This window comes from Eucalyptus grandis, chromosome 3, assembly GCF_016545825.1.
Source record: "Eucalyptus grandis isolate ANBG69807.140 chromosome 3, ASM1654582v1, whole genome shotgun sequence".
Classification (NCBI taxonomy): Eukaryota; Viridiplantae; Streptophyta; class Magnoliopsida; order Myrtales; family Myrtaceae; genus Eucalyptus; species Eucalyptus grandis.
The window spans coordinates 49,196,342-49,339,400 of record NC_052614.1 but is presented as its reverse complement, the minus strand read 5'-3'; the positions used below and the strand labels follow the sequence as shown (position 1 = coordinate 49,339,400).

Here is a 143,059-nt window from a genome sequence, read left to right as displayed (position 1 = left end):
GGAACATTCAAGAAGAACATGGAATAGCACCTAATCACAAGGAACAATGCGAAGTTTGTTTGAATTCAGTACCCTAGCAAAAGGTTCATGAGTATGACAACCTACATAGGCAATGAGAATGGCACAATCCTAACAAAATTTAACTATCAACAGATAGTAAAAAGTTTATATAGTGATTTTTGCTAGCCCAATAGTGGTGCAATTTTATATATTGTTAGCACTGCTTTTGAACATTAAGAGATAACAAAGGAATGTAAACTCCCATCGCCTTGGCGGTCTCAGATTTTCCACCTACGATTCTGTTGCGAGTCTAATGAAAGGAGAAGATAGCTTCATGTAATTCAACAAGGAATCCATGGATCGCTACTACAAACACTTTGTGTGGGTATTCTTAACATCTAGAAACTCCCCTCCGTAAGGGGACCCCGAAACCATTTGCGTAATCATTGGCATGATGGAACTCGCTGAACATCAGCACATTCTCCAAGTGCCTAATCTATTAGTTACAAGGACAGGATGCTCTGCCTTCATTTTCAACCTTAGCTTTGGACACTTGGGAATTTTTTTGGAGCCAACTCCATCCAAGACAATGGAGGCAGGGGCTACTCCTGATCTAGCTATCATTGCAAAAGTTCAGCAGCAGTGCCGAGAGAGAAGGAAGAAGCCAGCAATACATGCCCAACATATATGACGCCATAACAGGGCATTACATTTTTAGCTCTTAAAACTTGGAAAACAGATCTCAATCTTACACAGTTCAGAAACCACCAGCCTCTTCTGGCATATCCAGAAGAAAGTAAGTTCAACAAATAATACAAGCAACCATCTCCTTCTTCTATCCCTTTTACAAAAATTGTCTTGAGGATCTTATCTTATCAATATTAACATAGTTCTCAATTTCATTGGTAAGTTTAGATACTGACTATCCTAAGGACAAACTTTCGCATCCTCTCAACGAATCTTTAGATCAGATTGCCTAAATACAACAAGCTGCTTAAGATCACCTCTCTGGAGAATAACCTCTTCAAAGGTATCTCAGCGCAATCCCCAAAATTAACCAATTCATGTAGCAACTCGGTGGACCGTACTGAAGAAAACTCCAATTTCAAATTGCTCTTTCAGTGATTGCAATCTGTCTCACCAATCTCGACTAAAGCATCTCCTCTACTTCAGTCGACACAGTCTAGCCTATGTGCTCTCAATGAAATCCTTTGACCAACTATAAACAATATCAAAATCAAACACAAGTGGCACAAAATGGCATTAAATTATCATCGTGTAATCTTCACAATCAATGAGGAGATCATCAAGTCCTGCTACTAGGGTCTGACATCACCCGTCCAGGTCAAAATTTGCAGATATCTAAACAAATATTGCACCAAAAGTTTGAAAAGAAAACAAGAATATCTCCCACAGAAGTAAGGTACTTTTATGAATTGTCCAATCGACCCTGCAGGCAACCAACATAAACCACAATTTAACCGGCGGGCGGCGGTCCCTTCCCCTTAAATGCCGTTATTCTCTCTCTTTGACTCGCATGATCCACATCTCACAATCATTACCTCGGAAACATCGTAGTTGTTGCGGACCTGATCAGAACGAAGCGGCAAAATTTCGAAAAAAAAACGTAGATGCCGAAAGGGCGCGCGCACGTTTCAACGAAGCCGAAGAGAAAACCAAAGACCTACAACCACTTCCGCTCTCTCCCCGATCAAAATCCTCTCCGGACTAGACCAAACAAGGCCCCGAAACCGCACATGACGCGTCGGCTAACGCGAACAGAGCCAAAATAGCAGCAACCAGACAAAAGAAGAAGAAGAAGATCGCGATCAAAGAAACAACCGACCTAGCGATCCAAACAAGCCAGCACAGGCGAGATTCAGGGGACGGAAAAAGCAAAAAAAAAAAAAAAAAAAAATTAAAGCACGACGAACTTTCGATCCGGACTCCCGATCGCGGTGCGCGGAGGAAGGAGGTAGTGGTAGCTCCGCGGGCTCGGATTAGCTTTCAGCTTCCTCTCGACAAGGCACGCCGGCGTCGGCGGGGCGGGAGCTCGCCGGAGAGAAACTGAAACCTAAGCGGAGCAGAGTCGCCGGCGAACGGAGGAGGTAGAGAGGGAAACGTGTTCGGTTGCTTCCGAATGGTGCCCGAGAATTGGGCTTTATAGGTCGGAAAGCGACAGCTGTGTTTGAAAAAGGCCACTGGCTTTCCGCGTTGGGAAATTACGTAAGCGCCCTCGATCAGCCCTCCCCCCGACAAGAAATATCTCCGGCGCAAGGCTGAGCGGCGGTCGCGATCACCCCAGACATGGATTTAGATGCCTCATCCGACGGCTGACGTATGGCCGGGCCCACGTCGACGAAGCTTCGGGACAATCGGGACCGTTCAGTCCCGATCTTCGGCGTGGGAAAGGGAGTAGGGGATAAAGGGTGGGGTGCTGGCATCAGTGGTGGGGCTGCTGACTCGATTACAGCTAAGCCGTTATCAGGATCAGCAAAAGCGACGCCGGCTGGCGCTGCCGAATGTACCGTCGGCCGGCGACACGTGTTGCGGTGATCTGGGGAGGATCGCTAGTGGAGATATTTTTCGTTTTCGTTTTTTTTTTTATGACCGTTGAAAAGGCTGTTGACGGTGACGTGGACGGTCATCGTTTAGAGGTCTGTCGTCTTCATGTTTTGGTCGGTCGGAAAAATTGCGAAAAAGAGGGATGTGACTTAGGGTTCTTATCAATCAATCAATCAAATAAATTTTAAGGTTGTGAAATGCAACCATTCTTCTATTTCTTTTTTTTTTTTTTAAATTAAAAAAATCTTAAATTGATATACTTTAATAAAAAATCATTAATTAATATATTTATGATAATTAACCATTCATAAATTTCTATTAAATTAAATCAATAGAATGAAAAATTACAAATTAACACACTTATAATAAACAAAGAACAAAACTTCAAATTTGTATATATGTTAATTATTACGTATCACCAAATTCATTAATTCGATATTAACAAATAACGAATACTAATATAAAATGAATTTATCATAGTGGTATGATTTGAGAGAATTTGAGCTCACAAGTGTATCAACTTAAGGTTTTTGGTAATATTAATCCCCTTTTTTTATTCATATCAAATATGCTTAATGAGTATTCGGGCATTTGTTAAATTGACTCAATTTGGCAATTATGAGTGGTCACTACCATGGAAAGTTGAAATTAAAGAGCGATCAAATCACTTATATCATCGATTGATTATGCCAATCATCTAACTTGATCTATTGAATTCACTTAGCAACTTGCTCACGTAAGGTAATTTGTAAGGTAATTTATGTGTCGAGTGCACGGCTGACATGATACAACCACCTAACCACATTGCTTAGCAAAATGTACTTATCATCTTACGTGGCCTTCCAATATCAAAATCACCCATCTTTTGATTTATTTCCTGTCACTTGTCACTGTCATGTGCTGTAATTCTCCATGGAAAGGCTCCCCTATCGAGTACGGAAAAGTAAAGCTACCTCCCTAGCTGGAAGCCTGGAACTTCGAAAACAAGCTACTAAAAAAGGATAAGAATCCGTCCATGATAACATTTCCAGCGTACCACAGATGGGCTGTGCAGAGCATCAATCAAAAGCAATTATTATTCAGCGGAGCTGTGGCAGATGCCGAAGCCACCAGCCTCGCACGGATTGAGACACAATTCAATCGATGCCTTTCAACAACTTTAGCACTTAGCTTCGAGCAGGGCCTGGATGCCGAATCGAGCCGAGTGCAAAGAGATAAAAGTTGACGTAGATGCTTGCGCCGTGGAAAGGGATGAGCAAACTCCTCCGCTGTCCATGAGCCGGATCGGGGAAGGGGCATCGGGTCCCAAGTGCTTCTGCAGTCAGAGGGGATCGCTTGACTTAGAAATGAATAAGCCCAAGACTAGACATATGACAAACCAAACTTACTAACATAAAAATAGGGTCAATACCACAAAAACCCCAACCTATGTCTATCACGACACAAATATCCAAAACATTTTTTTATGTCCTTTTTCATATTATAAAAAATCCCATTTTTTCATTATTCATGAAAAATCCCAAACTTATGCCAATGAACTGAAACAGAGTATATATGTCACACATGCATAAATTTGGGTTTTTTAGAGAAAAAAATGGTTAGGAGTGCACTAAGCAAGTTTAAGGATTTTGGCGACAAAAAAAGTTTGGAATATTTGTGTTGCAATTTGGGTTTTTTTTTTTTTTTTTTGGTGGTATTTGCCTAAAAAAAATGAAAGAAGCCAAAAATTTGTCAAAAAACTGACAAAATTTTCTTTTGCATAACTTTTCCTCAGCATCTTATCAGGATTTAAAAGTATATATATGACAACGTACCTGCTCAAGCCAAGTATCTGTGATTCCGAAGCACAATGATAATGCCATAAAGCTCTCCCATGCTTACGCCATGGTATCTCTCTCAAGTCTGCTAGACGGCAGAATATAGGCCTTGCCGTCTGAATAAAAATGCTTTGATTAGCACATCTGATATTCCACGATTCCAAAGTTAAGGAGGTGGAAAAAGCCGAACATAGTCAGCCATCTGTGAGTCCGCTTCAGCAGGAAGACGTTGCAGCAGTCCGCTATTAGACAACTCTTCCAAGCTGTTAACATCCTCATGCAACTGGGTTGCACGTAAATTGGCATGATCAAGGACAATAGGATCACCGGGGGTTTCTGCAGAGAAAGCATAGCCTGCCTATAACCTTGGGATCCTAATGATGTTCCTGCAACCTGACGAGTTCTGCACAAGAATGCCACCTTGATGACATGTTCACATAGATTTCCGCGCTTTGACCAGGAGCAGTCGCATAGGGAGAACTCTGAACCTGGATTCCACACTGTGTACACTGAACTTCTGTCTTCAGAGAGAACTTTTGCTAGCAGGAGATTTTGCTCGTCAAATATCACATTGACATCCAGAATGTTAAGGGCCTGATGCCAAGCATTACTTGTGAAACTCGGGTCCCTAACATTCTCAAAACACCCAGTCCCTAAAGAATACTGATCCAACCAGAATGAAGAGTGATATTCAGTTGCCAACATGTGGATCAACCAGTCGACTCTTAGCCATAAATTGCAATATTGAATGTCTAAGAGCTTAAACTTTGATCTCAGGTGGTAAGACTCAATTGCAGCCTGGGGTTCAGGACCAGCTGTTGGCAAAGACTTCATACCATTAATCAAAGCATCTGCAAGGCATGAAAGTTCTGATCAACTATACCTTTTAAAGCCATCAACCTACTAAGATTCAAGAAGGATGACTTTAGATTTTAGATTTTAGTTTGGTTAACAATACCTATACGGGGTAACCACCGCTCTCTGAAATACTCCATAAAGGCACATTGGTCAACAAATACTTGCATGAACTCTTCAACTGCATTTGATCTCGTGCAGTACAAGATGGAGCCTAAGAGCCTAAACATCTCTCTTTGTACACCAGAGTGGCAGCTTCGCTTTATAAGATTTCTTATCCAAGCACGACATTTTAACATGCCAGAGGCATAATAGTACTCGGCATCGAAATGCCTCTCTGAAAATAGGATGAGCTCAACATTCATGTTGTCACTTTGTCTCATCCCTAATAGCTCAAGGAAATTGTAACATGGTTTACCTTATAAGAGAGACCTTGAAGGAACAATCATCCACTAGAAAGGAACTCAATTGCCATGTAGGATCCTTTGTGTAGATCCTTTCTGCTAGAGGACCAATCCATTTATGAATACCTTGACAGATGAGGGAGGAGGAAATGATCCAGGCAACTGGAATGGCACTATGGGAGGTGTTGAAAGCAAGTAAGGTGCATAAGGGATACTGTTGAGAAAAGATATCATAACTCAAAAACAGATTTTGGATACCATCCAGTCCAAGGGAACAGGTCAGCAGTTATAGATACTACAAATTTTGTACTAATGTCAGAGGTGACCCTAACACCTGAATTGAATTAAGTCAGTAATGGCATAAGCACAGGGACAGAATGCAGAAACTAAATCATGCCATTACTATGCTACTTACCTATGAAATATAAAAGCAATACCAGAATCCTACAGTCATGCCCACAATCATCCCACTTCTAGATGATTACCTCACCCCAAGTGACACTTTCATTCTCTCACATTCCTAACCTTTATCTGGAACAGCAGTATCAACCGGACACTAGCATATATCTAGACTACTACATGCTCACAGTGAGTGCTCTCTATCATCAGGCAACATGTTTGACATCAATTTCAATTTTCAAATAGTTGTGACTATCTTTCCTTTTCCTTCATGTGGGTGGTTGGTTGATGGGGAAAGAGGGTACCTTCAGCTTGTTCCTGCCAAAGGATGAATGCATAGCAATGGAGCCATTCCGCCCATAATGCAGCATCTGTTCAAGCTGCCACTTTGTCTGTATACCCATTATAAAGGTTCTGTATCAGTGCGTTCTTGATAGAAGAAGACATACTTCTGATGACGTCGCACCCATATCTTTACACTGCATTCATCATTTTCATTCAACTCATGTGAAGAATTGTGAACAAGCCTTTCCATGTTACGAACATCATTCCTACTAAGAAAATCATCACGGTTGAGAGGCCCACCATGCCTCTGCACCAGCTCCATGTGGTGCTGCATTATATCATCTATAGGTATTGCAGCGTAAAGCATAGACATCACTTTCTGGCGTAGCTCTTCTGAAATTCGGGGAGCATACATAGCTCTTGTGCCAACAGCATGGCGATCAAGTAACTATGACATGGTGCACCGGTTTTATCGACATGCTTTTGCTGATTATAAATAATCAGAGCAATCGAGGGTCGGATGTATAGACGCTTTACTGTGAAGTGGCAAAGACAGCCCCTCATCATGTGATGTCTTCCAGGCCTGCTCCCCTTTCCTGAAAGAGGCTTCATGCCCAAACTGTCACCAACAACAGACTCATTGTCTCTGTAGTCTTCAGGACCATAGGAACACCAATATCTACAGCAAGCAAGAATAATGTCTTGAGTTTCAAGTTAGTGAATGACAAAGATAAAGCTACTTCCTTGTCTAAACCAAGGAAAATATATCTTTCTCTCTGCTAGTAAGATTGAGCAAAGCTGGAATTTAACTGTGAATAGCAGATTACATTTTTCTTTCCCATACGTTCAAGGTTCATAAAAGACTTATAAAGAAAACTTTTTGTCTACTAATGTTAGGCAGGATATCCGTCTCATGAATGGTATTATTTTTTCAACATGCAAACTCAAAAATTGAGCTGGACTTGAGCTAAAGAGCAACTTATATAAAGCAAATGGCACTGAAGCAGTAGATAGCCACAATTATAATGTGACGCACAGGGTGTATTCAATATAGCCATCTACCCTTGGTTTACTGGTGCTCCCCTCTCGTCTTCTCCTTCTTGACTCAACACGAAAACTAGCAGGGCAGTCCGCATTACTGGATTCTCCTTTGACAAAGTCTTCAACCCTGGCAAACGGTATAAGAGCAACATCATCACCACCTTGGCGACCACCCACTATTTTTCACCCACTTCAACTGAGGCAGAAAACTCCGCACGAGGAGGATCTTGAACCGGAAGATTAAGAATATCCTCCATTCTAGCTGCCTACCATATAAAGCACATAAACTCTATAAGATTAATAAAAAAGGTGATGAGCAAGATATCAAGAAATAGTTTAAGAATGCCAAAACCAATTTAACAATTCTTTTGGGACACCTGGGCAAGGGCAACACGGTATCATGACACAAATCTCTCAACTCTCAATCACGCAGGGTTTCAATCCCCAACGTTCGGTAGTTAATAAATGGACCTTCTGTTATGGACACACAAGAAAAACCTAGAAAGCATATTTTCTTTCCTTGCAAACCTACACTTCAACAAGCCAATTAACAGAATGCCGCGCAGACCAACCAGCAGACGAGAAAACCACGTAAAGTGAAACACGACACAAACTTCAAGGATCCCAACAAGGAAAGCGAAAGCAAAATGAGTCGAGATCTCCCACGTCGAAAACGACGAGAAGAAACCAACTACACCCACCATGGGGCTAGGACCCATTTCTACACCAATCATTTTTTTTTGGCAAATGCGAGACAAGAAGATCTTCATTTCAATTCTTTCCCACCCTAATCGCGGCAGCGGCAGCAGCAAATAGTTCTCCATTACAAATCAAACCCATCATTAAAACGATGGCAACCGCGAGAAAGCAAGACTCCCCCAACTAAATCAACAGCGCTTTCTTCACGACCCATCAGCTCAAAACGAACGATTCGATCCGCACGAACACACCCGAGCAAGAGCCGAAACCGTAAGCAAAGTACCTTAGCCTCGCGGCCCTTCATTTTCCCCGAGCTTCGTGTTCGATCCGACGTCGCACAGGGCCGCCTCTGCACGTCCGAAGTTTGGCAAAAGAGATGGGAACTCGCTTCTCTCCGGAGGAACGCGAAGACCCAGAACCGGAAGAGGGGTGGTAGCTCTGGAGCGTTCGATGGAGTTCCGGGGTGGTTTTCACGTTGCAGATGGGGGTGAAGACGATCCCGACGAAGGAGATGAGAAGCGGCGAGACGAGGAAGAAGGAAGACGCAGACCGCTGGGCTGGCGTCTGGTTGATTTTCAGCTGTGTTGAAGCCCGGTGGCAGTGATGGCGTTCCTGTGAAATTTGAAGTTTCAGTTTGTTGTTTCCTCTGTGTTTTTTGCCTTTTCTCGGAATAATTCTGGCCCTACAATCGGAAAATGGTAAATTATTATAAAAAAATATCTCTAATTATATGTCAATTGCCAATTTGCCACTCCAGTATCCTGCTTTTTCTTTATCACAAATATTGGTGTGACAAAAATTATCTCGTTTAAGACCTCGAATAATGATAACTCCAAATTTAAAAGTTCGGTTAAGACAGATTTAGAGGCGCCGACCATGGACAAGGAAGGATGATGAACCGGCCGCCGGATTTATTTTCAGATTTTAAAAATAAAAATAAAAGCAAAAGCCCATTTGTAATAAGTTTTGACAAACGGTATTTTTACACAAATTACTTTCCAATGCGTAATTTGCCAAATACTCAGTATTCTCGAAACCCCTTTATCCTAAAGATGTTGTATTTGTAGGGGCGTTACAAAACAGAAGCAAATCTACCGAAGGATGGCTTGGCTTAATGGCGGCGTAGCTATTTTGGGTTTGGATGCGATGACGGAGTTGCAGAGGTTAGGCCCGAATTTTTTTGTTATTTCATTATATCATTATCAATATATATGTGCGTATGTTAATTTATAATTGATTGAGTGCATAAATCCACGCCATGTCAACAACTAAAAAGGCGGCCTTCACAAATCACCTAATATTTTTTGACATTTGATGAGTAGGAGGACGCAAAGGCCCATCAGTGTTCTTTCGACAGCGGTCAAGTGGCCCAAGGACAATGGTCGCTAAGTGGGCCTAAATGGGGCAGCTAGGCCCATCAGTGTCTTTTTTTTTTCCTCCACTTCTCATTCTTTTCGAAATTTTCACAACTTCCACCTTTTGGCTTTTATTCGGCATGAGCACTTCTAATTTATACAATTGATGAATATAGAGCCTTTCATAGTATGTTTCAAAAGCAATTTATAGTGACTGGGCATGTGATTTCTAAAAGTTACAGTGAACAAGTATATTATTTTTATCTTGGCGTTTTATCGTTACTATCAAATAAGGCAGCCATCGACGTAATGATTTATTCGCTACTACTTGTATGTACGCATATCTATTTGAATCTTTAGAGAAATACCATCGTGTGGTGACTTAGGGAGTGCATGGTAACCAAATTTCTGTTCCAGAAATAATTTTTCTATTCTAGATCTATTTCCGGAATAGAAACATGTTTGATAAGATTGCGCATGACAATGTTTCTATTTCCGAGAAGATTTTTTTTTTCAAAAATAGTTCTTTTCTATTTCTACTCCGGAGAACAATTTCTGAGTAGAAGAACCCGTTTGGTAGCGACACAAAATTTCTACTCTTGGAATAGAAAAATAATAGAAATGTGTTTGATAACGCAACAATTTCTTTTTTTGTATTTAATCATTTTATTCTTGTTGACGGATTGCCGCGCCGCGGCCAAACCCGCCCGACCCACCGCCACCGCCACGACCTGCCAACTTTGCCCGGCGGGCGGCGTTGTCAGCGGCCCGGTGGCCTTGATCGCTTGCGGCGGCGGTGGCCGTGGCTCGGGCGGTGGCCGATGGCTCGGGCGGTTGACGGTGGTTGCGGCAAGAAAAGGAAATAAAAGAAAATTAAAAAAGAAAATCAGCTTATTTCTAGAAATTGTTCTGCAGGAATAAGAAGCAACTTTTTTTGCTTCTCAAAGCCTAGGAACAAAAATTAGAGAAATTGTTCACGGGAACAAATGTTTTACCAAATAGGTTTTGTTCTTTTTTTGTTCCGGGGAACAAAGAAAGAAATTGAGAGAAACAAGAGCGTTACCATGCGTTACCTAAACCTACTCGGTTTTCTATTTCGGAATAGATTTCTATTCCGAAATTAATTAGAAGAGAAATCGAAACAATTTCTCCCTCTAAACCCTAATTTCGGTGAGTCCTCCCTCATCTCCTCTACGTCTTTGCCTCCTCCTCCTACTTCACATCTCCTCATTTTATTAAAAATAAAAATAAATAAAAATAAATATATTCATTTTATTCATTTAAAAATTAAAATAAATAAATTATTTTCATTCATTTTATTTTAGTTTATTAAAAATAATTTATTTTTAATAAATTTAATAAATTTATTTTTATTTTCCTTGAGTGATTTGCCAAATAAATTTGTTTTTATTTTTAATTTTTATTCATTTTAAAATAAATTTATTCGTAAAATAAATAAAATAGAATAAATAAAATAAATTTATTTTTAAGGATATTTTTATTTTAAAATAAAATGATATTTTTATTTTATTTTTTATGATTTATTTTATTTTATGATTTATTTTTTTTTGTTACTAAATCATTTTTATTTTTATTTTTATATTAAAGGTCGTCGGTCATTCGTCGCCGTCGTCAGAAAGGAATAAATTTTGTATCGTTATCAAACGAATTTATATTTTTAGAGTAGAAATTTTGTGTCGTTATCAAAGCAGTTATTTTTCTTAGAAACTCTTATAGAAATAGAAATAGATTGAAACTATTTTTGGAACAGAATGGATGTTATGCGTGCCTTGTGAGCTAGTCTAGACTTGATTCATGAGTGGAACTGAGGGGCCCAAAACTGAATTATGAAATCATTTCATGGTAACTTATAGGCTAGTATAAGTTGTTGCTACTGCTTGTGAGAATGCACATCTATTCGGATTTTAGAAAAATGCCATTGCATGGTAACTCGTAGGCTAGTCTTGATTCAATTTATGAGCAGACCGGATCCAAGACCAAATCACAAAATCATTGACGAATGTTTGCATTGGAACGACAATTTGCTAAAGCGTGATCTAACAAAGAATCTTGTGATGCCATATCTTTTGCGTGCATCGTTGACAAATGAACTTGGGTTCTCTATCAAGCAAGGAGGACCACAGATTGGAACTTTTAGTTAATGATAAATTGTAATGTGATGCACGTAATGCCCCGAATATCATTCGTGGGGTATAATCAAAAAGCTTTTGAGACATCGATGGATTGAGAACTTTTTGTCTCATTCGCTGGCTAATTGTCAACCGTTGGCTGCAATGCACAGAGAATTATCAGTAGTATTCCCTCTCAATGTTGACAGAACCATATAGAAAGTAACAAAATAAAAGGAAATAAAAAATAATTTCTTTTCATCCAAACCCAACAAAAACAATTAAAAAAAGGGTTATTTATCTCACACGACCCGGACCTTTTGTTCCCATCTCCATCCCTATCCCCGTTAACATAGTTTAAGGTTTTGAATGGAGGGGACCATATGCATATATTCAAACGATGTGGTATTAGATCTCAATCGCTAATTTACATGATCTGGATATTATTTTAGAATTCATATTTAAGTATTCGAGGCAAAGTTAAAAAGATGGTTTAAAGAACGTTGAATGAGATGCTTTTTGCTGACATTGAAGTTGCTCTTCCTTTCAAAGTGCTTTTTTGACTTCGTTCCAAAATGTTAATTTAAGGAAGGAGCCACATAAAGAGGTCGCTTAGAAAAGGGCACGACATTAACTATTTTTCTGATGGCAGCCATGCACATTGTACACCAAGAAAAGACAACGATCCATTTTTCTGTTTTAATTTTTCTACTTTTGTCTTAAACAAAACCATTGAGCTTTATGAATGCTTATGTCCTTCGAATGAGCATATACACCATGCCATTCGGAGCCCAAAAAAGAAACTCGATCATTTTATAATCTCTACAATTCGTTGCAATCAAAGGGTATTCATGTTCAAATGATGTGCACATGAGACGAAGTAATCCGACTCGACAAGTGAATTAGCTATTCGAATCTGACAAGGAAGCCATTTATCCTAAGAAATAATGAAATATTGAATAACATCCCTAGTAATATTCACTAACAAAATCTCGCTATCATTAATTAGTGCATAAGTGAGAGTTCAAAAATAGTTCGTGCATGAATTTTACCAAAAAAAAGAAAGGGAGGCGTGTGGGAAAAACGAAAACTAAAGTGCGAAATTCGAGCGGATGACCCAAACATGGTGCTGAAAATTGTCGGAATGGAAAATCGAACTTTGTTTTTTTCCGAAGAATACCAAAATCATATCGCGTCAATCTCGTAGTTTTACTATGACAAAAAAATATAATAAAAATCTTGTAGTTTTCCAGAGGCAATTCCATTCAAATGCTTGCCCACGTGCGTTATCAAGATGGCACCATACATGTTTATTAAGGCTTCATTTGTTTTACAAAAATAACTTTTAAGAAAACGTTTTCCAAATTTTTCGACGTTCGTTTCACGGAAAATAAATTACTTAAGAAAAATGTTTTTCATTATTGTAAAAAACAACATTTAAAAGTGAGGAAAATGTCTTCTACTTTTCAAAAGTAGAAGACATTTTCCATTACTTCTTCCACCTTGCTTTTTTCACCAAACACATTTTCGTTTTTTTTATGCTTTATTTTTACTTTCTTTCTTTTTTATTTAAAAAAATCAAGTTTTTAATTTTTTTTCCTTTATTTATTTTTTTCTTTTCTTTCTTTCATTTTCATTTTCTTCCTTGGCCTTGGGCATTTGTTGCCGATCGGTCGCGAGCCAACTCGAGCCTTGCCCAAGGCTAGCGAGGCTCCTCCTAGCCCGATTTGGCGAAGCCAAACTCACTGAGCCCGGTGAGCTTAGGCCTTGCTAGATTGGGTGAGGCGAGCCTCACTAGCCTAGAGTGGAGCTCGAGTCTCGCTAGATCCGGCGAGTGAGGCGGGGCTTGGACCTCGCCTGAGAGCTCGCCGAGGTTCGCCCGAGCTCGGCAAACCACGAGCTTAGGCTCCGATCTGGCGAGCTCGAGCTTTGCCGCGGATCGGGCAAGCTTGTGGCTCGCTTAGATCGGCCGAGCCTCAAGTTCGTCGGATTGCGACCAGCTTCTTAGTTGATCAGGGCAGCAGGCAATCGTCAAGCATGTAGCTACGAGAGGAAGGAGGAGGAAGGAGGAAGGAAAAGAAAAAGGAAAAAGAAGGAAAAAAAATATTAAAATTTTGATTTTTTTAAAACTATAAATAATTAAAATTTTATTTTTTTAAATAATATAAAAATAAAAATAATTTTTTGGTTAATTAAAAAATATTAAAATTCAATTTTTGGTAATTTTTCTCAAATAATTAAATTAGCTAACGAACGGTAGAAAATATTTTCCACTCAAAGTTCGGGTTTCGGTCGAACAGTGGAAAATATAGTCATTTTCTAAGAAAATGATTTCCTAGAAAATATTTTACGAAGACATGATATCTTCCGCAAAACGAACGAATCCAATTTTAAAATTATTCTCGGGATAAAAAATCAATTTTTTGTATTTCTCGATTCTATTCCAAATCTACTTCTGAAAATAAAAAAAAAAAAATTTATTCTTTGAAACAAAAATTTTACTAAATACATTTCTGTTCCAAATATACTTTCAGAAACAAAAGAATATAAATAAGCATTGTTTAGCAAATTGTCAAATAGGCCGTAAGTGGGCCTAAAGGGCAGATTAGGCCCATCAATGTTTTTCCCACTTTATATTCTTTTTGAAATTTTTACAACTTCAACCTTTTTGGCTTTTATTCAGCATGAACGCTTCAAATCTATATATCAAATCGTGGACAGCGTAGTTGATTGAGATCTCTTCTCTAGCGATGGAGGTTAATGGTTCGAAACCTTACGTTGTTAGTGATTAAAGCGGGGGCCTCAGCAGTGGGTTGCTAGGCCAGTTTCCCTGGAGGTATAATTGTTGTTGGGCCTCCATCACGGATGCCTGTGAGACCTCAAATCGGCGTAAGGCAATAAGAGCAGGCTCTGACGGATCCTTAGTCACAAAAAAAAAAAAAAAAAAAAAAAAAACACTTCAAATCTATACAATTATTGAACATAGAGCCATTTAGAAGTTACTTTCGCGGTATTTTTGGAAAGTCGTTCGCTTGTTTTTCATTTTAAAAATATTATAAGGAAAAACGAGGAGCAATATCTAAGAGCTGTAGTGAATGGGCATACGATTTCTAATTCGGCATTCCATCATTATTATCAATTAAGATGATGGTTGGCCCAAGGACTTGCCTAATGCCCACTGCTACTCGCGTAACGCATATCAATTAGATCCCAGGAAATACTGTACTATTCTATTCCTGGTCAGAATTATTTTCTTTTGTGCTTAGGAATAGATTTGAAACATAAATCTTTTGGTAATGCAATTTCATTTTTCTATTTTTAGAATAAATTTTTAGTCTATAATTAAATTGGAATAAAAATGATAAGTGAAGATTTTCTATTTTTCTATTTCTAGAATATAAATAAGAAATAAAAACTCTTTTTATCAATCTTCCTTGCTATTATAGCTAGTCGCCCACCCGTTGTCGCCTGCTGTCGATCGTTGCCCACTAGCTGCAGGCCGCCGGTTGTCATCCATTGGCTGCCGTTTGTTGGGTGCCATCAGTCGTTGACCACCGTTCACCTATCACTGTCCATCGTTACCACCACTCAAGAGATAAATTTTGTGTCGTTATTAAACACGTATTTTCTTCGCTAAACTCATCCAAAAATAGAAAATAGAAAAATCCTTTTTTTTTTTTTGGAACATAATAGTTGTCATTCGTGTTCTTATGGACAAAGTCTAGACCCCATTCATGAGCGAGGTGGACCCAAGACCAAATCATGAAATTATTTCAAACTTATAGGCTAGTATAAGTTGCTTGCTGTTGCTTGTGAGTATGCACATCTAATCGAACCTTAAAAAAAATATCATTGCACGGTAACTTATGGGTTAGTTTGGACCCATTTCATGAGCAGGCTAGAGACTCAAGACCAAATCGCGAAATCATTTCACGACGAGGGTAATATCTCGTGGATTTGCTTATTACTTTAACACAAAGGTCGTATCTAGTCACACATATGTGTTGCACCCAGATGACTATAAGCAATTGCAAATGCATACCTCAATGGTGATGTAACGAAGAATCTTTGTGAGGCCATATCTTTTGTGCGCATCATTGACAAATGAACATGGGTTCTCTATCAAGCAAGGAGGGCCACAGACTGGAACTTTGAATTGTAGATAATTGTAATATAATGCACGTAATGCCTTGATTGTCAGTCGTGGGTATAATCCAAAAGCTTGTAAGACATCAACGGATTGTGACTATTTATCTCATTCTCTGGCTAATGTCAACCGTTGGTTGCAATGTACCAAGAACTATCAGTAGTATTATGTTGACAGAATAAAACATTAAAAAAAAAGATAAATTAAAATAAGGGTCATTTATCTCGTTAATCTAAACGGATTTGCACGGCCTGGACCTCCTCGTTCCGTCTCCGTCGTTTTCCCAGTAACGTGTCTCAATGTCCGACGTAAAATTTAGGTTTTTTAAATGGAGGGAGTACGTATAAGATGCGTTGTAACCATATATCCAAACAATGCGGGCTGACATTCGGTGATCTTGATTGCTAATTCCCGTGATCGAGGATGTATACTCGATTTCATATCTAGATATTCGACGGGGAGTTTAAAAAGATGGTTTTGAGATGTTGGATGAGATGCTCTTGCTGAAATTGAAGATGCCTGTCCTTTCAAAGTGCTTTTCAGACTTCGTTCCGAAAGGCCAATCTAAGGAAGGGCCACATGGAGAGGTCACTTAGAAAAGGACAATTAGAATGGCTAGTGAGGACGACATTAATTAATTTCCTGATGCCATGTACACCAAGAAGAGACGCAACTGGCAATTTTTCTGTTTTTAAATTTTTCCTATTCTTGTCAACGCTCGATCGGTTCATTCCATGTCTTCAAATAACATCAATGTGCTTTGTGAAGGCTTATGTTCTTCGAATGAGCATATGCCGTGCCGGTGGGAACTGAAAATACGGAAATGATCGTGGAATAATCTTTGAAATGCATTGCAATCAAAGGGTATTCATATTCGAAAAATGTGCACGAGATGAAGCAACCTCATCTAATAAGAATATTATCTATTCGAATTTGACTGGGAAGCCAATTATCTTAGGAAATAACCAACTTGATCCTTAGATAATGAACGATCATTTTTTAGGATCATGACTTTCAAATCATTTATTTTTTGGAAAATAAATGCATCCTAAATCTTTGAATTTTTTTTTCTCTTTCTCTTCATGAGTGTAGTATTGATTTTTAACTTTTTCTAATGCCCGATTGCGCGTTAGAAATTTTATAAACTCATGGCAAGTATTGCATAGACCTATCAGGTTCAGTCGATAGCATTTTGAAGAATCCATAGACTCATGATGGATCCCCATTAACACAATTTTTTATATTTTATGGTTTTAACAACGATCAATTCTGTTCATTGCATCATTCATTCAGTGATATTAAGTGGGATTATTGTGAGATTATTATTACCAATTGAGGACCTCATGAAAGAGATCATTATTACTGAATTGAGGACTTCCTGAATTGATATCTAGTGAAATTTTGTGGGACCGGCTTAAGCTTAGAGATGAGGCGTGATTCAACATTTAAATATTCTATGGCATTCAATGATCGCATTTGCTTCTGTTGCCACCTTTATGCCCACGACCACAACCACCGGCGCGCGTTTAGCCACCCGAACAGCAAAGTCCTCTCTCTCTCTCGCAGAGATAAAAAGGAGAGACGCTATTCATACGATTCGACCACAGAAACAGAGGACGCAAGCTGCTGCTGCTTGGCTCGCGTCCACACAAGAGCATCGAATTCTCTGTGTCTTCACCCGTGCGCGTCGCGCTACGCAGTACAGCACCGAGTCGAAGCCATGGAGGACGACCCTTCGAACACCAACCATCCTCAGGCACCCACGAAGTTCAAGTTCACCTCCCCGTCCGGCGTGTTCCAAAAGCTTAGGTCCAACTTGGCCATCCGCTCGAAATGGGGTGAGATCAATGGAGCCGTGGGCGACTTGGGCACGTACATCCCCATAGTCCTGGCCTTGACGCTGGCCAAGGACCTCAACCTCGGCACGACCCTGATATTCACTGGCGTCTACAACATGGTCACCGGCGCCATATACGGCGTCCCGATGCCGGTGCAACCCATGAAGGCGATCGCGGCGGCTGGGATCTCGAGTGCCGACTTCGGCATCCCGGAGGTCATGGCGGCTGGGATTTGCACCGGCGCGATCTTGGTCTTCCTCGGGGTCACGGGGCTGATGCAGCTCGTTTATAGGCTGATTCCTCTGTCTGTTGTTAGGGGGATTCAGCTCTCGCAAGGGCTGTCGTTCGCGATGACTGCTGTGAAGTACATCAGGAAAGTTCAAGACTTTTCGAAGTCGAAATCCCCTGGGAATAGGCACTGGCTTGGGTTGGATGGCCTGGTGCTGGCCATTGTTTGTGCTTGTTTCATTGTGGTCATCAATGGTGCCGGTGAAGAGAATGAAGAGACGGAAAGTTACCGGGAATCGGGCGACGACATCGAGGATCAAAGCTCGACGAGGAAGAGAAAATGGAAGAAGATCATGAGGGCTCTTCCTTCAGCTTTCATTATCTTCCTGCTAGGTGTTGTCCTGGCCTTCATCAGAGAGCCTAAAGTGGTCAGGAGCATTAAATTTGGTCCGTCCTCTATAGCAGTTGTGAAGATTTCAAGGCATGCTTGGAAAGAGGGATTCATTAAAGGCACAATTCCCCAACTCCCGTTATCGATATTGAACTCGGTTATTGCGGTGTGCAAGCTGTCGTACGATCTCTTCCCCGAGAAGGACTTCTCTACCGCGTCAGTCGCGGTCACGGTAGGACTGATGAATCTGGTCGGGTGCTGGTTCGGGGCCATGCCGTGCTGCCATGGCGCCGGAGGGCTGGCGGGGCAGTACAAGTTTGGCGGCAGGAGCGGCGGCTGCGTGGCGATCCTGGGAGCCGCCAAATTGATTCTTGGTCTGGTCCTTGGGAGTTCTCTGGTGAAGGTGTTGGATCAGTTCCCCGTTGGCGTGCTTGGTGTCCTGCTTCTGTTTGCAGGGATTGAGCTGGCCATGGCTGCCAGGGACATGAATTCGAAGGAGGAGGCTTTCGTGATGCTGATCTGCGCAGCGGTTTCCCTAGTTGGATCGAGCGCAGCGCTCGGGTTTCTTTGTGGGATGGTGGTTCATGTGCTACTCAAGTTGAGGAATTTGAGTAGCTTTCGTTCCTGCTCGACGACATGGATGCAAGGAAGGCCTTGAGTTCATCCGTGCTAGAACATATGGATGCATAAAACACTTAGATGTGTATTATGTGCTGCAATACTTGAATTAAGTACTCGTGTATATAATCTTTCAAGCGTCTGATTTGAGTGCTTTTCATCAACTTGTACTTGCTCTTTCACTTTTATTTCACTTGCTCGTTTTATCTTTGATTTCCTATCTCCAGTTTGCATTGCGTGCTTCCACCATATGCGGCCTCAATGCCTGATAGATCAATGCTTCTCAATCAGCGTAATCCTTTTCTCCTCTGCCTTGTTGTGCTGATTAAACTGAAAGCCAGAACTACATCTTTCCATCTGCTTCCTTTTCCTCACACGGGCATCACCGGATCTTTGAGTTCGTGCACGGAATTTCCTTATTTAGTTGAACTTTTCCCAAGGTTTAAGATGCTCATCATCTTGCTCCTTTTTATCGCCGAGAATACGAGCTGCAGTTTCCAATTTGGCAAAGCAAATTCTGGTCGCAGCTCAAAGCAGCATTTCGATGAGCGAGGATTGCTGAATTTACAAAGTAGCATTACGAACCATTTGAAGTTGTCGATCAACATATCGGTTGGTACTGTCCGGTTTACTTTACCACAATCCAAGCTGTAGGATTCCTGGCAAAGCATTTACATGCGGGCTGTCTTGATTGCGAAGACATTTATTCTTAAGATTTGGCACATAATCACAAGGAAATAGAGAGTAAATAAGAGAGAGAATTCAAGATGCAATGTTATATCTTGATTCACACTTAAACTAGAGCTACATCCATAAGAGGATTTGGTTGCAATTAGCACTTCGCACTTTTCTGTTTCATTCCTCAGTTACAAGAGAGAGATTATATATACTCATTAGTTATTCATGGGCTTAAGCCCAAACTACCAATAAAATATAAGCTCAAACAATGAAAGTCCTCTAGTAGCTTTGAGAGACCTAGTGCCGTTTTGTTTATGGAGAATATGAACCATACTCCAACAGTTTTAATTAACTTTCAATTAGTGGAATGTGGGGAGAAACACCTCTCAAGATGTTGCAGGGACGATTTTAGTTAGAAGATTATGCATTTAGGGGCTGTTTGGTTTAGCATTCCCAAGGGGCTTTCGGCCAGAAAGCCCTGGGAAAAATTTAAACCGTTTGGTTCAGCATTTGGAGCCATACTTGGGGAATGCTAGCATTTGGAATGCTCGGGAATCTTTGAAAGCCCAAAGCAGTGGGGAGCTGCTTTGGGCATTCAGCATTCCGAAAATGCTGAGGGGTTTAATGATTTTTTTTCTTCCAATATTGCCCTCACTGATAATTGGGTTTTCTTGTTTTACCCTAAAAAATAACTATTCATCATCTTCCTCGTCTTCCTTGTTTCTTCAAGACCAAAGCTCGGCCCAGTGGAGCTCAACCGGCCGGGCGAGTCGCCCACGCACGGCCGTCGCCACCACATCGCCGTGGCCACGCACCACCATCGCCACACCTTGCGCCGTGGCCACGCACCACCGTCGCGTGGGTCGCGACCTCGCCGGCGTCGCCTGGGTCGCGCGACCCACGCGACAGGCTAAGCGGTGCTCGCTGACCAGATCCGGCACCGCCGTTGCGTGGGTTGCGGCCTTAGGCGGCGTCGCGCGACCCACGCCGCTTAGCCGCCCAGATCTGGTGGCCACGCACCGCCGTCGCGTGGGTCGCGGCCTCAGGCGGCGTCGCGCGACCCACGAGACACAGGCTGAGCGGTGCTCGCCGACCAGATCCGGCACCGCCGTCGGGTGGGTTGCGGCCTCAGGCGGTGTCGCGCGACCCACGAGACAAGCTGAGCGGTGCTTAGCCGGCCGGATCCGGTCGCCCTGAGGCCGCGCGACCCACAGGACGGCAGTGCGTGGGTTGCGCGACCCACCGCCTCCCCACCACCACAGCCACCCGCCGCCTCTCCCACCACGGCCACCGCCGCCTCCCCCACTAGCTCCGATTGCCTCCCCTCGCTCCGCTCCTCTGCGTCAACATCTCCTCCTTCTTTTTCCTTTTCTTTTTTTCCTTTTCTTTTCACCTCAAAGCTATTTTGCAAAATGCTACATCAAAATAAGAGTTCCCAAACACTTCAGCATTCACCAAATGCCCATTCTTATGAAGATACTTGAGGAAATGCAAAGCCATTTCCCCAAAGTTGAACCAAACAGCCCCTCATGTGAGCATTTCATTGTGAAATTACCCATCGGTTATGGTAATTGCCTCGTCGGATATACAGAAATTAGTGATTACGGAAACATATAAGTCTTGCACTCCTGGGGATGGCCTTGAGAGAATGCGCTAGTGAAATCACATGAAGTACCCAATGCGGAGTGGGTCTCCTCCCAATTAGCCAAAAAGAAACCAAAAGAAAAAAAAACACAAAATTAATTGTTAGTTTTTGTGGGTCAAAAAATTAACCGATAATTAACTATAAATTAAGAGAACATTTGTTTCAAAAATGAAGAATTTGCGGAACGTTTTCTAAAATTGATCGCTTGTATTGCTTATAAAAATTAATGAACGGAAAATCGCTTTCATCGTCCACAAAAATAATTAGGTATAAATTGTTGTCGATAATAAAAAAAAAAATTGACTAATTGTTTAAATTAATAAAAGCAATTATTTTTCGAAAAAAATTTCGCCGAACTAATGATTCCAATTATAAGATCATCATGGAAAATGGTGTCTAACTGGATCCAAATGGGGCAATGGAGCTCATTGGCGTTTCTCACTTGTGATCTTTTCATTTTTTTTTTTAATTCTCAAATTTTACGAATTCCAGGCTTTGACTTTAACGCAAACATTTTCCACATGTACACATAAATTAGATTATATAGCCATAGAGAAGTTATTTTTGAAATTTTTTTCGAAAGTATGCATGCTTATTTTTTGTTTTTAAATTCTAAGAGAGAAAACAAGAAGTAATTCCTAGAAGCCGCAGCAAACGAGCGTGCGATTTCTGTCTCGACGTTCAATCACCGCTGCTATCAAGGCGGTTGTCAGCACAAAGAGTTGCCCGTTACTACTAGTGAATATGCTAATCAATGTTGTAGAATAATTGCTTGCTTGGTCTAGACTTGATCAATGACCGGGCAAAGTCGAGACCACATCACTAAACCGAATCACGACGTGCGTAGTTTTCTCATCTGGTCATCATTTAATTCTTGGTCACTCGGAAAATTTAATAGAAAAATCACTCCTAGTCGCACGTGGGTTTGCAGCTGAACGATTACTCGTATGTGACACAGAATTTTCCGAGGCAGTATATCGGTTACCATTGACATTCAAAGGAGTGGAGAATTGATGGCAGGGAGGTTTTCTATCAAGCAAGAGGGCCACGGATTGGAACTGGACTAATGATAATTATAATGCACATAATTCTGGAATATCATCTGTGGGAATAATTATATTTAGGATTATTCCTTCTCGATATTGCCGTAACTATAAAAAGACAAAAATAAATAAATAATTAAAAAGAGGGGTCATTTTTCTTATTAGTCTAATAAGATTTCCATGAATTAGATTTTCTATTTACCCATATCCTTGAATTGCGACTCAATTATTTTTGTCAAATTGTCCAGCTTAAAAAACTTATATTAGGTGGAGAGAGATTGCATGCCATAAGGTACATTATAACCACACAACCAAGGCAATGTGAGATTACATTTACCAATTTCGAGTACTAATTTAAACTAGCACAACACAATTTCGAATTTAGGTTCATATATGACAAGACAGTTAAGATTCATAAGATGCTCATGAAATGTTTTACCAATGTGGAAGATCCTCTGTTTAAGAGCTTCAATGACGCTCGCAAGGAATCATTCCCAAAGTGTTTGACTTCCTTCAAGGGGCATTTTAACGAAGGGGCCATATATAGAAAAGCTAATATCATGAACAACCTTAAATCGGTATATTTATCATAAATATACTAGTTTTGGGTTTTTGTTGGTTAAAAAATTAGTCAGAGATCAATTTGTCACAATTGTATTAGTTTAGGGTTTTTCGTGGTACTAACCCTATATAGAAAGGTTATTTTGGTAGGTCCCTAAAGAAAAAGTGCACTAAGAATGGCTAATAAGGACAAGACAAATGACATGAATGATTTGGGCAATAACTATTCGAGAGAACTACATAAATAATCCTTGAACTTTGGCCAAAACTGCAATGGAGTCCCCGAACTTTATTCTAATGTGCAATATAATTTCTAAACTTTTAATTTGTTCAATCTAGTAGTCCCTAAATTATATGAAAATATCTAATGTTTCATTCTATTAATTCAAGTTTAGGGACAACAATGAATAATTTTATATAATTTGGAAACTAAATTGAACATGTATAAAAAAATTCAGGGATTATGTCGAATAAATTAAAAGTTTAGGGACCGCATTGTATATTTGATTAAAGTTTAGGGACCATTTGTGTTAATATTTTTTTAAACTATTTTTACGTTGCCGGCCACGCTACACTAAGATAAGATGCGATCCTCTTTTTTTGGCTTCGTCGATGCTTATCAACGCTTATGTCTTAAGCCAAATATCGCATGAGAAGTGGAGCTTTGCATGTGCATGTACATCATCAAGGTGGCATCATTGACGTATCTTTTGCCTAATAGAAAAAAAAAATAATGGTTTTAAAAACGATCGAGATAACTTTCAGGATTATCTTTTAAATTTCCCCACGATATAACTTTAATTGATCATCTTCCCCACCTACACCTTTTTGATTTCATTCCCTAAATTTGTTTAAATTTGATTTTTTTGTACTTATTCTGATGCTTACATAAAACGAGTTAAATCAAGTCAATCGTTTTCGAGAATCCGTGGACACTGGATCCCACTAGAAAACACAAATTCCCATTACCATATAGTTTTTACACTATGATGGTTTCTCGTTCTCTTTCTTTACACATATGCTATTGATTTTTTTTTTTTTTTAAACTTTTTCTGATGCTTGCATAAATCGAGTCTGCTAGATCAAGTTGATCGTACTCGTTCCCACTAAAAATGCGGATTCCCATTGCCGCATAGTTTTACACGGCGATGGTTTCCCGTTCTCTTTCTTCACACACAAAATTCATAGACCGAGCCTGGTATATCAAGTCAATGTCGATTCGCACTGAATCCCGCTAGAAAACATAAATTTTTTATTTATTACCGTATAGTTTTTTACACTATGATCTATTCTGTTCACCACGCGTTGGGAAATAATGAAGTTACGGATTTAAATTTATGGCTACAAAAAAATAAATAAATTACACATGCATGTGATTCTGTTGTCTTCTATATGCCTGAGATCCCAACCGCCGGCACCCGTTCAGCCACCCCCAATAACGTCCTCTCTCTTTCGCAGAGATAAAAAGGAGAGACGCTTCTCATACAGGTGGATCGCAGAAGAGCATCGAATTCTCTGTGTCTTCCCCTCTGCGTGTGGCGCTACGCAGTACAGCATATAGTCAAAGCCATGGAGGAGGCCCTTCGAACACCAACGATCCAAATACACCCAAGTTCATTTCATCGTCCGGCGTGCCCCGAAAGCTCAGGACCAACTTGGCCATCCACTCGAAATGGGGTGAGATCAATGGAGCCATGGGCGAGTTAGGCACGTACATCCCCGTAGTCCTGGCCTTGACGCTGGCCAAGGACCTCAACCTCGGCACGAACCTGATATTCACCGGCGTCTACAACATGGTCACTGGTGCCATACACGGTGTCCCCATGCTGGTGCAGCCCATGAAGGCGACCGCGGCGGTCGGGATATTGAGCGCCAATTTCGGCATCCGGAAGATCATGGCGGTGGGGATTTGCACCGGCGTGATCTTGGGCGTCCTGGGCGTGACCGGGTGATGCGGCTCGTTTATAGGCTGATCCCTCTGTCTGTTGTTAGGGGGATTCAACTCTCGCAAGGGCTGTCGTTCGCGATGACTTCTGTGAAGTACATCAGGAAAGTTCAAGACTTTTCAAAGTCGAAAACGGCTGGGAATAGGCACTGGTTCGGGTTGGATGGCTTGGTAGTGGCCATTGTTTGTGCTTGTTTCATTGTGGTCATCAATGGTGCTGGTGTTGAGAATGAAGAGACGGAAAGCAGCCAGGAATCGGGCAACAATATCGGGGATCAGAGAGGAAGATAAAATGGAAGAGAATCATGATGGCTCTTCCTTCAGCTTTCATTATCTTCCTGCTAGGTGTTCTCCTGGCCTTCATTAGAGAGCCCATAGTGGTCAGGGACTTTAAATTTGGTCCATCCTCTATTGAAGTTGTGAAGATTTCAAGGCATGCTTGAAAAGAGGGATTCATTAAAGGCACAATTCCCCCACTGCCGTTATCGATATTGAACTTGGTTATTGCCGTGTGCAAGCTGTCGTACGATCTCTTCCCTGAGGACTTCTCTGCCACATCGGTCGCGGTCACGGTAGGACTGATGAATCTGGTCAGGTGCTGGTTCGGGGCCATGCCATGCTGCCACAGCGCTGGCGGGCTGGCGGGGCAGTACAAGTTTGGTGGCAGGAGCGGTGGTTGCGTGGCGATCCTGGGAGCTGCCAAATTGATTCTCTGTCTGGTCCTTGGGAGTTCTCTGGTGAAGGTGTTGGACTAATTCCACGTTGGCGTGCTAGGTGTCCTGCTTCTGTTTGCAGGGATTGAGCTGGCCATGGCTGCCAGCCTGCCAGGGACGTGAATTCGATGGAGGAGGCTTTCGTGATGCTGATCCGCACGCCAGTTTCTCTCGTCAGATCGAACGCGGCGCTTGGGTTTCTTTGTGGGATGATTGTTCATGTGCTACTCAGGTTGAGGAATTTGAATAGCTTTCGCTGCTGCTCAACGATGTGGATGCAAGGATCGTGTTGAGTTAATCCATGCTAGAACATATGGATACATTAAACACTTAGATGTGTATCATCGGATCTTTGAGTTCGTGCACGGAATTTCCTTCTTAAGTTGAACGTTTCACAAAGTTTAAGATGCTCATCGTCTTGCTACTCTGTATCGACAACAATATGAGCTGCAGTTTCCATTTTGGCAAAGCAAATTCTGGTAACAGCTTAAAGCAACATCCTGTAAGGACGGTCCGTAAGAGAGGATTGCTGAATTTACAGAGGAGTAATACGAACTATTTGAACTTGCCATTGAACACATGGCTTGGTACTGTCTGGTTTAACTCACTCACCACAATCCAAGCTGCAGGATTCCTGGCAAAAGCGTATACATGCGGGCTGTCTTGATTGCGAGGACAGTCTCAACTGACCTTCGATTAGCATGCGGGGGTGAAACACCTCCCAAGATGATGCAGGGCCGTTTCTCCCCGTAACCTTGTAACCGGGAGTAATGCTTGGATCCTTGGCGTCCGGTTATAGGGTAATCTCCCCAAGCATTGGGGAGTTTGACCTCCCATGTTGGGGCCGTCCTGCTTGCCTGGTAACTTAGGTGGGCTGACAGACCACGTTCCTTATTTTTATGTGCTGACGCCCACATGCCCAACACCTCCCCAGCTCCTCTCTACGTAAATTTTTCTTCCCATAAAGGAGGGAATACAGAGTGCGCAACGACGAGTCCCAACCCCCGGGATTTTTCTCCCTGTCATTTTCTCTTGAGCCTTTTAATGACCTGCTTATGTCTAAAGTTGGGAGAATTATCAAAAAAGTCATAAACCTATTTCAATTGTGCCAATTCAGTTCTAAGCTTTTTTTTTTTTGTCAAATTTAGTTCTAAACCTTTTATAATTGTGCCAATTCAGTCCATCCGGCCAAAATTGGCCGACCGGCGTTGATGTGGACTCCGGTGGGGGACAGCCGGCCGCGATGTAATTTTTAATATTTTCTTATTATATATCTATATATATATATATATATATATTTTAATTTTTAAATATTTTTAAATATATTTTTTTAGGCCTTCTTCTCCTTCCTCTAGCGTCCGGCCAAAGGTGAGAGCCGGCGAGGCTCGCCGACGACGGCGAGGCTCAACCTCGCCATGGCCGGGCGAGACCGGGCCTCACCGGATCGGGGCGACGGCGGCCTCGCCGTCGGCGGGCGAGGCCGAGCCTCGCCAGATCCGGCGAGCTTGGCCTCGTAGGCCACCGGCAAGGCGAGGCCTGCCGTGTTGCGTGGTGTAGTCGAGGAACCCGCGGAGGAGCTCGATCTCGTCCTTGTCGGTCCGAGGCGCGGGAACGGGGTTTTGGCGCGATCACGGCCGGGAGGGCCGCTTGAGCTCGGAGGGGAGATCGTGTCGACGATCGGGGACGGGGGAGGCGGCGGAGGTGGCGATGGCGACGGTAGCCTTGCTGGCCAGGCGAGGTCGACCCTCGCCCTCGCCGGTGGCGGCGAGGCGGCCGTCGCCGGATCTGGCGAGACTCGGCCTCGCCCGGCCATGGCGAGGTCGGCGTCGCTAGATCGGTGACGGCTGCCTCGCCGTCGCGGGCGAGGCTCACCTCTAGCGGTGGGCTGGCGGGCGAGCCTCGCCAATGGCGGCGAGGTCAGCCTCTCGGCCCTCACCTCGGCCGGCGTCAGAGCCGGAGGAAGGAGAAGAAGGCAAAAAAAAAAAAATTTAAAATTTAAAAATTGAAAAAAAATTATTTAAAAAATTTAAAAAAATTACCTTGCCGGCCATTTGTCCCCCCCAGGCGTCCACATCGCGCCCGGCCGGCCAATTTTGGCCGGATGGACTGAATTTGCACAATTATAAAAGGTTTAGGACTAAATTGGACAAAAAAAAAGTTTAGGATTGAATTGGCACAATTGCAATAGGTTTAAGACTTTTTGGTAATTCTCCCGTCTAAAGTTAGAAGGACTATACATGAATTTATGTTATGGTAGTCACCTTGTAGGAATATACACAGACTAATGATTCTGGAAACATATAAGTCTATACTCCTGGAAATGATCTCGAGAGAGTGCATGAGTGAACCCAATGCGGGGTGGGTTTCCTCCCAATTAGCCAAAAAGAAATCAAAAGTTAAATCAATTATAAATTAAGAGTATGTTTGTTTTGCAAAAAATGATTGATTTGGAGATTTTTTTTTTTTAAGTTATTGTTTGTATCACTTATAAAAATGAATTGGCAAAAAATAATTTCATTATCGATGAAAATAATTAGATAAAATTGTTGTTGATAATAAAGAAAATTCATTGACTAATTGTTCAAGTGATACAAACTATTTTTTTTTTTTTTTTGAAAAAATACGTTTTAAAATCATTTATTTTTCGCGAAAGGAACTGGTCTATCGTCTTGGACAATAGTCTCTAGGTGGGCCAAAACGGGACAATTGGGCTAATCGGTGTTTCTCACTCGTGACTTTTTCGGTTTCTCTTCTTCTCAAATTTTATGAATAGCGGAATTTGACTTTTATATAATGCAAACATTTTCCACAGGTATATATAGAATAGATATATAACAAAATAGAAGTTATTTTTGATAATTTTTTTCGAAAGTCTGCATGCTTCTTTTCCGTTCTGACAATTTTAAGAGAAAAAACGAGAAGTAATTACTAGGAGCTGCAGCAAACGAGCATGCGATTTCTGTCTCAAAATTCAATCACCGCTACTAATTAAGGCGCTGGTCGGCGCAAAGAGTTGCTCGCTACTACTAGTGAATATGCTTATCTATGTTGAAGAATAGCTGCTTGATTGGTCTAGACCTGATAAATGAGCGGCAGACACGAGACCACGTCACTAAACCGTTTCACGACGCGTGTAGTTTCTTGTCAGGTCATTGTATAATTCTTGGTCACTCGGGAAATTTAAATAAAAAAATCACTCCTAGCCACATTTGGGTTTGCACCTGAACGATTACTTGCTATTGCAATTACATAGCTCAAAAGTGTGATGTATGCGACAAAAAATTCTCTGAGGCAGTGCCTCTGTCACCATTGACAATGAACTTCAAAGGGTGGAGAATTGATGGCAGAGAAGTTTTCTATCGAGCAAGAGGGCCACAGATTGGAACAGGGCTAATAATTATTATAATGCCTATAATCCTTGAATATCATTATCATTTGTGGGAATGATTATGTTCAGGATTATTCCTTCTCGATATTGACGTAACTATAAAAAGACAAAGATAAGTAAATACAAAAAGGGGTCACTTTTCTTATGAGTCCAATGAGATTTCCACGAATTAGATTTTCTATTTACCCATATCCTTGAAACACGTCTCAATCATTTTTGTCAAATTGTCCAGCTTAAAAAACTTGGACTAGATGGAGAGAGACTGCATGCCATAAGGTACATTATAACCACACAATCAAGATAACATGAGATTACATGTAACAATCTTGAGCACTAATTTTACTAGCGTGACACAATGCCAAGTTTAGGTTTGGATAACAATCTTGATCACTAATTTTACTAGCGTGACACAATGTTGGGTTTAGGTTTGGATATGACAAGACAGTTAAGATCGATAAGATTTTCATGAAATGCTTTACCGATGTGGAAGATGCTCTGTTCAGGAGCTTTAATGACACTCACAAGGAATCATTCCCAAAGCGTTTGACTTTGTTCAAAAGGGCACTTTAACAAAGGGGCCATATATAAAAGAGTTAGTATCATGAAAAATTTAAAATCGGTATATTATAATAAATTTATCTTAAATTATTTTTTTACTGTGTAAAAACCCTAAATTGATATATCAATTACAAATTTACGATCCACTAATTTCTGTTAAATTTTACTGTTGAGTTACTAAGTTGGATGACACGTAATAGCTGCGGGAGTATTAATTTAAGGCTTTACTCTTTAGTTTTGTGGTTTTTTCTGTTATTAATCTAATTTAACGGAAGGTAACGATAGGTATATTTACAAAAAATGTATCAGTTTGGGGTTTTTTTGTTGGTCAAAAAATTAATTTGCGATAAATTTGTCGCAAGTGTACCCGTTTAGAGTTCTTTGTAATACTAACCCTGTATAGAAATGTTATTTTGGTAGATCCCTAGAGAAAAAAGGCACTAAGAATGGCTATTAAAGACAAGACAAATGACATGAATGATTCAGGCAACAACTATTTGGTATAACTACATAAATAATCCATAAGCTTTGGCCAAAATTGTAATGTGGTCCTTGAACTTTATTCTAATGTGTAGTGTGATCCCTAAACTTTTAATTTGTTAGTGTGGTTCTTGAACTTATGGTAAATATTCAGTCTAGTTTTCTAAACTATATGAAAATATTCAATGTTATCTTTCTATTAATTCAAATTTAGTGACAATATTGAATATTTTCATATAATTCAAGGACTAAATTGAACACGTATAAAAAATTCATGGATCACATCGAACAAATTAAAAGTTCAGAAACCACATTGTATGTTTGGCTGAAGTTTAAGGACTATATGCGTCATTTTTCCTAACCAGTTTTACGTTGCCAGCCACGCTACACCAAGATGAGACGCGATCCCTTTTTTAGCTTCATCAATGCTCATCGATGCTCATGTATTCATATGACCCAAATATGGTATGAGAAGTGGAGTTTTGCATGTCCATGTCCATCATCGAGCTGGCATCATTAAGGTATTTTTTTTTGCCTTATGGACAAAAAATAATGATTTTTGAGGTATGAAAGATTTTGTGGGACCATCACCAACTATTCTAAAAGCTTAAGTTGTTAGATAAATGTGTGGTTTAATATTTAATTATTTTAATACTTTTCCTCACGCTTAGTCCGGTCTTTTTGCTTAGTACTGAGTGTGTACATATTTGATTGGGGAGGCAAATGAGGCTTGGTAAGGTTTGAACTTAAGACCTCTAACTTTGATACCACGTGAGATTATGTGAGACTATTGCCAACTGTTCTAAAAGTTTAACCATGCTTTTACCACTACTGATTTGTCGGACTCCTTCTTAGCTTTATCAATTGGTAAGACCTCTGATTCAACTTGGTATCTTGACAGTGGAGCGTTGCACATATGACTAGTGATATTGGTAGCATCCTTAACCTTAGACCTTTTTACGATTTGACTAAAGTCTCGATTGGTGATGGTCGTTTATTTCCTATTAAGCAAGTTGGTAAAGCCTTTTCACATACTAGTTCTTGATCTTTATTATTATCTATTGTCTATCATGTTCATAATCTTGCTCGCACTCACCTCTTAGTTGCTCAACTTTGCCGTCAAAATTCTTGTGCCATTGACTTTAATGGTTCATCATTTTCTTTGAAGGACAAACAAACTGGAAAAGTTCTCTTTCAAGCTGATTCTTCTCACGGTTTTTATTCAATTCCCAACTCAATAGTATCAACCCACTTGCATCCTATCGTGGCTTCCTCTACACATACTCGTTGGCATGCTTGTCTTGGCCATCCAAATCAACAAGTTTTGAGTCGTGTTTGCAATTGTAGTTTTAAGTCGATATTATGTGAGTTATGTCTTGTAGGCAAATCTCATCGATTGCCTTTTGAGTCTGTTAGCCATTCTTTTCCTTTAGTTGTAATTCATTATTATGTATGGACAAGTCCAATTCTATCTAATTCTAGTTTCAAATATTTTGTGTTATTCTTTGATGACTATTTGCGGTTCACTTGGGTCCTTCATTGTTTTATTGAAAATCTGTGCAACGCCAAAATTAAATTTTTACAAACTGATGGGTGAGGTGAATATATTAGTAACGCATTCCAAGCATATTTAAGTAAAAGTAGTATTATTCAATGTTTTTCTTGTCCAAACACCCCATCTCAAAGTGATCTATCAAGACGCAAAATTAGACACTTAGTCGAAATGTCTCGAACTTTATTAATCCATGTTCATATGCCTTTTTCATATTGGGTTGTTGCTCTTATAACTAATGTTTACACTATTAATTGACTTTCTACTCATATCATATCTAATATTTCTCCTTTCCACTGTTTATTTGGATTCAAAATTTGATTACTTGTTTTTATTTATTTATGGTTTTTTGATGTGCTTGTTATCCCTTTCTTCCATCTCGTGTCTCTTACAACTTAGCACCTTATTCGATGCCATGTGTATTTCTAGGCCACGCATCAAATCACAAAGGCTATTATTGCCTTGATTGGTCGAGTGGTCGTGTTTTTATCAGCCGTCATGTTCGGTTTGATGAGGATAATTTTCTCTTTTCATCAAAACCTTCCAATCTTAGTCCCCAATCCCATTGTTCCATATCGCCTCCTTCACTTTTTCTTTACTCTAATCAATCTATTCTTCCTTGTACCTCATTTGGCCCTCAAGCTTCTCATCCACCTTTTTCTTCTTCTCTAACTCAACCTCCTAATTTGCCTCTCTCCTCCTCTCATCTTACCCAACTTACTTCCAATTCTTTTTCGCCTCCACCTCCCTTCTCTTTGAACTCACTCATTGTGTCCCCACATCACTCCTCTCCCGACCAAATTCCTCCCGTAACATACCCGCGAATCCCCTCTACTTCTCTATCCAGCTCCTCCACTTCTATTTCTTCTCTTCCGACTCATCCTAAGCAAACTCATGCCAAATTTGGAATTTCTAAACCTAACAAATATATTAATCTCTCTCATTCTTTTCATAAAGAGGCGTCAATTTGTTACTCTAAGACCATTCTTGACCCATGTTGGAGAGTGGCCATGGCAGATGAATTCAATGGCTTGGTCACCAATCACATGTGAGATCTTGTCCAACCTGATCCTTCTAAGAACTTAGTTGTTTGTAAATGGATTTTTAAGATTAAGGAAAAATCCAATGGAACTATGGAATGCTTCAAAGCTTGTCTCGTTGTATAGGGATTTCAGTAGCAAGACGGACTAGATTATGATGAGATATTTAGCTCGGCTATTAAACCCACTACGTTCTTGCTTCTTTGATGTTGTATTGATAAATTGTTGGTGCTCTACAATATGTGTCTATGACTACACCATATATTATATTTGCTGTGAACTTGGTTAGTCAATTTATGCATTAACCAAGATTACCTCAATTGAAAGAAGGGTTAATATCACATTTAGTCCCCCGATTTTATTTTATTTTTCAAAATATATCTCTTCTTTTTAAAATTTACCACGTCACCATGGTCGAAATGCTGAAAATTAAAATGACTATAGGTAGGATGACAAATAAAAAACAAGAAAAAATTGAAAACGAAAGAATTGTACAAAAGAAAGGAAGATGGGATTCAAGGTTATGTTAAAAAAAACAAAAAAAAGAAAAAGAAAAAAAAGAAAGGAACATGGATTAGGATTTTCAAATTGTCACAACTCCAATTTGCGGAAAATTGTTGACTATAATGGATGGGGTCTTCTTCATCAAGCATACGATCGGCTAGTTGATTTTAAAAATAGTTTAATAGATTTTTTTTCATCAAAATTGATCAGTTTCAACAATTGTTCTTCTTGATTAATGACGAATTTGATTTTATCATCAGCTGACACTTACCATAATGAACATCACAAACCTTTTCTTACATTAATTTTAGTCAAATAAAATGTTTTGAATGTTTAGAAGATCTCTTTTTGTCCCAAAAAAAATGTTTTGAATGCTTTATAGCCGTTGTTTTTTTTTTTTTTCAATATTTTAATTGGTTTTCAAGTACATGACAGAGATCTTCAAACGATGGCCAAAATATTTATTTTTGCATTGCCTCGAATTTTTGTACATGTGAAATAAGGTGTTGAGAATTAGACTGCAACACTAATTAAGTTGACTAAAAGTGGTATAAACATGTTTCCGCCCACTTTAAATTGAAAATTACAATTTTATTCTTAAAGAAAAACCATTTACTTCTCATATTGATTAACCATATTAACAATGATCTCAAGAATAAATTGTGATGATTGATGTAATTTTCAAATAATTGACTGCACGTACAATGAGAAAAGTTAGACCATTGAAAATCACTAATATTCTTCATCTGACTTATGCTGATTGCTAAGTAAGTCCGATGGTGGCATTCTTCGAAAAAATGATAAATAAATTCATTTTGTTAGGAAAGTAAAATGGTGCTTGTTACTCATTAGGCATAACTATTTCCACAGCTAAAGATGTGCTCATAGCTTTTCCCGATGGACAAACAAAACTCCCCTTGTACGAAGATGCCTATTGCCTAAATAACCCAAGGATCGACCCAATTGTCTCCTCTTCCCAATTTTTTTCAGCTTCCATGAAGGAAAATGGAGGAGCTGGAACTCCAGAGAACAAAGGCCCCTCCCTTATTAAAGTATCCTCGTATGAGAAAAACAATTTCCTTTGAAGAGAAATGGGAAAATAGCATTCATTAGCCTACTCTTGAGAGCTCGTGTCATCCCAAATGTTCGAAAGACACAAGCACCAACAGAATTCTTAATGCGAAACAGAATTCAGTAACGAGGAGTTTATTTCAGTCCAAATGAGTGCCCCTTTTGTGCCGATACCTGTTCTGTTCGTACCAGTTCTAGACCATAAAAGCCTACAAATCTTTCCATTAAAGGGAAAGGGGGAAAGAGGCAGCATGAAAAGACCAAAATACATTCCCATGCAGTGTGTTCAGTATTTCATTTCAGTCCAGAACAAGGCCCAAGTGGTCCCCCTAGCAAAATATGCAATCAAATTAAAGCCAACTGCACGAGAGTTATATGATGAGCATCTTCAGTCCCACTCTAGATCACAAGGTAAAACACAATTATTCAGCTTCTCTTTTGGGGAGAGAGAGCCAGAGAGAGGGAGGGAGGGAGGGAGGCTCGAGGGGGGAAAGATCATTCGTTCAACTAAGAACATCTTCAAGCTCTTAAAGCAACCTTATGAGCCATGATTTCCTCGTGCATTTGGTGTCAACTTTTCTCAACAAGATCAAGCAGCTTTTCGAAATTTCTCGCCTGTAAGTTCGACATGTCATTGCTGTCTTTTGTCATCTGGGAACAAACGACTCCCATCAGCCAATCTATCTTTGCCACCAGGGAGTTGGAAACAACCATTCAGGAGAGATGCTTCTTAGCTTCCTAAAATGATAATATAGAACTAAGAGGTCATGCTGATAGAATATCAGCCAAGCTTGTATATACATCTTATGCTCTCTCTATCGGATGATAGTGTTGATTTAATAAATTGAGGCATGGGATTGTTCAAAGCCCTCTACAACAGTGGTAACAGAACCCCAAAAAACAGAGCTCTTTTCTTCGAGGGAATCACCTACGCAGATTTTTTTTACCAAGTTAAGAAAGCTCTATTAGCGAGATGTACTTTTGTAACAAAGGAAGTGGCGAGTGTTAACACTAGCAATATAGCAAAGCTACTCCCTCCCTTCGAAAGCGCATTAGAATTTTAGGCTCCGTGTGACAAGAAATGGTTTCACAATACCAGACAATGACACTTATAGCCACAACATATATATGAGCAAATATTGACTAAGCCAAGAGTACCCATATATGTCAGTCAGAAATGGTTACGAAACAAAAAATATGAAGACAACATTCTCAAATCCATGACAAACCTTTAGCTTTCAATGCACCAAAAACTCTTCTCCACTAATCTGGAACTTGAATCCGAGTCCAGCAACCATGCCCCAATCAAGGATTGAAGGCAGAGAGGCTACTCAGGTTAAATGAGGGGCCTAGGCAATCATTCATAAAGATTGGCATTGATATAGAATATAAACAGATGTTCAACACAATCAGACCTGGATGATCAGGCGTAACAGCTTTGCAAGTTTCTTCAAGGTAATCCTCGAGTAACACTTCAAAACGATAATAATATTCCGCAGAAAATAGATTGAGTCACATCTAAATGATGATCCAAAAAGAAGAAAAATGACAAAGTTTAGCAATTACAAGTTCGATGATTCTCCGTCTAAGATCTTCTGCTGCCTTCTCAACAAGTGCACTCCCAGCATGTTTTTCTCATTTTCAAATTCATCTTTGAATGTACTCCAAAGAGCAGTCCACTGGATAACCTCCAACTTGACCAATTGTTTCAGAAACAGCCTGCGTTAAAATATCAAGGACATGGTCAACCAATTCTATAGCACATTTTTGTCATATTTTAGGATGTACAACCAATTACCTACAACAATTCAGAGATGGTACCTGAATTGGAAAAATCTGAAAGATTTTTATCCTCGACATGGCATTAAGAGGCTTGATTTGCACGAGGATCAAATGTGGTGATAGAACTGAGCACCAGCAGATTTTCCTTAGAATTTGCATTGAATTAAATCACAGAATGAGCAGCTCGACTTGAAAACGCAAAGTGAAGACTTAACAACGAAAGAGCTTCACCAGTATCCACTGCTCTGGGTTTCCATTCACCAGTATCCGCTGCTCTGGGTTTCCCTTCACTGATGAAATCTAATCTATCGCCTTATAGCATCGACATATCTCAAGGTAATCGTTGTTGCATGAATAATACCTTTACCTACATCTTTAACCACATAAATACAGGGTAAACTAAGATGCAAGTTCAAATCTTTCAAATACACCTGGAACGTCAGAGTTTGCGCTAAAGCTAGAAAGGAACAATAGAATGTGCTTAGGAAGAAGAGTATGTGCTGATATATAAAGCCATACAAGTTCGTGGTTTGAACCACAACCTGATCACCAGGTGCACTTGATCGGCAAAAACACATTAGTTAAGAGATAGTGGACGCAACACCAGATTTCAACTCCAGAAGTAATGGAATATCAGTTGGAGCTTGTTCCACAATGTTTTCACCTTCTTTAGGCTTTTTCTTCTCTTTGGAAGGATTTGCATCGAATAGTTGGGGGCTGATCTTCCTGGAAAGGATATGTGCACAGACATTATCCTGGTGATCTAAGCACAAACAAATATGCAAAATCCATCGATCAGAAAACCAATCATAGTAGTAGTGTGTAAATGGCTAAAAGCAATGCAAAAAAACCGTACTTGTTAAAATATGAAGGCAACTTTCTCCAGACTTGTCATTGCTCCAAAAGTTTCTACTTGCTTTTCAAACCCATCATAGGAATGTTGGACAAAGAAAAACCAATTACAAGATTAGTGACAACAAAGTCAACTTCTAGTTACCCCAATTTCTTGCATCAAATCTGTAGCTTCTGCTATAAGACCCTGATCTTCCTTTATTTTGCAAGTTTCTTGATGAACCGTGCTCTCTCCATTTTGACATATATCTACATGACAAAACTAGCTATAGAAACCACGAAACAAAAAACGATTATTGATGAATATAAGCTGCAATGGAGTTTGATTTCACATATTCACCTTCCATCAGCAACAGAGTTAATTATCTTAATTAACCTCTATCTTGGTCTCAAGATCAGGTGTCTGATCAATGAATTGAACAGCCTGCTACACCATTGCTGTCACAGCCTGTTGATAAGAAAACAGCTACATGTATGTCACTATTTATGTCTAGATCACAGTTAAAACTTTAATTTGAACTATTTGATTAACAGCACAGAAAATTTGTCACTCTAGAATGAAAATATGGTCACGATAGGAACCAAAAGGGACAATAGCAAGAGGCAATACAAATACAGGTATCTCTATGAAGAGGATCCCAGCCAATTGAAATTGCAAACATCGCAAGCACTATAATATCCCCCTAAAGGACATGTTATGAAACGGATCCTGAACTAGACACAAAAAGAAAAAAAAGTAATGTGATTCATACATGTATAGGAAAACAAGAAGTAAAAATTTGGGCCAATCATGGGAGAGAATCGAGAAACACAAGGTGAGAAATTGAAGAGGATTCCACAATACTAGATTCTGGAGGATACCACCATACTAGATTCTAGAGCACAAGCATAAGGCCTGAGATCTTGCATCCCAACAGATTGCCTAGAACCAATTCCCATGTCGATATGCGAAGCACATTTGTTTTTTAGATAGTTATACATAGATGGCATGTCACGGCTACACAAAATGACTGTTCATGATCTAATCAGGACATATGGGAGGCAATCCCAGCAGTATAAAATCTAACCCTTAAGGTAAAAGGTTGTTAGGATTGATCCTAAATGATTGAAATTGGACCATACTTTGGATTAATGATCATAAGACTACAAAAAATTAAGGTCTAAAGAGATAGATTCTTAATCTTTTTTCTGTACTAACAACTGTATGTTATCTTTGAAAAGAGGGAACGAAGCTCAAGAGTAGAAGACAAAAGCACGAGCATCACCACAGCAGAAGTACATCATTGAAGAAGCTCTCGCACCTCTTAAAAAAAGTTAACTAGAGAAGCATATGGCCAAAAGTAAAGAAGAGAATAAGACAAAAGCAAAACCAGATGACTGCAGTGAAAAGAAGAAGACAGAAGGATGAAAGATATAAACAAGGCAAAGAGCTGTATGCTATGATGTAAATAATAATTCTATCCCCAGCCATAAGAGATGTTTGCATACAAAGGTGATGGCATTGTTCTGCATTGCTGTTCGTGGAAGCACCGCAGACCTCCCACTTACCCCAACCCAAGCTCCCACGAAAGTAGAGCCCACTTCCAACTCCAGCAATAAAAGGTTATTCTTAGTCCCGCCAAAAGCTTATGGACTCTCCCAAATCTGTATAGAAAGTATCTTCAGCCTTGCCACAACCATCAATTAAATCTTCCATCCATGGAGGCAACACCTCATTCTCCTTTATATTCCCCTTTTAGTTCAATTCCCAAAGGTAGACCTAATTAGCAGGTTTGGCCTTTAGATATTGTTTTAGACATACAATGGGTCATGCATAATGAGAACTGGGGCCTAATTTGGTTTACAATGAGGTTGAGTCCTAACTAAATTGACAAAGTAGGATATTTGGGACTGGGATTAAGAATCCCATTCTACATCTCCAGTGATCCTAAACCTACTCCTGATCCCAACTGAGAATGATTTTTGATGTGACTAACTTCCATCATTTTAATTGCATCCTATACAGATAGCAATCCTAAAAACGATTTACAAGGTAAAAAAATCTTGGATAGTTTTATTAATAGCCACTAGTCATAATGTCCTGACTAATCCGGAGGAACTTACCAGCATTCAGCATCACATCACAATGAAATAACATCAGTGGAGGGTCAAAATTCCACCAGCATATCGCCCAGAAGCAAAGATGAAAAGGCAAATACTTGGACATCGGTTAACCTAGACGGTCCTGTTTACTCCTAACGAAGGAGTGTAAGATAGTTCTTTTATTACAAGAAAGTTTAGGAGCAACAAAATACAAGGAAAAAAATTTAACATGTACGACTATCCAAATATCAGTGTCATCAAATAATTTCGACTTCTTTGATATCACTTGAAGAGGAAGGGAAAGAGTGCTTTGAGCCGGGAAGATAGAAGTTCATGCCCCAAGAACTAGGTAGATGACCGAACACAACAATCTTGGCTCCTGCGTTTTTAATATGACTATCGCCACCAGCCAACATTACACATGCTGCGTTCATGCAAGGTAGAAACTCAACAGAAAACCCTTATTGCAATGGAGGGGTATAGCTCATAATCATAGTTTTTTTTTTTTTGGGTGATTCAGGGAACCCCGTTAGTCGGTAGCCGGCGGGTAAACCATGGAGTGACACTAGCGGAGGACCCACCACCCCGGTGTCACGCTTAAGACGCCGATGCTTCCACTGGGTTTCGACTTCCTCACCTTTCCCCCCAAGGTTCAAGGGAGTTCTTATCCAGCGGAGCCACCAAGGCCAGTGATAACTCATAATCATAGTTCATCTCTAATTGATTGTATATTCGCGTAGACGAATATCAATTGCCAAATTAGCATATTATGAATCAGTCCTTTGGCACCCAATCTCAATTTCTCTTCTCACCGGTTTCTTTGCCATGCAATAGGTATAATAACTAAGGCACCAACGAAATACCTATCCATCTAAAACAAAGAGAATCCACCCCTATACAAGATGATACAAACCTTAAAAAACAAATCTACTAACCAGAATAAAAGAAAAGAGGAGCCCCAACTACCAACTTTCACTAAACCCTGAAAAGACGATAAAACAAAATAAAACTACTGAACTTAAACAATGGGTCTCTTCTCCTTGTCATCATAGACCAAGGATATATTATCTAATTTTTCAATCCTTCGCTCACACACGTCTAACTTCAATTCCAAAAGGAGGGTGGGTCCATCTTGTAAAAGCACAAGTTCAAAGTAATTCGCTAGTAACTGCCTACTAGATAGTACCACAATGTCCAGCTTATCTCCGGAGCCTTGTGCACTATTTTCCTACTCAGCCGAAAGAATTAATTTCTGTCCTTTTGTTGACAATTAAGTTACCAGTAAACCCTTCAACAACTTCCGCCTATTCAGATACTTAAAAAAGTTTCCATCAAATGGTGGGTACTCACTTTGTTACTGCTTAGGTGCACAAGACCGACTGATGTTTGATCAATTTCACTTCATAAGTAAATACAAGTACTTCGCCGGAATATCAACTCCAACCTTCCTCCTTTCATTAAAGGGAAGGCAAGAAGAAGAAGAACTAAAAACCAGGTAGGCGAATCAAGCACCGAAATTGAAGAATTGCCTAAAGGACAAATTCGATCAAAAGGAAAAAAGGAACTAACTCACCCATCTTGATTCGCTTCTCTAGAAATAGGAAGGCGAGCTCCAGGAATCGGCACGTAGTCCGCGAGCACCACCGCTTTGGAGCACTCGGCGAACCCTCCCTCGCGAAAACTCCTCCTCCCCCGTTCTCTGCTCTCCGAACGCACAGATGAGAGAGAAAACAAAAAGGGTAAATAAAAAAGTAAAGCGGGGAATGGGGAAGAGAGAAATGGGAGGAGATTCCAAAACAAACTTCTCGGAAACTGAAACTGAAACTTCCCGCCGGCCCGTCGTCCTCCCCTCCACTTCACCGGATCCTCCCTCCTCCTCTGCACGCTCTCTCTCTCTCAACGACGAACCACCTTGGGGAGCGCCGTCGGAGGTGTGGGTGCCGAGGACGAGGCGGTGGACGGCGAGGGAAGGGTCGCCGGCGGAGGGCTGGGGAGGGAGCCGCGCCCAGTGGACGGTGAGGGACGGCCACTCGAGGGCGCTGGAGATGACGAGGTCGTTGAGGATCAGGGTGTTCTTCTTCCACGCCGCGAACTCTTCCTCCAGCTGCTCGAGCTCCGCGCTTTCCTCTTCCGCCATGGATCCTCACTTCCTTTCTCTCTCCCTCTGTATTCGTGCTTCCGTGGCGATGCTTTTTCCCGACGAACCACCGCGCGGCCTCCACCTCCGCCTCGAAAGGTTGACTCTCCCGTCGCGAAGTTCGTCGGCGATCTATTCAGGAGGCGTTCGATATTTTCCCGGGAGACCTATTCTCGACCCCCGAATGCCTCGCGATTGTCTCTAAGAGACGGGCATCCATGAATATCCGAAGTCTCCAATCCCTTAAGGCCTCGAACTTCAACCAAGTTCTCGCAGAATCTGATATAACACTTCGGATTCTTTGAATTCGAAAGGTCCATTGATCTAAGCAAAGGGCACCTCCAAATATTCAATTCTCTCAAGGACTCTGATCCATGAATTTCAGTTACATTCATGCAATGGGAAACACAGAGGGTCCTCACATATTTAAAACTTGAGAGGTCTAACAATCGTCCGGCGGACGTGCACTTTAAGATATCCGACACTTGTGAGGATTTTGGTCCACCAAGGCCCTGGATTTCAACTGAATTCGCGCGACTTGTTGCGACGTTTGTATACTGCAGAATCTTTGCATCGGGAAGAGCTAGCAATCCATCAAGCTGAGATACCTTTGCACTCATCAATTTGGAAGAATCTTCAATCCCATCAACCCTAGAGATCTTACGGCGTTCCCCTGTATGTAAATCGTTGAATAGGCAATATGAAACTTCGAGGCCGGTGACTTCTACGAGATCAAAGCAATGCTCCAGGCGCAAATATGATAAGTGCTTCGAGTTTGACAAATTCGTGAAAGCTTTCAGTTTTCCACAACAAAAGATAGAAAGCTCCGATAGTCCAATGGGAAGCTCTGGGACATATTCAAGCCAATGGCAATGAGCAAGAGCGAGTTCCTTGAGACGGGTTAGCTGAGAAAGATGGGGCAAAGACGAACTGTGGCAGGTAACATATAGAGTTATTAAGCCCGAGGGTAGTTTTGGTAATTCTCGAAGCTTTATACAAAATTTAACATCGAGTTCTTGGAGAGAAGAGAGCTTAGAAATGCCTTTTGGCAAGCTCGAAATGCCCGTCTCAAATAAAATAAGCTTCTCTAGCGAAACCAGTTTGCCTATACTACTAGGTAGTCGTTCCAGATTTGTGCAATTGAAAGCTCTCAATTCTTGGAGTTTTGCCAACATCCCGATGGCATTAGACAATTCTGTTATGTGAGAGCCACTAATGTCTAAGATCCTCAAATTTTGCAGATTCCTAATACTTTCAGGTAATTTCGTAATCGATGTGCATGTTAAGTCCAGTTCAATCAATGATGACAATTTTCCAATCGAGTCGGGGATTTCTGTCAATGAAAAGCAGTCATGTAAGAACAAGCTTTGCAGAGATGCTAGATCGCCAATGGAGCTAGGTATGTGAGCTAGCAATGTACACTGCCAGGCATGAAGACTCTTGAGCTCCTTCACGGAACTAATAGATTCAGGTAATTCTTCAATTGCTGAACTAGATATGTCTAATTGGGTTAACGATACCAAGGAGCCCATGGATTTAGGAAGTTGAGAAATTTGTTTGCAACAAAGAGACAAGTACTCCAACTTCATCAAACAATCACTTGAAATAGGAATCTCTTGTATACCGGTGCCTTCTATGACAAGCCTCCTCAATTCTACCATTCTACCTATTCCTTCTGGTAGCTTCTTGAGTTTTTTACAAAAACTGACATCCAAGGAAATGAGTGTCTTGATGTCCCCAGTAGAATGATGAATCTCTTCCAAATTGTTACAATTTACGAGAATCAAAATCTCTAGTCTTACAAAAGTGGACAAGTTGGGAGTTCTTTTCAAAGATAGACAACGTGTGAGGTTGAGAACTTTGAGTTCGGTTGCTATCTGGAAGAAAGAAAGGATATGTTAGTGTAATTGGACTTTTGCAACATGTGATTTTCCATTACTCCTTGTGTTTTTGACTTTTTACAATTCCTCAAAAAATACCCATGCTCCCTAACTCCTTCACGGTTGTCTTATGTAATTTTAAATGTCTCTTTTATTATTGTTTGACCACACCAACGGATAAATGTTTTTAAGCACAAAGATCGCAAAAGAGTACTTGTTAACGGCATTTATTTTCAAATAACATTTCAAAGGAGATATTTGTTGGTTAGACATAAGCAACTTTTATTACCAAAAGTGGATGATAAAAAATGGAATAGAGATGCATTCATTGGGTGCCATGTTTTCCTTCAATAATGTGAAATTAAAGAGAAATGTCTAGTTTAATTATGAAAATCAATTTTCAAATGTTATATGTACAAGGAAAAAAAAGTCATATTAGAAAAGAATACTTCAATGCCTTCTTTACATCTTACCTTGAGGGGTACCCATCCTCCCCAATCCTCCGAAATTGCACTGTTTGACAGATCAAGTACAACTAGTTTCTTTAGATGAAAGTTGGCCGCAACGAAATTCGAGGGACAACCCTCCCACCGAAGCCATCTTAATTTAGGAAGTAAGCTTTGGAAATCTCCGATGAAATTTGTACCATCCACTTGAAGGAATCTCAAGTTGGTCAATTCTTTAAATTGTTTAGCTGCGTATCTTTTTCCTGTACCACATTTGCCAAGAGAAAGGGCCTCAATCTTTCTAGTGCCCTGTAATTTGGAAACACTGTGGAACATAAGTTTTGAATGATGAGATGACACCAACTAATATAAGATAAAATGCGTCGATTTCAAATTGCTTTCATACTACTATGGCATATAGGCTTTTCCCTTTTAAATTTGTGATATGAAAGGTTGTGGTTGCATATTATTTATCTAATCCATGTAAAGATGAGAAGCTCAAGCCCTTCACAATTTGCACCTTCTGAATTTCCAAAATTTGCATCCATTTGCAACTACAATAGAGGCCTCTCTTTATGGATACTAATTCAAATATATGTATCAAATTCATGCCCTTTATATGTGAAATAACACTATCTTTACTCCTATATATGTGTGTGTGAATCAATATCCAAATACATCTATCAAAGTTTGCCATTGATATAAGTATCGAAATTAAAGAATCTCAATTGTAGAATCCCTCCACTATATTTTGTTTGCAATTCTTAATATCAAAATGAAAATGAGAATGCCATCGCAAAAGGTACACGGATGTTTTACATTCCTTTCTTGTCATGTGTTTTTTCGATGAGGGTTTTTCATTGTATGTGGAAGAAAATTTGATAATATCGAATGTTCTATACATGATTCTCATTTTCTTTTTATTACTACTGATATTTGATGCTACCTTTTCAATTGTCGTGTGATTTTGTTGCAGGGAAGTAGTGGTCATCTAAATTTTGATTACTATTCCAATAGATTAATGAGATCTTCCATATGAACAAATTAGACATGGAGATTGATAAAATTATATTAATTTTCCAATAGATTAATGAGATCTTCCATATGAACAGATTGGACATGTTGTAGATTGATAAAATTATATACTTAAGGAACTTGAGTCGTTTACATTTTCTTTTGTTGTAACCTAATATTTTAGGAATTCAAATTCGTTTTTTTGTCTTAGATGATGAATTGCACATTGTTTGCAAATCATAAGAGTCAACAATATGGCTTTGTTTGGTTTTTTTAACTTTTCCTTCAAACTTTTATTCTTCTAGATGAGTCGTGATTTTGTTTTACATTCAAAGTTTCTTGTATATTCATTTTATTTTTGTCAAAGACTTTATAGATACCATTTTTTCCTCAGTTCGCAGCATTGTTCTTTTCGGTTTATTACATTTCCCTTCGTGCAAAAATACGCTCTTTGAAACGCATTGGTAGCATTTTTTAAAATAGGTATGTTATTTCATTATGTTTTGCATCCCAATGTTTATATTTAGTTTTTCTTTAACTAACATTACCGATGACGTTTGCACATCGTTTGTTTGATGCTTGTACAAATCATCCATACGTTATAATTGCTTTAGTGGATTACCTCCTAACTTTCATGCTAATAATAAAAAATTATCATCACATAAAATTCAAAGCCATATTTATTTCTATCAAAAATACCAAAAATTGCAAACTAGTAGACTGGTTCCACATTTACCTCAGACTAATTTCTGTGTCACAAAAAAATCTCAATCTAGTATATTTGTGTTATATTAACTAGTTTTTGTTTCAAAAAAATAAACGATGATATAAATGCTTACTAAATGTTTACTAAATAAGATGATCACTAAAAGTTGACAATAAACAAATAATTATTATATTTGGGAGAATAATAGAAAACTCATCTATAATAACAAAAAGAAAAGGTATTAGCAGATTAACCCAAAAAAAAAAAATACCCACTTTTATGAAAAGTCTATACAATGAAGATAATAAATGTTTAAAGGGTTAATATTACATGGTTGCTCATAAATCATAAATAAATGCGAACACCAAATCAACAAATCAACGGTGTCAATTAATGATTGACCACAAAGGACTCATTGCACAAAAAAGTGAAAGTTAGAGGACCACATTGAGCAAAAACAAAAATAGATGGGGGACTAAATTGCACAACCAATAATACTTAGGGGATACACTTAACCCAACTTAAAAATAGAGGGACCAAGATAGCTGAATCGTCGATGAATGGAGATCTCATATATGATACCAAACAACTCATAAGAAGTCAATACTTAGTGAAAGAAAAAAGAAAAAAAACCTCACAAGAAACTAAAAGATGAATTTAAACATCAAATACGTCCATCAAACAAATATGTGGGAAAAGCATGGCCGCAACAATTTATAATTGTCAGGTTTTCTCTAAACGTACTCTGTCAAACATTCTGCTTTTGGAGTATATATATATAAAACAAGAAATTGATCCTCAATTATGTTCTAGAATTAGACAAAAACAACAACTAATCAAAAGGGCTCTTTTGCTAGTAGAAGCAGCAAGTTTTGGGAACTCAAGATCGATGATTATTTTTATTTCAAACAAGAAAGGGAAGATGGACCCACTGTCATTGACTAAGACAGGTAAAGAAAACTCTTACCTTGTTGCTAACAAGCACATCCGACGCTTCCTCATAGATCCATAATCTGCTACGTTCTTGGGGCTCCCGTGAATTTTCTAGACTCCTTGCAAAATCTCTAAGTTGATCATGCATCCGTAGCTTGCCATCTTCGCTAATTTTAATTAGGGACCTAAGACTCAACACTTCCATCCCACTCCATGCGTAAAAATCACAGGCATCCCACATATAAATTGGATTTTGTGGAGATGATCCAATAAAAAAGCATGCAATATCCAAAAATATCTGTTTCTCTTGATAATCTAATGCTCCGTAGCTTATCTTGAATGTCTCTTGCACTTTCTCATGAGGCTCTTTCTTTAATTTTTTTAATGTATCATTCCATACTTCTCTTCTCTTTCCACGTAAGAATGAACTTATAACTTCAAGAGCTAAAGGAAGCCCCCCAGTAGTAAATACAATATCATGAGAGATAACCTTATAATCACTCGGAGGAGAATCCTCTTGAAATGCATGTCTACTAAATAAAATCAATGATTGCTCTAAAGACAACTCGTTGAGTTGGTACGTGTGGTTTGCCCCAACCTCATCAAGAGCATCCCGATTTCTAGTTGTTATGATGACTATACTTCCTACCTTAAACCAATCACGGTCGACCAAATATTTCAAGTGAGCATTAGCATCTATATCATCAAGAAAAATGAGGGCTTTCTTTTGTGCAAATCGAGATTTGATGAGATTGATTCCCTCATCCACATTAGACACATCACACGAACTTCCAAGGCCAGATATGAGCTGCTTTTGTAGGCATTTAATGCCCTCGCGTTGATATGTTTCTCGACAATCTGCCACAAAGTTATGATACTCAAACTGAATGGAGAGCTTGTTGTATAACACTTTCGCAAGAGTCGTCTTACCAATACCGCCCATCCCATATATTCCGATAATTTGTGTATCATTGAATTTCGCATCTATCAAGCTCATAATGTGTTCAATACGATCATCAATCCCAATCGATTGTTGGGGAACTATCAGCTGAAATTTTCTTTTTAACTCGCTCATAACTTTTGTGACAACAATTTGGACTAATGCTCCTTCATGCCTGTCAAATAACGATGAATTATAGCAAAGGAGAGGATATATAAATATATATTAAAAAAAGATCTATTGTGAGAAATTAAACAACGATTTGGTTGAGAATAATGTACCCATCAGCAATTTTCTCCGATTCCCATCCTTTCAAAGAATCAACTTTTTTGAGTGCTTCTTCCCATTCCTTAACAAGCACCTCGGACATATTCTTTTTATGTTCGTTGATAGCATCTCCGAATCTCCCTCTAAGATGGCGCACTCGCGAGGCTTCCACTTTGTAAAATATGGGCAACACTATTTGCCCATCGCTTCTCTTGCACTTCCATATTTGAGCCAACTCGCGAAGGCACCATTTGCTAGAAGCATAGTTCTTCGAGATAATTGGGATCGAGATCTTAGATTGCGTAATACTGTAGAGGAGCTCAAAACCAATCTCCTCACCAATACGAAGCTCATTGTCGTCTCTAAACACGTGAATTCCTGCATGGTCAAGGTTGTGATAGAGATGGTCGGTGAAACTTGTACGAGTGTCTTTCCCTCGAAAGCTCAAGAACACTTCGTAGGCTTTCCCTTTCTGTTGTTCGTCTCCCCCTCTGTAATCTCCTACATACGGAGGGATCAATGAGGAAGACCCCTCGGAATTCGTATCTTCTGAATGGGTGGGTTCTCTTCTTTTCCGATTTGTTGGGCAATTTAAGTTGCGAGGGAAATGAAGTGAAAAGAAGAGAAATGAATTGGAGAGAAAGGAAGAAAAGGGAAATTTCAATTTCCTTCTTCGTGTTTGGATGTACATCATGTAGTGATTGACAGAAGAGATCCTTGTTCTGTTTTAAAATGCGAGATTGGTCGAGCAAAGCCTTAAAAGAAAGCCAGATTTCATGGTCCAGATCTGCGAATTGCACTAGTGTCTCTCATAACTCGGTTAATTCAAACGAAAATATAAGAACTCTCACACCCCTTGCTTAATCAGAAGAAAATGGAGCAATCAAAGCAGGAAACATAAAAGAGCAAAAAGTCGTCTGACTACCTGAGGAGTGCTCAAACAACACGGTGCTGGGATCTCCACCGATTTTCAGCCTTCGACGTTGGATTACCAACACACAACATTATCTGGTATGCGCGCTTTGAACAGTGCTCAGTTCTTGTCATCCAAAGGTCCAAGACTCTTCATGCTAATAGAACCGCTGTGAGGCATACCACGGAAACACGCAATTATTGCATGCGACAAGATAATAAGTGCACGCGTACTTTCCGCAGAATCCTGACTTTTTCTTTGTTTTTCTTGTCGAACTTGGAGACACGTAATACTCAGCAGCTCAGCACCATCAGACTGACTGCTGAGTGCTTAAAGAATGTTAAGTCATTGCACGCCGCAAACTCAGCATTATGCGAAAGTTACGGGGAACCTATGCATGTGCTTCTTGACTTTACTTGCTTTATATATATATATAAAACAAAGAAGTAGAAAAGAAAAGTCACTCGCAACAAAGATGCTCTCGGTCCTTGCTTTTTTCAACTGTCGCGCTTGAATCATGGGCTATTGCACCCCGTACGAGAAAATATCAAGTGAGCCGGGCGGGGCGCACGGTTCCGGGCATGCCACGTCACCGTGCGCCCGCCCAATCAGGATGCGACATGTGTCACCAACTTTTGTTTTTAGCCAAATTTTTGCCTTCACCTTCTCTCTCTTCATTAATGGCCGTGCCCTTTTTTGTCTTCTCCCGCCCTTCGCATTTGCAGTGCCCTTTCTCTTCTGTCTTCTCTCGCATGAAGTCTCTCTCTCTCTCACAAAAATCGCTCGATCGCATCCGGCACGACGCCTCTGCTGTCCTCGAGACACTCCCTCAAGCTGCACAAAGCCCTCTTTTAAATATATCTCGGGAGCTTGCCCGTCGCATCTTGAGCTCCGGTCTGCCGCATCTCGAGTTTGTGTTCTCAAACTTTGTCGTCGATTAAATTCCGGCAAAAATTGCCTATGTCTAGTTCGATTGTGATAATTGTACTTTTTGAACCTTGTCTAACTTCCAACACTATTTGTGTCTGTAGAGTTCTGTTTCAATTGAAGTTGTTGATTTCCCATTTTCTAGTGATGGGCAGAACCTGTCTCATTTAATTAAAAACCGAAAAACGACTTTTGCCAAAACATATTTTGCGGGAAAAGTTTTGGCGAAACACGGACATAACCGAAGTGGAATCCATCTCAAGTATGACTCTACGGTAGCTCAACTTGCAAGCAAATTGAAGCCCCTGAAGAACAGCTTAGAGTTGAGCTTTCATAGCAGAGCAAGTGCCAATGCAATTAGCTTTGAAAATTATAACTTCACATCTAAACACTAGGCGTATTTGAATTAAGGTAATGAACTAAGCAAAGTGAAAGGAGGTGTGGATACCTTAAGTACCAAAACTTCCAAAAGATATACTTAAATACCAAAATTGGAGAAAAATGGAATACTTAAGTGCCAATAGCGAGCCATGTCAAGTTTTCGACTAGTTACATCAAATTTCCAACGAGCCATGTCAGATTTTCGACAGTCATGTAGACTAGTTGTATTATTAAAATGATGCTACATCGGATTTCTGGCAAACCTTGTTAAAGTTGGCACTTAAATGTCTAATTTTCAAAAAAGTAGTACTTAAGCGTGTGTTTTGAAAGTTTTGTCATTTATGTATCAATTAGCTAAGTAGTACCGACACCGACACGTGACATGCGACACGACACGACACGATATGCTGACACGTCGTTTCTAAAAAAAATAGATAATTTGAATACATTGAGACATGTTATATATTAAATATATATTTTAATTCATTTTTATTATTATTTCAATCAAATTAATTTGAATCAAATTCATAAATAAATAAATAAATAAATAATTAAATAATTAAACTAAAAACATTAATCCGCCATTTATTAATATTATTCATTGTTTCAATTTGACAAATTTAACTCTATTTTAATAATTCATAAAACTTAGAGAAAAAAATAAGCGATCCATATTACGGACTCGCATATTAGATATGTTGGAAGAGAAAAAAAAAACTTAAGGGATGAATTGTATCACGGGAAATGGGAGTTAGAAGAGAAGAGAATACTAGGTTTTTTTTTTCCATTTATTAATTTTATTATTGTGTTTTATTTTTTCACATATATATATTTTCATTTCTCATTTATTAAATTTTTAAAATTGTCGTCAAGATTGGAATCACATGTCGGAAACTTGTATGTCAAAATGTTGACTCGAGTGTCGAAGAGTGTTGAGAAAGTTGATCAAGTGTCTAATTTTCCAACACGTGTTGACCGAGTGTCCGAGAGTGTCGAACATGTGTCGAAGTGTCCGACACGACACGAAGGCATTTGGAAAGTGTCGGTCTTCATAGTCCATTAGTGTCAAATTTTGGCATTGGGATGTACTTCTTTCAAAGTGAAAGTAATATGTATTCTATTATCCGCCAAATGTACTTACATACAACAAGTATGTATTTGATTTCACTTGAATCAAACCAATCTATTTTATGTAGCCATTGAGTTTTGTTGACACCTGAATTTTACCAATGGTCATGTTTTGAGCATTCGACATTCAAGATTCCCAATCGCAGCAAGTCTTGTTTCTTGACCAAAATATTAGCCGAGTGTCCTTAGTATTTCCGTTCCATATAGGTGTCAATTTAGCATAGACTTATAGAATTAGACCATTAGATTTCAACTTTTCAGAAAATTGGCCCAAGGCTGACTTTTTGGTCAAACCAAAGAATCAACCTTCTAAAAATTATTGGAATTTCACTAGTTTTTATTTTTTTAGACACCCGATTTAGGGACAATGAAATTTAAGTACCTCGGTCCAGATTTAAAAAAAAATGTCAGCCTATGAAACCGGTTGACCATTTGGAGGACGGTACTTGACACCGCAAACTCTAATCCCTTAAGTGCACACTTCTCATGATTATGCCAAGTGACGCAACGACACGAAACCCTAAATAAAGCCTAGCTTATTCTTTAGAGGTAATAAAGGTGGCGGCCAAAAGGGAGTACCCACCTCATTTTGTAAAATTGAAAGGAAAGGAAATATGAAGAAAACGGGCATTAACAAGATCCCACCTTTATATTCAAGAGGGCTCTTTCGTGAGGGGTCTCTTACGGACACAAAAGGGGAGGGGAAGAGAAAGGAGAAGATAGCTCTCCGAGTTTTTTTCCCCTCGGAACCCCACGCCCACCTCCTTCGTCTTGCCCGACCAGCCACCTCCACCGTCGCCGCACGACAACCATCGGTGGACAGCGTCCCTCGCACGATCTCCTCTCTCCCGATCCCCTGTTGCTCGGCCCTGTTTCGGTTAAGGACGGGATGAGCTCGTTTCTTTGGGTTCCTACCCGTTTTGTGTCCAATGGAGTCGATTCCTTTGGGGTCGAGCATTTACCTTGTCAGTTTGGGTTTAGACCCGAGTTCCGATTCTAAAAATGGCCATGTCCTGCTACATAACCAGCTGCACATAACCTATTCGATGAAATGCCTCGATGAAGTTGTGATACATGTTTCGTGAAAGAGTTGCTTAAATTAGTATACCAAAGTGTTCACCGCGTGTTTGAATCACAACCGGAAACTTCTTTCATAAAATCCGAATCCGAAACCGAGAATAACCCATGTATCTCGGTGCTTCTCGGTTCTGCACGCCACATTTCCATGGTGTTCAATGCTGCTTTGTTCTTCCCGTCCCTTCTCTCTATTTGTTTCGGTTGTGTTGTGGCTGTATGCGCGAGCGATGGACGGCTGGTGGTCGAAATGGTAGTCGACAGCACAGGAGCCCCGTAGTATATGAACGTAGGCAGCAGTGATGGTATGGTGATTGATAGGTGAGCGTGGACACTGGTTCGGTGTTTGAGTTGCTGGCGTGATGGTAGGCGTCGGAGGTGAAGTTTTTTTCCTGGCAGTATGTCAAGATGGTGGTGAGTGATTGTCCGGTAGTATCCGTGATTCGGCGAAGGGCAAGAATGGCCGGGGGCAGAATCTGGGCTTGATGAGTATGGGCTAAATTAGACCGAATTTATTTTGGGCTCAAATAGGAGTGTGCTTGGGTTTTATGTGGTTTTAGTGGGTCGAGGTTTGGAGTGGGCTTAGTTCAATTTTGAGGTGCTGAGTGGCTGAGTTGGGCTTTGCACATAAGCCCGTTCTCTCTTTTAGATCTTTTGTTAGCCTAGGTCCGAGGCCCACGAAACCAGAGTTTGTCCATTTTCGGAATGCCCGGGTCCCCATTTTGGAAATTAAATAATTTTACAAAAATCTATTTTATTTAAAAGAAGTGAATAATAGAAAATTTTCTCAAATTAAAAAAAATTAGAAAATGCTTTGAAATAATTAGATTTTTAAGCTTTAGCACTTGATTTAGCTTAGTTTCATTTAATTAGTTTGCATATGGTTTAGTTTTAATTGACTTTTCTCTTGGAAATGAAGTTGAACTTAATTCGAATTTAGCTCATGGAGGCATCATGCCCTGAGGCTCACAACATGTCCATATATATTCTGTGCTCAATTCGTATAAGGTTTTCTTTTCCGTATTTACTTTAAAGTCATTTCAATACTTTAGTGTCTCTTTATCACACTTCACTTATATATATTAATTGTTCATTTCTTTTCTAGATTAGGACTAGTTTAAAAATTAAAGAAACAAACCACAAAAACATATGCATGAATACTTAGTGGTTTTTAATATCTTTAGGATCATAATTATTAAAAGCAATGCATAATCACTTAAATAGCAACATTCCAAGTTAAAGATACCAAAAAGGCATTGATAGAAATATTAATGTAAACAAATCCCCGAATTTATAATTTATGGTTGTGTAAAATATGAGACAAGCTTCTCTTGTCTCATTTAGTTTCTAGCCAGCCTCAATTTAATCATAAACCTTTTATTGATGCTAATTTAGTCATAAACCTTTTGAGTTGATGCCAATTTTAGCCTTAAACTTTTTAACTGGTGCCAATTAAGTCATTTGGGCTAATTTTGACCCAATTATGCTAATGTGGATGTTGATTGGTTGATGTGGCATGGCACTAACATGGACAACTTTTAAAATGTTTTAATATTTTTTTTGCATTTTTATTTTATTTTTATTTTTTTCCTTCTCCTCTTAGCGACGACTGATGAGCCTTGTTGGCCGAGCCTCGCTAGGGGTCGCGAGGCTCACCCTCGGCTGGCCATTGGTGAGGACTTGAGCCCTCGTAGGTGTTACCTCACGGCCTCTATCAAGGGTTCAAGCTTTGCTAATGGCCAACGAAGTCAGGCCTCACCCATGGCCGACAAGGCTTGACCCTTGCTTGCCTAGAGCAAGGCTACCCTCATAGCCTCTAGCAAGGGCTCATGCCTTGTCGGGCGTCACCTTTGGTCGGTTGCGAGGTCTAGCAATTGGCACGAGAAAGGAGGAGGAGAATGAAGAAAAAAAGAAATGGAAAAAGAAAAAAATAAAAAAATTCGAAAAAAAAAAAAATTAAAATATTATTAAAAGTTATCCATGCTATATCAACCGACTAGTATCTATGTCAGCAAAATTTGACCAAAATTAGCCAAAAAGATTGAATTGGCATTAAATCAAAAGGTTTAAGATTAAATTGACACTAATAAAATGTTTAAGACTAAATTGGCACAAATGCAAAAGGTTAAGACTTTTTTGACATTTTTTACAATGTGAAACCATGAAATAGAAAATGCAAGTAATCAAAAGTTTACTATTTTAGAAATAAAGCAATTACCAAATAAATAATGACAAATGTGACTTCTGTGGTCGAAAAGTTATATAGCTGTCCACAGCCCATGTGATTTATTAGTTACAAAAGTCATCATTATTGCCGTTGAAATGGATATAGTTAAATGTTAAAAAAAATGAATTTCAAAATACATCATTTGTATGAGATGATTCAATGGTTTTCAAAAAGTATTGTGCCCATGATATATTTCACCATTGAATCAAAATATAATAGATTTCAACTTCAACGGATCTTTTAATTTAGACGGTTGTGATTTTTCAATCTAACAGCGAAAGGCTTGAGAGGCACCACTGGAAAAAAAAAAAAATTTTCTAACCAGAAATTAATTTATCAATTTCTATTCCCTCGACAAGTTTTGGAGGAAAGAAACGCATTAGATGATGATTCAAAATTTATGTTTTTGGAACAAAAAATTCGTTTGATAACAGAATGAAATTTCTATTTCTAGGCAAGTGAAAATTGGCTGGTGGTGGTTGATGTCCAGTGATCGATGACTGGTGGTGGATGTCCAATGGTTGGCAGTGGGCGGGCGACAAGCGATGGCAGGAATGAATGATAACAAGAGTTTTCATTTCTCACTTTTGTTTCATAAATAGAAAAACTAAAAATTTGAGTTTATGATTACCACTCCAAATTTATTTCTAGAATAGAAATTTGTTCTAAAATAAGAAATATGAAATTGCGTTATCAAATATATTTCCATTCAAAATCTATTCTGGAGAACAAAAAAATAAAGAAATAGAAAAAATAGAAATTTTGTCATGGAAGCCCTAGTGCAAACAGAAAAAGCAACAAAGAACTCTTGCTTCCACGTACTTCATGATTTCGTTGTTGATGATAGAATATTCTTGCAAAATACACATGAATCGGAGTTCTGGGGACGGGTATTAGCTTTCCAACAAGAACCACGGGCCAGCTGTTTTCAAAGACAGGAGAACCATACGGGAAAGATCATTAATAAGCAAGTTGTTACGGGTGTTACTGCCTATTTCCATAATCTTTTATTATTCAATGCACCAACAAAATCCCAAATAAAATAAATAAGAATGAGAACGTTGTAAGAAACTTTGCAGAGTCACCATCAATGTCGCGAGAGATATGCATGCTACAGACCTGATAAAAGCAACAATAGTGGATGTCATCCACGGCTTCCAACAAAGTCTCATTGTTGAAGTAGACTTCCAGAGAGACTCTATGATAATGACCTGAAGAGAAGGCAAGATAAAGGATCATCCCAAATTCTTAAATGATATCTTAGAGTCAGATCTACTATCCCCGTGAAGAGACGATATTTCGTGATTCCCTTGAACAGATTAAACTCATCTGGTTTCTGGGAATTAAATTCATTGAATATCTGAAGATCCAACATTCACATGCTTATCAAAAGTATGGGTTAAAAGAAGAAAATGAGAGAATTCGGACTCTACTTGGTATTAGCATCACGAATACAGGCAAGCCTAGATAGAAATGAAAATCCAACGTCAATGGGCTCCTCAAGCTGATGCCTAGACAACACGAATCAGAATCAGCGCAGAATTTGCATTAACCAGTTATAATAAGGGCACTGCAGATGCACTCAAGGTATCCACTATTTAATAGTCAACGAAACAAGAAGCGAGCAAATCCAGGCTCCGTGTGATAGACAGGCTTTCCAAGTGCTCTCCCTCCAGAATTTGTGGCTCTGGACCCTCCCTCCCTCCCTCTCTCTCCGGAGTAGTTTTCTTCAAACAGCAAGAATGCCACAGAGAAACCCATTTGCAGGCAACTAAAAATCAATTTCTTTCCTCGCCCAAGAAAATAAATTCAATGTTGAAGTACAGTTCGTGGATCATTCGATCTTCTCAGCTGATCATATAATTCTATTGCCACATGTCATAACTAGAGATCCAACCCATTCAATTCCGATAAAAGAAAACCCATAAGTAATCTCAACAATAGCAGACCGGAACCATCAATTGTTCTGTCTTCTTTGACTGTAAGGCACCAAACTTACTTGGCAAAAGACGAGTGCGTTGACGATTAGCGTATTTTTCACTTTGTTAGCATGATCCCTGGTATCATGCTCCAAATTTGGAAAGCTTCTACCTCGGAAATTGTGATTGCTTATGCGGATGTAGACTGGGTCGGATGCTTAAATACTCAGTGGTCCATCTCCAGGTTTTGTGTTTTTTTAGGCACCAATCTTGTTTCATGGAGTGCCAAGAAGCAATCCATCATAGCCTGTTTTAGTACAGAGGCTATTTATCGTGTTGTCGTTCACTGTGTTGCTAAGACTATTTGGATTATTCATTTACTTCGTGAGCTCAGGATCCCCTTTTATAATCCTCTTACCATTTATTGTGACAACATCTCTACCACCTATCTTGCTATCAATCTTGCATTTCATGCTCGCACCAAACACATACAGTTGGATTACCATTTTGTTTGAGAATGAGTTGCTTTTGGCAATCTACGTGTTTGCTACGCATCTACATTGGATCAGTCGGCAAATACCTTAACCAAAGGATTATCTAGTCCATATCATGCGCTATTGCGATCCAATCTCTCAGTTGTTACACCTACTTTGAATCGAGGGAGAGTATTAATATGTATTTTATATGTATCATAGGGTATTTTTGTAATTATATTTCTGTTGATACCCTTTCTTTAATTAACCACTCATATAAATACAAATCATTCAACCGTAATTGGAGTTGAGCAACTACAAACACTTTATCGTTATTTTCTTTCTAACTCTAAACATCAACATGTTATCAAAGCTAGAGATCTTGAGTTTGAATATTTCCAAGCTCCATTTGCCTATCCAATTAAATTTTCATGTTTAGTACTAAGCACAAAAGACCAAACTAAACATAAGGGGGAATATTAGAGTAATTAAATATAAAATCACACATTCATCTAACAATTTAAGTTTTTAAAAGGGTTAATACCTTGAAAAACCCCAAATTGGTACACCTGTGACAAATTTACCCCAAACTATTTTTTTGACCACCAAAAACCCCAAACTGGTATACCTCGACAAATTTACCATAAACCGGTACGCTTATGACAAATTTACCCTATGTTAGTTTTAGTTAAATTTTCTTGATAAATTATAAAGTTAAATAACACGTGACAATTGACTGGTATATCAATTTGGGATTTTACACTCTGTTTGTCATAATTTATATTTTTTTGATTTTTTGTGGTATTAATCTAATTTTCGGAGGGTATACCAGTTTGGGTTTTTTATTGTTAGTCGGGGTAAATTTGTCATAGGTGTACCAGTTTAGGGTTTTTCATGGTCAAAAATAGTTTGGAGTAAATTTGTCACAAGTGTACAAGTTTGGAGTTTTTAAGGTATTAACCCTTTTTAAAAAAGCAGGTTGGCGGTGGTTTCATAAAATCTTTTAACTTTTAAAATTATCATGCGATATAACTTTAAATGATCATCTTCTTCCACCTACACCCTTTTGATCTCATTCCCTAAGTTTGTTTAAAGATTTGATTTTTTTAAACCTTTTCTAATGCTTACATAAACCGAGTTAAATCAAGTCAATCATACTTCAAAAATCCGTTGACCCCGGATCCCACTAGAAAACACATACTTCCATTACCATGTAGTTTTTACACTGATGGTTTCTCGTTCTATTTCTTTACACATATGGTATTGATCTTTTTACTTCCGATGCTTGCGTAGACCGAGTCTACTATCGTATTTAAAGAATTTGTCGACTCGCGCTGGATTCCACTAGAAAATACAAATTCCCATTACCGTATAGTTTTTACAATGCGATGGTTTCCCGTTCTTTCTTTACACATGGAATTGACCTTTTTAATTATTATTTTTTTTTGGATGCTTGCATAGACCGAGCTTACTAGATCAAGTAAATCACATTTCAGGAATCTGCCGACTCCTGCTGGATCTAGTAAAAACTCAAATTTCCATTACCGTATGGTTTTTTACACCGCGATTGGTTTTTTCCACAGCGCGTTCCTTGAAATAATGAAGTTGCCGATAAAATGTATAGCAAAAAAAAAAAAAAAAAAAAAAGTACACCCCAAGTACCAAAACTTGACATGGAAAAACACTTAAGTGCTAAAAGTTAGGAAAATGACACTTAAGTACCAAAATCGGAATATAATGAATCACTTAGTGTCAATCCAGCCAAAATGTTGACATGGCGATTTTCCGGCGAAATAAATGCAGAACGGCATCATTTTGTATGCTAACGTGGCTAGCCAATGCAAAAATGATGTCGTTTTGGTATTGACGTAGTAAAAAGTTATTATAAAAATTAATCAAATTAGATTTAAAATTAAATCTATTTAAAACATTTAAAAATATAAATATAAATCTAATTAAAAAAAAAAAGGGGGCGAGGGAGGGAGGCGGCTGTGTAAGAGCACTTTGGGCTCTTATTTGAAATTTTCGCCTTCTTACACATTTGTATAAAAGTATTCCATCAATATCACCACCTTTTCTATTTAATAAATAGAAACTTGATCTTTCTTTTGGACTAATCAAATAACAAATAAGTGCACCGCATAATTGAGTTGTGATTGGAGTCTCAAAAAATGGACATGTTTAATTACAAAGAAGAGGATATTTTTTAATTTTTAAAATCGCAATAAGAATGTAGTTTTGAAACTCAATAAAAGTAAGGAGAGACGCTTTCCAATCCATTCGACCGCAGAAGAGCATCGAATTCTCTCTGCCCATTCGGTGCTACGCAGTACAGCACCGAGTCAAAGCCATGGAGGACCCTTCGAACACTAACGATCCAAAGAAACCCAAGTTCACACCGTCTGGCATGCTCCGAAAGCTCGGGACCAACTTGGCCACCCGCTCGAAATGGGGGGAGTTCAATGGAGCCATGGGCGACATAGGCACTTACATCCCCATAGTCCTGGCCTTGACGCTGGCCAAGGACCTCAACCTCGGCACGACCCCGATATTCACCGGTGTCAACAACATGGTCACTGTTGCCATATACGGTGTCCCCATGCCGGTGCAGCCCATGAAGGTAATCACAGCAGTCAGGATATCGAGTGCCGATTTTGGCATTCCGGAGGTCATGGTGGCTGGGATTTGCACCGGCGCAATCTTGATCGTCCTGGGCGTGACCAGGTTGATGCAGCTCCTTTATAGGCTGATCCCTCTGTCCGTTGTTAGGGGGATTCAGCTCTCGCAAGGTCTGGCATTTGCGGTAACTGCTGTGAATTAATCCGGCAAGTTCAAGACTTCTCAAAGTCGAAACCGGCTAGGGAAAGGCACTCGGGTTGGATGGCCTGGTGTTGGCCATTGTTTGTGCTTGTTTCATTGTGATCATCAATGGTGCTGGTGAAGAGAGGCGAAGCAACCCAGAATCGGGCGATGATATCGATGATCAAAGCTCGATGAGGAAGAGAAAATGGAAGAGAATCATGACGGCTCTTCCATCAGCTTTCATTATCTTCCCGCTAGATGTTGTCCTGGCCTTCATCAGAGAGCCTAGAGTGGTATGGGGCATTAAATTTGGTCCATCCTCTATTGAAGTGTTGAAGATTTCAAGGCATGCTTGGAAAGAGGGATTCATTAAAGGCACAGTTCCCCAACTCCCATTATCGATATTGAATTCGGTTATTGCCGCGTGCAAGCTGTCGTACAATCTCTTCCCCAAGAAGGACTTCTCCTCCACGTCAGTGTTGGTCACAGTTGGGCTGATGAATGCGGTCAGGTGCTGGTTCGGGGCCATGCCAAGCTGCCACGGCACCGGCAGCCTGGCAGGGCAATACAAGTTTGGCAGCAGGAGCGGTGGCTGTGTGGCGATCTGGGAGCCGCTAAATTGATTCTTGGTCTGGTCCTTGGGAGTTCTATAGTGAAGGTGTTAGACCAGTTCCCTGTCGGTGTGCTCAGTGTGCTGCTTTTGTTTGCAGGGATTGAGCTGGCCTTGGCTGCCAGGGACATGGATTCAAAGGAGGAGGCTTTTGTGATGCTGATCTGTACGGCAGTTTCTCTCGTTGGATTGAGTGCGACACTCGGGTTTCTTCGTGGAATTGTGGTTCATGTGCTACTTAGGTTGAGGAATTTGAGTAGTATTCGTTCCTGCTCAGCAACGCCTTGAGTTCTTTCGTACTAAAAGATGTGGTTGCGTTAAACACTTCTCTGTGTCTCATGCACTGCAATTCCCGAATAAAGTACTCAAGTACTAATCTTTCAAGTGTTTGATTTGAGCGTGTTTCATCAGCTTGTGCTCGATTTTTCACTATCATTTCATTTGCTTGTTTTTTCTTTGATTTTCTTTTACCGGTTTGCATTGCATTATTCATAGTTGTCACTTTCACCATATGCAGCCTCAATGCATGATATTATCAGTGCTTCTCCATTAGCATGTTCTTTTTGTCCTCTTTTTTCTTTTTTTTAATCTTTTGTGCTAATTAAAGTGAAAACCGGAACTACGTCTTCCATTTGCTTGCAAGAAGTTTTCTTCCTTTCCTCGCATGGCATCACTGGATCTTTGAATTCGTACGTGAAATTCCTTATTTAGTCGAATGTTTCACAAAGTTTAAGATGCTCATTGTCTTGCTCCTTCATACAGCTGAGAATATGAGCTACAGTTTCTACTTGGGCAAAGAAACTCCTTATCACAGCTCAAAGCAGCATTGGGTAATGACGGTCGGTAAGAGATGATCGCTAAATTTACAGAGTAGAGTTACGGAACTATTTGAACTTGTCAATGAATATATGGGTTGATACTGTGTGGTTTAACTTATTTACCACAATCCAGTTGTAGGAGTCCTGGCAAAGCATATACATTTGGATTGATTGCGGGGACAGTTTCAACTAACCTTCAATTAGTGACTGCAGGGTGAAGCACCTGCCAAGATGTTGCAGAGCTGCAAGTTAGAAGACTGTCAAGTGACCGATCTATTGTTAATCTACCCGAATGGGTTTCCTCCCCCTGAAGACGGAAAAGAATTTGGGGCTGTGGGTGCCGAGTAGCTTGTTGCCATCTGTTGATTAGTGTTCAAGGAGCTAAAAGGAGATGAATCAGTTCCATAACCTCCAAAGCCATGAGCTCTGCAATGGTAAACAAAAGCAATGAGAATAACTGCTAGATGAAAGTTCTAAACAAGCACGCCGAGAGACTACAGAGGGAATGTTAGTCGAAAATGCCTCCTGCCGGTTGATGCTACTGAAAGAAGAGAGAGATGATAGAGATACGCATAGGGCCTAAAGTTCTCAAGAATTGAAATAAATTGATTATTTATTCCCTTTATGAGATTCTGATAGTTTCCTAAGGCCTTTAAAATCTTGAGGTAAATAGCCATCAGTCAAATTTACCTTGAAGGTGGCATATGACCCTGCCCTTGTTGCTCCACGGGGAAACCTGGCGGAATTGAACATCAGCGAGCAATAGTACAATTTAAATAAAATAGTTACACAAAATTAACCATCATCATTTTACCCATCGGCAAGGCTCCATAAGAAGGTGACTGAAACGGTGAGACAACATCGGATCCATACGACGGAGACTGATGCAGCATCATTCCTGGTGCTTGGGCACCCTCGCTTGAAGTTTGTGCATACCCAGAAGAAGCTGAGACAATGGACAGTGCTCCTTGCGGTGGTTCCATGGAAGGAAACTTCATGTTAACAAGCAGAAAAAAAATATTAGATATCAATCATATTTCTCCTGTTTCCATTGAAACTTTCCTACCGTAAGTCCTAGCAAGGGCATTTTAGTATTATGGGTAAAAGAACATTTCAGATCAGATGTCATTCCTTCAATTAGGAGGATTTTATCTATACTGGACTAGTAACAATGTCAATATCTCTAGACTACAATAAATAAAGTGTGTTCAAAATTGCCGAGCTTTAGTCCGTGTTATGAACTCGAGATGGGCAGCTCAATAGCTTGGTGGGAGACGAGTAACGTGCTCCCATCCTTGCTTTTTAGGCAGTCTATCTGCGTAAGTGTTTATAAAAACTCATAAAACTGCTGAGAGTTTTGAACTGATTAGGTTGCAGCACTCTTTTGATCATTTCATTATTTCCCCGTTGTTGGAAGCACTCCGCCGAACCAATTCATCCAACTTAGATTATAATCGACAAAGGTGTAAGTGCGCAGGTGTCAATGGGAAAACCACAGAAGGGAGTGATTATTCAGAAAGTTGGGCCTACCGCTGACCCTTGAGGTTGATCAGTTCCATCACCGAAATCGAATGGGTTTGTCGACCTTGCAGAGCTTGGGTATGCGGGCATAGGCTGGAAAACAATATTAGAAAAGAACGTTTGAGTAACCTGTGAGTGTCGAAGAAAAGATTTTACTTGACTCTTTTGGTGAACTGGTGATACCGTCATGTTAGGATAGGACTGCATGTTGAAGCCCATGACATGAGGTCTAGCTGTTTGCCAGCCTTGAATTGGTGCTGGTGCTGGAGGGTAAAATGCAGTGAAAAGGTCCTGCAAGAATATGAATAAATTGAAAAACATATATCTATTGCAACTTCTTTTTGGTCAAGAAAACATATTCAATTTGCTTTACAGCTGGAAGTTCCTTTCTCGTGCTGGGGTTCGGCTCAGTGGGAAGGTTCTGCAATGCCAAACCAGAGCTCGCCGTTTGGACAGTTGCGTCGGCAGTTTGAGATGAATCCCAGGAAGGTCCTTGCACATTAAGCTCGAGTGACGTTAATGGCTGCATATACGCACAAGTAATAATCATTATGATATAAGCATCACATGAAAAGAACCCCTAAGATATAAATTTCAACAATCAGTTATTTTCATCGCATTTTCCTATGTCATCTCTTGCAGAGTAACCAAGAAAATGAAAGACAAAGTTGACAAGGATTGCATAACTTTTTTCAGATAAACATGCATTGAAATTACCGGTGATTCATTCTGTTCTACCGCAAAATTCTCATCCTTAGAAGGGGAGGCTGGAGGCTGACACATCTGAATGCTTGGAAACTGCTCTAACAAGTCAACTTGGCTCTCGGCTGCAACTTTGGGAGGTTCTTCGCTAATATGTTCCTTTGAGGCAACAGAAGTTGATGTAGTAGGATCATCAGCCAGGACCAATGCTTGCTGTGTAGGAACATTGGCTAATGCTGATATTTGTTCTGCAGGAACATTGGCTGGTGCTGATATTTGTTCTGCAGGAACATTGGCTGGTGCTGATATTTGTTCTGCAGGAACATCGGAGGCTATGCCAGTGGGTGAAGTGTTGCTCACAGATGCTGTTGGCTGAGCATCGTAGTCGCTGAGTCCTTCGGACACATTACTGACAGTTACGATTGCCGGTGTTAATTCTAGCAACAACATTTCCAGGGTACTTGCACTTGATGCTGATGATGCCTTCTCATTTGCTGGGGGGGCAAACGACGCCCAGTTACCTCCATCAGTAGAGGAAGGCATTTGTTGTCTCTGAGTTTCAGCTGAAGCATCGGGAGGCTTTTTGACTGTACTAATCTCAGTCACACTCTGGGATTTGGCCTCTTTTATTTCCGCTGCACTGCTGTCAGTATTGCCCAAATTATTTAATGAACGAACCTTCTGCGACAACAAATACCTCAGAGATCAGAGCATATATTAAGATCCCGGGACATGAACGTTGACAGTTTAAGTTTATGGAAACCTGCTGAATCTTCTTCAGAAAATCATGCAGAGAAGTCTTTATGGTGCTAAATAATACAAGGAAAAACGGTGCTGAAATTGTATTGTCTCATTGGCGACATTAATCATAAACCATCATCTCATTGTGCCATTCCTGAATTCCCATATACGCGATACCGCACAGTCCTATGAGCATGTTACACTCGTGGAACTAGGAAGGAATATGTCGCAGGCTTACATTTAAATATCAGCTTCACAATCAAATGCTACTTGTAAGTGAGAGAGAAGTGTAAATTGAACTCGCAAAGCAATTAGGGTACCTTGACATTGGCACAGCCATCAGAATTTTCCGTTGTTTCGCCTGCCCTGCGGGAAAGACCATCTTCCCTTAAAGTCTCCTTTGCGGGTCGAGCTACAGTGGAAGTGGACTTATCCGTGTTCTTTTGATTCTCGGGTGACCTGCTTCCCCGCCTTGATTCTTCATTTGAAAGCCTTTGACCCTGAGATCGCCTGCCACCTCCTAACACGTCGTCCCGAAACCGGTCATCAACAACCTCGAAACGGACAGGACTCTTTCTATAACCCCCATATCTCGAGATTTCTCGGGCATATCTTGGACTTCTCCTTTCATCAGAATAATATCTTAACATCCCATCTTCGCTTCGTCCGCTTGGACTAGACCTTCCGCTATGAGGTCTTTTATATCTGTCCTCATAACTAGGGCTTCCAGATGCACTCCTATATGCATTAGAACTTCTGTTCGTGTAGGACTCTTCTTTGTTGGTCTGCATGCATATAAGACATCAAAATCAACGAAGCTTCACAAGCCAAACTCCATTCTACATGTTCAAGATAAAATTAGAGAACATAAGCAAACCATAGACCGTTGGTTTGTTCAAGGAATAACTAGTTAGCTCACCAATCTCAGCCTCGGGAGCTTCTCCTCGCTTCTTTCACCACTAAATTTCCTATCTACGTAGACATGCTTGATGAAATCCCGGAGTTTATAAAGGTTACTGGAAGAACATACATGTATCAGACAATATTACTTTCTATAATTGCTAAGCGACATTCAAGAAGCGTGTGCAGACCTGCTGTCAGGATGAGAATGGCGTTGAGGATCCCATTCTTTAAGAAATATTTGCCGTGCTCGCTTAAAATGAAGTCCAGAACACGAGTAAGAAACAAGACGTGATAGCTACAATGAAATCACCAAGTTGTGAAAGAGACTGCATATACAATTCCCCACCTCATTTCCTCCAGCTTGAAGTGCGCTCACTTCTTCAGGAGTAAATTTAGCCATTGATATTGATTTTACCCGGTGCGTGAACTCCTGGCTGCAATATGTCAAAACATATCATTGATCAGCAAAAATAAGCTGGCTATGGCTCCAGATATGCAAGCCTATGCCGAAGTAACCCGCAATCAACTAGTCCATGAACCACACCGTATGTAATTGACACTAAATCAAATCAATGCATGTACAAGAAGAAATGAGTCTGTCTAGCTACTTACTGTATCCCACTGCAGTTCATGCAGACGAATGTACAAAAAGTGGTGCAAACATATTGCGGTCCCTGCAACAGAGCAAATGTCTCAGTACCAATATGGTGGATTGACATACAGATTATAATTGTCAATGCTCATGTGAGTCCAAAAATTTGAAAAAAAACGGAGGGATACTATCAACATTTAGCTCTGTAAACAAAATCATCCATTGCCGACTTCTGATGAAAGAACAGTGGAGCTTGACAATGGCCATGGTTCGTCAAGTGTAATGACAACAAATTCCATTTTTGTCTCGGGAACCAGTTTCCTGTGTTCGCCATAATTGGATAGAGACAAATTTCTGTGGGTAATCTGTCTCTTTTCTAGTGTATAGCATACTATGATTGTCCAAACCCCAAAAAACCTAGTAAACAATGTCGGCATTTCCCTAAAGCGATTGGTGATCATGATTGCTGTCGAAGGAGTTTGAGGAAATCTGAACAAATCATTGGATTAACTAAGCATTTTCTGTGCATTCAGAAAACGGGGACGATGCACAATCGGTATCCATGTGGACATACTGAGCAGGTTCAACAATTAGGAAACATGAGACGAAATCGCAAAGAAACAGAGATCATACCAAACTGTTGCAGTTAATACACCTTCGGTTCTCGGGAAGTTTCAACAGACCGCGGATAATCCTCTCGAGTCTCTCATCCTCCTTCACCTTGGGCGCCATATCTCACCAGCTTCCATGCACCTCCTGTTCAGCTGCAGGGGCAGGAAACACCAAACCAATCATGCCTCAATCGTCGCCATCGTCTACTGACATTAACGAACCATCTTCTTCATATGCTGCGATTATTCATCATCCATACTCACAAGACGCGAAACAGACGTCAAACCCAAGTTCCAGACCACCAACTACAATTCGGAAACTATCGAATGTTCCAAAAGCATGAAAACCAAGAACCGAAACGAAAGACTCACCCTCACATTGGTTAACGAAACGATAGACTTGACTCGAACATACACAAATCGCGAGCTCAAGAGAGGTTGAAACTTCAAAAATGGAAACTGAAAGAGAATTGCGAGAGAGAGAGAGAGGAATTGAATTGAAGCCAGACATTTGTACCAAACTAAACTACCGGTGAACAGAGTCTCTGAGCTAGAGAGATGGAAGAGAGGGAAATTTGCCGCTTAATACGGTTAGGATGCGTGACTTTTTATACCCTTTCTTAACGGCTTTTAGGACACTGGCTAACGACAACGTTAAAAAGGACATATTTAATAGTCAAGTCCTATTTAATATATTTAGGAGATATAGGATAGGACCAGACAAAAAGAAAAAGTCACTTGAAAGTATATTCTGTTAATTTCACCATACTTGTTGGCAGAATCCATAAGATTATTCTGAGTGGTAACTTTCTTTAAAGCACTTATGACTTTTCATTTGCAAAATCTTGAATTTTGACTAGTTTGCGAAAATAATTCAACGTTATTCCACAGGAAACTATTTATGTCTTTTGAAAGATTTCAAGTGTTACACATCAAATAAAAGTCAGATTAGGAGGGCCAAAACATCTAAAGAAATCAATTGTGCATAATTAGAATTAGAACCGAGAGGATGTTTCTTCATGTGTCACGTGGCACTTCACTTTTTTTTTTTAATGATTGACTCAAATTTCAGCATTAGTTTGTTGATTTGTCATCCCCAAGTTTCTATATATTATTTAGTTGAAACTTCACAAATTGAATAAAGAGAAGAATATTATCAAATAATATTGTTTATTTTGTAACTCCCAAACTTCTATGGTCTATTAGTTTTTATTTCGAATAATAGCCAAAGAGAAAGTATCGTGTTTCAAATATAGACAAATTTCATCAAAATTCACTTAATTTAAAAGAAATATATTGAAACTAAGCAACGATTTACTTTCTTATTAAATAACTGCTAATTTGAAGTACAATTAATTCTATTAAATTATTTAGATCAGTGAATAAAATAATAAATAAAAGTTCATGTTAAATTCACATTTCTCGTTACTTCAAGATTACAGTTAACATATTATTCATTTTAGACTTGCAATATACTAAACAGAACTTTAAATATCACAAGTTATTGGTAACATAGTGTGTTTACATTTCATTTAATTTTATTATCGAGCATGTACAATGGAGTTTCTGATCGCGCTTGCATAAAATCAGTTAATTCGACCTTAAAGTTTCTCGAAAACATATAAAGATAAAGTTCATGACCTAGTTAATTTCTTTTTCATGTCAAGCCAATTTATGGTTACTCGTCAAGCAAAGTCCAAGAAAATTTTAGTATAAGCAACTTTTTAACACAGTTATATATTTATCAACTTTTTTTTTCTGTTGTTGCGCACATCATCATTAAATTTTTTTTTTATATGAGTTGTCTTTGATATACATAAGTTGAGGTGACTAAATGAAATAAAAAAAAAAAATACCATCGTAAAAAATTAATAAAATAAAATTACAATTACATTTCCCAATGATAAAATTTAAAAGATAAAAAGATAATGTATAATTAAATCTAAATCCGCATAAACTAAAGAAATTTTTTTTTAGAATGACTCATTCATTTAGATTGCAAAAAGTCTAATATTATTGATAAAGTGTCACAAAGGAAGCTATCACATGTCTTAATGCGTATAATTTTTTTACATCATTATTCTCGGTGTACTTCTAGATACTCTTATATCTTTTTATATATTCAATGTAAAAAAATCTCATCAATAACATAACAATATCATCACTTGCTTGATTTAATAAGAAGAACGATTTCATTTTTAGACTAATCAACAAATAACAAATTCAACACAAAATTGAGTTGTTGAGATAGGAGGCACCAAGAATGGACATGCTGAGCAGCGATGAAGAATAGGCCGTTTCCATGTTTTTAAATAGCAACTGAGTGTAAATTTGAAACTCAATTGAGGGAATCACGTGCGAAAGGGTGCTATTGCCTATCCACTGAAAAATTGAGTGGCTTTAGTCATAGAGGCGTGGTCAAAATTAGCTCTATCGCTTCTAACGTATTACTTTGTGCGTCCCATCGGCCGGCGATTAGTTAAACGAGTAAAAAGTGGCAAGATTGGACGATGGACGGCTGAGATTTAGTCACAATATCGTCGACTTGATGATACCCGGAGCCAATGGAGAAACTCCCGTGCGCATAACTGGAGAAGTCTATAGGATCGCGCCAGCCAGAGAAGAGCTTGGCTTTGTCGATCGTATTCCCACTCTCTCTTCCCGTCTTCCTGCTCGCGCCTTGTCTCTGAGAGAGAGAGAGAGAGAGAGAGAGAGATGGAGTGGGCGTCGTGTGCATTGAAACTGGCGTTCCTGTTCGTCGCGCTCTCGTGCATTCTCCGGAAGTCAAACCAAGCTCTGTTGGCTTCGATCACCGCGGCGGTCCTTGAATACGTAGGAAAAAAGGGCGGAAGAAACGCGGTTGGTGTCGGCATCCAATGTCTAATTTCAGCATTTAGCTTAGTTCTTTGAACACTGGTTTCGCATGTGTTTGTTCTTCCTAATTCATTCGGTGGACCTCTTCAACTTAAACGATCGTCTAGTACATTTGTTTTCCCAATTAATAAGTTTGTTCGGAAAATGCTTGGAAATAAGAGATAACCTTTGTTGGGTTCCTTTGAGATTTTCCTTTTTTCCTCTTCTAAGAATAGAAGATGTTTGGATGCCCTTGGATTTTCGCTCGGTAATGTGAGTGTTATGCTATGCATTGTCATTTGACTTGGCAATTTCCCTCTCTCTCTCTTTTTTTTTTTTTTTTTTTTACTTTTGATGAGGAGCAAACAATTGGGCATTCAGCTCCTCTAGGTAGGAATATACATGTTACGGGATAAAGTTTGGTCCCTTGGTTTGACAGGAATCATGCGAATCGCCAAGATCTGCACCGACTTTTGTCACATTTTCGGGAAGTTACGAAGTTTTCTTGAGTTTCAGAGGGCCAGATACCCGGAAGGGATTCACAGATTGCCTCTTTACCAGCCTCACAGAAAAGGGGATCCGTGTTTTCAGAGACAATGAAGAGCTCCCTGTTGGAGGAAAGATCAAGCCGTCACTCACTGAGGCGATCAAGCAGTCGAAGATAGCCATACCCATCATCTCCAAGGATTATGCTTCAAGCAAAAGCTGCCTCATGGAGCTGCAGCAAATGTTAGAGTGCAGAGAGAACAAAGAGCAAATGATCATTCCCATATTCTATGATGTCGATTGCTCTGATGTAAAACACCTTAAGGGTTCTTTTGGGAAGTCCTTTTATGAACTTGTTAAGAATGAGGGAATTGGTAGAGAGAGGATCAATGCGTGGAAGAAGGCTCTCCGAGATATTGGAGAAGTAAGAGGGTTGAACTTGGCTGAAATGAATGATGGGTAATCCAATCTCTGCTGCTCTTGTCTTATACTACATAGCTCTACCTTGAGCAAAATGCGCTCCCAGTCCATACATTCATGGAAAAGATTGTTACGTCTAAGATCTTGTTGCAGGTTAAGCTGATCACTATTCATGAATTGTGAGACCTTCAATAGCCCCAGAGAGAGTCCAAAATTCTTAATCATATAATGCTGTCGTATCTGATTTCCTGCGGGCGTTCTGAACATCCTAAATGTGTCCATTCTTCAAAAGTCGCCACTGTATGCAGCCTATGTATAAGCAGGAATGTCAAAAATGTTTGTTCTACACTTCTAGATCAATAGATTAGAGTTTCCTATCTAAGTAAAACCTGGGGTACACAATAGATACTTATATGATCGTATCTAAGTAAAATAAGCCTACTTATTTCATAGATCATATAGTCAATACTCAATACTCCACTGAATCCCTCCAAGGGATTAGTCTTGGCGTGATTTTCTTACTGTTTCACCAAATATGCATTCAGTTATAGACCATAAAAGAACTTCTAGAAGAATATCCTAGTTTCTGTTATCTTACCTATAACCAATGCTATGATAAATCGACTTTGATATCATTTAGTAAATGAACAACTATGGTTTAGCTGGTGCCTTCTGTGTTTTCATACATTGTATTGCCATGTCTTAAGTCAACCTTCCTATCTTACTTTTTGTCTACTGTCCAGTCATATTTTAGTACATAGTTTTAGTACATATCATCATAGCTCTCTCTCATTACTTACATTGGCAGGCATCATGGCAAGCTTATACAGCTGGTCGTCTCAGATGTCTTGCAACGATTAAAGAAGCCTGACCTAGTCGTGACTGAATATCTAGTTGGGATCAACCGTCATGTAGAAGAGGTTATGAGGAAGCTTAATGTTGATTTTTGTGATGGACAAGCTGTTGAAACATTTGGCCACAAGAAATGTGTTGTTGGAATATGTGGTATGCCTGGGGTTGGCAAAACTACTCTTGCAAAGGTTGTCTACAACCGACTCTACCATCTCTTTGATGGTTGTGCCTATCTCGAGAATGTTCGAGAAAGGTATACCCAGGTGGCAGGGCTTAAGACTTCGCGAATTAATTTAATTTCTCAACTAGTAAATAAGGGAAGTCAAGGCTTCGGTACTTCTGATGAGGCTATGCTCTTTATCAAACACAGATTCAGCAATATGAAGGTTCTCATTTTTCTTGATGATGTGGGTGACCCTGAACAACTTGTTCAGATTGCGGGTGAGCTTAAGGATTATGGTCCTGGAAGCAGAATTATTGTGACATCTAGAAAGCAAGATGTTCTTACGAAGGTCAAAGTAGCAGATCAAAAATACGAGGTTGAGGCAATGGAAGAAGGTGAAGCTCTTCAACTTTTTTGTAAGCATGCATTTGGTAAGGATTTCGTCAGAGAGATTGACAATACTCTTTCGAGTGCCATTATAAGAGCTACTGGTGGGCTTCCTTTAGCTCTTGAAGTGGTGGGTTCTTTCTTATTTTCAAAATCAAAAGAAGTGTGGGAAGATACATTGAAGAAATTGAAACATGCTCCTCACAAGAAAGTTGAAAAAGTATTGAAGATGTGTTATGAAGATTTAGATGAAAATCAGAAAAAGATATTCCTGTATATAGCATGTTTTTTTATTGGCAAAGATAAGAGAATTGCCATTTACATGTGGGAGGACTGTGAATTTTACCCTCATGAGGGCATTGAAGCTCTTCTTGTTAGGTCTTTGGTGAAAGTTGGAGAGAACAACGAGCTGTAGATGCATGACCAATTAAGAGACTTTGGTAGGGACATGGTACGGAAGGAGAACCCCGAAGAACCTTGCAGGTGAAGCAGGTTGTGGAATCACAAGGAAGCATTAGCCATGCTAAAGGAAAGGAAGGTAAATAAAGGACAACAAATGATTCCTTGAGTGGACAAAGTTGATGCTCTTTTTGATTTATTCATCTTACAATCATTAATTTTAACTCAGATGAGAAAATGAAATGATCATTATCCAGGTTTTCTTGTTGGTTTTTTCATCCAGCTAACTTTTGTCTAATTCACAGAGCACTGAAAAGGTTCAAGCCCTTGGACTCATGTTTGATCATGGAACTGATGTTTGTTTCACGTGCGAAGCATTTTATCCTCTCTGGAATTTGAGGTTCCTTAAACTGGATTCTGCAAATATTGAAGGCAATCTTCAGAATCTTCTTGCAAACTTAAGATGGTTGGATTGGCAAATATGCCCTGAAAAGACTTTGGGACTTCCTTATTTCAATGTTGAACACTTGATCATTCTTGATCTGTCATGGAGCCGGATAAATCAAGGTTGGAGAGGTTGGGAGCTGATAAGAGAGGTAGAAATTGCATTTATTTTAATCTTGTTAATCATACGTTTTTCAAGAACTCATTCTCTTTTATTGTCTCATTGATTTGCAGAAGGCGAAGAAATTGAAAGTTTTGAACCTAACGGGGTGTCCTGAGTTACTTGAATCTCCAGAATTCCCTGCTCCAACTAAACTAGAAAGATTGATTCTGGAAGCTTGTTCCAAATTATCCTTGATTAGCCCATCCATTAGCAATCTAAGCAGCTTAGTTTCCTCAAATATGAAGTCTTGTAATTTGGCCAGTTGCCAGATCTGGGTTTTGCGAAGGCTTTAAAAGAGCTTGTGATCGATAGGACTTTTATTGATACAATTCGTTTCCGAGAAGGTTCTATGGAACAACTTGAAACTCTCAGTGCTTGCAAGTGTGAAAGGTTAGAACGAATATATGAGATTGATCACTTACGATCTCTTTCTAATCTTGCACTGGATGGAGCTGCTATAAAGACCCTCCCAGTTTCCATTGGGTCACTGAAGAAACTTCGATGCCTATCTTTAAGGAGCTGTCAGAAATTAACTGAAATTCCACGATCCATTGGAAAGCTCAAGGAACTGCAGTTTATGGACCTGTCAAACACGGGAGTTGACGAATTGCCCCATTCAGTCAAGCATTTGGACAATTTGAAAGTGCTAAAGATGGAATTTACTCACTTAGGGAAATTTCCTAAAGCAATACAAAATCTGCCAAAGTTGGAAGAGAGATTTTTCTCGCTGCTGGAATTTGGAGATTCAGATGGACGGTGATCTTGCAGGATTATCCTCTTTGAGAGTTTTGAAATTATCATATACCCGAATTTTTCACTTGCCTGAGAGCATTTGTTGCCTCTCAAATCTCCAAATGCTTGAATTGCGTAACTGCAAGAAGCTTCAGGTGCTGCCTGAATTTCGCTCGTGTAATTATCCAGCGCTAGGCATCCAGAAAGATGTGGACAGCCTTGGAATTGTCATGCCTGGCTATTGTATAAGGGTGTTACTTTGGTGATGATCCTGTTCCAAAGTGGTAAGAATTTCTAATCTTGGAGAGGAATTTGATCTAATTTTGCAAACTCAGATTTTGGCCTTTCAAGAAATATGAAGTTCATTTTTAAGTTGTATTCTTCGCTCAACAGGATTCATGCAGCCAAAGTTAGCGGGAAAAAGCTGAATTGTTGAGTCTCTCTAAAAGGCAAACATTTGATTACATCCCAGAAAATCTTCAATTAGACATACTTGCTGGTTGAACTCATAATTGTTTTGTATTGCTTTGTATTCTACCATTAGGCAACAGAGACCCAATTATGGATTGCTAGAACTGTGGTCGGTTATAAAACCATTTTATTGCTGTATAAATAACCTCATGTGCTTGAATAAATACCGTGCTTCTTTAAACTTGAACGGTCTATGATTTTCTCTTTGACAGATCACTGAAGTTCTTGCGTTGCATTGTCTGAGCAGGAGCATAAGAGTATTCAATTTTTGAAGACTTGCGACAGCCATGGCGGAGTTGGATTGGATCTTCGCGATGGCTATGGCTATATATCAAAATCACAAACTGCCCCTGTATTTGAGACTTGCGACTACCACAACGGAGTGGAATCGCATCCTGAGTGCAGACTTTGCTCCCTTGGCGACTATGTTAATTGCCACGTCCACGTTGATGATTGTGAAGGCAACAATTGTTGTGAAGGCGACGGCGATTGCCGTACATCCAATCACAAACTACCCTTGTGCTTTGTTGGGGAGAACTCAGGTAACAACAATTCATGACAGCCAAATGCAATCCAGGATCAGTTTCTCCCCTGAAACTAAATCAACTAAAAATCTCTTAACCCTCAGCAACAACCAGCAATGTATAGCCTCACAATATGCAAGTATAATACTGAAATGATAAGTAGACAAATCAAATAACGACATCAAGAATTTAACATGGCAAACCCGATGCGGGAAAACCTATAGACCGCCCAAAAGCATCCACTAATCACCAATAATGGTAGGATACACAAAGTATTCTTCTCTAGTTAGATACTAGAAGCTCAACATCAACATTACAATAATCTTTTTCTCACCATATAGGTAGATAAATAAGTTTGAAGCAAGAAAACCTCAACCGCAACTGTAGAATTTGGAGACGGTTCTCGACGAACAAAAACCAATAACTTGTAGCTCTCGATCTCACGAACAACATACTGAAATTTGAGCCGATCCCATCAATATTTGGCCTTCGAATCGGAGCCACAAAGTTGCAGCTCTCTTCCTTTTTTCTCTTGTCCCTTGCTTCTGCAGTTTTATTTTTCATTTTCTCTCTCCTCTTCACTTTTTTGGATGCACACCCACGCACACCACTCCACTTATTTTTGTTCTTTTCTTTTCTTTTTGTTTTTTTTTATTTAATGCTAGCTGGGCCCCACATGAAGGTGGACCCAGCCAACAAATCTCCCCCTCCACCTCATGTGGGAAGTTCATCATGCCTGCTTTTCTTCTACAAGCATCAAGTTTCACCACGGGCAAAGCCTTGGTCATCCTGTTGGACCTATTGTTGTCGGTATGAACTTTCTCAAGTAGGAAGAGCTTATCTTCTAGCTTTTTCTCGGATCTAATGATACTTCACATCAACATGCTTCGATCTTGAATGCTTAAGATGGATGGCACTCATGCTATCGTAGTATAGAACAAACTTCTCTTACTTCAAGTCCAACTCTTGTAGGAATTTTTGCATTCACAAAAGTTCTTTATCTCCTTCGGTAATAGCAATATACTCCACTTCAGTTGTAGACAAAGCAATACATTTTTGCAATCTTGATTGCCATGAAATAGCTCCCCCGACAAATATTATTATATTACCCTATGTGGATTTTTGAGAATCAACATCACTGGCATAGTCTGCATCTGAGTAACCACTCAACTCAGGCTTCGCATTTCCCTAACACAAGCAAAGTGTAGAAGTGCCTCTAAGATATCTCAGAATCCATTTAACAACGATCCAATGCTCCTTACCTGGATTAGAGAGAAATCTACTCACAACACCAACTGCATGAGCAATATCGGGTCTTGTACAAACCATGGCGTACATCAAACTACCCACGGCCAATGCATAAGAAATTTTCGTCATCTCAACCTTCTCTTTCTCACTTGAAGGACACTCATTACTACTTAACTTGAAATGGCCTACAAGTGGATTACTCACTAGTTTACATGTGCTCATGTTAAATCTTTAAAGCACCTTTTCTATATACTTCTCTTGAGATAACCACAGTTTCTTATTCTTCATGTTACGAGTAATTCTCATGCCTAAGATTTGCTTAGCTAGGCCTAGATCTTTCATTGCAAAAGCTTTACTCAACTCATTTTACAAGCTCTTGATTTTCTTGGCATCATGCCCAACAATCAATCATTATCTAAGAATCTTTTCATAAAGACAAAAGAATTGGAGTTTGTCTTACCGTATCATTGTTCTTCCATGAATAATTCAAACTTCATATGCCATTGCCTTGGCGCTTGCTTGAGACCATATAAGCTTTTCCTCAATTTACATACAAGCTGCTCCTTGCCTTCAACTTCAAAACCCTCCAGTTGCTCCATATATATCTCTTCTTCTAGATCTCCATAAAGAAAAGCCGTCTTTACATCAAGTTGTTCAATTTCTAAATTCAAACTGGCAGCCAACCCAAGAACAACTCGAATAGAAGACATATTTACAACTGGTGACAAAATCTCTTCAAAGTTTATGCTATTCTTTTGATGAAATCTCGCTTTATGAACCCTTATTGTTTTGTTGGTCTTCGTAAAACATGATTTGGCTCAGGCCCTTCACAACAAGTCTAGCATTGTATCATGGTTGCAAACTATTTTCTTCCGTCTTCAACTTGTACACCCACTTATTTGTGAGTGTTCTCTTACCCTTGAGCAACTTCACCAATTCAAATGTGTGGCTCTCATGCAAGGATTTAAGCTCCTCTTGTATAGCTTCATACCACTCATTCTTTTGTTTACTTGATATAGCATCTTCATAAGTTTCTGGCTCCCTTGCATTAGTGAGTAACACATTCTCGTGCGGCAAATATTTTTGAGAAGGCCTACATTCTCTTTCAGATCTTCTAACTTGAGGTAGGATAGATTGCTCTTGCTCAGCTATTTCATCTGTCTCAACTGAAGAATCAACATTATGTGAGGATTCACCATCTTCATGATTTTCATGCACTTCTCCCCCATGATTTCTATTAATATTAGAAGGATTTAGGCTGAAACCAATTGAACGTTGAGCTATATTCTTTGGTCTCTCTGCCTTATCAATGTCTTCAATGGTTTGATACTTACAAAACACTGCATCTCAGCTTCTAGTGACTTTCTTTGTAACTGGATCCCATAACCTGTAGCCAAGCTCTTCATGTTCATAACTTAAGAAGATACACTGTTTAGACTTGTCATCAAGCTTGGATCTTTCATCTCTTGGAACATGCACAAATGCCCGATAATCGAACACTTTTAGATGGCTGTAGGAAACATCTTTGCCACTCAAATTCTTTGCGGAACATCCCCCTTAAAAGGAATCGATGGAGAAAGATTTAGTAAGTCCACTGCTGTTCTCATCACTTCACCCCAAAATGACTTAGGTAACTTCGCATGAGAAAGCATACACTGAATCCGATCATTAATTGTCCGATTCATTCTCTCTGCTACTCCATTATGCTGTGGTGTTTTTGGAACAATCTTTTCAAGCTTGATACCATAATCCCTGCAATAGTGTTCAAATGGGCCTCTATATTCACCACCATTGTCAACCCGAACACATTTCAACTTCTTCTTGGTTTCTCTTTCCACATTGACATGGAATTGCTTGAAAGCCGCAAGTACCTAATCTTTAGATTTCAAAAGCAATAGCCCAAACTTTTCTAGAACAGTCATCAATAAACGTCACAAAGTATAATGCACCTCCAAGAGTTCTAGCATCCATACAACAAATATCAGTGTAAACTAAATCAAGTACATTTGATTCGTGTGTGGAGAGGAACTATAGAATGAGAATCTATGTTGCTTACCTGTAGGACAATGAGTGCATTGCTTTAGATTTTTCTCCTTCAAAGGTAAAATGTTCTTTCTAGCAAGAGTTTCAAGTCCTTTCTCACTAATATGACCTAGCCTCATATGTCATAAATCAACCGATGAATCCTCCACTGCATTTATCTCTTCTTTAATCAAGTCAGCTTGCATGGTGTAGAGAGAGCCTATCTTCTTACCTTTTGCCACTACCATAGAACCTTTAGTCAACTTTCATTTGCCATCAAAGAAGGAATTACAATAACTATCATCATCTAAGGCACCCGTAAAGATCAAGTGAAGTTGAATATCCGGAACATGTCTCACATTTTTCAAAAGCAAATTACATCTGACATCGGTTTCCAAATAAACGTCTCACATGCCAATAACCTTGGAAATATCACTATTTCTTATCCTAATACAACTAAAGTCGCCGCTGCAATAAGAAGCAAAGTAATCACGCCATGAGGTGACATGAAAAGAAGCCGCAAAATCAACAACCCACGTAGAGTCTTGGCATGTAAGATTCACACATCCGTCATCACATACAAACACAATATCGCCATCAGATGCAATTGTCGTTGTAGCTTGTTTCTCTTCTTTCTTTCGATCTCCATTTCTATCAATGGGATATATCTCTCTTTGGCAACCAACACTCTTTTGCATAATGTCCCATTTTGCCGCAATTATAACACTTCACACTCCTCCTCGGTCTTGATTTCAACATTTCTCTTGACTTGCCTCGGGTATCATTTCTTTGAAACCTTCTTGATTGACTATCACCTTGTTTTCTATAAAAAGAGCATCCAATGTAGAAGCATAATTCAAGCATTTTCTTCTTGTTTCTTCATTGAACAAACTTTCTTTAACCATGCTCATAGAAAGCACACCAAAAGTAGTTGAGTTGTTTAATGCCATAACCAAGGTGTCCCAACTATCAGGAAGAGTACCAAGTAATAAGCATGCTTGCAATTCATCACCAAGATCAATCTCAAGATTTGTCAATTGATTTGCAATATCTTGAAATTCACTCAAGTGTTCCGCCATATTACTCCCCTCGTATCTCAAATTCACAAGTCGCTTAATTAGAAGAGCTTTATTTTGTGGAGTTTTTTTCTCATAGAGATCTTGTAATTTCTTCCACAAACTGTCCGCATTCGTTTCTTGAGCAACATGATGAAACACACTATCATCAATCTATTGTCGGATAAACCCAACCGTTTTTCGATTCATTCTCTCCCATTCTTTGTCTTCCTTATCTCCTTTGGCTTCATCACCCTTAATAGGATCAAATAAGTCTTTGCAATATAATACGTCTTCCATTCGAGGCTTCCAAATAGAATAATTCAAGGCATTTAACTTAAACATGGTACTGCTAGTTTCTTCCATTTAACACTAGAATTTCAATCTTGGCTCTGATACCACCTTGTTGGGGAGAACTCGGGTACAACAATTCACGACGACCAAACGCAATCTAGGATCAATTTCTCCCCCAAAACTAAATCAACTAAAAATCTCTTAACCCCCAGCAACAACCAGCAATGTATAGCCTCACAATATGCAAGTATAATACCGAAATGATAAGTAGACAAAGCAAATAACGACACCAAGGATTTAACGTGGAAAATCCGATGCGGGAAAAACCACGGACCGCCAAAAAACATCCATTAATCACCAAGAATGGTAGGATACACAAAGTATTCTTCTCTAGTCATACACTAAAGGATCAACATCAACATTACAATCATATTTTTTTCATCATATAGGTAGATAAACAAGTTTGGAGCAAAAAAACCTCAAGCGCAACTGTAGAATTTGGAGACGATTCTCGACAAACGAAAACCATCAACTTGTAGCCATCAGTCTCAGGAACATCATACTAAAATTTGAGCCGATTCCGTCAATATTTGGCCTTCGAATCGAAGCCACAAAGTTGCAGCCATCTTCTTTTCTTCTCTTGTCCCTTGCTTCTGCAGTTTTATTTTCATTTTCTCTCTCCTCTTCACTTTTTTGGACGCACACCCTCGAATGACCACTCCAATTCTTTTTGTTCTTTTCTTTTCTTTTTGTTTTATTATTATTTAATGCTAGATGGGCCCCACATGAAGGTGGACCCAGCCAACATTCTTGAGGCTTACAACAACCTTGATGCCACGGACCTCAAATGCTATATGCCCGTGGCAACTAAGTCGATTGTTGATTTGGCAATTGCGATGCTCGTGTGCCAAAATCATATACCGCTCCAGTACTCGAACACAGTGATGGCAGCGGTTGTGTGAAACGTGGTTTTGACTGTAGTGGGGATGCTAACACTCATAAATGCCTCTAAGATAGTGGCAAAAGTAACAACTCGCAAAGATTATAACTGGTTATAGTTGACAGAGTGATGATCATCAGATCATGGTGGAATGGGATAGAAGCGAACATGTCTTCCAAGTCTGCCATGTTACAAACTATGATGGAAGAGCACAGTTCCTACTGTTTCATATGTGGATACGCTTAGGCATTGATCTGTGTTCTTACATTCAACAAGTTCCCTTTTACGCACGCATGTGTTGATTTATAGCAACAAGAATGAATTGGTGTAGGCATTTCAGATCAAGCCCACAAGAAGCCAGTAAGTCTCGACATAGGGCGTGTTTGACAACCGACCAAATAGTGTTTGATTATGTTCTTTTGAACCCGAGAATGGTATTATAACATAAATATGTTTGGTAAATTTTTTGTTCCTGAGAATAGATTTGCAATAAAATCGAGAAGTAAAAAAAAGTTGATTCTTTGTTCCTGAGAACAATTCCAGAATCAAGCCAATTGAAATTTTTCTTTTCTTTTCTCTACTTCTTTCCTTCTTGTTTTCTTCCTTTTCTCTCCTTCTTCCATTGCCACCGCTGCCACCGCCGCCGGTCATCGCCAATCGGTTGGGCGAGCTTCAAGGAGCTCGCCAAAGACTCACCTAGCCACCGGCAAAGTCAAGCCTCGCCCGGGCCTCCCCTAACCATTGGCGAGCCTTGCCTGGCCGGGCGTGGTTCCATTGAGCCCTAGCTAGGACTTGACCTCGCCCATCCTAGCCTAGCTAGGGCTCGACCGTGTCTCGCCCAAATGCCAACGAAGCACAACCTCGGGGCCAACAACCCTTCTGCGAGGTCATTAGCCCTTGTCTAGCCGATCGCCGGTCATCCCAAGGTCGATGACCAATTGAGGAAGAAGATAAAAGAAAAGAAAAAAAAAAAAAAAGAAAAAAAGTAATAAAATCATTAAAAAAAATTAGAAGAAAATTGTTTGGATTAGAAATTTTGAGAATGATGCTAAATGCAATTCTATCCCAAGAATAAAAATTTTGGGCAGTTACCAAATGCCTTCAAATGCTTAAAATTTGTTCCTGAGAACATAATAAAAAATTATTTCTAATTAGAAATTGTTCTTGAGGATAGAATGGTTATCAAATACCCTTAGAGAGCTTCCATGGGAAAGTACGAAGGAGACAGAACACTACGGTGTTGTGACTTTTGTGAGAGAGTGCGAGTTGTTACTCCGAGGAAGAGAGGGAGAGAGGGAGCATATAGAAATGATTAGATGACACTCTTTAATCTACTGTGATAATATATATATATATATAATAGTCTATTTTGGATCATAAAAAATAAAAAATAAATTATTATAAATTATTATGAAGTTCACTCTTTAAAAAATTTATGACTCATAACAAGTTGTTATTCTTACGATAATCCAATATTGTTATGTTAACAAAATCCAGATTACCAATTAATTTATCTCTGTCATAAAGCAAACTCAACGTCAAATTTAGGTCCGAAAGACTTTCACTACGTATGACCTATATCCAATGAATAATAAAGTCAATTATTGTAATATATATGTGTGACCTTTGTTCGTCCTATCTTTTTGTGCTTTTGACTAAACCTAGACAAGACAATCATAGAGGATAGGAAGTAGTCGAAGTGTGATGCAACATGGTGAAACCAAAAAACCATGATTGTAAAAGTATGTATCTTCCCTCTTAGTTATTTGTACTGCTATTTGAAGGGAGAAGTATTAAAAAAAAAAAAGCTATAAACCTATTGTATTTGTGCTAATTTAGTTCTAATTTTTTCAATTTGATCAATTTAATTTTAAACAGTTTCACATTGATATCAATTTAGTCTATTCAGCCATTTTAAACTGGAAATTTCTGACATTGGCCATCTTACGTGGCATGACTAGCGCTGACATTGGCATTTCTTAATATTTAAATACTTTTTCAAATTTTTATTTTATTTTTTCTTTCCTTTGTTTTTTTTTTTCTTTTTTCCTTATTACCCTTAGCCAATCGCCAACCAGCGAAGGTCACGACTGCCGCTGAGAGTGAGGGCTGGGATGCCCTCCCCAGCCTTTGGCATTGACCACTTGCTATTTGGATGACAGGATGAGGGTGGAACACGAACATGCGTGCACCCTATTGGAGAGAGTGAGAGAGTACGAGCGAGGGTGTGACGGTCATTGCAATGGTTTTCAGATGGAGGTCGACTATCACCCACGAGTAGGATGCAAGGAGGTTGAGGTTGAATCAAGCTGGTGGGGCATCGCATTTGTTTTTGTTGAAGATATAATCGAAGATCCTGACTATGGTACCGATTCTAATTGATTCAAAAGCACAAGGTCTTAGGTACCTTTCTTCAAAAGGAGAATTCTTTTTCAATCAATGCATGAATAATCGATACGAGGGGCTAGTGACAACATAATTTGCAATAAGCATTTATTTTCTCATGTGGAAAAAGGTTCATAATCCCCCGTATCAGTACGTCTTCCAAATGGAAACTTCATCTATGTTACCATGATTGGAATTATTTATCTTGGTCCGAACTTTGTCCTCAAGAATGTCTTGTACATTCTTAATTTTGAATTCAACCTACTCTATATTCCAAAAGTCTACATAGATAATTTATGTCGTGCTATATTTAGTTCCGACAATTGTTTCTTTTAGGACCATTCGACTAGCAAACTGATGGGCTTGGGTCATAGTGCTTGTTTTCTACATCCTAACTATCCACTATGTCCCTTAGCTAAACAGTCTCGGGCATCTTTTTCTATAAGGACTTCTCGAGCTGACCAACCATTTTCACTGCGTCATATGGATATATGGGTCCTTATCATACCTATCATCGTGATGGCTCTCGTTTCTTTCTTACAATTGTTGATGATTAAACACGGGGCACTCAGGTCTATCTTATGCAATCAAAAGCCAAACTTTTGCTCATCTATCGAATTTCATTTCTTTAGTCAAAAATCAATTCAATCAATCTGTGCAATGAAATTTTATAGATAATAGGCATGAATTCTTCACTTTTTATTGCATCAAATTTCTGTCTTCACATGGGATACTCCATGAAAGTTCATGTACTTACATTCCATAACAAAATGGAGTTGTTGAGCATAAGCATGGACATCTCTTAGAAGTAGCTTGTGTATTGAAATACCAAGCTTCTATTCCTGCAATTTTTTGGGAGATTGTGCGGTCACAGCTATTTATCTGATTAATCATATGCTAACTAGAATTCTTGGTGGTAAAACTCCTTTTGAGATGCTATACAACAAACAACCAGAAAGTGATCATCTTCAAGTATTTGGTTGTTTATGTTATGCGACAAATTGTCCTATGGATAAAATGGGTCATTGTGCTACTTATTGTGTTTTCATGGGATACTCAGTGTGTCTTCATGGGATACCCTCTGCTTCATAAAGGATATAGAGTCATGAAAATCTCTATAGATAAGTAGGGATGTCATTTTTCACGAGGATATCTTCCCCTTCAAAGATATGATATCTTCTGTGACTTTGTCATCAAAAGGCCGACGCCCTTTTCTATGTGAAGAAGACTTATCAATGGCCTCGCAATACTTATTTGTTGCCCCGAAACAATCCATACTAGTTCCTCAAGAGCTATTTATTTCTCCAGCATCCTCTGAAGTTGGGTCCCCAGCAATATCACAGGTGTTATCTAAGGAAGTTCCTGCAACTATGGCTTCATTTGACCATATAGTAACTGTGACATCTAGATTTCGAGCTCGATTTCGATTAGATAAATTGGGCATTTCATCAACGCGATTACGGTGTTTTTTCTAAGTTGGTCACTCACGAGATAACTAGACTAACCGGGTGAGTTATTAAGGACTTTAAGGCAAATAGACTTGAGGATTCGATCGGGAATCAACTTCTCGAACGTGCTCATCTTTAGAGATCATTGCGACATAGTATAAAATCGATTTGAAATCAGAGATAGGTCGGTTCGACTGAGATGAATGACCGATCGTGGGTGACTCCACTAAATTAGAAAATTCTCATCGACCAGCACTAATTTGATTTTTACTGTCGTTTTGGTACCCTGTATCCGTATTTGAATCCTATAGATTTTCACGACAATCGAGAGTCGCCAATGTGTCGAGTGGGTTCATTGTGGCTCGAAGAAAATCGACCACGGGTCATTTGTCCTAAAAAGTTCTGAAAACTACCTAGAAGCCTAGGTCACGCTAAGAGCGCGTCAGAGTGAAATTAATCGCCAATCTAAGTCCGATTTTAGAAATTGAAGAGTTTGTCATGTCACAGGTCATTTTAGGAGTGTTAGCTCAGTCTCAGAAGATTTTTCTAACAATCGAGACTTTTTGGAAAAGAGTTGAGTTAGGGCCATTTTTATCATAATTTGCAGAGGACTGTTTTTATTGTGAAATTGGGATGCGAGTTGAATTATATGACGGGAAAAGTCATGAAATGGACAAGGATACATTGATGAATTTATTTGGGCTTCAATTGAAATTGTTGGTTTGAGAATTGAACAATTTTGAGTAAGATTGAAGAGGGAAAGATAGCAAATTCGTATGCCACTTATGCTCAACATTTTGGCCTACCTTAAAGCTTCTAGAAGGGGCATTTTTGGCAAGGAAAAGTGAGTGGAAGACAACTGGATTGGTGGGGCCAAAGAGAGAGAGAGTGCGAGAGGAAAATGGGAAATTGGTTTCTTCTTCCTCCTCTCTCTCCTTCGTTGACCGAACCCCCCCATCTTCCTCTTCGATTCTGCTTGACACCATGGAAGCCGAAGACCGAGCTACCGTTGTCGCCTCTCGCCACCGTCGTCGCACGCCCGCAAGCCACCGGAGCTGCTCGCACGCACCCGAGCCCGTCGCCGAGCTACCGTCCACGCGCGTCCACCCCCTCTCCTCCCTTTGGTTCGAACAAAACCGACCAGCAAAAGCAGAAGTAGTGACTGTTGTCGCTTGAAGGAGCTGACGTCGTCATCATCAAGCACTGCCGCCGTCCACCTCGTCTAATCGAGCTGGCCAACCTCTATTCCGCCTCGGTTCAGTCCCGTTCGGCCACCTTAAGCCACCGCCTGATCACTTTCGGCCACCGTCGGCCTAGCCGGAGCTCCGCCGCCCTTGGCCGCCTCACCAACAGGTGCATAGAGAAGGCAGAAAATGGGTATGACAGTGGGGTTTTGATCCGTTTTGGCTGTTTTCCCGAGCCCGGATGCTCGGCCCGCTTTGAGGAAAGTCGATCCTCGCGTCAACCTCATCGTTTTGAGTGAGTTTTACTCACTAATGCCTTATTAGTTTGTTAATTATACTTAAAGGTTGATTAGTGCTAGTTAAGTATAATTAAGTGGTTAGATTAGAATGGATTAACGATTATTAGTTAATTGCATTGTATATTAGTTAGGTGGTTAGTGTACTTAGATAGAGAATTGCCTATAGTATTTATTGGATGTTTCTTGGGATTTTTCCCGACCCTTATCGGGTGTTAATTTGGCAATTCGGGCCTAAGTGAAATTTTTAGTAATTAAATATTAATTTTCGAAATTAATTAATTTAATTATTTATTTTCAAAAAATTCAATTGGGATGGCCAGCGACCGAAATTTGGTGCGATTGTCGTGGCGCGATTCGTTTATTTAATTGAGCTTTATTTTGTCTTTGAATTGAATTATTTGTGAAATTGAGAATTATTCTTTAATGGAATAATCTTTGATTAATAATTGGAAAATAACCGGGTGTCGGTTGACAGCACCAAAAGTGTTTTGGTGGACTACGAGATAATTGTGGGATTTGTGGAAAGGAAATTATATTATTTTGGCTAAGGCCGACCGTGTGCTCACGAGTGGATATTTTTATTAGAAAGGATAAAAATGGTGATTTGATTAAGTGATTATTTTTGGCATACTATAAAGGTATGGCTGGCAGCTTCTGGTGAGCATCGAGGGTATACTATATCATCCTACGGGCTCTGATATGTCAGCTTTGGGTGAGCAGTATACTTTATTATCAGCTTTGGGTGAGCATATGGTATACTATATCGGCCTTCGGGCGATATGTCAGCTTTAGGTAAGCAGTATACTTTATTATTAGCTTTGGGTGAGCATATGTTATACTATATCGGCCTTCGGGCGATATGTTAGCTTTGGGTGAGCAGTATACCAGTATATTATATTGACCTACGGGCAATATGTCAGTTTTGGGTAAGCAGTATACTTTATTATTAGCTTTGGGTGAGCATATGGTATACTGTATCGGCCTTCGGGCGATATGTCAGCTTTGGGTGAGCAATATACCAGTATACTATATCGACCTACGGGCGATATGTCAGCTTTGGGTAAGTAGTATACTTTATTATCAGTTTTGGGCAAGCTATACTATTTAATTGTCAGCTTTGGGTGAGCAGTCATGATTTGATAGGACTTTATAGATAGTATGGAATGTGCTGACCAAGCATGGGTCGTGTTGACATGTGATCAACTAAGTCGATTGATCATTACTTTGATTTGATGTTGTGAATTGATTGATTGAATGGAAAGGACCGTAAGTGGTCTTGTTGGCGTGTAATCAACTAGGTCGATTCAATCGATGCTTCAAGTTGTGATGTGATTGCTTGGGTGCCTATTTGATTTGTACTAATATGCAGGTGGAATCTGAGGCCAAGGTAAGTCCTCGAACTCATGTTGTGCATATGCAGCCCTAAGGTGTATTAGTTTACTAATCGGGTCTTAGGGGGTAGAACTTGCTAAGACGTAGTCTCATCCCGGTTTAGGGAAAACATTTCAGGACCCTGATGAAGAACTTGAGGAGAAAGAACTCGAAGAGGAGTATCTGAAGGAGAACCCCGAGGATGATCTAGAGTAGGATCCTGATGACTGTTGTTGTAGAATCTAATTGAGTAGAAACCAACCCTTTTAACATGGTTTGTATATGTACATGTATGACTGAGTCATTATAGATGTACATAAGGGTGTTGGTTTTCAAGTTCAATTTTCTAGTCCTACTTATATATCCCATTGCTTTATTGTCTGGGGATTTTTTATAACTGCTTCCGCATGTGCTATTAAAAAGGAAAGGGTCGGTGATATATAGTCCTGGGATATCTCATTTTAAAATCGACCAAAGTTTGAAGGATGGTCACGTGACCGAGGGTCGGGGCGTGACAGTAACTTCTCCAGCACTTGATCATATATTAGCTTATCCACCCCGGCGTTATAGACGGCAAACCAGCCCACCTACATGGGCTAAGGACTACATTTGCTCAGTATTGCATTCTCCAGGTACCAAATACTTTATCTCCTCATATGTCTCATTTAGTTGGCTATCACCAGAACACATGTGTTGCATTAGTTGTCTCTCAGAAGAACCCGAACCACCTTCTTTTCATGAAGCATCGCATGATCCTCGATGGCAATGCTCAATGGAATTGGAGCTTAACGCACTAATGGAGAATCATACTTGGGACATTGTTCCACTGCCTCCACATTAGAGACCGATCGGATGTAAATGGGTCTATAAAATGAAGTTTAAGGCAGATGGATATGTTGAACGCTACAAAGATCGATTGGTGGTTGAGAGATTTACACAAAGAGAAGGTTTTAATTATCATGAGACATTCTCTCCCGTTGCAAAGGAAGTCACTGTCAGATCCTTCCTATCCATTGCCGCTATTCGTAATTGGCAGCGACACCAAATGGATGTCCATAATGTTTCTTCACGGTGATTTAGATGAAATATATATAGAGCTTCCATAGGGATTACGCAGATAGGGGGAGTCTCAGGTATGTCGCCGATGCAAATCCCTATATGGATTAAAACATGCATCCAGACAATGGTATTCCAAGTTCATTTATGCACTAACCAATGCAGGATTTCAACATTCTAAACATGCCTATGCCCTATTCACATGGAATGCAAGTAATTCATCAATTTATTTGCTGATACACATTGATGATATACTTATGATGGGAAACAATGACTCTCGTGTTGCCAAGTTCAAAGAATATTTGCACTCTACCTTTCTTATCAAGGATTTGGGATTTCTCAAATATTTCCTTGGTATTGAGATTGCTCGTTCTAATAGAGGCATTAGTCTTAGCCAAAGGAAATTCATCCTACAAATCATTTCAAAAACGGGATTGTCAGGATGTAAGCCAACTGTCATATAAATTGAATGGAATAGTAAGCTGACTACTTGTGAGTATGATATGAGTTCCTCTTCATTTATTTAGGATCCATTGCTCAAAGATCTATCAGGATATCAGCGACTTGTTAGGAAATCGGTATACCTTACTATTTTAAGACTATGTTATGCGGTACAAATACTCAGCTAATTCATGCATAGTCCGAAATAGTCTCATATGAATGTAGCCCAAAAAGTTTTGAAATATCTGAAGGGGTGTCCAGGACTTGGAATATTCGTATCTCGTGACTGCAATATGAAGATGACAACTTTTTGTGATACGGATTATGCAACTTGCTCAATGACTAGAAGATCTATAACTGATTTTTGCGTCAAATTGGGAGATTTGTTAATTTCATGGAAAAATGAAGAAGCAGTCAATTGTATCGCTGTCATCAGCCGAATCGGAGTATCGAGCTATGGTGAAAACTACCTGCGAAATAGTTTGGATTCAATGATTACTCTCAGACCTTGGATTACAAATCAGTGGACCAACTGAATTGTTTGTGATAACAATGCTGCACTCAAATTGGCGACAAATCCAATATTTCACAAAAGAACAAAACATACAAAAGTTGATTGCCATTTCACTTGAGACAAGATCACAAAGGGAGTTCTTGTAACAAAGGGACTTAGAACTTTGGATCAACCAGCGAATATCTTCACTAAACCACTATGTCAGAGATAATATGCGTACTTATTAAGCAAGCTAGGTGTCCTTGACATTTATAGGCTACCAGTTTGAGGGGGAGTGTTGAAGATATAATTGAAGATCCTGATTGTGGCACTATTTCTAATTGATTAAGTGAATTTGTAATTAATTTAGTGGATAGGAAATTATGATTATTTGTATATTATTTCCTTATTTTCTTTTCATTCTTACACTATCAGTGGCTCATTGTAATTGTACACAATTCAATGAATATACATGAACCTTTCCCTCTCCACTCCTCCTCATTTTCTGTCAGTTTTAGGTCTAGTCCTGTACCCTGTTGTGCACATTCCAATCCCCCCACACAGTTCAATCTGGGTTCAACAATGCGTCTTTAGAACTTGTATTTGTTCTCGAATCAAATTTGGAACTCTTGTTGCGTAAGCTTTTGAGTTTCTTAAGTCTAGTGACTCGTTGTTCCACTCATAGTTGCATCGGGGGTATACTATATCATCCTACGGGCTCTGATATGTCAGCTTTGGGTGAGCAGTATACTTTATTATCAGCTTTGGGTGAGCATATTGTATACTATATCGGCCTTCGGGCGATATGTCAGCTTTAGGTAAACAATATACTTTATTATCAGCTTTGGGTGAGCATATGTTATACTATATCAGCCTTCGGGCGATATGTTAGCTTTGGGTGAGCAGTATACCAGTATATTATATTGACCTACGGGCGATATGTCAGTTTTGGGTAAGCAGTATATTTTATTATCAGCTTTGGATGAGCATATGGTATACTGTATCGGCCTTCGGGCGATATGTCAGCTTTGGGTGAGCAGTATACCAGTATACCATATCGACCTATGGGCGATATGTCAGCTTTGGGTAAGCAGTATACTTTATTATCAGTTTTGGGCAAGCTATACTATCTAATTGTCAGCTTTGGGTGAGCAATCATGATTTGATAGGACTTTATAGATAGCATGGAATGTGCCGACCAAGCATGGGTCGTGTTGACATGTGATCAACTAAGTCGATTGATCATTACTTTGATTTGATGTTGTGAATTGATTGATTGAATAGAAAGGACCGTAAGTGGTCTTCTCTTGTCAGATTTGGTGAGGGGTGACCTTGTCTAGGCCTCGCCCTCGCCCCCGCCTTCGCTCGTTGGAGACTGCAAAGGGTAATAACGAAAAATGAGAGAAGAAGAAAAATGAAGGAAAAATGAGAAGAAAAATTAATAAATGAATTAGAAAAAAGTATTTAAAAATAAAAAAATTCACATCAATATTAGTCATATCGCGTAAAATGTTGCCGTCCACGTCGGCAATTTCCACCGTAAATTGGTCGGATGAAAGTTTAGAAGTGAATTGATATCAGTTTATATTTGTACTTTTTCATTATACGAAGGGAGATATTTCACTTTTGAACCGTCAAACCTAAATTACTTCAAAACCAACTTCTGATAATAACTCGAGTTCATGGGGCTTTTTCATCATCCGGCACTTAAAAGCGAAAATCCGCAAACTCGTGCTATTGATCACGAATTAGGCCACTTATTTAAATGAATCACCAATTGACTAACTACTGTATCCCACTGCAGTCCACGCAGACACATCGTCCAAAAAGTGGTGCAAACATGTTGCGGTCCCTGCCGCTCATTCGTTTCCTGAAGTATGAAAGAGTATGGATGAATACCATACGTTGAAAGACATTTAGTTGGCTGCGGAACGCTATAGATAAATTCATTCATGGCTGACTTCTTCTGAGGTACATTGGAACTTGGTAATGACCAAAATCCCAAATCAGTATGCTCGTCATAATTTATTTTAAACTAATTTTTGACCACCGAAAATTCTAAAGTGGTACATCTGTAACAAATTTATCAAAAATTAATTTTTGACAACAAAAAAACTCAAAACTAGTATACTTGTGATAAATTTACCACTTGTTAGTTTCTGTTAAATTTTACCTTCAAATTATTAAATTAGATAATATGTGACAATTAAAGGCGGGATTTCACCCTCTGTTTGTCAAAGTTATATTAGTTTATGATTTTTTGGGTATTAATCCATTTTAATACATGACAGATAAATTTATCATAAATGTACCAATTTTAAGTTTTTATAATAGAAAAAATAGTTTCTAGTAAATTTATCATATGTGTACTACTTTGGGATTTTTTGTGATAAAAAAATAAGTTCAAAGTAAATTTGTTATAAGTGTATCACTTTAGAATTTTTAGTGGTAAAAAAATTAGTTTAGAATAAATTTGTCATAGGTGTATCAGTTTAAGCTTTTTGTGATATTAACACAATTTGCAATGACCATTGAATTTCATATATTTTGGATTGACAAAAATAGATATCTTTTATATAATGCTTACGAAAAAATAGCAAGGTACCTCAGCGCATATAATTTTTTTACATCATGGTTTTAGTGTTTTTTTAGATGCCCTTACTTCTTACATACTCCGTGTGAAAATGTCTCATGCATAATAGAAAAAAGGCTGCCAATTCTTTGATATGGTAAATAGGAGACTATATATTCTGAGACTTACCAAATAACAATTCACCACAAAAATAGTTTTTAAGATAGAAGTGACGAAGAGCACATAAGTTACTATGAAAGCAATGGCGAAGAAGAGCTAGTTCTTACTTTCCAAATAGCAAAAGTTTAAAATTGAAGGGGATCTACAATAGGAAAATAACTATATTAAAGAAACTGTGCAAATATGAAAACAATTACAGTGATTGTGTCTATGTAATGGAAAAGAAAGGAGTGTTTTTTTTTTTTTTTGGGTCTTAAGTAAATTCAGTCGTACAGAATTGGGAAATAACCCATCTCAAATATTGTCGCGACCTATTTTTTCGGGTGCACCACCTAAAACTAGGTTAATGGACTACTAAGTTTTTTTAAACTTAGCTCAGGCTCTCCCAAGCCCATACCAAATCGCGACTTAAGGTTCAATTATTTAACATGCAAATGATTAATATCTAGGAGTCGCCACTAATCGGTTTATGATAGGTCGATTAGATACCTAAGTAAAATAAATGGAGATTTATTTTACTCCTGCGAACGAGAGACTAAAAGTACGGGGACTTGGTTCTGTTTAGAATTTTCTAATGCCATTTCGGTACCATTTCTTTCAATTTTCAATTTTTTTTTTTTTGCATGCGGCTTGGATTTATTTTAAGTTAAATCATTATCATGCAAATGTAGTGATCACACGGGTGTTCATCCATTATTAAAGCAATCAAATAAATAAATTGCATCACACAAAGCAAACAATCATTTTTTTTTATTTTCTTAAAAATTAGAATTCTCTTATAAAATGCATTTTAAAACTAAATGACTTAATCTTATTAATGTGCAAAGTCTAATTAAATGGGCCTCTCATGCAAACTAGTTAACATGCACCTAGATTTTTGTATTTTTAATTTTTTACTGAAGTTTAGAATTTATGAAAACCCTACATATCCTATATGCTTAAGCAAGATTTTGATTTTTTTGATTTTTGATTTTGATTTTTTTTAAAGATAAGTAATTATTAAATCTAAACTATCACAAAATCAAGCAATGAAGGATTAAAATAATCGAAAAAATAATCTGTTGTCTCACGAGGTCAAGTTAACGGTTATTCTAACCTAATTATCACAACAAAGAGATTAAAATAATTACAAATTTGATCCGAAATCTTACGGACCAAATTAAATAATTATTGTGATTTAACAATTAAAATCTCACTAAAAAGCCCAACAATTAAAATAATTAAAAAAATGATCTAATGTTTCTCGGATCAAATTAATAATTATAATAATTCCTGACAAAATCCCTGTGGATAATGCCTACAAAAATTACAGATATTAACATCAAATATTACAAATTAAATACCTGAACTGAAAATGCTATCAAATGAAATAAACAAAAATAACATAACAAATAAAATAAACTAAATTATAAAGAAAGTAAAAAGTAAAAATAATAAAAAACTACTAGGTAAGTAAAGGAGACAGAGGGTGACGCCGGAGGGAGGCAGGCGGTCGGCTGGCGGCGTTGGGACTCCGGCGAGGGCTAAACAGCGCCGAGACTGCTGGTCGTCGGTGGCGGCGGTGCACGGGCTCCGGTGGTGCTGGAGTCGCAACCTGCAAAGACGGGCGAGGGTGATCGCGGTCCGGTGCGGGCGGAGGCGGATCGGCGAGCGTCGGAGCGGCGGCTGTGCGGGTCGGGGCTGCGGGTGCTGGTGCGTGGGCGAGCAGTGGAGGCGAGTTGTAGGTCGCTCAGGCTCGGGAGCGGCGCGGTGGTGAACGGTGAGAGCTCGGCTGCCGCGGAGCGGCGGTGGAGCGGAGCAGGCCTCGGGCTTCGGAGGCGCGGCGTCGGGTGCGCAGGCGCGGCGTCCGGTGAGCGGAGACGGGCGGCGAAGGCACCGGGTGCTGGGCTGAGGCGAGCGGCGCGGTGATGCGACGAGGTCAGGAGCGGCAGGCTTCGGAGTTCCGGCATCGGACTGGGCAGCAGCAGGTCGCGGGTGCAGAGGCGCGGCAGTGGGCGTCGATCCGGGTAGCAGGGATCAGCAAAGCAGCAAAAAGAACCCTGGAGAAGATGAACAGTAGGGGTCTTGTCACTTTTTTTTTTTTTCCCTCGTCTCTCTCACGTCCCCTCACGTCCACTCTTTGTAGCACTCTTTTGACTTTTTCTTTCACAAACAAACGAATTCTTTCTTTTTCCTCTTGAATTTTCAACTCCAATCAATCGAAGGAGCAAGCCCCCAAAAATTCCACACGTATTCTCCAAAATTTCGAATTCCCCCAATTTTCACCCCTTTTTCTTGAAAAATGCAGCACTCTTTTATAGTGGTTTCAGACTACTGCGTTTTTAAGGCATTTTCTAAGTTTCCATCTCTTACCACATTAAATTAAATCTGTAAATTATAATATGATTTCGCAATTATCTTGATCTTGTTCAGATTTATTTCATTTTGCAAAATTTTTGCCTCTTATTCACTTGATTTTTAAATTACTTCTGCATTTAGCAAAATCTGGACATTCATCAGAATTCCATATTTCCTTATATAATTCAATCAAATCAATTTCCCCCATTTTAATTTTTTTTTCTTTTTATTTGTTCAAAATATAATTTTATTTTTCAAAAATTAGGTGTCAACAAATATTATTTGAAAAAAGAAAAAGAACTGCTTAGATCGCATGCACCTCATATATATTACTCCTCCGGTTTCACATTCCTCGTAGTCTTACTTTATTTTTCATTTTTATGACCCTCCAATGGCGGGGACACTTGCATGAGAAGTCCGAGTCAACGGCCGTCTCTATCCGTCTGCAACCGAGCAATCACATGTTTTTAGATGCCCGCAGGAGAGAGAGAGAGAGAGAGAGAGAGAGAGCTTGTGATGATGGCGGTCGCGTCTCTGCGTCTTGCTTTGCTTGATCCGGGGTGAAGTGGTTGACGTTGGCGCTCGCCGTTTGGGTGGTTGTATCCGCCTTACACGGCCGAATCAGGAGGAGGGACGCGGGCCTGGCCAAGCTGATGGTGTCAGCTCTTCTGGTTTTGGCCTTCTCCACGGTGTTAAGGGACCGAAGCGCGGAGACGCTGGCTTCCTTCTTCGCGGTATGGGTCGCGTTATTGGTGCTCTGTGTCCGCCCTTGGCGGAAATTCACCGGCGCGGCCGAGCTGCTGCGAGGGTTCAGCATGGGCATGCTTGGTTGTTTAGCACTTCGTCATCCGAGGATCGAGACTTATGCTTTGGCTCTGGCGGTTTGGATTGCTCTCTCCGCCTTTTCCCTCCTATCGGAAACGCCGGAGCGCGACGGCGCGGATAAAGCGAGCGAGGAGGTGCGCGATGTCAATTTATGCTTCCCATCTGAATTATGTTTGTTGAGTTGAGTCCCTTGACCTTCTTTCTTTTTCTACAGGTAGGATCCTCCTCGTCCAGCTCTACCTTCGCTAGGAAAGATTTTTTGGGTGTTTTCTTGAGTTTCAACAGAGGACCAGATATCCCTGATGCATTCATAGACTTCCTGATGGTTCAACTCACGAGATCCGGGATCTCGGTCTTTGGAGAAGGCAAAAAGCTGCCTGAAGGGGAAGACCTAGTTGAAGTGATCAAGCGATCCAACTTATCGATTCCAATCATCTCCAAGGGCTACGCTTCCTCCGAAAGTTGCCTCGTGGAGTTGGGTCTAATGTTGGAGTGCAGAAGAACAAATGGCCAAACGATCATTCCCATTTTTTATGACGTAGATCCCTCGGATGTGCGACTCGTCAGGGGTTCTTTCGAAATATCCTTGAAGGAGCACGAGATGAAGGGAATGGATGGCAGGACAATCGATGCATGGGGAAGAGATCTTCGTGAGGTTGGGGATCAGGACAGATTTTACTCTGCAGACAACAATTCTTGGTAATTCGATTTAGCTGATTTCACTTGATATTTTCTTAGGACCTTATCTATATAGGATTCATAGTCTTCTGACAGTGAGAAGAATGGTTTTGAGTGAACATGTCGTCTGCTATCGTTACATTCACAAGATTACTGGTCACGCAACGAAACCTTCCTGTCCTTCGCTCTTTTCATGAATTGCTTAGTTCTGCCGGCCCAATTGAGTGTATAATTTAACTCCTTTCTGCTCGCTCTCTTTCCAACTGCCATCTTGTTTCTTAATTGCTGCTTGTATCCCTAATTCAATTTTAACAGGTCTAATTACAAGCTTTTAAAGCAACTCCTCTTAGATGTGCTGCAACTGTTCAGTAAGTGGGATGTTAAGGAGAATTTGGTTGGAATTCAGGATCGAGTACAAGAGGTCTTGACAAAACTTGGCGTTTGCTATAAAGAAGGACAAGCAGTTGGGTTACATGGTGGGGATGTCCGAGTAGTTGGAATCTATGGCACTGGTGGGGTTGGCAAGACAACTATTGCAAAGTTTGTTTATAAAGCCATCACTTCTCTCTTTGATGGCTGTAGCTATCTTGAGGACATTCGAGAGAGGTTCACACAATCTGAAGGACTCAAGTCTTTGCAAAATCAGTTGATTTCCGACCTGCTAAAGCGAAGCTGCCCAATGTTTACTTGTGAAGAAGGTGCGCACATCATCAGGCATAGATTTCATAGCATGAGAGTTCTTATTATCCTTGATGATGTCAGTCATTATCATCAACTTGAACCATTCATTGGGAAGCTTAGTTGGTTTGGTCCAAGAAGTAGGATCATTGTGACTACGTGTGACTATGGTCTTATTGATATACCTGAAGTGGCAGAAAAATATGAAGTCGAACCTCTGAAACCTGATCAAGCTCTTTTTCTCTTTCGGAGGCATGCTTCTCATGTCCTGCAATTCCCAGATAGATATGACTCTCTGTTCGATGAAATCATATCTGTAACTGGACGAATTCCTTTAGCGATTGAGGTTCTAGCTCCTCTTTTATGTAGAGCGCCCTCAACATTATGGCAACATACCTTGAAGATAATGAGAAAACATGGCGATCCAGTTGAACGCATGTTGATGGCAAGCTTTGAGTTTCTTAATTATGAGACCAAAGAAATATTACTGGATATAGCATGTTTCTTTGTTGGAAAGGATATTGCCAATCCCTTTTCCATGTGGTGTGCTTGCGGCTATGATCCTCTTAGTGGAATCAAAGTTTTGCTCGACATGTCTTTGGTGCAAATTGGAGAAAATAACAAACTATGGATGCATGATCAGCTGAGAAATCTTTGTCAGCAAATCGTCAAGAATGAAGATCCCAAAAGGCCTGAAAGGCGCAGTAGGCTATGGGATCATGCGGATGCAGTATCCATGTTGAAGGAAAGGAAGGTACGCCCGCGAGTGATAATGATTTCTTGAGTTGAGCAAGTCAAATAAAATTCACTTAAAGAAGAGCAGATGGACGTCTAATGGCACGTGAGAATGATATTTTTGCATTTAACTGTTCTTTCATTTGCAGGGAACTAAAAGGGTCCAAGCTCTTGATCTCAAGTATGATAATATTTGCCATGACTGCTTTACATGTGAAGAATTTGAACTTCTGCCAGGCCTGAGGTATCTCAATATGGGTAAAGCCAGAATCATAGGAGACTCTAAGAATTCCCTATCGAATTTAAGGTGGCTTGATTGGCAAGTGTGCCCCGAGACATTTGGAGCTTGTGATCTGCATCTAAAAGAGCTAGTCATTCTCGATTTATCATGGAGTAAGGTTGCGCATAACTGGAAAGGGTGGAGTCAAATCAAGGTAACTATGAAGAGATTTTTTGGCTTGATTCAGTTTGATGTCAACTCTATCTAGACATTTCTGTTGTTTTGCAGATGCCACAGTTGAGAATTCTAAACCTTACGGGGTGTACCGACCTACTGATTACTCCTGATTTCTCTGGTTTTGAGAAGTTGGAGATATTGATTCTCGAGCATTGTTCTCGACTTGTGAAGATTGATGCTTCAATTGCTCATCTAAAGTTCTTAGTCACCCTGAATTTGAAGTTCTGCAGTGAACTCAGCATGTTGCCAAAAGAACTTACTGATATGAAAGAAATGAAAGAACTTCTAATTGATGGAACCTCTATAAAGGAAATTCCCAGCACCCTAGCCAATATGAAGAAACTTAAAATTCTCAGTGCCTCTAATTGCTTCTCTCTGAGTGGGCTGCCCCAATCATTGGGTCAGCTGGAAGCTCTTTCAGTGCTCTTGCTGGATAGTGCGAAAATTGTTGAACTCCCTGACTCAATTGGAGAGCTGGTGCAACTGAAGCAAATATCTTTGAGAAACTGCCGTCGTCTAGGGGAGCTTCCAGACTCAATTGGCAATTTGGGAAGATCATTGATCGAACTGGATGTATCGGGGACAGGTATTTGCAATTTGCCAGGTTCGATCACTAACCTGCGGGGCTTGAAAGTACTGAAAATGGACTTCTGTTTCACAAGAGAATTCCCTTGTGATTTTGGAAGGCTAACCAACCTCGAGGAGATGCATGCCTTGCAATGTAGGAGCTTGGAAGGGGACATTCCGAGTCATATCGGGGAATTGAAATCTCTGAGAATGTTGGTTCTAGGATATACTCGTATTTCTAGCTTGCCGCCGTGCATCCAGTCACTTTGCTGTCTTCAGACCCTTGATTTACTGAACTGCGACAGGATTGAAGCATTGCCAATACTACCCTCTAGTTTGACTCGCTTGCGTGTGATCTCTAGGAGCATGAAGGCTATGCCATTCATTGACAACTTGACAAAATTGGAAGAGTTGTGCCTTGGAGATGAAGATCCCGAGGAACTAAAACTACCCTCAACGCAGAGGGTGATGAATTCCATCCTGACCAGGGGGGTGGTTCTCTCCTTTCTTTGGCCCAAAAGATTTCTGAGGCTGAAGGTGTTGGAATTGTCTCATTCACGGATCACGGACCTTCGCTTGAGGGATAAATGTCTCCCTCAGCTCACAAAACTTGTCGTGTCAGGTGCAAACCTCAGGAGAATACAGCAGCTTCCATCAACACTGTCATTCTTGTCAGTTCGAGGCTGTTTGTCATTGAAAAGATTGCCGACCGTCCAATGTTTGAAAAGTTTGAACGAATTACGGCTCTCACACTCTGCAGTTAGAGAGGTTGAAGGGCTTGGAGAGCTAGGAGCCCTGGAGATAATAGATATATCTCACTGCGAAATACGGAACCTCAAAGGGCTTGGCCAGTTAACTTCCTTGATAAGCTTGACGCTTTCGGACTGTGATCATCTCCGAAAGTTGCCTAACATATCAAATCTGAAGATGCTGAAAATTTTAGAAATCCGCCGATGCAGGGAGATTAAAAATATTCAAGGTCTACAAGAAATAAGATCATCCTTGGGGAAGCTGCATGTAGGTGAAGGCAAGGATGAAGACTCACAGCAGGTACGCGATGATTTTTTCTAAGTCGTAGTTCTTGGAATTTTCACGATATACAATTTTAGTAAGTCAATTAACATATAAGTTTTCTATTATAATCTTTTGAACTTTAGGTAAAAATTTGGGTTAATGCCATAAAAAACCCCAAACTGGTAAATTAACGTTTCACAAAAACTCCCAAACCGGTACATATTACCCCAAATTAATTTGTCTAAAAAAATCCAAAGTGGGTACATTTGTGTCACATATTACCCCAAATTAATTTGTCTTGAAAAATCGTAAGCTAGTATATCTGTGCCATTACATTTACCTGCAAAAAATCCTAAATTTACGTCAGTATGGGGTAAAGGTGACATGGGTGTACCGGTTTGAGATTTTTTATGATGAAAATATCAGTTTGAGGCAAATGCGGTACAGTTATACTAGTTTAAGAGTTTTTATAACATAAAAACTACTTTGGATTATATGTGGTATGAGATACCAATTTAAGATTTTTGGAGGTATTAGTCTTTTGAATTTTATAAGAAAGCAAAATGTTGCTTTTTGTTTTTGCTTAAGCACAAATGAAGGGGTTAAAACAGCACAAGTATCATAACTTTGGTATGACGCTCACTTGAGTATCATAACTTCTTCTTCTTTTTTTTCGCTCACTTGATTACTACAATTTTGAAAAGTCAATCACTTGTCCAATGTGAATGCCGGTTGTTCAATGTGGACGTCGGTTGTTCTATATGGCATTGCTATTACTAACTTAGATAATTAATAAAAAAATCACGTAAGATGATTTGTCGAAAATGACATTTAAATGATCAACTTTTCTCCCATGTGATACTTAAATGAGTAAAAAAAAAAAAAGTTATGGCATTCAAGTGAGCGCTATACAAAAGTTATGGTATTTGTGTTGTTATTCTCTCCACAAATAAACATGCCACAAATGATCATCGCTTATTAATGAATTATAACAACTATAGGAAAATGTGCCTATAAAAAATGGATGATGCTATTTTCACCTCTTTATATGACTAAATCCACACCATTTTCACTAGATAGACAAAATCACTGTTGATTGTTTTCATAGTTGCATGTTTCTTTCAATTTAATTACTTTCTTATGATGAGTTTCCTTCAAATTCAAACTGTACTCTATTGTTTAGAAAATAATAATTAGCCTCTTGTTCATCATTGGTCAAATCGCAATATAGCCATTGCTTCTCATCAATTTCTACCCTAAACGGCTCACTTCTGTGGTTAATTAATTATTTGATTAGTCTCAGAATGAAAATCATGTCTTTTATTAGTCTCAGAAGAAAAATCAAATCTTTAAATACAAAAGAATTGGCGATTTTATTGACATATTTTCACAGAGGATGTAATTATATGTTTCTCTCGTTTTCTCCTTCTTTTTCGTGGCCAAGGCTATGGAGAACAAAGATCCACAAGGACATTGTTACGCTGCACCGCCTCCCCAGTGTCGGCAACCAGAGAAGCGCACAGAGCACGAGCGTCTCCTGTATGGTCAGGTGCAGACACAACAAATCGTCCTGGGCCACGAACCCAGTCCGCCGCAGGGTCAATCGCCCGAGCCTGCTATCGTTCTCGATAATTGTTCGGGAGAGGCTGCCGTGGAGCTTCCCCATTTTCTTCATCTGTCATGGAGTCCCAGCGGCTCCACTTCACCATTTTCTCCATCTGCATCAGCCTGCTCTCCCTCAGCGCCTCCCCAAGCTGAGGAGGAAGAACAAGTTGACGCAGCTAAAGATGAGGGACTAGAAGAGCAAGAAGGGCAAGAAGTAGAAGAAGTTGAAGAAGAAGAGGAAGAGCATGGACAGAATCTTGATGATGTATACAGTCAGGTTAAAAGGAACAAATCTGACATTAAACCAACATCCGGTGAGATTTTGCTTGAGCCATCTGCGAGCGTGAACCCTGCGATTTTGCATTTTGAAGAGGACGACAGTGTGGAGTCATGTCAGCTAGCGACAGGGAGAGAAAGGAAGGGCGGGGCGGAGGGAGATAAGTCCACGATGACTAAGAAGGTTGGTGAGCAGATCAAGTTGCTCGACGAGCAGCAGATAAAGTTGCGCGACGAGCAGATCAAGTTGCGCGACGAGCAGATCAAGTTGCTCGAGGAGCAGCAGATCAAGTTGCGCAACAAGCTGCGCAACGAGCGGATCGAGTTGCTCGACGAGCGGATCGAGTTGCTCCACGAGCGGATCGAGTTGCGCGACAAGCAGCAGATCAAGTTGGGCGACGAGCAGTGGATTAAGTTGCGCGACGAGCAGATCAAGTTGCTCGACGAGCAGCAGATCAAGTTGGGCAACGAGCAGCGCATCAAGTTGCGCGACGAGCGGATCAAGTTGTGCGACGAGCAAATCAAGTTGCGCGAGGAGCAGCAGATCAAGTTGCGCGAGGAGCAGCGGATCAAGTTGCGCGAGGAGCAGCGGATCAAGTTGCTCGACGAGCGGATCAAGTTGCTCGACGAGCAGCCGATCAAGTCAAGCGACGAGGAGCAGCAGATCAAGTTGCATGACAAGCAGCGGATCAAGTTACTCCATGAGCAAATCAAGTTGCTCGACGAGCAGATCAAGTTGTTCGACGAGCAGCCAATCAAGTTGCACGATAAGCTGCACGACGAGCGGATCGAGTTGCTCAAGGAGCAGCAGATCAAGGTGCGCGACAAGCTGCGTAACGAGCGGATCGAGTTGCTCCACGAGCGGATCGAGTTGCTCGACGAGCGAATCCAGTTGCTCGACGAGCGGATCGAGTTGCGCGACGAGCAGCAAATCAAGTTGGGCGACGAGCAGCGGATCAAGTTGGGTGACCATCGGATCAAGTTGTGCGACGAGTGGATCAAGTTGAGCGACGAGTTGCGCGACGAGCAACGGATCAAGTTGCGCGACGAGCAGCAGATCAAGTTGCACAATGAGCAGGTCAAGCAGGTCAAGTTGCTCCGCGAGCAGATCATTCTCACCGAGCAGATCAGGAAGTCAAATCGCAAAGTTTGAGAAAAGCGCACCGTTGGAGGAGTCGCCCCCACTCCAAAGAAGGATGAATTCATCAACAGCTTCATGCTTTTAAGGAAAGGACTAGTAAAGTAAAGTTGTATGCTGAGTTTGGGACACCTAGAGTGCCATAACTTGGTACGGATAGACACTTAAGTGCCATAACTTTTAAAAAAAAGGTACACTTAAGTGCCAATGTCGGAGTAAAATGGAATACTTAAGTGCCAATCCGGCCAAAAACCGGCCAAAATGCAGACGTGGCATTTTCCGGCGACATACTTAATCGACATGGAAATTTAGTAAAAAAAAAAAAAAAAGGCACACGTGGAGGAGGAAAACGACGTCGCCCCATCCACGTGTTTTGGCCAAACTAAACGACGTCGTTTTTTCCTTAGTGCTAAACGACGTCGTTTAGCTTATTTGGATTTTAATCGTTCGTCCATCGGTTCACACCAGATCTGGCATCCTCTCCATCACCATTCGCAGGTCACCGCCCCATCGTCGCTCGCCATCGTTGCTCGCCGTCATCGATTTGCTCAGGTTTTTTCTCTTCTTCCTCTCCCCTGTGGTGAAATTAGAGCTCCGACTCGTTTATTAGGACTCGGACTTGAAATTTGGGGGTCGGCTGGGAAAGCTTAGGCTTTGATGGTATTGATGTGAGATTTATGGCTCAAATGTGGTGCTAGAATCCTATTGGGGGGTTCGAATTGACAATTTAGGATCGGTGTAGGGCTCGACGTCGCCCCATCCACAGTGATGTGTGATTTAGGGCTTTGATGTTGAATTATGATGTGCGAAAGTAATTTGTAGTGGTCGGATGTGAAATGTGCGATGGTGATTGGTGATTGTTAGGGTTCGGAGTATTGGACCTTGGACATGTTCGAATCGAATCTCTTGTTCTCGTGGAGATGGAGACTTCTGGGTATTTTTTTAATAAATTGCATTGTTGAAATTGGTGTCATGAGAAACCATGCTTATCTGAGGGATCTCTCCATATTTTAAAGGAATGCGACGACATAATCAAAGTAGTTATCGGGTCCCATCTCTATTTATCCTAAGGCCTCTTTTCAAGCTGCAGCTGTCAGACGACCTACCTATGCATCTTCCCTCTTTCTTCTTTTCTTTAATAAAGAGTGTAGGGTCCTCCACTTGCAATTGTCTGTTGTCCTTTGTGAATGTGGTCCCAAAAGTTAATCGTTTTTTTTCTCTTTTATTGCAGAAATGGCTCATGATAAGGACTATGTTGCTGTCATCGTTTACGACAGTGGGGATTTTGTGATTGGGGAGGATGAGTGGGAGTATGAGGGGGGGAATAAGGGTACTATCTTTGTAAATATAAAGAAGGCATCTTATATTGGATTTGTTAGGGATATAGTGACATTTTTGTCTTGTAGAGTACAAAAGTTGTTGTACTGTGTTCCTAGAAAATGCTTGAGAGATGGTTTGAGAGTTTTGGAAGATGATAATAGTTTTGGGGATGTCATATATCATTATCTTCATGGCAAAGAGGCGAAAGTATTTGTTGAAAACAATAGTGATAGTGAGGACAAAGATGATGACAGAGATAGCACCCAAGTAAGAGAATGAGGAGATGGTATTCAAGCTAGTACTGAGGTTCGGGATGAAGCAAGGCATGATGGACAAGATAGGGAGGAGAAGGGCGCAGATGCTGTTCACTAGAGCGATGGTGACATAGGTGATGTTACCATCACTGAATTAAATTGAAAAGTAGCTAAATCCGGTGATGGTAATGATGACAATGACGATGAAGGGTTGGCTGCTGAAAATTTATTAATCTTAAGTGACGACAACGATGAGGAGCTTACACAGTCAAGGAAAAAACAAATGGACTTTTTGTAAGATTGTAACTTTGCAGGTAGCTGATGAAGTTCCAAACAGAGACGAAGGCCCTGCAGATGTTGGTGTTGCTGGCCAGGAGACAAATTATGAAGAAAGCATCGACACCGCTACTTCCCAGGACGAACTTGAAGAAGATCAACGAGCTGTGCGTGGAAGGAAAAGTAAGTTTCATTCCTATGATCCATCTGTTGCCTCTCCTACTTTGTCAGTAGGTATGAAATTCCATGATGCGAAACAATTTAGGGAAGCTATACTGAAGAACTCCATTACTGCACAAAGAAATATTGATTTCATTAGAAACATTAAGAAATTTGTAAGAGCTAGATGTTTGCAGCAAAATTGTCCATGGAAGATTTACGGCGCGTTTGTTAAGAAGAGTGGGTCTTTCTAGATTAGAGCCTACCAAGAGGAACACACTTGTTCCATTAATTTTCAAAACAAAAGGGTAACAAGTGCATAGTTGTCCAAGCACTTCTTCGATCTGATCAAGCTGATGCCTGAGATGAAAATTACTAACTTTAGGATGCTTGTGAAGGAGCATGTAGGCATCAATGTATCTAGGACTCAGTGCAAAAGAGTAAAGCAAAATGTGATAAAGATACTTATTGGTCAGTATACTAAGGAATATGGGCAAGTGTGGGAGTATGCTTGGGAGTGTAGGCTACAAAACCCTACAAGTAGAGTGTATATAGAGGTGGTTGAGAGACCGCTTCCTAATCATGAGACCAAGTTTAATAAGTTCTATGTGTGCTTTGATGCATGTAGACGGGGATTTTTAGCTGGTTGTAGATGGATTATAGGATTGGACGGCTGTTTCTTGAAGGGCTTGTGCAAGGGAGAATTGTTGGCGGCGATTGGAAGAGATACGAATAACCAAATGTTCCCACTAGCTTGGGCTATTGTAAAGATTGAGAACAAGGACAATTGGTCCTAATTCTTGAAAAATCTGATGGCTGACTTGGAGATAACAAACGGGGAAGGGTGGGCATGTAATGCTTGCTTTTTGAAAAATTTAGTCAATAGTTTGCTTTATAATATGAACATGTAATTTGCTCTAGTATTTCTTACTTTGAATTATTGTAGGAATTGGTTCCGGCAGTAGCCGAGTTGTTGCGCCATGCTGAACATCGAATGTGTGTGCGGCACATATACGGAAATTGGGCAAAGACCTACAAAGGGGATAAGCTGCAATTGCAATTTTGGCAATTAGCAAAGAGTGCAAACATGGCTGACTTTAGAATAGCCAAAGAAGGACTGCTTCAGTTGACAAAGGAAGGTTGTGCTACCCTATTTCAACTAGAACCGAAGCATTGGTGCAGGCATTCTTCAAAGGAGGAGTTCAATTGCGATAACGTCAACAACAACATTTGTGAAGTATTTAATTCAAGATAATAGATGCCAGATGCAAACCGGTCATCTCAATGCTTGAAGATATACGAGCCGGTTAACGGTTATGACGGCTGCGTAAACAAAGAAATGAGGCTGCAAAGTAGACAAGACAATATGGTCCTAGGATTGCCAAGAAATTGGATGAGAACTTGGCTACAAGTAGGCATTGTCATCCCATTTGGAATGGAGATGACGGATATGAGATAATGAAGGGTGCTGATAAGTATGTTGTCAATCTAGGAAACAGGAAGTGTTCATGTAGAGCATGGTAAGTAAGTGGAATTCCATGTGCACATGCCATATGTGCCATCCAATTGAAGGGCGACAATACAGATGATTACATCAATGATCGGTACCATAAATCAAGATACCTTGCTTCTTATCAGTTCATGATGCAGCCAATTAGAAGTAGCAAGTTTTGGGAGCCCACGGATCATGAAGCACCTCAACCTTTGCGACTGAAGAAGAAAATTGGAAGGCAAAAATGAAGACGAAGAATGGTGGAGGGAGAGGTCTTGGGTCAGCAAAGAATGAGTAGGCAGGGTACAAAGATAACGTGTTCTTATTGTCGCCTAGCATGCCACAATATTAAAGGTTGTCAATTGATGAAGCAACAACAACTGTTGAGGCAAGGTGAAAGGCCTAGTGAAGAGACAGTTGGAGAAATGCAAACAACAATGCCAAGTGAGTCGACTGTTCTTCAGTCGACAACTAGAACCCCAGTAAGTCATTAAATTTATTTTTATATTTATGTTGCTTTGTCGTTTATCATAAAAATGTACATAATATCCTATTTGGCCTTGTATGTAATGTGTTTGTTAGGTCACAAGAAGAACCCCAGTAAGTCATGAAACTGAACAGCTTGTTCGAAGAAGGCAATGTAGAAGATGGCCAGCTGAAGGATTGGCCTAAGCAGCATCACGGCCAGCTGAAGGATTGGCCAAAGCAAAGATCACGGCCTGGTTCAATCGACTGTTCTTCAAAGAAAGAAAAAGAAATACCCAAAGTGGTAAATTCAACTATTTGTATTCAGTTTTTCATTTTCTTTACATTATTATATGTCCCGATATTATATTAATGGTGTCTTTTGCCTTTTTCTCAGGTTCGAAGAAAGCAAGTTGGAACTTAACTGCCAATTGAAGGGCCATCACAAGAGCCACCTCAAGGGTCACCACAGAGGCCACCAGAAGAATCACTACAAGGGGCACCACAAGTACCACCACCAGTACCACCAAAAGGCCCAACAGAAGGAGGTGCCACTAAAGTTAAAGGGCTACACAGAAAGGCAACTAGAAGAAGGCTAGGTGAAGGGGCAGCTACACAAAGGCCATCTAGAAGACGCACAGCTGAAGAATTGGTTGAAGAAGCCCCGGCTGTAGCTGAAGGGCCCAAGAAAGCAAGAAAAAAAGCCAACAAATCACAAGTTCCTGAAAGTGACGCCCCTATTCAAACAAGAGGGGCACTTGGGAAGAGGTTAAGACAATATGGCTATGGCCTTTATACAGATGAACGTACTAGAACAGTTATTCTGAATGTAAGTTTTATTGGCTGCATTTAATTTAATTTATACTGTAGACTTTTGCTTATAATTTTTTTTTTTTTTGTAGCCTGGAAGAAGTTCTGAGGTTCTTATTTTAGGCCCAACTTAAGAATCAACGGCTGCACCAACAAAAAAGAAAACATCAACTGCGCCAACAAGAAAGAAGAGAAAGAACCCAGTTGCAGTTCCTTTTGAATCAATTCGGCCTAGGACATTTGCAGCTCCATCTAAGTCAGTGGATACTGAAAAAGTTGAAGAAGAAGTTGCACGTCTAGTTAGAAAGAGTGCAAGAATTATGAATCAAGTGAAAGGCCCATCGAAAGGAGCACGAACAGGGGGTGTCGTGCATATTGATTGATGAGATGGGATGTGATAGGATTTGTGGAACTTAGGAGTCAAAACAGTTATGTAAACGTTAACGTTATAATAACACTTGCTATGGATGGTTATCTTTTTTTTTTCTTTAGTTTTTCATTGATGTTGTGAGACTTAATTTCAATATCAATGAAATGATCTTGCGTTGCTTGTCAATTTTTGTTGTTTGTCATGGATTCTGCTTTTACTTGTTGCTGCTGCTGTTGGTGTTCTGTGGTGGTAGCTAGAGTGCTGGTGTGGCTGGTGGTGATGCCCGATGATTATGGGTTTGTGGTGGGGGTTATAGGCTTATACTGCACCTACACCTGGTGCAAGTGTGCAGTTTGCACATCTTACACCATGTGTATTGGTGCGAGCTAGTGCAAGGCTCAGCTTGCACTAGTATGTTGTGCGGCAACACCACCAACATGGTGGTGGCTGGAGCGCCTACTGTGTAGTGTGCCTAGTGGTAATAATTGGTGGCGCAGCCGGTGGTGGTGGCTGGTGCAATTTTTAGAGAAAACTCACAAAAAAATTGGCATTTAACTGGTCATATTTTAAAAAACTTGGCACTTAACTGTTCACTTTTAACTACAAGCGACACTTAACTGATCACTTTAATAATAACTTGACACTTAAATTATCATTTTTTCATCGCGACTAGCACTTAAGTGATTACTAAATACAACTTATAGCATTCGGGTAATCACTCATGTTTGTCTTGTGTATATGTTGGTCTACATCAAAACAGAGAAGATGATGGTAATTTAACTTATGGCAACTCCATATGACAGCACAAACAACAACAAAGCTACAATGATCTTGTGGAACAACACAAACTTCTTTGCATTTTTCAAAAAGAAAAAAGCCTACGTTTAATCCAGAACAACACCATTTTTAACTATGGCAGTCAGAGAAACTTTTTCTCATTTTCAAGTGCTTTACATTTTATCATACGGTACAATAGACAACAAAACAACACCATAATAAATGCTTGGTAACACTTTCATTCAATTTTTATCATTGAAACTTCATTCTTGAAAGGTTTAGTTGAAGATGTTTGAGCGTGCATTGAGACTTCATTCTTGAAAAGTTTAACTGAAGACGCTTGAGCTTGCATTGAGTCAACATCGTCCAAGTCGTCCACGAACACAGATAGAGATTGTTGTCTTTTATGAAGTAGATCCAATATCACCTCTGTGGCTCGGTCAGAGAACTTCGCATCGACCCATTTGAAGTATTTGCACTTCGACGCTTCTTTATATTGGGCACATCCATAAAATCTTATCCCAGGATTGATTCAAGTCCACGATGTTCTTCTTGGACTCGGTAACCCATAAAAACATAAACGTCGGCCTTCTCCTTCGCTTCGATGAGAGGAAATTGAGGCGCCGCTGCGAGTCCTACTCTCCATTTCCAAGATTCGACGAAGGAATTTTGGTCAAATGAAAATTAGGGTTCGAGACTTGGATTCGAGCACTTCAATAGGGATTTTGGCTGATTTAGGGTTTTAGATTTGGGGCATTTGGAGAGACGACGTCGTTTTTGGAAGAGCTTTTATTATGAAGACGACGTCGTTTCTAGTGAGTTAGAGCCGACTCAGCTCTCCGGCGAGCCACGTAGGCAATAAAAAATAATAAAATATTGCCAAGTAGGATTTCTGATAAGGGTCGCTGGAGGTGATACTTAAGTGTCCCACTTTTCAAAGAAAGTGGCACTTAAGTGTACATTTTCGAAGTTATGGCACTTAAGTGTCCCCCCGTGCCAAGTTATAGCACTTGGGCTGTTCTTCGGCCGCTGTATGCTTTTGTAAGAGCGAAAGTACATTTGGAATGCCAAAATTTAATACGGGGGATATATACGAAAAGTTCGGGAAAGTACACTTAAATGTTTTTTTTTTTTTTTTAAAGAAACACTCAAGTGTAAGTCTAGCAAAGGTGGCCGAAAATTTTATATAATAATTTTTTAATAATATAACTCGCATACGTGGCATGTCAAAGAGCTAAGTTAGTAACGAAGAATAAAAACAACGTTGTTTTGTTTTTTTTAAATATAAATATTAATTTAATTAAAATATTTATATTTATAAAAAAATACTAGAAAGAGCTAGCGACAATGGTGAGGCAGCGGCAAGGGTTTGCATAGCCATCGCCTTCTGTGATTTTCCTCTACGTTTTCTAAAAATAATTATTTAAATTTAGCTTTAAATTTAATTTACTTTATATTTATGTTAAAATTCAAATCTAAGGCAAAACGACGTGGTTTTTGCTTTTCTTTCCATGTCTGTCTCATCGGAAAAATGACACGTCGGCATTTGAGCTGGATTTTCTTACCGTTGACATTTATTTTGTTACGATTTTAACACTAAAGTGTACATTTTCGAATTTTTGGCACTTAAGTATCCTCTAATGTCAAGTTTTGGCACTCCAAGTATCCAAATCCCCTTTTGTAAGCTTGTTGGGATAATTTAGTTGGAGTACAAGGATGAATCTTGCTATTCTAGAAAAATTTAAATAATGGCTGAAGATAAATTGTTTTCTCAAAAGAGGGTCTAAAGTGGATCTTATCTCAAATAAGGATTCAAAATTGTCAATTTAATCTTAAATATGAGCCTCAATTTAGAAGCCCCCAAAATCTTATTTGTAGCCAAGGGGTATTTTCGTGTAAAGAATTTTTTTTTTTTTTTCATTTTCTTTCTTTCTTAGTCAAGTTCACACCTCCTTGATAGCAGCATCAGCCTCCTCAACAGCAAGCTTGCATAGATGCAGAACAATTTAAACAATTTAGGAAAAGAAGAAAATGGAAAGATATTCGAGAAGTTTTGCAGTTTTGCAAAACTACAAAACTTTATTGTTCAAATTCTATACACTTTTGCAAATTATACGAAGCAGCCTCCCCACCAGCGAATTTCAAAATGCATGCTCTGCATTTTGCAATTTTGCATCTCCGTGCGAGCCCTCATCGTAGGACCTGAGGATCGCAGAGATTCCACAAAAACCTCCAATAAATCTAGCTCAGGGACTTCAATCCAGCTTCTCCTCGCTGAGACCGATTAGAGTTTGCGTTAGAACGAATCTGAGTTTGCCATTGACAACAATGAGGACAGTGAGCTTATGACTTACACCTTGTTGTGCTTGACCACGATCACGAGATGTGGGGCTCAAATCGAGCAGAGCGTCACATCTTGGCTCACTCATGCTAGATCTAGAGAGTGCTTTGACCCTATCTTTCGACGAAGGTACTGAAATTGTTATAAAGGGCGATGGCAAACGAGGTTGATGGCGTCAATGGCCAGGTCGACGAGGAGATAGTGATAGACTTTAGAGAAGGTGATCTGCAGAGCGAAAAAGATGGAGGCATAAGGGTGATCTAGGCGAGCCTCATCAGCCCTTTCCCGGCCGGCGATGGCCTCACCCAGGCTTACGAGGGCTGCTCCCCCCCGCCGCCTAGGGCTAGCAAGGGTTGCCGCCCCCCTTCAACTTTGGTAACAGTAGTGGTAGCAACACCCAACCACCAGCCCTACCTCTTTTATATATATTTACATTTTGACCTCTAAAGTATTTAAAGTTTTTAAAATTGACTCGTGCGTGTTGGAATTGCATGTCGGAGTGTGTCAAAGAGAGTTGATCACATGTCAAATTTTCCGACACTCGTTAATTGCGTGTCAGAGCATATCGGACACGTGTCGGAGTGTCGAACATGACACAAAAGCTCCTAGAAAGTGTCGATACTACATAAGTTAGAAAATATTGTAGCCAATGTGCTTGAGAAAATTCCCAAAGAAAAATTAAAAGAATGTAACCTCACTTTGTCGAGGAAACTCTACTTCGAACCCAGTGTTAACTTTCTAGCATTCTTATCTACGGTAAAAGAATGGAAAACCGAGAACGTGGTACGTGACCAATTGGAGCTAGCCTTATTTTCATTTAACTTGGAAATTGAGACGAAAAGAGTCCTTGATGCTAGTGACACAACCCATGGACGAAGCATGATCCAAGACCATCCGTGATAGGCCGTGTCTCATACAAGGGCCTGTCCAAGAACATCCCGCGACCGATCCATGAACGATCTCCAATCCATGCACGGCCAGCCCATGAGTGATACGAAGAGAGGCCCATGCTCGACCCGTGATCGGCCTGTGAGCAATGTTCGGCTAGCCCACGTGCAACCTGTGACCATTCACCTGCTCTCATGTCAGGTGGCCCTGCTGCCCTGATCTTGCTTCTGACACACGCCCATGAGCTTCCAAAGGGCTAGAGACATTGAGTGACCTGCTGTGTAGCCTTGTAATGATGATACGGATTCAAACACTACCGTTGAATCAGAGGGACAATCAACGGCTAGGATAAGACCCGAACTTGTATAAATATGGGTCATTCCCCCTCATTGTATTCAGCTCGTTCACAAGTCAATATACTTGCTCCTTGCTCATACGATCCTTGTGTTCATGTGTGTGTGTGTAAGGCACGGGTGCGTGATCAATCGGAAACAACCGACCGTGACACTAGTCTGTGGTCCTTCTCAAACAATTTGCTTCCTTTGGCAACTAAGCCCCAACTTATCTATTCACTGCTATGAATTTACTCATTGTGCCTTTGGGTGCAAGTGTTGAGCTTGCCACTAGCATGAATTACAGAGAATGAGATGCTGGAAGTGGTGTCAAAGATGGGGAAAAAACTAAAGTCTGGGGTTGTCGTGAATTTTGAAGATGATCAACTGTGGGTTGACTCTATGTACCAACGTCTCCCTTATTTTTGTTACTCATACGGGAGAATTGGCCACTACACAATTAGCTGTAAGGAAGGGCCTTACAAAGAACCCAGGCCAAAAGAAAACGGTTCTGGATCCGGCTATTTGTTAAAAGTAGAAGCACAAGAGATAAGCCCATTTTGGAAACTATTTTATGGGAAAGAATTTCCCATGCCCGAGGAGGAAGAAATCGTTCCCGAGACAGTAGGACTGGCCGACATAATGAAAGACATTGTTACTATCGAAAATGATAAGCAGCAAATGGCGAAACCAATGGAGATTCAACTAGTAGAATCATCGAAGCCAAAGGGTAAAGCATAGCTTATGTGGTAATGACAGGAAAGGAAGAAAGAAGAAAATGAACACAACTCATATTCTTAGGGTACGTTTGGTAATATTTTTATTCCTAGAAATGATTTCTTTTGAGAAATAGTTCTCTTCTATTTCTATTCTCTAGAACGGTTTCTGAGTAAAACAATGCATTTGGTAACTATACAAAATTCATATTCCTAAAATAGAAAAAGAACAAGAATGCGTATGGTATAACCCACAAATTTTTTTGTGATGTAAAATTTATTTTAATTTTTTAATAATTTGTTTGAGATTTTTTTTTCTCTTCTTCTTCCTCCTTTAGCTAGTTGTCAGCAACGACATATGATGGCAATCGGCAGAAGACGGGGGCAAGAGGCGAGGGGGTGACCAACGGCATGTGAAGAGTGGTGGACGGCAGATGGTAGCAACAAAGAAGCGGCGGCAAGAAGCAAGATAGGAGAAGAAAAGAAAAAAAATGACTTATTTGTAGAAATTGTTCCTAGGAGCAAACATCTACTTTTTTTTTTTCTTTTTTTACTTTGTATTTCTATTCCAAATCTATTCTCTTGCCACTTTTCTAACTAACATTATCAAATGGATTTATATTCTTTTTCTATTCTAGGGAACAAAAGAGTAGATGAATAGAATCGTTGTCATGCAAACCTTTAGGGTGCACATGATAATCATTGTGTTCCAAAAATCAATTTCTGACTAGAAATTGATTTTTCTATTTCTATTCTCCAAAAAAGTTTCTAAGAAAAATACGCGCTCAATAATCTTATAAAATTTATGTTCCTAAAATAGAATTTCGTTTGGTAATGACACAAAATTTGTCCATCTCAAATAGTGTTGGGAGGAGTTCGGTTCGACAATCGGTGACCAATGACTCGGAGGACGATCGATGGCTGGCAGGATGGGCAGCGAGCGAGCAGCAGCAAGTGATCAACAACAGGTAGGCATGCGGGTGGCAAGTGACAACCGGGCAGCTGACGGCTAATGGCGGGCGTCCGGCATCCAAGGGTCCAACATCCGAGGGCCGATGACTAGTAGTGGGCGGCGAGCAACTGGCATCCAGTGTCTGATGTCCCATGGGCGGCGAGTGAGCGACGGGCAATGACAGAAATGAATAATGATAAGAGTTTTCATTTATTACTTTTATTCTAGAAATAGATAAGCTAAAAATTTTAACTTTTTATTTCTGATCCAAATTTATTTTTGGAGTGAAAATCTGTTTCAAGAATGGAAAAATGAAATTATGTTACCGAATGTATTTCTGTTACATACCTGTTACGAGAAACAAAAAAAAATAGAGAAATAGAGAAACAAAATGATTATCATATGTGTCCTTAGACTCACCCCGGTGCTTCTCCAATTCATCTAAGAAGAGCAAGGATCACAAAACCCCGGCAACTAAGAAGATGAAAACATACAATCCTTATACTTCTCAAGGGACTAATTCAAGTGCTATTGATAAAACTCAACTTGTTGATACTACCATACTAGTGGAAGAGGAGGTAAAGGAATGGACTTTAATAGCTAGCCCTAATAAGCCATTGGGGGATAGATGAAAGTTTTGAGTTGAAACTATCGTCGTATTTGGTAATCCAGATTTATGTCCACATATGATAATAAATTATCCCACCTCGTGTTTGATAATGACCTCTAGACCAGATTAATTTGGATATATGCCAGATAAGAAATCATAGAGAGGGGTAGAATAAATCCGGATTGGATAAAAAAAATTACAAATAACTTAACAACCCCTCTTTTCCAATGAAGGATCCCCATGGAATACGAGAAAATTAAACTGGAAGAAAATATGCCAGAATTGATCCACACAAGCTTTCATTTTCTTTGAAGGACAATCAAGATGAGAATCAGCACTCAACCGACAGAAATGAAAATTCACCATAAGAGGAAAGATCTTCTCCACATGGTTACAGAAGACAAAGCTTGCATGACCTCACTTTGCCTGTGAACATCAACCCATAAAAGATTTGTCAAGAAAAAGATCTCCTCGAGCAACCGGCAATAAGCAAACCATGTCAGCATGAAGCTATTAACAGCCCAGCTCTAGCCAAAAATAAGGACGATGGAGGAGGTGCTGGTAATACATTCCCAAAAGGTAAGTTGATCGACGAGATGATTTCCCAAGTCCAACATTTCAAAGAACTTAAATGGGGGGCTCCTCACCAAGTCCATTGGTTCAAGAAGACCAGGCGCAGCAGGAAGCTGGTAATTTTGCGCAAGCAAATGGAATTTTTGTCAAGGAAGATATCTTGAGCTTCAAGAGTTTTCATTTGAAGAAGCTTCAAGATGGATATAGGGTGCATCATCGTTTTCCGTAGGAGGTCACTAGCGTAGTTGATAGCACATCCTAATATCCATGTTATATTCGGACATTTACCAAACACACAATGGGATTTTTCACAATCCGAAGAACAATCCAGAAGATTTTTAATCCCACCTTATCTTATCCCATCCCAATTAGGTTCTACAAATGCAACCTCAACATTTAGGTTCTACCTTGGCGTTCCATCATCTTCAAGTCCAAGTGGCTCAAGAAATACCTAATGTAGGGTTCCCAATGAAGACAAAGAATAAAAGAGTTGTGGTAGATAGAATAAGAAAAATCAACTTCCATTCCAGGAGTCCTTCAAACTTGAGCAGGTCCTTAAAAAGCTCAAGGGTCCTTCAAATAGGCGGGAGACCCCACTTGGTTGTGGCCCGTATTGTAAGAGTTTTCCTAATGTGGAGTACATTAATTGATATTGTAATTTACTGTTTTTACGGTTACCGTAAAACATGGTTGGTCTAAGGTGAGATAGAAGGTTTCTTAATTAGTTTAATATGGGGCTAGCTAGTGTGGGCCGAGTTGAGCCTGACCCGTAATGAGAGGGCCTGGCTGAAAACTTTATAAAAAATGCTCAAGTCTCTCCTCTAACCCTAATTCTCACATATATTCTCACCTAAAGAGCGTTTACCTAACGCTAAACGTGAGGGGGCCGCCTCATTGAGCCAGTGATATGGAGGGCAATAGAGGAGAATGACTTGATGCATGGGTAATCCTCTTGATGCGTGGATAATCCCTTTTTAGCTTCCGCTTTAAAGAATGATGGATCCCAAAACAGATGCGTTAATTTTTCTACTCAATTATGCATGTTCTTGTTCTAATTATGGAGATCCTGGGATTGCGCAATTTGCATCCAACATGTGGTATCAGAGCCTCCATAACCTTAGAATTTGAACGCATAAAATTTTTGCCCTAATTTGTGATTTTCGAGATTTTTTGTTAAATAAAAATAAAATTAAATCACAAATTCGGACTTAGCTCGACGAGACGAGGAGATCCATGGGCAGCGCGTCATCGGGAGGCAGCACGTGCCCCCATGCGCGGCCACGCCGCCAGGGGGTCGGAGATGCGCCCCACGCGCGGTCACGCGCCCTCACACGCTCCCACGCGCGGGGCGTGGCTCGCGCATGCAACGCACGAGTGGTGCTAACGTCAGCGAACCAGACCCGGACCCGGACCCAACCCGAAACGTTGACCCGACCCGACCCAATCAACCGGTCGGACCGAGTGGCTGGACCAGACGGTCAGATCGGGAACCGGTCGGACCGGTCTTTTGACCGGCTTTTACACTTGCGCGTGGGCTCCACGCGCCATGCACTTAGGCGGCGCGTGCGGGCGCGTGGATGGCGGCGTTAGGTTCGTATAATCCTCATCTATCTTGTGGTGTATTTATTTTATATGTTTGATAATTTTATGGATATGAAAATACATACAAAGCCCTAAATACGTGTATTTTTAGTGTATTTTTGCGTATTTTTTTTTGTATTTTCTATGATTTTGGAAATACAAATGTTGGGTTACAAGTATGTTATCACATAAATATTATAATGGTGTGATTCATTAATAAAAATTAAACTCTATTATGAACTGAAGCTGGCTTAATGAGATACAACCATTATGGGATAATAATTGAACTATATATTGAGGTGATGAGAAACAGTAAAAGGTTATGAAACTTTTGTTACTCATGCATACTCCTTTACATGCTGGTAACCTTTGAATGATTAACGTCTTAAGAACCTGTGACCAAACTGATTGTATTAATTAACACATCTGTTGAATGTGGATAATGCATATCCGTTAAGTCATTGCATACTGTACCTAAACTCATGTGGTCACTGGTTAATGTCCATTAAGTTGAATATTTTTTTATGGTTAAGGAGTATGACAACATTTACGCAGAGTAACCACCCGCTTCGGTGGCTCCACTGGTTAGTCTTCCCCATCATGGGGGGACCCGCTGACCCCTTCTTGGAGGGAGAGGATTCGACTCTCCGCAGAGACGCTTGCGCCTTACCCGGTGGCTGAGGTGGTGGGTCCTCCAGTTCGCCTCCAGGGTTTACTCCAGCCGTTCACGGTGTACGGGGCTTCCCTGGGTCATAAAAAAAAAACATTTACGCAGAGTAATAGTATCTACTGTTAAAGTTTAGATATTTAGTTCTCTGATTTGACTCAATTAATAGGCCACCGGTTGATTATAATAATAATTTTACTTAAAAATTAACTAACAAATCAGTTGTTGGCTTTGGAGTCATTTTTTGCCTTATGAAACCTATGAGTGATAATAGATCAACTGTCAAGCTTGTCGATTTAGTGTACCATGTATTACTATTGATGTTAATTTGTGAGAGATTTTCTAGATCAGCATTCTTTTTATGTTGTTCTGGTAATCTGTAATCGGAGTGAATAAGAGATGCTTTATTCTCTGTTATGAGAAGTTTCTTGTGTTGCTTTGATCCATGATCTTATTAGAATCTGTCTTTCAAGTTCGCTATATATATATGTATGTATGATTAATTTTTTATTAATGAATAAAGTAATGTAATTAGCATGATATGTGATTTTAGTGATTTACTGCCCCTATCACTAAAGTTAAAATCACATGTATATGGTGTATGTGAGAAGTAAAGTTTATATCCCTAGTATGAGAGAGTTTCGAGGATTCAATTGAGTAGTGACCGCCAAAGTGACACGCTTGATTGGGTTTGAGAAATTTTGGTCTCATATGCTGATTGAGATGTCTCCTAATTTAATGCATAGTCATACTCCCAAATGAGGTGATTGTGTATTAGTTCATTGAGGGATGCATGATGATGTGGTGGAGGAATGACTGATTCTTGTGGTTCATATGCCCAAAGGTGATGAATTCACAAATATTAGAATATATTCTCATAACCGCTATCATGTGGGGAGTGTAGTATGTATTCTGCCCAAAGATGATTATTGATTATGTGTGTAAATATATAAATGTGTACTTGTACATCAAGTTACACAGTGCTCACATGATGCTAATTATATACATTGCTTGTTTTTCAGTCACATTTTCTGTAATTAATAACTCCACTATTATTGAGGTTTTTACTACAAATTTTAAGTTGTATACATATGATTTATTGCTTGAGAAAAGAGCAATAGAATTTGCTTATTGTCCATGAAGCGTTTCATTCTGGAACACTTGAAAAGTGGCTTGTCTACTGACTACACTACTAAAAGATGATAAAAGCTTTAATGGCTTGAAGTTATGTTTTATCTGGACACATATACAAAGATTGTGTTTAAATTCTAATGGCATATACATCTCATATATAGTTGAAGAGGTTGTTTCCAAAAATTTTCTATTTAAAGAATAATCTCACACATGTTTAAAGGAAGAGTAGAAAAGTTGACAATGTTGATATCATGTCTACTCTTAACGGTTATCTAAAGACTTCTATAGATTATTGTGGAAGTAAAATTACCGAGATAAAGAATAAAACAATTACAATTAGTCTTACAAGATTGTCAGGCTTAATAGTGGCCGTAAGTATTTTGGCGGGTATAACAATGCGAAATAGCTTAAAGGGTCATTTGTCAAATACTTGGTAGATTCTGGGGTGATAACTTAATTACCATACCTGAAAATCTTGACAAAAAGATTTGGCCGAAAGACATAAATACACCCTATTGAACATGGTGATGAGTATGATTAGTAAGACTAATTTATCCGATCTTCTATGGACTGATATTTTGAAAGCAACATTTTCACATACAAAATGTGTTTCTTATCAAAGTTATTTCATAAACTTCTTTTGAGTTATAGACTAGACATAAATTACTTGAATCATATTAAATTTAAAAGTGTCATGCAGAAGTGAGGTTATCTAATTCAATATTAAGTGTGTTGGAATTTAGATCCACTTGGAATTATTTTGTATCTTACTCAGAGTATTCAAAAGTGTATTAATTTTAGGGATAAGTGCTGCGGAAGTCCTAAAACTTGTCGCGAAAATGCATTTGAGTCTTAAAACTTGCAAAAAATGCAAATAAATCCTAAAACTTGTCAAAATGTTTCATTTGAGTCCTAAAATTGACGCCGTCGTTTTATTGACTGAAAAATACGACGTGGCGCCGACGTAGTATTTTAAATAATTTTTATTTTCCAGCTGGTTTTTTAAAATAATTTTTTATTCAATTTTTAAAAAAATTATATTTAAAAACTAAAATTCAATTTTTAAAAACTGTTAAAAAAGAAGAAAAAAAAAGGGAAGAAGAGGCGGCCGCCCATCGCCAAGGGGGGCCGGCGACGGTCGGCCGCCGCCGCTCGCCGGCCGTTGCCCAACCGGGCGAGGCCTCGCCGGCCCTGGGCGAGGGCCGGCGACCCTCGCTCGACGCGGGCGAGGGCGCCCATATTTGGGCACGCCGGCCCTCGCCGGGGGCCGGCGACCGTCGCCGGCCCCCGGGCGAGGCCTCGACGGCCCTCGGTGGGCGGCGGGGCTCGCCGCATCCGAGCGTTGCCATGAAGCGTGAGGACCGCGTGAGTGGCCCGCTCCCGTGCTTCCCTATGCTCGACGCCGCAGATCCAAGCTAGTTGCCGGCCGCCGCCATCGGCTGTTCCGAGTCCCCTCGTCGGCGACCTCCACTCGCGACCAAGTGACTTCCGCATCTCTGTGTCCGGCCAGATCTGGGCGAGCCTTGCTGGCCCCAAGCAACGGCCACCAAGGCCTCGCCCAAGGCTGGCGACGTTGCCCCCCCCAAGCGAGGCCAACGTGCCCAGATCCGGGCACCTCGCCCGTGCCAGGGCGAGGGTCGCGAGGGCTCGCCACGCCGGTGAGGGTCGCGAGGGCTCGCTCACATCGGCGAGGGTCGCGGCCCTCTCCGGGCCGGCAAGGCCTCGCCTTGGTCGGGCGGCGGCCGGCGACCATCACCGGCCCCTCCGGCGATGGACGGCCGCCTCCTCTGCCCTTTTCTCTTTTTTTTCTTTTTTTAATAGTTTTTTAAAAAATGAATTTTAGTTTTTAAATATATGTATTTTAAAAAAATTGAATAAAAAATAATTTAAAAAGCCAGCTGGAAAATAAAAAATAATTTAAAAAGCCAGCTGGAAAATAGAAAATAATTTAAAATGCCACGTCAGCATTTTTAACGGAAAATGCTGACGGTGTTAGTTTTAGGACTCAATTGAACTATTTTAACAAGTTTTAGGACTTATTTGCACTTTTTGCAAGTTTTGGGACTGAAATACATTTTCGTGACAAGTTTTAAGACTTCTGGAATACTTATCCCTTAATTTTATGACCCTAAAGAAGATACAAGAATTATGGAATCACATACTATAAAGTTTCTACAATTCGATGTAATTGTAGATGATAGCTGCTTTCAAACTATTAAGGATAATAGTGCGATGGAAGATCACTGTGCCTTTGTCTTTGCCTATACAGACAATTGTGGTACAAACAATTGTGGAATCTCCTATACCATAGACTAAACTTGTTGAAGTTCAAGATACTATTCTTGATATAGTTATGATGAAATTTTTTCAAACCTCTCAAATATAGAATGAAGTGGTTGTAGCTTTACTCAGGAGATTTGTTAGAAATAGATGATCAGTTATTCCATTAGACTATATAGTCTATTTATGATAGCATGAGTGCAATATCCACTACATGGTTGATTTAGCGACATAAATAAATGTTGTTTCTTATCCTCAATTAAGTATGTGATTAGATGCCATAAAAGATAATAAAGTTTTCACTCTGAAAAAGGAGTGGATAGTTAATAGTGAATAAATAAAGATTTCTTTCTAGTATTTCTTAAGATTATTTCAGAGTGAACGTGATATTAATAATTTATTTTGATATGAAGTTACGACAAATAGATACAAAATCTATATAGTGCAACTAGAGGATTTTGCAACAGATGTTTCAAATAAACTTGTGTGTAGACTGAAAAGTCTTATTCATATTTTAAGAAAATTTCCAAACAATATTATTAAAGTTTCATAGTGTTATTATTTTGTTCAATTTGGAACAAAATATTAATATATACTGCGAGATCAATGGGAGGAAATTTATTTTTTCCATTCTCTTTGTACATGATATTTTACTTATAAGTAGTGACCTTGAGGCATCTCTTGTTCTTTGCACTAAGGTCCATAAGGATTATTTTCGCCATATTTTATTAGATTTATCTCAAAATGACATTTAATGATCGTATTTTGGAAATATTCTATATACATCATTGCAAGCCAGGAATTGCTCCTATTGTTAAGGGTGATAGACCAAATTCATTATATTGTCCTGATTTAGATATTGAGAAAATCTAGTTAAATGGTGTACCTTGTGTCAGTGCACTTGAAAGTATAATGTATACTCAAATTTGTACTAGACTAAATATCGTTTTTGCGATGGGACTTCTAGGCAGATATCAGTTAAATTCAGAACTACCAAGAAGATTTTAAGGTACTTAAATAAGACAAGAGATTATATGCTAATTTACAGATATGTTCAATTCTTGCAGCTAGTAGGGTATTCAGATGTAAACTTTGCCGGCTGTTAAGATTATATGTGATCAATAACATAATACATATTTATATTAGTAGGAAGTGCAGTAAATAAAGTTCTATGTCATCTTCTATTATGTAAGCAGAGTTTGTAACATTTTTTTTAGGCTGTTACTTAGGCCATTAGGCTCCGGAACCTCATGAAGGAGTTGACTGTTTTTAACTTTATGGATAGATCTATGTGGTTGTATTGAGATAATAAATTTGTAGTATTATTAATAATAGAGGTCTCGAAGGGTCTAAATATATGACGGTCAAAGATTTTTTACCATAAAGAAACGGTACAGAAATGTGACGTTATAATATAACATATTTCCACAAATGATATGGTTGTATATCCACTAACTAAAGCCCTTCACCCGTGTGTATTTAATCGACATGTCATTAGCATGGGCCTAGGAGTATCTTGGGATACTGTTGTTTAGTGGGAACTATTTTGGCTTTATTCTGATAAAGTTCATATCTGTGTTCGTTACATTTAGTAACGGTTTGATATGTATCAACTTTTGCATTCAATAAAATATTTTTGAATGTGTTATTATTATGTTGAATACATATTGATAAAGTCTCAAGGTACTGTATAAACCTTGAGTGGAGGTTAGGGGCATTCGGTTATTAGCCATGTGCATATGTCTTGTGATACATAAAGAAAGATTAATTGTAAAGACAAGACATATGTGGGTTCATTGGAACCATAAAGACATTCTTTAGTGCCACAAGTTTTTTTGTAACGCTTAAGGTAAGAGAATGGTGACTAATAAATGAGATCTCTCTATGAGAGATGTTTTCCATTTGTCACACTACCATATTGAATCCATATCAATAAAGTTGAGAACATTCGTGACCATGGAAGGCTCTATGTGTATACATGCAGTTACCGCCATGATTTGGTGTTTAAGACTTTATGGGATAGGATTGACTATTAAGAATTATCTTTGGACCAATGTGCGCACATACGGTACAATTTCAGTTAATATAGTCTGAGTGGGAGAATGTAAGAGTTTTCCTAATGTGGACTACATTAATTGATATTGTAATTTACTGTTTTTACGGTTACCGTAAAACGGGGTTGGTCTAAGGTGAGATAGAAGATTTCTTAATTAGTCTAATATGGGACTAACTAGTATGAGCCGAGTTGAGCCTGACCCGTAATGAGAGGACCTGGCTGGAAACTTTATAAATAGTGCTCAAGTCTCTCCTCTAACCCTAATTCTCACATGTATCCTCACCTAAAGAGCGTTTACCTAACGCTAAACATGAGGGAGCCGCCTCATTGAGCCAGTGATACGGAGGGCAATAGAGGAGAAAAACTTGATGCGTGGGTAATTCCCTTGATGTGTGGATAATCCATTTTCTGCTTCCGCTTTAAAGAACGATGGATCCCAAAACAGGTGCGTTAATCTTTCTACTCAATTATGCATGTTTTTGTTCTAGTTATAGAGATCCTGGGATTGCGCAATTTGCATCTAATACGTATTCCTTGCTAAACTAGGAAGAAAAATATCGGTTTAGCTATAGGGGGAGTCAGGCGCCATGTCCCCGAGGCATTATATCGGGCGAATCACTATCAATCCCCCCGGGATTACCGGTCATGTGGGGCGAGGTGTCGATGGGAGTGGAGGATAATTTAGAGTAGTTTAATGACATCACCTAGAGGGACCCCATTAGTGGTACAACAATGCGAATTTATCTTCTCCATGGTTCTTACCAATTTTCCAAGAGCGACTCAGTCTACGGCAGAAGTGGTCCATCCACCATGCTAATAGTCTCCCATTGACTTCAATGAGATTTTATACTATTGGGAGAAGGCTGGAAAAGAGAGATGAACCACTATAGATTGGTGGCTTTTCCAGAAATGTTGAATGAGCATTCTCTTATGGATGTCAAAAGTAAATGATGTGCTTTCACCTAGGTTAATAATAAAGAATGGAAGCTTCAGAAAGGAAGAGACTGGATAGATTTGTATGTAATATTAAATGGAGAGTGTCGTTTCCCAATTTGGAGACCTTGGTTTTGTCGGCTATAATCATAGCCCTCGCCTTCTTTCTCTGTACCCAAGATTGCCAAAAGAAAGGAGTTCCGATTTGAAGCGTATTTGCTAGATGATCTTGAATGCGAGGATATTGTTAAGAGGCTTGGAATGACCAAAATATTACTCGGGTAGACATTTTGAGGAATGGAAACAAGTACTGTCACAGCAACAACAAAAAGAAAACCTAAGCGTCAATCTATCACTGAAATCTTTAGTGATGGGTATATACCGAGATCTTATTCTTAGAAAATTCAGTAAAATTAACTTTATCGCCGTGCGAAGATGACGAGAGTAACAGCATGTCGAGCCATCATAGGATGAGTGCCTCTAAGAAATTATCATATCTAAATTTAATTCGAAGAAACAAGCTCCCAAATTTATATTTATACCTAAATAGGGAGAAAAGAGCTCTCGACGAATTTCAGAGAAGCGGGCATCATGTTGGCTGGACTGATGATACATTCTCACAGAAATTTTAGATGCAAGAAATTTTATTCAACACGGCGAGCAAAAAAAAAAAAAACTCAACAACGAGCAGCGAAATAAGAGCCAAACGAGACCGAAAAATGATTTTACTAAATTAGATCGGTGAAAACAAGGGAAAGGGACGATATTGAATGGACGGCTGGGATTGTAGCAACTTAATGAAACGGTGAATAATGTGGACTTAAAGAATGCCTGAAGTCCACGGTCTTAGAAACTGCCACGTGCTTGACTGCATAAGTCTCCAGCGCCTGCCGGAGACGGGAGTTAGATCTGTTGATCGTATTCCCACTCTCCTGCCATCTACTGCCTGTCCCTCGAGTTTGCGAGAGAGAGAGAGAGAGAGAGAGAGAGGGGGGGGGGGGAGAGAGAGAGACGGCAAACAAGATGAACTCGGCGTCGCGGGTATGGAAACTGGCTTTACTGTTCATCGCGCTCTCGAGCGCTCTCGAGATACCAAGCGGAGCTCTCTGGGCTTTGATCGCCGTAGCGGACATCGTTGACTTTGCAAGAAAGCGCAGAAGAAACACGGTGGGTGTCGCATCCCAACGTCTGATTTCAGCACCTAGCTTAGTTCTTCCAATGCTGGTTACAACTGACATGATCGTCTAGTAGAGTAGTTTTCCCATTTTATAAGTTTGTTCAGAAAATGCTTGAATAAGGGATAACATTGTTGAGTTCGTTTGAGATCTTCTTTTCTTACACTTCTAAGAGTAGAAAGATGTTTGGATGCTGTTGGAGTTTTGCTCGACAATACGAGAGTGTTATGCAATGCACTGTCATTTGACTTACAACTTTTACTTTTAATGAGGATCGAAAAATTGGGAATTAGTCTCCTCTAGGTAGGAATCTATATGTTACGGAATAAATTATGGTCCCTTGATTTAACAGGAATCGTATGAATCGCCGCGATCTTCACCGACTTCTGTCACCTTTTCGGGAAGTTACGAGGTTTTCTTGAGTTTCCGAGGGCCAGACACTCGGAAGGGATTCGCAGATTGCCTCTACCACAGCCTCGAAAAAATGGGGATCCGTGTCTTCAGAGACAATGAAGAGTTACTTGTTGGAGAAATGATCAAGCCGTCACTCATTGAGGCGATCAAGCAATCGGAGATAGCCATACCCATCATCTCAAAGAATTATGCTTCCAGCAAAAGCTGCCTCATGGAGCTGCAGCAAATGTTAGCGTGCAGAGAAAACAACGAGCAAATGATAATTCCCATATTCTATGACGTTGGTATCTCTGATGTAAAACACCTTATGGGATCTTTTGGAGAGTTCTTTTATGAACTTGTTAAGAATGAGCGAGTTGACAAGGAGAGGATCGATGCGTGGAAGAAGGCTCTCCGACATATTGGAGAAATGAAAGGGTTGAACTTGGCTGAAATGAATGATGGGTAATCCAATCTCCGCTGCTTTTGTCTTGTACTACACGGCTCTGCCTTGAGTAAAATGCACTCACTGTCCCAATTTACACATTCACTGAAAAGATTATGTCTAAGATCTTGTCACAAGTTAAGCCGATCAGAGTTTTGATATTTTGAGACCTTCAATGGCCCCAAAGAAGAAGTCAGAAATTTTGTAATTATTTATCGCTGTTATGTCTGTTTTCCTGTGGGCCTTCTGAACATGCTAAATGCGTCCGTTCTTCAAAATTAAAAGCCGAGGGTACACAACAGATACTTACATGATCGTATCCTAGTAAAGTAAGCCAACTTATTCCATAGATCATTTAGTCAATACTCAATACTACACTTAATCCCTAAAAGGGATTAATCTTGGCATGATTTCATTACTGTTTCACCTAATCTGCATTAGGTTGTAAAAAAGTAAAAGGATTTCTCGAAGAATATACTAGTTTCTGTTATCCTTACCTATAACAAATGCTATGATAAATTCAACTTTGATATCATCTATTAAATGAACAACTATGGGTTAACTGGTGCAAATCTTATTTTCATACATTGTATTGCATTGTCTTTAACTCAATCTTCCTTGTCTTACATTTTGTTTACTGTCTAGTCATTATAAGTACAAATTGTCATAGCTCTCTCATTACTTACATTGGCAGGCATCATGGCAAGCTCATACAGCTAGTCGTCTCAGACGTCTTGCGACTATTAAAGAAGCCTGACCTAGTCGTGACTGAATATCTAGTTGGAATCGACCATCATGTAGAAGAGATTATGAGGAAGCTTGATGTTGACTTTCGTGATGGACAAGCTGTTAAAACATTTAGCAACAAGGGATGCGTTGTTGGAATATGCGGTATGCCTGGGGTTGGCAAAACTACTCTTGCAAAGATTGTCTACAACCGACTGTATCATCTCTTTGATGGCTGTGCCTATCTCGAGAATGTTCGAGAAAAGTATACCCAGGTTGAAGGGCTTAAGACATTGCGATGTAATTTAGTATCTCAACTTGTAAAGAGGGAAAGTCGAGAGTTCAGTACTTCTGACGAGGCTATGCAATTTATCAAACACAGATTCAGCAATATGAAGGTTCTAATTTTTCTTGATGACGTGGGTGATTCTGAACAGCTTACTCAAATTGCGGGTGACCTTACCGGTTATGGTCCTGGAAGCAGAATTATTGTGACATCTTTAAAAAAAGATGTCTTAAAAAAGGTCAAAGTAATAACTCAAACATATGAGGTTGAGGCAATGGATGAAGGTCAAGCTCTTCAACTTTTTTGTAAGCATGCTTTCGGGAAGGATTATGTCAGAGAGGTCGATCGTACTCTTTCTAGAGCCATTATATCAGCTACCGGTCGGCTCCCTTTAGCTCTTGAAATGGTGGGTTCTTGCTTATTTCTAAAACCAAAAGAAGTGTGGGAAGATACATTGGAGAAATTGAAAGATGCTCCTCACGAGAAAGTTGAAAAGGTGTTGAAGATGTGTTATGAAGATTTAGATGAAAATCAGAGAAAGATATTTCTGGATGTAGCATGTTTTCTTATTGGAAGGGACAAGAGAATTGCCATTTACATGTGGGATGACTGTAAATTTTTTCCTCTAGGGCATTGAAGCTCTTCTTGTCAGGTCTTTGGTGAAAGTGGGAGAGAATAATGAGCTGTGGATGCATGACCAATTAAGAAACTTTGGTAGGGAATTAGTACGGAAGGAGAACCCCGAAGAGCCTTTCAGGCGAAGCAGGTTGTGGAATCACGAGGAAGCATTAGCCACACTAAAGGAAAGGAAGGTAAATGCAAGGACAACAAATGATTCCTCGAGTGGACAATGTTGATGCCTTTCTCTATTTATTTGTCTTTTAATCATTCATTTTAACTTAGACAATGATCATTTTCTACGTTTTCTTGATGGTTTTCTCATCCAGCTAACTTTTGTTTAATTCACAGGGCACTGAAAAAGTTCAAGCACTTGAACTCATGTTTGATTATGGAACTGATGCGTGTTTATCTTGTGAAGCATTCTATCCTCTCTGGAATTTAAGGTTCCTTAAACTTGACTCTGCATATATTGAAGGCAATCTTCAGAATCTTCTTGCAAACTTAAGATGGTTGGATTGGCAAATGTGCCCTGAAAAGACCCCGGGACTTCCCTATTTCAATGTTGAAAACTTGATCATTCTTGATCTGTCATGGAGCCGGGTAAATCAAGGTTGGAGAGGTTGGGAGCTGATCGGAGAGGTAGAGATTACATTTACTTTTATCTTGCCGATCCTACGATTTTCAAGAACTCATTATTTTTTATTGTCTCATTGATTTGCAGAAGGCGAATAAATTGAAAGTTTTGAACCTGACAGGTTGTCTTGAGTTACTAGAATCTCCAAAATTCCCTGCTCCAATCAAACTAGAAAGATTGATTCTGGAATCTTGTTCCAAATTATATTTGATTGGCCCATCCTTTAAAAACCTAGGCAGCTTAGTTTCCATAAATATGAAGTCTTGTAATGTGGACCAGCTGCCAGATCTGGGTTTCATGACGGCTTTAAAAGAGCTTGTGATCGATGGGACTTTTATTGATAAGATTCAGTTCCAAAAGGATTCTATGGAGCAACTTGAGACTCTTAGTGCTTGCAAGTGTGAAAGGTTAGAACAAATATATGAGATTGATCACTTACGATCTCTCTCTAATCTTGCACTGGATGGAGCTGCTATAAAGACCCTTCCAGTTTCCATCGGGTCACTGGAGAAACTCCAACGCCTATCTTTAAGGAACTGTCAGAAATTAACTGAAATTCCACGATCCATTGGAAAGCTCAAGGATCTGCAGTTTATGGACCTGTCTAACACGGGAGTTGATGAATTGCCTTATTCAGTCAAGCATTTGGAAAATTTGAAAGTGCTGAAGATGGAAGGTACGCACATAAAAGAAATTCCTGAAGCAATACAATATCTGCCAAAGTTGGAAGAGATAGATTTTTCTCTCTGCCGGAATTTGGAGATTCAGATGGACTCTGATTTTGCGGGATTAGCCTCTTTGAGAGTCCTAAAACTGTCCTATACCCAAATTCCCCACTTGCCTGAGAGCGTTTGTTGCCTCTTAAATCTCCAAATGGTTGATTTACGATACTGCAAGAAGCTTCAGGCTCTGCCAAAATTTCGCTCCAGTGTAATCATCCTCCGCTAGGCTTCCAGAAAGACGTGGACAGCTGTGGAACTTCATGCCTGACTATTGTTGAAGGGTGGTAACTTGGTGATGATCCTGTTCCGCAGTGGTAAGACTCTCTGAGCTACTGCAAATTGACTGCTTGGAGATGAATTAATCTAATTTGGAACCTCAGATTTTGGCCTTTTAAGAAACATAAGGTCATTTTTAAGTCGTATTCTTCGCTCAGCAATACTCATGCAGTTTTTTTTTTTTTTTTTTTTGAGAAGGGGGGGAATTTTTAGAACTAGGGTTAGCTCTGAAACCGTTTCCCTGCAGTATAAATAACCTTATGTGATCGAACAAGTACTGTGCCTCTTTAAATTGCTGTTGTCTATTATCTTTACTTAGATTATTGAAATTGTTGCAGTTGGAATTGTCTGAGCAGGAGCATAATGGTGTTTAAATTTTGCAGCAATGGGGAGGAGTCGTGGTCGACAGATTTCACCCTTTTTTTTTAAGAGGCGATGGTAAACTCGCCAGGCGGAACTCAATTCCATAATTATGAGGGAGGGCACGTGGCGATTTGGCTGGCTACTGGATAGGAGATTCATTTCGAATGCAAGAAGGCAGTAGCTATTGCGTTTCTCTTGTTTCGATGATTCGCTGCTTCCATTAGTCCCGGTAAGTTTGTATCGGCAGTAACTGCGAAACTCATCCCTGCTACGTGTACTGCAGTTTATTCCGTTGTTGTCCTTAACATGATTGTCAGTTCATAATAGACGTCTCTCTTCGGGCCAGTTAGCTCGGCCAAGATTATCAGCCTTATCTGCAGAATCTGTTCATGTACAAAGGCTCGTGTTGGATCGCCTCATTCTTTCGTACTCAACTCTTTTTTTCCAAGTAGATATGCGAGTCCATGAATGCATTTTGCTTGGAATGACAGGGCAAAGATCGTCAGACATTATCAATCAACTGGATCCAATACATCAGGATCGCCCAACCGAACTACCTCATCAGCAGAAAACGAATTTTGCTGGCCTGCCACCCGAAACGTTTCCTCGGCAAGGCAAACAGATTGAGTTAAGTTAATCGCATCTTCGTGTATGAAAATTACCGACGACTTTCCTGTCGAAGAAGGTATATAAAGCCACTATTTCCTCTCGATCGGAGGAATGTTTTTTCCAGCATTCTATTGAACATCAGAGAAGCACAGATAGCTTAAGCCGGAGCTGTTTCCATGGCTTCTATCTCCTAAGTAATGCGTTGACCTGCAGGCTAGCCGTTCTTCCTTTTCTTTTATACGGGGGCAGCCCAACTGCTAGTTGACCGTACAATTGATGAAAACACCCTTCTGACAGTAATTCTTCAAGCAATTTGAAAGCGTAAGAGTGAAGTAATCGTACGAAATATTCATAATGCATGCGCTTGCCGATTTCTTGCCGAGTATCCGAAGGAGAGAGGGAGAGATTACGATGATCGCGGCCGTGGTTCTGCTGGCGTTAGCTGTCGTAATGGACGGAATCGTGAAGAGGGACATGGAGGTAAGTAGGCGTTCGACGCAGCCATGCTCGTGGCCACAACAGTCACCGCCGTCGCAAAATCTCTCGTCCCCACCAAGGTCCACGCCGTCGCCGCTGTGGTCAAGACAGAGTTGCTTGCACTCGGCAACCGGGTCATCATCACCGTCGCAGTGGTCCACGGTAGCACACAACGGAAGAGAACCGCAGTGCTCGAGCACTGCATATTAACTCGCCAAATGGGCATCGCGACCACCAGCATACGCACAAAGCCCGGGGTCGCATTTGAGGTCCGCCTCGTCGCCTTCGTCACGACCGTCGAGCACAGGGGCGATTCGTGATATGGACATACATCCATGGCCGTCGCAGACACAGTCGTCACGGCTGCAGACTCAGAGCCTGCGCTCGGGATCAGGGTCGACGTCGTCGCAGACATCACGAGTCTCAAGCACAGGAGCGGTACGTAATTTCAACGCACAGCAATGGGGATGGCCGTCGCAACGATCACCGCCCCTCGCAGCCAACATCACCGAGGCCGGCCACGCAGCTGCGATGGGCGCAGCCTCAGAGCCTACACTCCAAATCAGGGTCCGCGTCGTCACAGCCGCAGGTCTCGAGCACAGGAGCCGTACATGATTTCAACGTCCGGCAATCTCCGCTACAGCCGTCGCAACAATCGTCGCCCTCGCAGGGCAGTCGACAGCGTTGCCGCCGCAGTTGACTCAGCCGCCACAGGGCGTTTCGGTTCAAACCCCACATGCAAGTGTTGACTTTGCATATTCCGTTATGGTTATCTGTCCACGTCTTCCCTAGTCCCTTTCAGAGGGGGAAGACCCTTCATTTCCTTATACCACGCTCGGGATTAGTTACCTAAGGAAAGCATCGTGAGGATCAGGGTGGGTTCCAAAACCCCCTTTCGAGGGTTTTGTGGCCGGAGAGCCCCGTGGGGATATTATCTTGTTATTTTACATCCCGAAAATTCCAAATTTAAGATGAAATCTTTTAAGAATTTGCTTAGGTTCAATTTGAAGAAAATATTAGATATTGGTGCCGCGCCAATTCTCTCTATCTTTACTCAATGCGTCATTACTCAGCGCGTCATTTCTCTTTCCTCTCTCTTCTCACACTCTCCCCTCCTTGCTGACGCTACGACATTCTCTATCAAATTGCACTCTTTTTTACGACGACCACACTCTCTCTGACAACACTCCCTCCCTCCCAACGATGGCCTCTGTCTCTATTCCATGCCTCTTCCTCCCAACCTCTTTCTTCTCGAATCGCGCTCTCTCCAGAGGCTCAGCTTTCTCCTTCCCTCCCCACTCGCGTTCAAGAAGCAATCGCTTTGCTCTCTCGTCAATCGCTCTGCTCTCTCATCTAATCTTCCATCGACGACTCGCTTCCACACTCCGCTATGCTCAAAACCCTCTCTCCCAAGAAATCCTAGATTTGTGATGACAATCCCGCTTTTCAAGTCCAATTTCTTCTTTTTACGGGGGTTTTATGTCTGCATCGTTGTTTTGGGTGAAGCTCACATGTTGATTGAAATGACATGGCACTATTAGGGCCTACATATTTTTATTTTCTCCAAATCTCTATTTTTTTATTCCTCGAAACAAAAAAAAAAAAACACAGAAATCCGTTTGCTAAAGTTAACTTATTTTTTTTATTTCCCGGAATAGAAAAGTAGCCAAGAAATTGATTTAGAATAGAAACAAGAAAAAAAAAAAGTAACTTCTTATTCTCGGGAACAATTTTTAAAAATAAGTCAATTTTTTTCTTTTATATTTTTCTTTTATTCTTCTTCCTTATTGCAGCCACCACCGCCCCTACCAATTGCAAGCCACCTTTGGTCGCCCGCGCCATCATCAATCGACCGCCGGTTGCCGTCACCTAACCGCGACTATCGTCATCGCGCCGCCCACAACCCACCGGCCTCCCCATTGCCCGACAATTGCCACCAACCATCGCCCGACCACCGCAGTTTGTCGTCAACAACCGCCATCGACCGGCGCAGCCTGCCGCACGACCGTCGGCAACTCGCCGCCGTTGACCACCGCCCATCACCGCACAACCGCCACCTAACCACCGATCGCCATCCCCTCCTATGGACGAGGCGGCCGTTAGGGGACGGCATCCATAGGAGGGGACGGTAGTCGGTGGGCCGTGGGCGGCGGTTGGCGATTAATGGTCGACGATCGCGATCGGGCAACGGAGGTGGTGGTCATGCGGCGGCCGATGATGGTTGGCGATACGTGAGCAAAAAGAAAAATGAATAAATACAAAAAAAAATTAGCATTTCTATTCTTTTTCTTTTTCAAAAATAAAAATTTTGTATCGTTACTAAACACGTTATTTACTCAGAAATTAGTCTCCGAAGTAGAAATATAAACTAACTATTTTGAGAGAGATATATGCCTTCATTTAGTCTCTTCAATTTTCATTTACTTAAAAAATTATAAACTAATCGTAAGTGAATTTGTGGTCCCAAAAAATAAAAATAAAAATCATCTCGAGTGAATTAGCGAGCTAGTTTCGTCATTTGGCATAGAGAGTGAAAACCTGTCGCTAACCATGGCTTTTCACTATTTGAACGCGATCGGTCGAATGTCGAATAAAAAATCGGACCTGCCCAACTTTCCTTCTTTTTAACAAGGTCATCGTCGCTCCTCGAAGACTTCAAATTGGGCATCACTAGACAAAATTAAGAGCCGGATACAACAAGTAGCGTACGTTACGTCTGACCGAAATTAAATCCCCATCGATATGCCATTTTCATTAGATCGCTTACTTGATTGGATACCGATTGAACATTGTTACTTTCAAGCAACTATTGCAACCATCATAAGTATAATTTATATGTACTGTGTTAATCATGGTTTTTTCCCCTCCTGTATGTAGATTTGTTCGAAGTAATTTTTTTAGTTTTGAGATATTATTTTAAAATATTTTTCAAACAAATCTATGTTTCAACATGAAAATATCTAAATTTCTCCAAAAGAAATAAAATATAGGGTTTAATCTCATAAAAACTCCTGACCAGTAGAATGATGACAAATTTATCCAAAATCAATTTTATAATCATCAAAAACTCTAAATTTGTTTTTTCGTTAGTTTTCATTAAATTTTACGGTCAAATTTTTTAGTTGAATAACACATGACATTTAACGAGCACCTCTCCATTTGCCATAGATGTACAAATTTATGATTTTCGTATTATTAATCTAATTTAATATAAATCAATGAATAATAAATTTACGATAAATATAGTAGTTTAGGATCTACGTCAATCCAAAACATAAACATCTAAAAACTGATGGACCTCGTGTGGACCTGTGGGGACCCACTTTGGTATTGCGGTTTTGCCCACAAATTCATTCATGGACAAAAACAAATAGAATTAGGACGTCGCGACTCCAAAATTAAAATCTTCGGATTTCGTACTTTTCCTCTTTTCTCTCTCGTCGCACCGACGATCCGCGCATCCCGCCACCGCCGAGAAACGCCACGTCGCGGCGGCGACTTCCGACCTCCTTCCGCCTCCGGATCTCTTGAATCCCCCGCGGCCTCCGCCCCTCGATCGATCAAGGCCTCCCCAGATTCCGTCGCGTCTCGTCGCGCGGAGCGCTTCGGAGCCTTCCCTAGGGCTCGGATCTCGCGGTTCTTCGCCTGGATCGATCCTTCGATTCGGAGGTAAGCACCTCTCTAATCCGTCGACGCCGCGGTTCTTGTTCGGTCGGCATTCGTATTGCCTTGTAAGGGAGCAAGGAGTGATGGAATTCTGTCTCTGGGATCGGAGTTTTTTTTTTTTTTTTTGTCGTTTAACTGTAGAAATCTTCGATTTGCATTGAGGTCCGTGTGAGTGCGGGTTTGATCTCGGGAGCGAAAATGGGAGTCCGAAACGGTGATTTTCGTGCGGTTAGTGGTGCAATTCGATCCGGATCTGGGAATTTCTTGTAGTCTCGTTTAGGTCTCTGTTGGGGTTGGATGGTTGGGGCATTGCTGTTTACTTGCATTTGCTGCTGAGCTGATGATGCGTGCAGATCTGATGGGATCCTTTGAAATTTTGTGTTGCAGTGGTTATGTTTCAGTAGGTCTCCAAGACCAGAGTCGAAATTTTAAAAAATGCCGGTAAAGACAGCCCAATCGTCTTTTCGGGATCGGACGCAGGAGTTTCAGAGTATAGCAGAGAGATTGAAGAAGTCGGTTTCTTCTGGGCCGGGACCAAATGGACCGAGCAGCAGTTCCAAGACAGAAGAACAGCGATCTGGAGTTGCTCTTCAATCCGAGTTCAATCGGAGGGCTTCGAAAATTGGGTTTGGGATACATCAGACGTCCCAGAAGCTTGCAAAGTTGGCGAAATGTAAGCATCCAAATTGTTCAGAACTAGCAGCTGCTTCATCTGCAGTTATAATTACATGTCCCATTTATGTTTAGGCAAAGCATATTTTGGTCCTTTCTAAGTAGCATTGTTACATTTGGCATTGTTTAGAGTGACCTCAGAGGTGTGACAGTTTGCATGGGTTGTGGTTTTGCATTATAGATAGTTGCCCCACTAAGATTTCTCTAGATGACCGATTAACTACATTTCTGTTGCAGTGGCAAAGAGAACCTCGGTTTTTGACGATCCAACTATGGAAATTCAGGAGCTTACCGCAGTCATCAAGCAGGATATTACTGCTCTCAACTCTGCTGTGGTAGATCTTCAGTTCCTTAGCAATTCCCGGAATGAGGGTGTTGTCTCCAGTGACACGACTAGTCATTCAACCACAGTTGTAGACGACCTGAAAAATCGATTGATGAGCGCTACAAAAGAGTTCAAAGAAGTTCTAACCATGCGAACAGAGGTAACTCTAGCATTTGCTGGAATTTCATATGTGGAATGCTTCCCTAGTTCATAGAGTGACCTAATTTTGTTTTGCTATTGCTGAACTCAATTAAGTTGATGAGTCACGTGTCTTGGAAAATCACATTGCGTTTAGTCGTAACCATATTCTGTTGTTTATGTGTAGAACTTGAAGGTACATGAAAATAGGAGACAGTTGTTTTCTTCCACTGCTTCCAAGGAAACCGTCAATCCTTTTGTTCGTCAACGACCACTGGCTACCAGATCAGCTGCTAATGCCTCAGCAGCTCCGCCTCCCCCATGGGCTAATGGGTCGTCATCTTCGTCGTCGTCGTCATCCCCGTCTTTTCCCGGGTAAAATCTTTATTCTTTTGCACTGTTGTTTGCTAGCTACCATTCCAAACTGCTTTCCACTTACGTCTTTCAGACCGAACGTTTGTTAGGAGTTCTGAATTACTCATATGGTACTCTTGCATGAACTTCTTCCTATCTTTGGACAGCTGCAGTGAAGATGTTTTCTTAGAAAAAACTGTGATTGTTTTGTATGATTGATATTGCATCTAAATTGCACTCAAACTGTGTGGTTCTTTGAGATTGAAGCTGTTGATCACATCAGAAACCCCATGACCTGCTGTTGAGTCGAATTGCTTGTCATTTGAAACTCTTTCTAGAATTGGGCTGCTACAATCTTGTCCATCTATTTGAACTGGAGCTGCAATGTATTCAGGAGAGAAACCTCCACCTACAAAGCCATCAGAAGAATTATTTTGTTATCTTCAGAGAATATCAGCGTTGATTCCTGTATAATTTCCTCCATAAGACTAGTCTTTGATTTGCATATATCCAATTTATTTTTTTTACTTCTTTGGCTACAGTTCATGTTTGATATTATGTAGAGAAGGTCTTCACATGCTTATTGGGAGATTGAGTTAAATTGTTAATGATAATGTCAAACTTAGTGGGAGATTGTTATGTATCACTCATCATTGGTAAATAGTCATAGACTTGGACTTTATCTGTCATTACCATTACGTCTTTGAAAACAAGTGATGAGAAAAGGAAATAAAGGGGAGTAAAGTTGGAGGAAAAGACAATGGAGAAAGATATCCTTTTGGATGGAAGTAAAGTATAGAGGAAAATATGCAGTTGTGAAATTTTAAGATGGAAGGTCAATGTAACTTTTGCTTTGATTTGATAATGATGGTTGAAAGACTGATCTCATGCATTCCTCTGTATTCTCGTCAATTTTATACCTGGAATCATAAACCATTAACCCTGAACTGTATCCAAGATATATGCAAAGGATGTTCTCAATTGTCCTTCATGCTAAAGATCAATTTTTCACTTTTGCTCCTCTCGCTCACCTTGTAATTGGACACAGTATACTGGAGCTCTCTTATGATTGGAATCCATCTCTGCTAATTGGATGACAAGTACCTAGTCTCTGGGGCCGGTGCGATGCCCCTAGCGCAGCAATAACCATTAACATGATATGTGGATGTGGTGACATAGGGGCTACAAGTGGCCGCATTGCTTTGTTTCCTGCACCATTATGAACTAAATAATTTTATCTGCATTTTGAATTTGTTGGGTAGTCATGATTTCTTTAATGTCAACTTTTTATCAATCTTTGTGTAAATAACCAAACTTCTTAGTGAATTTCCATTCTCTTCTGAGAAGAAATTGAAAATGCAGAACGTGTCAAATTAATTATAATGTGAGGAACCAATTTGTGCATTTCAACCTCAGACTCTGTTTGACTTTTTTTTTCCGGTCAAGAGATTGTTGGCATTGCTCGTTGTGCAATTTTATACAATTTTGGTAGGGGGAATTAGCTACATGTATATGATGCATTTGCTGATATGCCCTTTAATGTCACGTGTAATTCTTCCTCAGAAAGCAGGGAGATGGGGAGAGTCAGCCTTTGCTGCAGCAAAATCAACAGCAACAACAGCAAATGGTTCCTTTGCAGGATACTTACATGCAGAGCAGAGCTGAGGCCCTTCAAAATGTAGAATCTACCATTCATGAGTTGAGCAGTATCTTTAATCAGCTGGCAACCCTGGTTTCTCAGCAGGGAGAGATTGCAATCAGGTGTTTTTCCTGTCTAGAGTATCTCCCATGCTAGCTGTTTTAATTATTTCTCAGTAACCACATTGTGTTTTGGTATAACAACGTTAGTCTGGTTCATTAGACTCTAATCTTTCTGCATTTTTTTGTTCGTTCTCCTTTTTTTCTCATGAATTAAGTTATGACATATTAAATGCCTCGCAGAACCTTAATGCAAATGAAATTTGCTTTTATAGTGAATACTGGAATAGTTTTTTAGAGAGCACTCCAGCACTGAATGGTTCTAGCTTCATCTCGGATAGTTCTGATCACCATTGTTCATCTCCTTTCTGTTTGTCACGGTTTAGGTTGCATACTAGCTACCGATACCATGACGGCTAGTTGGGAAAGTTCATGTGCCAGAAGTAGATGTTATCTTCTGCATAGGGTATCTTCTAGGATTGCTAGGGAGTTTTATTTTTATGTATTGTGAATCAGGTCTTTCCCAATGAAATTTAACATTATCAAGATACTTCATCGAAACAAGTAAATGGTTAAATGAGACGTGACATTATTTGATGTGATGATATGCCGAATCCCGACAGAATCATTGGGGCTAGTTGATGAATGAGTCGTGCTAAGAAACTTCGAAATTCGTTTGTGAAATGAACCACCTGCAAATGCACATGTACAATGGCCTACATATAGTTTAATCTGGTGATGTAAACTTTACTAAATGTTGTAGGAGTGTTAAATTTAGAAGTTAGTTTATCTTGCTATTCAACTATTCTTGTTGTCCTGCTTCCACCATGAGAGTGGAATGCCAGTCAGGATTTCTATTATATGGAAATGAAATGCTGTTATTGGAAATTTTCATTATGGCATTGTTTCGATGGGCATTTTACGCTTCCTTTTTTGTTTCTTTTAGGATTGACGAAAATATGGATGACACGCTCACAAATGTAGAGGGTGCACAAGGGGCCTTGCTGAAGTACCTTAACAGCATATCATCAAATAGGTGGCTGATGATCAAAATATTTTTTGTATTGATTTTTTTCCTTATGGTTTTTCTATTTTTTGTGGCATAGTTGGCTCAAAACGTTAAAAGGAGAAGATAAGTGGACTTATTTTACTATGATATACTTGTTCATCCCTCCAAACCCCTATCGGATATATTCTTCCGCGAGGAGGCAGTATTGGTGTTTCGTGCTCGGTTCTCATTTGCCTTTGTCTGTAATGAAGCACATAATCGTAAGAGATTTTTTTGGCCAGTGAATCAATCGTACAAGTTGTTGGAAAACACACTGATGAAACTTTTATTGTCTTCCTGCTTTTCCAGAGTATTTGAATGCAGCAAGCTTGTACTTAAAACATTTCATGCAGCAGAGTAATTCCACTTATCTTCTCCTTTTAACGTTTTGGTGAAGTATCTAATAAGTAGCTCAGTCTTGTGGTGAGCTACCGTTGCGCCTTTCCTACAACCTGCCTTTGTTGAAGTATTTCCGGTGCATTTGGGAATGCTTTTAAAAGCAGCTTAAGCACTCGAAAGTACCTTGAAAAGCTTAAACAAGACCCTGTTTCAACGAACTACTGTTATGTTCATTTCTTTAGGGACTGACTATTTTTTCAATAATATTTTCTAAGTGCTGGCTAAGTACATGCCCGCTCCGATGCAATAACACAATTCAACGTAAAGGGGAAAATCATTGGGGTGAGGACGCAGCAACTCAATGAGTTTGTAAAAATCTGGCGTAGGCTGAGAAGGATGAGTCTTTTAAAAACAGTATTTTCAAAAGCAGTCTTCATTTGTTATTTCATAACCGTAATTTGAGAGTTTAATCCTTTTATGCTAGAAAAGCCAACCGAAACGTTCAATTAATTTGTGAGATAATGGTATGACTCACTAGTAGATGACAAAAATTGTTCAATTTACTTTATGTGACTTGCATTTCAATCACGACATCCCATTTGAATGATTGTCTTGTCATATTACTAATTAAATCAGTTATCACGTTGTCCTTTGATCAATTATTAGAGGGGCTTTCAAGAGCTTATTTATGTGCTTTCTTGATTAAGAACAAATCTGATCATGTACTTAACAGCTTGAATCCATCTAGGCCCTCACGGGATAGATAAGTTTGAAAATCGATATTGAGTGGGTCTGGCAATGGCATATTGTTAGAAGTTCGCCCTTATTCAAAACTTATAGCATACTTCCTTCATTTGATGATCCAATTAAGTGCTAAAATTTAAAAAAAAAAAAAATAGTCAGTTAGTGAGACTAGGCTTGTTTGACAATTGTAACTATCATTTACTTGAAATTTCCAATATTTACTTTTCCAATTTTATCAAATAAGAAATCGGACCAATAAAAAAAAAATGTCTCTTTTGTTAGTGGATGGGCCTTGGAAACAAATTAGCCCGACTCCGCGATCCCAGTTCGAACCAGCTCACTTTGTTTAGAGAAATAGAGGAAGATTTTTCTTATTCAAACTAAAACATTGGCATGTCCCAAAAGTTATTTTGTTAGAAGCTGAATCCTATTCGAAACATATAGCATATTTAATTTGTTTGATAATCTAATTAAGGGCTAAAATTAAAAAAATAGTCAATTAGTAATACTAAACTTGTTTGAAAATTACAACTATGATTGACTTTAAAACGCAGATTAACTTAAGTAATCACATAATAGGGCAAGTAAGGAATATATTACTTAATTCATTAATTAGAAAAGGTAACTGATGGCATGTAGAATCTTTTCAATTATATGGTTAAAATTTATATTTGATCTCAATTTCATTAAAGATATATTAATAATACTCAAAGTGCTCAATTTCAAGTTATTATTGGATAATTTTTTTTATTTTCAAAATTGAAAATCATCAACACTCGAAATTTAGTATTTAAGTTTCCAATATTTTTTGTCCTTGTTTGCACATGAACCGTGTATATTCCTTGTTTGGGTTAGAAAGAGCCAAGTTTTTACTCCTTTTTGTTTGATTCAAAGGCTAAGAAAGAAAGAGATTTAAATCATGGACCTTGGTCCTTCGCAAGTAATTTATTAGTGTTGAATCGGTGTGTGGCTGATATACCCAAGCATTATTATGATTTCACAAAATGTGCAATTTGGGTTTAAATGGTAGGAATACCTCCGGGATGGGTGTTGGAAGATGTATATTTTGATTCTGAGAAGATTGGGAGGGTGTTGGAAGAAGTTTAGATGCTAAAGGAGGCAGACCCCCATAAAATAGGGAGAGTGAATGTTGAAGTGGACTTGCTAGCATCTCTAAGATGCAAAACTATTGTTAATGAAGGAGAAAGAATGCTATGGGTGAAATATAAATATGAATGGCTACCCATTATTGTGAGAATGGGTCATTATGCCTTGTATTGTGAAGAAATCTTGTATGAGCGAACAAAATGGACTAAAATAAAGTAATCAAGTATGGACCTTGGCTGAAAATTGAAAGTGCATGAAAAAGTCCTCATTAGGAAGCTTCCTATGGGGTGATAAACCAACAAAATGAAGAAGAAAATTCAGTTTTAAAAACGCAAATTCAGTCAACGAGATGGAAATAGCGGTGAGAGAAAAAGTAAAGAGTCCAACTCCAACTAGAAGTAAAAAGAAAAAAAGTGACAGCCCTCACTAAAGGAGCATGATGGAGTTTCAATCCCAACTGTAGCAAAAAAGGAAAGCAATGGCAAACAAATAGTGTCATTCAAACCACCCACTATTGAAGTTCTCAAGATCAAGGCACCAAGTGTTGAGAAAAGCCAATGTTTTAAAAGAGAAAAAGCAAAGAGGATTCAAGACTCTACCATTGCACTAGTAGATAAGATGGAGTTCTTAGACACTCCTATTCAGGTGGTAAGGAAAGGAAATGAGTAGGATTTAGTGGCTAGCCCTAATAAGTCACTCGGAGATGACACGCGAGTTTTAAGTCGAAAACTGTCAAGGGCTAGGCAACCCCTTGATGTTCCAAGAGTTGAGAGCCATAGTGGCTCGAGAAAGACCCAATATAGTGTTTTAAATGGAAACAAAAAGCCAACAACAAAAAGCCAACATTTGCTAGTGGAGAGGATAAAAAGATGGCTTAAATACCCACACTCCTATTTAGAATAACCATAAGGAATAGTGGGCGGCTTGATTATTATGTGAGATGAAGAAGTAGAAATCAAAGTGATCTTCAGCTCAAAAGAATTCATTGATTTGGAAAACAAAGATCCAGAAAGTGACACATAAATGAGAATTACTTTCTTCCATGCTTCCACAAACTTTCGAGAAAGACTATCGCTTTGACAACAAATACGAGGCTTCCGGGTAATTAACCAACTTCGGTGGATATGCATGGGCGACTGTAATGAGATCTTGTATAATTGGGAGAAGGTAGGCAAAAGAGAGGTTGACCATTAGAGAATAGTGGCTTTTTGAAAATTCATGAATGATTGTTCTTTCATGGATATGGAAAGTAAAGGGTACGCCTGCATAAGGACAAACAATAGAGAAGGGGATGCACTAGTCAAGAATAGGTTGGACAGGGTATTATGCACAATGGAATAGAGGGTAGCTTTTTCAAATGCAGAGGTTATGGCACTACCTATTGTGGGATCAAATCACAGTCCATTCATGCTCTATTTGCATCCACTTCAAAACAAAAGGAAGAAAGAATTTAAGTTTGAGATTTACCGGCTTGAAGAATAGGAATGTGGGGAGATTATTAGAAGTACATGGCAAGAGGGACAATTTCACCTCCTGAGTTTTTCCAAAAAAAAAGGTCCACGAAATGTCAAAGGAGCTAGCATTATGGAGTCGGGGAAAGTTTTCCAACGCATCATACCAAATTAGAGGGCTGAAAAGGAAATTAATGGAGATAAATAACAAATCGGGGGCAACCACTAGTAAAAAAGAAATCTAGAATATAGTGGCACAAATGGAAAAACTGTGGAGACAAGAGAAGATATATTAGGGGATGAGATCTCATATTGAATGGCTATAGTGCGGAGACAAAAATATAAAATACTTTCATGCAACAACAGTTCAAAGGAGGCAACAAAACAGGATAATAATACCGAAGATTGATGAAGAAAATTGGTCCAAAGGACAAAAACACCCTTAAAAATCATATAGGGACTTCTATTGAAACCTTTATGTATCGATAGGCTCGAAACTTCCTATCCATCTTAGACTAATGCTTGAGCTCGGTTAGAGACAAGATAAGTGACAATTTGATGGCAAATTTCACATTGAAAGAAGTCAAAGAAGTAGTTTTTCTGCTAAGGGCATTTAAAGCCTCAGGGCCCGATGGTTTGAATGGCCAATTTTATCAGCATTTTTGGGAGGAAATTGATGAGGATATACTTCAGCTGGTTCGGATTTTCTTCGATATAGGTATTCGCGACCCTTAATTAAACAAGACCCATATTGCTCTTATTCCAAAGGTTAAAAACCCAAAAGAAATAAGTCAAATTAGACATATAAGCCTATGCAACTTTAGTTATAAAATCATTTCAAAAGTGATGGCTAATAAGCTAAAACCATGACTCCACAAGTTAATAGCAATAGAACAAAGTGCTTTTGTCCAAGGCCGTCAGATTTAAGACAATATCCTCATAATCCAGGAAGTATTGCATCAATTAAAGGTAAGGAAAAGAAAGAAGAAGTTCCAAGCCATCCTTAAATTGGACATGCAAAAGGCATATGACACGGAATGAGATTTCTTGAGAGCATGTATTTTGAAAATGGGTTTTTGTGAGCATTGGGTTGACTTATTCATGCATTGTGTCTCAATTGTATCGTACAATGTGAAAGTAAATGAAGAACCTACACAATATCTTATACCCTCACGTGGAATCAGACAAAGCGATCCACTATCTCCTTATCTATTTATACTAATGGCCAATGTTTTATCATAGATGATGCATAAAGTCATAGTAGATGGAAGCCTCAAATGAATCACTCTTAACAAGTACTGTCATACACTATCACACCTATTATTTGCTGATGATGCTATTTTTTTTTAATGGAATAGTAAAAAAAAAATGCCAAAAAGTTGGTGGTTATCTTAAACCAATTCTATTTTGCAATAGATCAAGCTATCAATTTGAACAAATTAGGAGTTGCTTTCAACAATGGCTACCCCCCCTGAATTTGAAGAGGAATATGGCTCGAGAGTTGCATATCCCAATTATATAGAAGGTGAGGAAATACCTTGGCATACTATCCTATTGGGGTCAATCAAAGAAAGAAATGTTTGCATAGATATTAACAAGAGTAAACCTGAAAATAGAGGGATGGAAAAAAAGATTATGTGAAAAGCAGGTAAAAAAGTCTTGATTAAGAGCGTAAAGCAAGCTATTCCTCAATATGCTATGTCGATCTTTAAGATATCAAATTTTGTGTGTAATGCCATTAAGAAGAGAGTAACCTCTTTATGGTAGAAACAAAGTGATACAAAAAGGGGAATGCACTAGAAAGAATGGGAAGTGATGAAATTCAGAAAAGATGAAGGAGGATTTGGCTTCAAAGACTTGCAAATCTTTAACAAAGTTGTGATAGGCAAACAAGTTTGGAGATTATCTCAAAATCCTTCAACACTTTGGAGTCGGGTTCCTAAAGGGATATATTTTCTAGATGGAGATCTTTGTAAAGCCAAAAATGAACATCACCTGTCTTGGAGTTAACAAAGCATCCTAGTGGGAAGAGAAACAATTGAGCTGGAAGTTAAATGGTTGGTGGGAGATGGCTAAACTCAAGTTTAATTGGGGGTCCTGCAAATAGGGATGATCCATACAAAGTAGCAAACGTGATTAATGAAGGAACGAGAGAGTGAAAAGAATTAATATTGCGGAATCTTTTAGTGGAGAATGTCGTCAAAGAAATATTAGCTATCCCCATTAGCTCTTCCCCCAAGGCGTCTATGTTGGACAGCAAACAAAATCAAAAGCTACATAGTTAAAAGCAGCTACAACAATGAGCGTTCCAAGTCCAACAAGGTAAATCTAAGCACAGCAATAGCCTCATACCAGCCTCCTAGACAACTATGGACAAAATTATGGAATCTCTAAGTTTCCCCCCAAAATGCAAATATTTCTATGGAGTATATGCCAAGACACTTTACCCACACGAGAAAAACCTTTCAAGAGAAGAGTGTTAGTAGACTTGCTTTGCTCAAAACACCCAGAAACGATTGAACATATACTTCTAATGTGCAGTTGGACAAAGAAAATCTGGTTAGACCCAACATTCAAGACACACAACAGCCCTCTAAATGTAACCATGGTAGACAAATGGCTACTGGATGTTCTTGAAGCAAAACCCGACCCAGTTGAAGCGAAGGTAGCCGTGACAACATTCTGGCTCATATGGAAGGCACGAAATAATGCTATGTTTTGGGGGCAACAACTTGATCCTCGGGCCATACTAGAAGAAGCACGAGCACAAGTTAACAACCACCTCCGATGGAACCCACATAATAGCAAATCAAAACCTAGAAAAACAAGAGCAGAGACAAAGTGGAAACCTTCATCCAGTGACAATCTGAAGCTGAATGTGGACATTTTGTGGGTGGGGAGCAAAAAATCTTATTCAATTGCTAGGATCTTGAGGAACTCGAGTGGGACAGTGAAAGGTGGATTTGTGAGCGAGACCAAGATAGAGTCGTCTCTTCAAGCCAAAGCACTAGCTTTCGTGAAAGGGCTAAAGTTTCTACAACAAACCCAATAGAGTCATGTGCGATCAGTACCGTAGAAGACAATAGATTTTGTTTGTGAAAGTGACATTTGAATGGGAGTAGAAAGCATCTTGGCTGAGAAGGAGAACCTTGGGCCATAAGGAACATAGTAAGTGAAGGAAAATGGATCTTAGGCAAGTTCCGTCAAGAAAAGCTAGCCAATTGTCTAAGGGAAGGAAACCGAGCTACCGATTGGGTAGCAAAAAACTCCCTTTCAACTGGG

At 39.8% G+C, this 143,059-nt stretch overlaps 10 protein-coding genes, 1 long non-coding RNA gene and 3 pseudogenes across 13 annotated transcripts; 8 read left to right on the top strand and 6 right to left on the bottom strand.

Moving 5' to 3' along the window:
• Positions 1-3,411: 3,411 nt before the first annotated feature.
• Positions 3,412-4,721, bottom strand: LOC120291105. The gene is made up of 2 exons (XR_005548949.1): positions 4,380-4,721; positions 3,412-3,880 (listed from the first exon to the last, which is right to left on the bottom strand). It is a non-coding gene; the product is annotated as an uncharacterized LOC120291105 (long non-coding RNA).
• Positions 4,722-4,756: 35 nt separating this feature from the next.
• Positions 4,757-6,768, bottom strand: LOC120291921. Its single transcript, XM_039309730.1, has 5 exons — positions 6,346-6,768; positions 5,656-5,855; positions 5,480-5,574; positions 4,871-5,233; positions 4,757-4,785 (listed from the first exon to the last, which is right to left on the bottom strand). Exons 1-5 carry the CDS (start codon positions 6,442-6,444, stop codon positions 4,757-4,759), a joined length of 786 nt encoding a protein of 261 aa, XP_039165664.1. The 5' UTR covers positions 6,445-6,768.
• A 10,434-nt stretch (positions 6,769-17,202) lies between these two features.
• On the top strand, positions 17,203-18,984 carry LOC104431132 (molybdate transporter 1-like). The gene has a single exon (XM_010043814.3). It carries the CDS (start codon positions 17,417-17,419, stop codon positions 18,809-18,811), a length of 1,395 nt encoding a protein of 464 aa, XP_010042116.2. The 5' UTR covers positions 17,203-17,416; the 3' UTR covers positions 18,812-18,984.
• A 5,289-nt stretch (positions 18,985-24,273) lies between these two features.
• Positions 24,274-25,649, top strand: LOC104456337 (annotated as a pseudogene).
• An 8,819-nt stretch (positions 25,650-34,468) lies between these two features.
• Positions 34,469-40,802, bottom strand: LOC104456382 (annotated as a pseudogene).
• Positions 40,627-46,872, bottom strand: LOC120292279 (disease resistance protein RUN1-like). The gene is made up of 3 exons (XM_039310573.1): positions 45,816-46,872; positions 43,156-43,437; positions 40,627-42,679 (listed from the first exon to the last, which is right to left on the bottom strand). The coding sequence occupies exons 1-3, from the start codon at positions 46,854-46,856 to the stop codon at positions 40,970-40,972; spliced, it is 3,033 nt and encodes a 1,010-aa protein (XP_039166507.1). The 5' UTR covers positions 46,857-46,872; the 3' UTR covers positions 40,627-40,969.
• An 11,628-nt stretch (positions 46,873-58,500) lies between these two features.
• On the top strand, positions 58,501-59,827 carry LOC104456393 (annotated as a pseudogene).
• Positions 59,828-60,544: 717 nt separating this feature from the next.
• Positions 60,545-65,451, bottom strand: LOC104439915 (probable ADP-ribosylation factor GTPase-activating protein AGD14). The gene is made up of 14 exons (XM_039309729.1): positions 65,353-65,451; positions 64,740-64,801; positions 64,474-64,561; positions 64,316-64,377; positions 64,144-64,240; positions 63,545-64,009; positions 63,358-63,435; positions 62,499-63,164; positions 62,155-62,304; positions 61,965-62,072; positions 61,791-61,874; positions 61,075-61,252; positions 60,951-60,996; positions 60,545-60,686 (listed from the first exon to the last, which is right to left on the bottom strand). Exons 1-14 carry the CDS (start codon positions 65,449-65,451, stop codon positions 60,545-60,547), a joined length of 2,325 nt encoding a protein of 774 aa, XP_039165663.1.
• Positions 65,452-68,045: 2,594 nt separating this feature from the next.
• Positions 68,046-70,906, top strand: LOC120291920 (TMV resistance protein N-like). Its single transcript, XM_039309728.1, has 4 exons — positions 68,046-68,189; positions 68,623-69,128; positions 69,898-70,194; positions 70,312-70,906. Exons 1-4 carry the CDS (start codon positions 68,046-68,048, stop codon positions 70,904-70,906), a joined length of 1,542 nt encoding a protein of 513 aa, XP_039165662.1.
• Positions 70,907-71,846: 940 nt separating this feature from the next.
• On the top strand, positions 71,847-72,257 carry LOC120291919 (disease resistance protein RUN1-like). The gene has a single exon (XM_039309727.1). The coding sequence runs from the start codon at positions 71,847-71,849 to the stop codon at positions 72,255-72,257; it is 411 nt and encodes a 136-aa protein (XP_039165661.1).
• A 19,478-nt stretch (positions 72,258-91,735) lies between these two features.
• On the bottom strand, positions 91,736-92,161 carry LOC120291918 (serine/arginine repetitive matrix protein 1-like). Its single transcript, XM_039309726.1, has one exon. It carries the CDS (start codon positions 92,159-92,161, stop codon positions 91,736-91,738), a length of 426 nt encoding a protein of 141 aa, XP_039165660.1.
• Positions 92,162-93,050: 889 nt separating this feature from the next.
• On the top strand, positions 93,051-100,633 carry LOC104456429 (disease resistance protein RUN1-like). The gene is made up of 6 exons (XM_039308164.1): positions 93,051-93,508; positions 93,589-94,073; positions 94,368-95,484; positions 95,615-95,899; positions 95,974-97,539; positions 98,948-100,633. The coding sequence occupies exons 1-6, from the start codon at positions 93,203-93,205 to the stop codon at positions 100,535-100,537; spliced, it is 5,349 nt and encodes a 1,782-aa protein (XP_039164098.1). The 5' UTR covers positions 93,051-93,202; the 3' UTR covers positions 100,538-100,633.
• Positions 100,634-122,520: 21,887 nt separating this feature from the next.
• Positions 122,521-128,436, top strand: LOC104437733 (disease resistance protein RPV1-like). Of its 3 annotated transcripts, XM_039308219.1 has the most exons (7): positions 122,521-122,675; positions 123,036-123,541; positions 124,216-125,345; positions 125,503-125,793; positions 125,876-126,824; positions 127,125-127,378; positions 127,641-128,436. In XM_039308219.1, the coding sequence occupies exons 1-3, from the start codon at positions 122,532-122,534 to the stop codon at positions 125,168-125,170; spliced, it is 1,605 nt and encodes a 534-aa protein (XP_039164153.1). In that variant the 5' UTR covers positions 122,521-122,531; the 3' UTR covers positions 125,171-125,345; positions 125,503-125,793; positions 125,876-126,824; positions 127,125-127,378; positions 127,641-128,436. The 3 variants fall into 3 exon arrangements, with proteins under 3 accessions (XP_039164153.1, XP_039164152.1, XP_018726726.2); XM_039308218.1 differs by lacking the exon at positions 127,641-128,436 and having other exon boundaries at positions 127,170-127,618; XM_018871181.2 differs by lacking the exon at positions 127,641-128,436 and having other exon boundaries at positions 127,125-127,618.
• A 3,184-nt stretch (positions 128,437-131,620) lies between these two features.
• On the top strand, positions 131,621-136,479 carry LOC104437732 (syntaxin-32-like). Its single transcript, XM_039310245.1, has 6 exons — positions 131,621-131,904; positions 132,289-132,574; positions 132,811-133,058; positions 133,224-133,411; positions 134,954-135,151; positions 136,035-136,479. The coding sequence occupies exons 2-6, from the start codon at positions 132,337-132,339 to the stop codon at positions 136,192-136,194; spliced, it is 1,032 nt and encodes a 343-aa protein (XP_039166179.1). The 5' UTR covers positions 131,621-131,904; positions 132,289-132,336; the 3' UTR covers positions 136,195-136,479.
• The last annotated feature ends 6,580 nt before the right edge of the window (positions 136,480-143,059 follow it).

Excerpts from the sequence above, each read along its gene's own strand:
- LOC120291921 (XM_039309730.1), bottom strand. The coding sequence starts at position 6,444 with ATGGGTATACAGACAAAGTGGCAGCTTGAACAGATGCTGCATTATGGG. Across the intron at positions 5,856-6,345 it reads TTGGCAGGAACAAGCTGAAG|TATCCCTTATGCACCTTACT; the intron begins GTACCCTCTTTC and ends TTTTCTCAACAG. Across the intron at positions 4,786-4,870 it reads GTACACAGTGTGGAATCCAG|AACTCGTCAGGTTGCAGGAA; the intron begins GTTCAGAGTTCT and ends ATTCTTGTGCAG.
- LOC104431132 (XM_010043814.3), top strand. The coding sequence starts at position 17,417 with ATGGAGGACGACCCTTCGAACACCAACCATCCTCAGGCACCCACGAAG.
- LOC120292279 (XM_039310573.1), bottom strand. The coding sequence starts at position 46,856 with ATGAGCGAGTTAAAAAGAAAATTTCAGCTGATAGTTCCCCAACAATCG. Across the intron at positions 43,438-45,815 it reads ATGTGCTTGTTAGCAACAAG|GGCACTAGAAAGATTGAGGC; the intron begins GTAAGAGTTTTC and ends TCCAAATTACAG. Across the intron at positions 42,680-43,155 it reads GAGGATGGGTACCCCTCAAG|ATAGCAACCGAACTCAAAGT; the intron begins GTAAGATGTAAA and ends TCTTTCTTCCAG.
- LOC104439915 (XM_039309729.1), bottom strand. The coding sequence starts at position 65,451 with ATGGCGCCCAAGGTGAAGGAGGATGAGAGACTCGAGAGGATTATCCGC. Across the intron at positions 62,073-62,154 it reads CGAGAAAGGAACTTCCAGCT|GACCTTTTCACTGCATTTTA; the intron begins GTAAAGCAAATT and ends ATATTCTTGCAG. Across the intron at positions 61,875-61,964 it reads AGTCCTATCCTAACATGACG|CCTATGCCCGCATACCCAAG; the intron begins GTATCACCAGTT and ends ATTGTTTTCCAG.
- LOC120291920 (XM_039309728.1), top strand. The coding sequence starts at position 68,046 with ATGGAGTGGGCGTCGTGTGCATTGAAACTGGCGTTCCTGTTCGTCGCG. Across the intron at positions 68,190-68,622 it reads AAAAGGGCGGAAGAAACGCG|GAATCATGCGAATCGCCAAG; the intron begins GTTGGTGTCGGC and ends TTGGTTTGACAG. Across the intron at positions 70,195-70,311 it reads CTCGAGAATGTTCGAGAAAG|ATTCAGCAATATGAAGGTTC; the intron begins GTATACCCAGGT and ends TATCAAACACAG.
- LOC120291919 (XM_039309727.1), top strand. The coding sequence starts at position 71,847 with ATGGAACAACTTGAAACTCTCAGTGCTTGCAAGTGTGAAAGGTTAGAA.
- LOC120291918 (XM_039309726.1), bottom strand. The coding sequence starts at position 92,161 with ATGCCGGAACTCCGAAGCCTGCCGCTCCTGACCTCGTCGCATCACCGC.
- LOC104456429 (XM_039308164.1), top strand. The coding sequence starts at position 93,203 with ATGGTGTCAGCTCTTCTGGTTTTGGCCTTCTCCACGGTGTTAAGGGAC. Across the intron at positions 95,485-95,614 it reads CCATGTTGAAGGAAAGGAAG|GGAACTAAAAGGGTCCAAGC; the intron begins GTACGCCCGCGA and ends TTTCATTTGCAG. Across the intron at positions 95,900-95,973 it reads AAGGGTGGAGTCAAATCAAG|ATGCCACAGTTGAGAATTCT; the intron begins GTAACTATGAAG and ends GTTGTTTTGCAG.
- LOC104437733 (XM_039308219.1), top strand. The coding sequence starts at position 122,532 with ATGAACTCGGCGTCGCGGGTATGGAAACTGGCTTTACTGTTCATCGCG. Across the intron at positions 122,676-123,035 it reads GAAAGCGCAGAAGAAACACG|GAATCGTATGAATCGCCGCG; the intron begins GTGGGTGTCGCA and ends TTGATTTAACAG. Across the intron at positions 123,542-124,215 it reads TTGGCTGAAATGAATGATGG|GCATCATGGCAAGCTCATAC; the intron begins GTAATCCAATCT and ends TTACATTGGCAG.
- LOC104437732 (XM_039310245.1), top strand. The coding sequence starts at position 132,337 with ATGCCGGTAAAGACAGCCCAATCGTCTTTTCGGGATCGGACGCAGGAG. Across the intron at positions 132,575-132,810 it reads GCTTGCAAAGTTGGCGAAAT|TGGCAAAGAGAACCTCGGTT; the intron begins GTAAGCATCCAA and ends TTTCTGTTGCAG. Across the intron at positions 135,152-136,034 it reads CAGGGAGAGATTGCAATCAG|GATTGACGAAAATATGGATG; the intron begins GTGTTTTTCCTG and ends TGTTTCTTTTAG.